At 44.6% G+C, this 103,185-nt stretch overlaps 4 protein-coding genes across 9 annotated transcripts; 2 read left to right on the top strand and 2 right to left on the bottom strand.

The window, feature by feature from the left end:
* Positions 1-17,296: 17,296 nt before the first annotated feature.
* Positions 17,297-29,869, top strand: si:ch211-149e23.4 (uncharacterized). Of its 5 annotated transcripts, none has more exons than XM_052467607.1 (15): positions 17,297-17,437; positions 19,476-19,805; positions 20,251-20,559; positions 21,536-21,829; positions 21,959-22,115; positions 23,641-23,810; positions 24,127-24,414; positions 24,599-24,768; positions 24,887-25,049; positions 25,368-25,652; positions 26,141-26,303; positions 27,061-27,221; positions 27,423-27,498; positions 28,775-28,808; positions 29,028-29,869. In XM_052467607.1, exons 1-15 carry the CDS (start codon positions 17,371-17,373, stop codon positions 29,148-29,150), a joined length of 2,790 nt encoding a protein of 929 aa, XP_052323567.1. In that variant the 5' UTR covers positions 17,297-17,370; the 3' UTR covers positions 29,151-29,869. The 5 variants fall into 5 exon arrangements, with proteins under 5 accessions (XP_052323567.1, XP_052323565.1, XP_052323564.1 ...); XM_052467605.1 differs by having other exon boundaries at positions 27,061-27,266; XM_052467604.1 differs by having other exon boundaries at positions 24,890-25,049; positions 27,061-27,266; positions 28,775-29,167.
* A 2,094-nt stretch (positions 29,870-31,963) lies between these two features.
* Positions 31,964-85,323, top strand: LOC118397425 (dynein heavy chain domain-containing protein 1). Its single transcript, XM_052468763.1, has 44 exons — positions 31,964-32,042; positions 32,431-32,964; positions 33,095-33,283; positions 33,400-33,603; positions 33,817-33,927; positions 34,218-34,374; positions 34,571-34,822; positions 35,031-35,174; positions 35,363-35,495; positions 35,709-35,944; positions 36,073-36,316; positions 36,558-36,715; positions 36,832-36,957; positions 37,128-37,404; positions 37,492-37,619; positions 42,134-42,332; positions 47,348-47,439; positions 47,559-47,787; positions 53,284-53,409; positions 53,629-53,726; positions 53,837-57,152; positions 57,303-57,432; positions 57,529-57,721; positions 58,812-59,094; positions 59,359-61,192; positions 63,907-64,145; positions 64,382-64,571; positions 64,861-64,963; positions 70,278-70,427; positions 70,656-70,847; positions 71,053-71,303; positions 76,029-76,287; positions 76,509-76,935; positions 79,452-79,562; positions 79,941-80,117; positions 80,318-80,496; positions 80,718-81,755; positions 81,870-82,041; positions 82,130-82,252; positions 82,825-83,050; positions 83,472-83,563; positions 83,857-84,006; positions 84,218-84,840; positions 84,943-85,323. The coding sequence occupies exons 2-44, from the start codon at positions 32,555-32,557 to the stop codon at positions 85,321-85,323; spliced, it is 14,352 nt and encodes a 4,783-aa protein (XP_052324723.1). The 5' UTR covers positions 31,964-32,042; positions 32,431-32,554.
* Positions 85,324-85,429: 106 nt separating this feature from the next.
* On the bottom strand, positions 85,430-90,652 carry LOC118397426 (ribosomal RNA-processing protein 8-like). The gene is made up of 8 exons (XM_035792152.2): positions 90,493-90,652; positions 90,110-90,232; positions 89,659-89,950; positions 88,644-89,568; positions 88,354-88,483; positions 88,135-88,241; positions 86,065-86,161; positions 85,430-85,971 (listed from the first exon to the last, which is right to left on the bottom strand). Exons 2-8 carry the CDS (start codon positions 90,212-90,214, stop codon positions 85,855-85,857), a joined length of 1,773 nt encoding a protein of 590 aa, XP_035648045.1. The 5' UTR covers positions 90,215-90,232; positions 90,493-90,652; the 3' UTR covers positions 85,430-85,854.
* A 95-nt stretch (positions 90,653-90,747) lies between these two features.
* On the bottom strand, positions 90,748-96,488 carry dhx40 (DEAH (Asp-Glu-Ala-His) box polypeptide 40). 2 transcript variants are annotated; one of them, XM_035792148.2, is made up of 18 exons: positions 96,365-96,488; positions 96,010-96,209; positions 95,717-95,862; positions 95,400-95,519; positions 95,007-95,243; positions 94,465-94,531; positions 94,245-94,376; positions 93,955-94,054; positions 93,773-93,859; positions 93,504-93,686; positions 93,302-93,382; positions 92,920-93,077; positions 92,690-92,804; positions 92,470-92,578; positions 92,259-92,353; positions 92,110-92,179; positions 91,762-91,990; positions 90,748-91,514 (listed from the first exon to the last, which is right to left on the bottom strand). In XM_035792148.2, the coding sequence occupies exons 1-18, from the start codon at positions 96,427-96,429 to the stop codon at positions 91,393-91,395; spliced, it is 2,316 nt and encodes a 771-aa protein (XP_035648041.1). In that variant the 5' UTR covers positions 96,430-96,488; the 3' UTR covers positions 90,748-91,392. The 2 variants fall into 2 exon arrangements, with proteins under 2 accessions (XP_035648041.1, XP_035648042.1); XM_035792149.2 differs by having other exon boundaries at positions 96,010-96,453.
* Positions 96,489-103,185: the final 6,697 nt, after the last annotated feature.

Here is a 103,185-nt window from a genome sequence, read left to right as displayed (position 1 = left end):
TAATGTGTTTATATCCCACTTTTATTTACCATATTAAATGACTGGTTAGACTTGAGTTGAAAAAAGAAAGGTATCCTATCAAACTGCATGATGTTCACAAAAGGGCCCCTTTGTTACTTAATCGCCCATAAGTTTCTATACTCCCCAGTTTGGCCTCTTCTTCCTCTAAGTGTTGGTATCTAATCCTCTGTGTTAACCTGCTTCTGGAGGTGGCATGAAGAGTATCATTGTCTGTTATTCAATGAAGCCAGAGTGACACTCACTTCCCTCCATCCCAGATAAAGAGAGAGAGAGAGGAGAGAAACCAGATCCCTAATCTTCTCTGGCATGTCAGGCTGAAATCTTCCCTCTTACAGTCTTGGTGTGTCCCCCAAATGGCACCCTATTCCCTATATAGTACACTGCTTTTTACCAGGGCCCACTACATACGGAATAAGGAGCCATTTGGTCCACAGCCGTTCTCTGCTTTCATCACTTGACTGTCAACAGTGGCCCAAACACACCCGGTACCGCTCTCTATTACCGTCACATTGCCTAACTGGGATAACCCTGGCCTAATTCATCACTGTTACTATCTGCGTGTTTGTGCAGGCTGCAGGAGTAAATAGCTCTGTTGGTGGGCTTCAGTTGCTCTTTGTCTCTCTCTCTTGCATCTCCGCAGCTGTCTTGGTTTGTGTTTTTTTACACTTAATGAATCTGTCGGCAAATGTGTTTTGCTTTTGTTACCTTGTAAAACAGCAGTCAACACTTTCAACATTCTTGGTAGACCCCACCCAATGTTTGAGTCTTGCCATGTGGTGGTATCTAATAGTCCATTGCAACTATGCTAGTAGAAAAAAAGGCAGTTTGTTTGCTTAGATGTGCTGTGTGTTATTTTGTCATGCTGCAGAATATCTTGAAATTTACCAGTAGCCAATAATGAAAGCAGATCAAAGGCCAGGTTTCCAGGTTTTTTTGACTGGATTTGGCACCCAATCATTTAGATAACAGTAGAGAGAAGGCCACTTCCAGTCTCTGAGTCTATCCCTCCCCTGCCTTCAAATGAACAACCCAACAATTATTAGCTAATGAACACGACCATAGCACAAAGGAGAGAACATCAAAGGCCAAAGCTGATAAATAACGAAATAAGGAATTGCTGCAGACGGTGGGAGAGTGCGGAGCAGTTACAACAAACATTTTGTCACGTGGCCATCGCCGGCCGGGCCAGCTCTCATTGGTGTGCTGTAATGTGAACTGCGGACTGCAGAACACCAACAGCAGAGATGCTATGTCATGGCAGACTAAGAAACAACTCTGCTGTCTGTCAGATGGGTGTCGTAATCTGATCATACTGCCCAGTTTGGAAAGAGGAGCCTCACAGTCCCAGATTAACACACTCCACCTCTGAGAGAAGTGGGGCGACAGACGGCGTTCTCCTTACATCAGCAGTGGAGTGCTGTCTCCACGGCGACTCGGTTCAGTGCATTCCATAAAGCAGGCCAGGCCATGATGATGGTTTAGGGTATACTTCTGAAGCTTTTGTTTTTCACCATTTTCCTCTCCTCTATAAAACTGACATCTCTCCTTCTTTACGTGTTTGGCAGACATTATGTAAACCTGGAAACATGCAGTCTACTGTATGACTCCTTGCCCATAAGTTTCTATCCTCCCTTAGTTCCTTTTTACCTTTTGAAGTCAGACGTTGCTAGATGTGGAGTACATTAAGTAATTTGCATGAGTGAAACTCATTGCGTTCATTTGACAATTATCGCGAAATGAACAGGGCAATTTAGGAAAGAAGGAAGTAGCCTTTTTTGTTTTAATGAATTGGTGGATATGAATTGTTTTTGGATAAAGGCTTGTATTTTGGAAAAGACTGAGTAAGGACAGCAAAACAAAAGCCCCTTTGTACTGAGCACCTCCTCTGAGACTGGGAGCAAGGACAATGAAGGTTTCATTGATGAACTACATTGTTCCTTGAGATCAGTTCAGACTGAGGGCCTTTTACAGATTATACGCTACCATAGCTGTGTAGTTCCCAGCCTGCTCTCGCTCTCTGCTGGATCAGAAGATAGCTGTGAGAAGATAGCTGTGTTTGTCTCTTTCCCACTGAGTCACAGTTGTAAAGAGACGGTGGAGAGTGATTGGAGCTTACAGTATCTCTCAGAGGACAGTACTACAATAATTTACCTCAGGCATATTGTGTCTACTCTATTCTCAGAGTCCAGAGGACGTGCAGTATAGTCAGAACTGTCTTTGGAAACCATAGGTCTGTAGATCAGGGTCTTGTGACAGCCATGGGCCAAATGCCCCTTTGATAAAATCCACAACTATGCATCTCTACATCCCATGCCTGCAATAGCTAGCCTGAGTACCAGTTTGTTTGTGCTATCATGCCAAATCATTGTCATGCCAATGACAACAATGGAGTTGGCAAGAGAACAAAATATCTGGGACCAGGCTATGAAAAAGCTACTTCAACACAAAAACATTGACATGCTACAATGAAGGCAGGCAGGGGCAGAGAGCTGCATGCTTTCACATAGGAGGGATTAAGCAACTTCTAATTGGGCTCATGGCATGCAAGGGGCTGTGATCAGAATGGGTGGGCAGCCATCGCACTGGGACGTGACAACAAGACCCCCACATCCCCCGGCATTGTTCTCCAATGCTGGAGCACATATAATCCTCAATGGATTTTAATGCAATGGTCCAAACAATGCAATGGTCCCTGGGAAATATTCATGGAGCAGCCTACAAAAAAACAACAGAATGAGGGAAAGCACGTGGAGGTGGAGGCTTAGGTACTACTATGGTAGTAGGACTGGCCTGGAGTAAGTTGATTATAGTTATACCATCTAATGTCCATACATGACTTGGTAATGTGTTGGACAAAAAAGGACATAATGCATTCGGATATAATAAGACATAATTGCCCTGACTGACGTAACAAACTAGCCAAAATAGTCAGAGATAGAGTCTGCATCCCAAACAACACTCTACTTTTGACCAGGACCCATCTCTGGTCAAAATTAGTGCACTACATAGGTAATAGGGTGCCAGAGAGCACCACCTGTCCAGGGATTTCCCCTGGCTGCCTGAAAGGTTGTCTGTCGGCCATGTTGTTGTTCTTTAAAGATCTGCTGCTGTTATCCTTAGCATTATAGCGGTGTTTATTCCACCTGTCCTCTGGCTGTCCGTCGTTCAAGGACAGGCCCTCCTCCTGACACAGACAGCTGAGGAGCAACAGTGACCACAGTAGTAGACACCACACCACCCACTTTATGTCTCATCCCTCCGACTCTCAAACGTTGTGCTCTGCTGTCTGTTTGCTCACAGACTGACAGTATTGTCTTCTTATAGAACACTTGTCATATTGTCTATGATTGTCTCCTTGCTCTTCTATAGTACCAGCTGTGCCTTTGTACATGTGACACCACACATCCTATGACTCCTGCTTTGATGATGAAGCTCACAGCCAAGAGAGTTGTAGGTTTTGTTTGAGCATCACTTGAGATTGCTGTCTCAGATATTAGTTCAAAGCCCTAATGCACTAACAGTGCTCTATGCCTGCTTTCACTACTCAAGGACTTGCTCTCCAGAACTACTTTTAGATTGTCTGATAGTTTGCCTTACAGATAAGTTAAATCCATTGTAATAGTTTTAAGGTCTGTCCGTTGTAAGAAAGACAGAGGCACTTTTTCAAATCAAATCAAATTTATTTATATAGCCCTTCGTACATCAGCTGATATCTCAAAGTGCTGTACAGAAACCCAGCCTAAAACCCCAAACAGCTAGCAATGCAGGTGTAGAAGCACTTTTTGAGTTATTTAAACACAACCAGTACCGTATACAGCATGGTAGATGATTGAAAAAATCACACAAAGGGAGCAAAGAAATACCATTGTTCCGCAACTAAACACAGACGTGTTTTACAGCGGAGGGGAAGATGAGGTGAAAACAACTGATGTCAAAGCTAATAAAATGCATGAAATATAAAGGAAGGGGATGTGAGAGGCCCCATCTAGAGGCCTTTAAAGGCGAGCAGCGTGAAGTCCTAATTACAGGGACTTAACACTGGCCTGTGCTGCACTCACGCTGCGCTGGTCTGGAGTTTAGACCTGCTGCTCCCGCTGCTAGGAGGAAGGAGAGGAGACTGACCCTTTTTCTGCAGGCAGTGGATGTTTCCCCAATGGAACCCTATTCCCTATATAGTGCACTACTGAGCCCTATGGGCACTGGTCAAAAGTAGTGCACTATAAAGGAAATTCGGTGTCATTTGGGATGCAGATAGACGGAGCCTCTCAGGTCGGAGACTTGGGGCATAACAAGACGTTTCCACTTTCTTCTGCCAATGGAGGGGAAAAATATAGTTCCATTGTCTGGAAGGTTAGGTATAATCAGGTTAGGCAACATTCAACCTTGACTGGACCAGTCTGAAGGAAAGAGGAGGGGAGGACTGGAGAGGAATATTCCATCATCAAATCAGGCACTTTCACAACATTACTCCTGTCAGGTTGAACCTTCATGCTCACTGAGTTTACCTGCAATAATGATCACAATTGACTTCCCGCTGTCCAATCACATGGGACCACCTGCTGATCACAATGAGTGAAGAAAATTTACTTGGAAAAGGACCAGAGATTGAGAGAAAGGAGCTGGTCAAGACTTACTGTGTCCCAAATAGCAGGCACCCCATTCCCTATATAGTGCACAACTTTTGACCAGGGCCCATAGGGAGCCATTTGGGGCATAGCCTTGCAATACATAACACAGTACCTTATAGATGGCATCATGAACGTGGGATGTTTTTTATTTTTGCCTTTTTCATGCTATCTAATTGGTCGTTACAGTCTTGTCTCATCGCTGCAACTCCGTACAGACTCGGGAGAGGCGAAGGTCAAGAGCCGTGCGTCCTCCGAAACACAACCCAACCAAGCCGCACTGCCCAGTTAACCCGTAAGCCAGCCGCACCAATGTGCCAGAGGAAACACCATACACCTGGCGACCGTGTCAGCGTGCACTGTGCCTGGCCTGCCACAGGAGTCGCTAGTGTACGATGGGACAAGACATCCCTGCCGGCCAAACCCTCTGCTAAATCGGACGACGCTGGGCCAATTGGACGACGCTGGGCCCATGGGTCTCCCGGTCGCAGCCGGCTGCAACAGAGCCTGGACTCGAACTCAGAATCTCTAGTGGCACAGCTACCACTGCGATGCAGTGTCTTAGACTACTGCACCACTCAGGATGCCCGAGGGTGGGATGTTTACCATGTGAATCAGATTGCACATTGTTAACCTTGGCCCCTGGCCACCCTTCCTGTGCTGTCAGGGTTGAAACCCTCTTTTAGACCAGTTAGTGTTTGTTTTTATCACACAGCTTCAAAAGGCAATTGTGGAGTATATTCACATGATCCAAGAAGATCAAAGGAGACAGATTCATATGGTGTAATAATGCCTATTGAGAGATTACTTAGGTGACTGTTACCGTTAGTTACTGTGCATAGAGTAAAAAAAACAAATCCTTTTTAGGTTATGCCTCAACTTAAACTGACTCGCAGACAGGGTGACAAACATCATAAAGTTATTGAGCTCTTTCAATTAGCTCAATCTCCAAGTGACTCTCGTGGTGACGTCAGAACAAATGCTATGTGGCAGCTCCATGCTGCCGTTTGGACCCATGGCTCTGTTATTCAATTCACCCATGGCTGTGTTACCTGGAGAGGAGGGGTCATGAATTTGTGTCACTCCGGCAATGAGGAAAAGAGGACTGGTAACTAGCTGGTAACCGTGACGATACACTTTTATTTTTCAGCCTGGCTTGTATATCCCAGAATGCAATAAAACCGTCTGGCTGCCATGTCTGGCTCCAAACCTTTTTTATTGACTGAAAATGTTGAGCCCCTAAGATTATTAGGTGGAAAATGTGGCTAAAATGTGACTTTTTAGTGCCATTTTTTTTCTCTTTTTACTTGAGATGTTGGACGTCATTAAGCAGACATTGGACAGGAGTGAGTCACTAATTATAGAGGAGAGAAAGTCCTATCGTGTGTCCCAAATGGCACCCTATTCCCTAAAAAGTGCACTACTTTTGAACAGAGCCTTATGGGCCCTGGTCAGTAGTGTACTACGTAAGGAAATAGGGAGCCATTTCGGATGTAGACTATGTGTTTTAATGAGGTTCTGCATGTCTACTGTACCAAACCAAGACTCCAGTAACTCTGTTGCTAGGGACACAGGTCATCCCAGTCTTTCTTTATATTTATGTTGGCCAATAGAGGAGGGTTTCCAAAACTTGGTCCTTTGCACAAGCACTACAGAGCTGATTCAAATAACCAGCTCATCATCAAGCTATGATTATTTGAATCAGCTGTGTAGTGCTAGGGAAGAAAAAAAAGTGCACCCAGGGGGGCCCCAGGACCAAGTTTGGGAAACACTGAAATAGAGAACAGGCTTTGTGCATATGGGTGTCTGAGTGCAGTCTTATTGTTATCTCTTAAAAGATTGTGGAGTCATTTGTTATGTGTTGTTAGGGGGAGAGAGAGGTGTGTGGAAGTGTGGACACAGCGGTCAAGTAAAGCCAGATTAGCCAGAGGAGGTTGGGGTGCCAGGCCAGGCAGGGCCACCCAACTGTGAGAAGGTCTGCTGTTTGTTCAGAGCTGGGGGAGGGGTGGGGATTCCTCCTCAACATGATTCTTTTGAGTGCCTTGTCATTTTACCTCCATATGAATAAAGATTTGATATCACAAGGACTTCAGTCTTTAGTTATAACCGAATTAAAGCTAGAATCCTTGATTTAAACAAAACAAAGAGTCTCTAAACCTCTGTTTTGGTAAAAAGCTGAGGGACGGGCCTGGAGAAACTTAACCACTCTCAAATTCATAGACAGAGCTGTAGAGGCATGGACTAACCATCCATGATCCATTTGAGTTTAAATAATGTTTAGAGGCCGTACAGTGTTGGTTTACATTTAATATGTTTACAAACATTGGAGTAAAACAATGTTTTGGGTTCTTTATGGGGTAAGCCAGTTGAACTAAGCTCAGGAGGTATTTATAAATGGATGTAGCAACTAAGGATTCTAGCTTTAAAGCCCGCCATCACTTTTTGTCCCTATTTTATAGCTATGAACGTAGCTGTTTTTTGTTTCTAGTGAATTATCCATTTACACCAGTCTTTTACAGTAATTCGTGGTTCGAAATTGTTATGGGAATAATTCAAAGCCTTTAGTTAATAGTCTGCACTAAGCACAACAACGTATTCTGTTGATGTTTTCTTTTATGACTTTGTCAAGTACAATAAAACAGCTCTTTTTTATTGGTATCCATTTGTTTGTAAAAAAAATGGATTAAGTACAATTTCCTGTTTCACATTTAAATGGTTTTCAAGTTGTTGGAGAGGATTTAGTTGCAATCCAATGCCACTGGACTGAATCTCATGAACTGTATCATAAAGATCATCTCTCAGTTTATAAAACTGCGGCAGACATTTCACTATCCAATCTACTGTATACTAAAGAAACCCAAACCGTAAAATTCACTGAAGGTTATTATTTCAGTTTAAACGTTTTTTCCAGGCACTGAGTCACTGAAACATTATTAACCTAATTTCCTACACTGACTTAGCGTGTCTCAAGGACAACATGAGCCCCAAACATTTCTCTCTCATGCAGGAACCTAAATCTAATTAACGGTGACAACAGATGTTCTTAGTAAGAAGAAACTACTGTGACCTTTCTAGGGCTGTTAAGGTTGTTTTGAATGCATTGTTTTGACTTATCTTTTATGGTGTGGTGGGCCTGGGGAATAACAGAGTTTATGTGTGGATTAAGAGGAGTGTGGCGTGGGTGTGCTCTGCCTACACAGACCTGCCTCTGATGTAGCGCCAAAGCTCACAGTCTGTGAAATTTTGCCTGACATTCTGGTGAGAGACCATCCACAGGGTCCAGGGAAGGGCTGACTGACTGACTGCTCTTTTCATTACATGTATATAAAGGGACTTCCCTTGTTGTCATGTCTCATGCTGAATATGAGAAATCATATCATACATTAGCACTGTATAATATCTAAACAAAACATACAGTATTACCATAGTTTGGCAACATCTTTCATATTTTACATACCATAGTTATTATTTATTATGTTAGATTTGATGTTAATATGCGTGTGTGTACATATTATATGAAGTATCAGAATATATTTCAATCGGATCAGAGCCTCGGGCATAGATAAGAGTTGACTATAGGTTACTCCCTACAATATACAATAAGTGCAGGACATGACTAATTGCTTTTAATTAACTTTGGCCCGTTAAGAGGATCAATGGCTCCATCAACAATGATCCAGGGTGGATGAGGCTTGTAGGCTCAGGCCTGGAGAGAGGAGGATGGGGAATGGAGAGGTCGGGCTGGGGTTTGAACTATTGCCTCTCAAACCTTTAGGGGGCTATCATCAGCAATCAGCACCATAGATCACACTCGTAGATAGACATCAGGACTGTGTGAACATCGGTGTGAACGCTGACTCAGCACAGGTGAAGTTCAATAAGGCAAAGAAAATAGGGAAAAAAATCATTCAACAAGAGATATCTCTGCATTTGGATGCCTATGTGAAAGGCATTGTGTGAATGGTTATATATTGATCAGGCCAGGCATGACAGCGGTGATCGGGTCTATTGCTGCTGTGAGTCTAAAGGTTAATTGGACAGAGAGAGTCTGTCTCTACAGATCCAGTTGTGATTATGGCGATTCCTGTATCAACACAGCTAGGCCTCCAACCTACAGTAGAGTGTGTAACAGGAATGCGTTGGTCCGACGGTCAGTGAATACATATAGAGGCGCCATGAGTGATTCTGGGGAGCTCTGCTCTCGTCATCCATGCATTTAAAAACATTTTTTTAACCTTTATTTAACTAGGCAAGTCAGTTAAGAACAAATTCTTATTTTCAATGACGGCCTAGGAACAGCAGGTTAACTGCCTGTTCAGAGGCAGAATGACAGATTTGTTCCTTGTCAGCTCAGGGATTTGAACTTGCAACCTTTCGGTTACTAGTCCACCGCTCTACCCACTAGCCTACCCTGCCACCCCATGTGTATTTTTTGCCCAGATCTTTGGATCCTGGCCACCCTACCAACACTCTGCATCCATGTATACATTTTATGTGTGGGTGGTCCCAGGAATCAAACCCACTACCCTGGTGTTACAAGCACCATGCTCTACCAACTGAGCTACAATTGGGCCCCTTAGGGCTCTGGTCAGAAGTAGTGAATTACGTATATAGGGAATAGGGTGTCATTGTCTTAAGCAAGAGCTTTGAAATATGTATCCTCCATTGCATGCCGGCCTGATTTGAAGGGGCAATAAGCAGTTGCTACATACAATTAATGATACAATAGATATACAAAAGTATGTGAACAACCCTTCAAATGAGTGGCTTCAGCTATTTCAGCCACATCCATTGCTGACAGGTGTATAAAATTAAGCACATAGATAGCTATGCAATCTCTGTAGACAAACATAGGCAGTAGAATGGCCTTATTAAAGAGCTCAGGGACTTTCAATGTGGCACTGTCATAGGATGCTACCTTTCCAACAAGTCAGTTTGTCAAATTTCTACCCTGCTAGAGCTGCCCAGGTCAACTGTAAGTGCTGTTATTGTGAAGTGGAAACGTCTAGGAACAACAATGGCTCAGCCGCCAAGTGGTAGGCCACACATAATCACAGAACAGGACTGCTGAGTGCTGAAACGCGTAGCGTGTAAAACTTGGTTGCAACACTCACTACCGAGTTCCAAACTCCCTCTGGAAGCAATGTCAGCACAACAATTATTTGTTGTGAGCTTCATGAAATGGGTTTCCATGGCCGAGCAGCCGCACACAAGCCTAAGATCAGAATGTGCAATGTCAGTGGTGCAATGTCAGTGGCTGGAGTGGTGTAAAGCTCACTGCCATTAGACTCTGGAACAGTGGAAACGCGTTCTCTGGAGTGATGAATCATGCTTCACCATCTGAGTTTGGTGGATGCCAGGAGAATGCTACCTGACCTAATGCATAGTGCCAACTGTAAAGTTTGGTGGAGGGGAATAATGGTCTGGGGCTGTTTTTCATTGTTATGGCCCCTTAGTTCCAGTGAATGGAAATGTTAATGCTACAGCATACAATGACATTTTAGACGATTCTGTACTTCCAACTGTCACGGGTGCTCACTCTCTGGCCTCTAGGTCACCAGGCTGCTTGTTATGGCGCACCCCTGTCACCATCGTTACGCACACCTGCTCGTCTTCAGACTCACCTGGACTCCATCACCTCCCTGATTACCTTCCCTATATATGTCACTCCCTTTGGTTCCTTCCCTAGGCGTTATTGTTTCTGTATCTGTGTCATGTCTGTGCGTTGTTTGTGTTTTCTTGTTTTGTATTACGTTGCGTTTATTTATTAAACCACTCACTCCCTGAACTTGCTTCCCGACTCTCAGCGCAAACGTTACACCAACGATTCTGTGCCTACAAGAGTTTGGGGAAGGCCCTTTCTTGTTTCAGCGTGACAATGTCCCCGTGCACAAAGCGAGGTCCATAAAGAAATGGTTTTTCGAGATCAGTGTGGAAGAACTTGACTGGCCTGCACAGAGCCCTGACCTCAACCCCACCGAACACCTTTAGGATGAATTGGAACGCTGACTGCGAGCCAGGCCTAATCACCCAACATCAATGCCCGACCTCACTAATGCTCGTGGCTGAATTGAAGCAAGTCCCCGCAGCAATTTTCCAACATCTAGTGGAAAGCCTTCCTAAAAGAGTGAAGGCTGTTATAGCAGCAAAGGGGGGACCAACTCCATTTAATGACCATGATTTTGGAATGAGATGTTTGACTAGCAGGTGTCCACATACTTTTGCTCATGCATTGTATGTACCCATTGATTCTTGAAGAATAACTTAGAAATGCCTAAAAAGCTTATTTCAACTGTGGTACCCCATCAGAACCCAAAATATAAGATTATTTCATTCCAATATTTGGAAACAAAGTAAATGTAATCAAACACTATAAAACATAAAAATTATAATTTTGATATCATGGATGGTCAGTCCTTGCATTCTAGCTCTGTCTATGAATTTGAGAGTGGTTAAATTTATCCAGCCCCATTAATTTTTTGTCATTTAGCAGACACTCTTATCCAGAGCAATTTACAGGAGAAATGTGGGTTAAGTAAATGAATAGCCTTGCTCAGGTTTTACTTAATGTCCTTTTAAAGATGAATATTGAGTGTGTGTGGGTGCATGGCAGGATTTTTTGAAACAGACAGTGTTGAGGAAGGCTAATGGAAAGGAAAACTAACCGTCCTAGGTTGTGTCCCATTGGGCCATAGGGCCCTAGTCTATAGTACAGCACTATAAAGGGAATAGAGTGCCATTTGCTCTGGTCAAAAGAAGTGCACTATATAGGGGATAGTGTGCCATCGGGGACAGAGCCTTAATGTTCTCCATTACCCCACCAGCCAGCCTGCATATGGGACCCTCCCCATGCCTCCTCTCAGTCCTCCCCTGGAGAGACTAGATCAAACATGACTGAAAATAGCCCTGCTAAGAGGGAACATTTATGTATGATTCAGGCCTATAAAGCCATATTGATTTGCTGCTTCCCTCACTCCACCCCACAGCCCCCATCCTGGCCAGTGTCGGGATAATTTGTCCCCCAGGTCTAAGGTTGCATGTGAATTTTCTGTTGTGTCAGCTGAGCTGGGTGCAGCCAGCAGCACATGCAGTAGTGCTGCTTGTTCGCTTCAGAGGAGGTGGAACTCTAATTACACTGCTTTTAATTAAGAGCTCATTGCCTAGGAAAGCAACATCTTTAACTCGTTTATTACCCATAGTTACCGGACATCTCCAAACTATAATGGGCACATTTATCAAGATCAGCAAAAGAAGTATGCGTGCCCCTCGGTTTTTCACGATAACACTCTTAAGATAATTGACTCAAGTAGAGATTAGAGATTTTGTGGCTGAGGGTACAGTAGGAGAATGGGGGCCACAGGATGTACAGCATGCAGCTCTCTTGTGATATTCAATGGTTTGTTCATGATGTTTTGTTGTTGACTGTCAACATAAATGACCTTTTCACCCTGAGAGTAACTGTTTAAGGTGTGGCCCTCCTGCTTTGCTGCTTAAAGCGTTGTGGTTCAAAAATGCATTTCCTCTGTACTGTGAGCATTCTAGCTACTGGTAGTGTACCTACAGAAACAACGATCACAGACATGTTTTGTCTATGAAAGACTATAAACCACAAACTGCCTAGGGTCTTGGTTGTGAATAAAGGTCATGTCCATGTATGCCTCCCAAATGGCACTATGCTCTCTTCATTGGGCTCTGCTTTTGACCAGGGCCCATGACATCAGCTCTTGGATGATGGGCTGATATTATGAGTCACCTCCCCCATGCTTGGGACCTGTAGGGTTGGTTGGCACTGGAAGGTGCTCTCTGCCTATACTCTAGAAAGATCCATGCAGCAGGGGATACCAGGAGTGGTGCCAGGCATGGTGGGCTCCACCTTGGATTTCACTGGCCTAGCCAGGACCAGCCAGAACCAACCAGGCGCATACAGTACAGCCGGTACCCAAACCAGAACCATCTGCTGTCCATTTTCACTACTGTGCTCTCTTGATACTCTCCCTGCCAACAGTCCTCATCCCCCACCCACACACCACAGCAGCCACCTGAATCTACTCTGAGTGTCCAGTCCCTATTCCATCAACTGGCAATGCAACACAGCCCGTTCCCTATGGTAAGATCTCTGCTTTTATATATGGGGGTTGTAAAGTTTTCTGTCAGATAGAATTATGTGATACAAATTGATACTGTGAGTCATTTTTGAAATGCAGACTGCACTTCACTGCACTGTGTTTCAAAATGACACCTGGGTACAGTGCTCCCAGTGAAATGCAGCCTAGCCACCACCAACTGTATAAAATGACTTGATACTGCAGGAGTAGCTCACATACAGTATGCAGGTGGCCACTTACCATAAACAGCCATCCCTATTAGCGCTACCACTACTTAGTCAACACAATTTGCTGCTGTGCACTCCAGTCTTGGAGACATTTCCCTCCACTCAACAGCCATCAAGCACTCAGCCTTTCAGCATGCTCTAAGCATAAGTAAAAAGTAATGTTCAGAGGAGGAGAATTCAATACAATGCATGAATGGTCTGTGCCTTGCTCAGTAAAGAGTGAAATGTTTCTTTCATAAAATATAAAGGAAATCATTTATAACACCACAATCACTTCCCTCCCCCAGCTTTTGTTTTGTAGGCATGGACTCTGAACATGTGGCTTGAAAATGTCACGCCCTGGCAATAGAGAGGCTTTTATTCTCTATTTTGGTTAGGCCAGGGTGTGACTAGGGTGGGCATTCTAGTTTCTTTATTTCTCTGTTTTGGCCAGGTAGGGTTCTCAATCAGGGACAGCTGTCTATCATTGTCTCTGATTGGGAATCATACTTAGGCAGCCTTTTTCCCACCTGTGTTTTGTGGGTAGTTGTTTTGTGTATAGTTTATGCACCTTACAGAAGAACTGTTTTGGTTTTCCCTCTTGTTTATTTTGTTTGAGTGTTTTGTGATCAAATAAAATCATGAACACTTACCACACTGCGCCTTGGTCCACTCCTTCCGAAGACAGGCGTGACAGAACTACCCAACACCAAAGGACCAAGCAGCGTGGCCAGGAGGAGCAGGGATCCTTAGCCCGGGAGAAGAGGGAGTGGAGGACCTCATGGACATGAGAGGAGGTTATGGCAGGGGACAAGACCCTGCCATGGAAACAGGTGGAAACAGCAAGAGAGGAATGACGGCGATACCAGGAGTCACGGCAACGAGGCAAGCACGAGAGGCAGCTCCCAATTTTTGGGGGGGTTGGGGCACACGGGGAGTGTGGCAGAGTCAGGGTTCAGACCTGAGCCAACTCCTCGTACTTACCATAGGGAGCGTGGTACTGATCAGGCACCGTGTTATGCGGTGGAGCGCATAGTGTCTAAAGTGCGTTTTCACAGCCCGGTGCTCTACATTCCAGCTCCCCGCATTGGACGGGCTAGAGTGGGCATCCAGCCAGGACGGATGGCCTCCAGTGATGATTCATGGCACGAAGCCTCCAGTGATGATCCATGGCATGAAGCCTCCAGTGATGATCCATGGCACGAAGCCTCCATTGATGATTCATGGCACGAAGCCTCCAGCATTGATCCGCGGTCCGGAGCCTCCAGCGACGGTCCCCGGTCCGGAGCCTGTGTCTCCGGTGCATCTGCACAGCCCATCCCAGTGTTGTCATTTTGTGAGGTGTCCATGCTGTGGAGAATGACATCTTAGGACATGCACTATGTGCCCAGGTCAAAAGTAGTGCACTATAAAGGGAATAAAGTGCCATGTGGGACGCAGACGTCTTTCCCCTCTCAGTTTTATGGGCTCCCGAGTGGTGGAGGCGGTCTAAGGCACTGCATCTCAGTGCTAGAGGCGTCACTACAGACCCTGGTTCGATTCCAGGCTGTATCTCAACCGGCTGTGATTGGGAGTCCCATAGGGCGGTGCACAATTGGCCCATCATCCTCCGTGTTAGGGTTTGGCCGTCATCGTGAAAATGAATTTGTTCTCAAGTGACTTGCCTAATTAAATAAAGGTAAAATAAAAGTTTGGCCTGCTGCACAGAAATCTAATATGCATTAACTCTTCCACATATCTCAGATTGCTTACTGGGTAATAGTATATTAATCAAGTCTGAAGTCAATGTAGAATCTATCATAGAACCATGTCTGGTAAGGGAACGTAGGTTGGGAGGGAGGGTTCATATTAAGAACAGGAGAGTGCGAGTGCAGAAGAATAGAGAGGAATCGTCAAATATTTTTTTCCACTTTTGGAAAGAATTATGATTTTCTTTTTTCCATCGGGTTAAGTGGCTCATCACAGCCCTAAAGAGACCCATCTCAATGATCTGTCCCATAAACATCATTACTGGCCTAATCATCAGCCACCTTTTCCACTCTCTTTTCCAAAGACACAGTGTGCGTTTGAGTGTGCTTGCGTACGTGTATGTCTGAGAGAGAAGGGTGTAACTACACTTATTGCGATAGATGGATGCCAACAGTACATCTGTGAAGTTCATAAATACCACAAATAATACATGTTTTATCGCTAGTGAATTACAGAAGGTTTCAGACAGTACGCAGACCGTAGGTTGTACATGGCAATGAGGAGACGTAAAAATTCCTGATTGTTCCCACTGCTAAACACCTCTCTCCAGATTTCAGGAATGCCATTGAAGGTATTCATTAGGTAGAAAAACAGCTTGCAGGCGTTATGCTCATGTGATTATTCACATTAAGTCAGGGAAGAGAGAGACGAGCTAACTCCATGTTAAGTGTTTGCTATTAAAATCTAATGCCCCGTGTAATTCAATTACGTTTTTGAAATTGGTATCTCATGATGTCGAATATGATTTACTATTGGGTCATAAAATCATCAGTGTTTTATCCTCTGCCTGTAAATCATGGCTGCAGCAGTGACAGTAAATGATAGAATCATCAGTTATGGATGTATGGATACAGAGCAGTTATATACAAGTCATAGTATTGATTAAACTGATTTACTGTAGTGTAGAAACATATCATATCAAAATATGCACAATATGGATTATAGTATATTTTCATCATGCCCTGCTGCTGTTGCTAGTCTCTGTCACCCTGATGAACAGGAAACACAGTAAGGTTATTGCTTGACATGAAGTCTTCCTGTTTACTGCAGAATCTGCCAGTGTGTGTGTGTGCGTGTGCGTGTGCGTGTGTGTGTGTGTGTGTGTGTGTGTGTGTGTGTGTGTGTGTGTGTGTGTGTGTATTTATTATTATTATTATTATATTATTTGAATGATTGAGTGAGAGAGAGCGAGAGAATACTTATCTGACATAATGCAAAGTGCAATGTATTTTCTGATGTCTTCCAGATTAAGTTATAGTCCATTGACACAACCAGAGGATGCTTCTGCTACAACCTTACAGTCAGTACCAGCTGTGTGGGGTGAAACTGTTTTCTATCTCTCTGAATGAGTCAAAATGTCGTTACAAACAAACCACACAAACTATCTGATGACTCAACAGATTTTTTACTCAAGTCATTTCATTTAGTGTCATTGCAAATAGATTACTATGATATACTCCAACACTAGCACAGAGGGTGAGTAAAAGTTGCTCAAGATGCTGATTGTGTAGTCCACAATGCAAAAAGGAAACATACTACTAAAGATGTGATGGAATGCTAGTGAAATAAACAAAGCTTACAATACTCATCGATCTGTAGCAGCATCAAAGATGTGTCTACTGTATTAGCTTACATTACATAGTGCCCAACAGTTGACCACGTGCACAATTTCAAAGTAGTCAAGTCTTTGTATATTTTGCTTTTCTGGGCTCATCAAATCTCAGAATGATCCTGGAAAATTGGTGTAACATTAAAGTTAGTAAAAGGAGACACTGAGGAAGGAAGAAGGCTGTTGAATCTGAGGAGGATTCCCAGTTGGCCTATTGTGTAAAGAGGGTCTTACTTCATTCACGTTCTGCTGCATGATTCACATACTCTGGAAGACACTTGTTCCTGAGGTACAGCAGCACAGCTTTTGTAAAACATTCTGTAGCCAGCTGGAGAACTGAAGTCGTTTTTATGTGCATAGTATTCCTCCATATTTGTTTCCAATTGTGATTTTCATTGCAGAACATTTCTAATGACAAACTATGTTTAGTAAATTCCCAAGTCTGACTAAAAGGAAAACACAACCATGAAGTGAATTAGTGGGAAATATTGTGTTGTAAAACAATGCCTATGTGAGGGATTTCCAGAGCAGCAGGTGAGAAACAGTGAGTTGACTTCAGTGTAGATATGCTGTGTCTGTCTCTGAGGACTCCTGCAGAGATGAGCTGGGCTGAATGATGCATGGCATCGTCGCGAGCAACGGGGAAACTTTGTTATATGAGGTGACCGAGGAGATGAACAGACACATCCTGCAGTATGACATTCAGCTTCTACTACTAAGAAGTCAAAATGCTGGTTTTCAACTAAGTGAGAAGTGAAATAACTACTACTCCATGGAAGAAGCAGTCCTGTTCAAACAGATGTGTGCGCATAATAACATATAGGGCACTAGGAGAGTAAAGTGGTTCTAAACAACATAGCCCTACACTGTGTATGTGTGGTGTGTGTTTGTTAAAAAAACAGCTCTGCTCAGAGGTTTGGAGAACACACCCTCTACAGCTGATTCTGACAGCTTCTCTTGCACTCACTCACACACACACAACCACACACATTTAAATACCCTCATAGGAAGACTTGCTGTAGTCAAATTGAGTTCTCACTCTCAATGATACCACCATGGGATGCTCAGGGCTGTTGATTTTGGGCTTTGTCCTAAGTGTGTCTCACTGCTTGGACATGTTGGGTAAGTCTGAGGAGTTATAATCCATCTGTGAGTGTGCCGTTCTGTTTATGGGTTGAGTTTACTAGCCCTTAAAGACTTGTTTATTAACCTGTGGAATTTTACACTGAACAGAGGTGCAATAGTTTTGCTGCTTGATTAGTCTAATTATAAAGGCTTACAAGCAATAAACCCAAGAGCAAAATCCATTTGAAATATTCTGAATTCATCTTGACTATAGCTTTATTTCTGACATATGTTTGTACTACAATATTGTCTGTTATTATTGTCCAATTGTGTCAGCTATTAAAACCCTTTTGGTTGCTTTAATGACCATTTAAATGCAATTTATGACCTTTAATGATACCATTAATAGTATTGCAATGGCTCCACTGAGTGTGTTTGGGGAAATCCCTGTGTTGTTAGTCGACAATATTTTCTGTTAGTCAGAAAGACATCACAGTTTGATCTGAACTTAGGAACTTCAGTGTGTATTTTCAATTGGTAGATGAATGAGCGTCTCGGAGGAATAAATAGGTCTGTAGGTTAGAACCACTGCACCGACAGTATGACTTTCCATCCCCAGATCTCTCCACTAGCACATCATCATACAATGCATTAGTTACATCACCACACTGATCTATTTGTTGAATCAAAAGCAGTTCTTTGTCAATATAAGTGACACATTTTCAGTTGTCTTGCTACCCTCTGAACATTGAATCATCTGCAAGCATCCATGTACGTGAACGCCTGCTGTTGGGTAGAAGCCCAGATGAAACCGCAGCAGTTTCATATGACTATGCTACGATATACTGGCCCTATATGGTACATGGGTAGCCTAAACTACATAAAGCACCCCAACCCGTAAACAGAGACAGTTGTGTCAGTGCCTTAGGGCCACAGAAAAAGTGCTAATGGACATTATTTTGTATTCTAGGCTGTTGCTATGTGATTATTTGCAGTGCATCCTTTAAGTGTGCCTCAGATATGCAATCTTTGTAATGCCTTTTCCATTTTTATGAACCATAAACCCACAAGACAAGATATATTTGTGTGGAGCTGTCCCTCTCTTTCTCTCTCTCCTTCCCTCTTCCACTCTCTCACAAACACATGCACACAATCCTTACATGATTAAATAAAGTTTATTTGACAAATGAATAAGTGCCATTTTGGGATATTGTCAACTTTGTGTTTGTTTCCATATGTTGTTATGTACAACACAGCACCACTTGCTGTTCTCTTAATTTATTTGGTTGAAAATGGGGGCCAGAGTATTTATAGTTGGAGACATAAGTGTTGTCCTCATCAATGTGTCCTAACAGGACAATATTTTACAGGATTGTTGATGTGAGGTATTAGACTGGGTATCCATTGAGTGTTCCCCATTACCCAATGTACTCATCTGTCATCATTCGGCACTTAGGCGGCTCAGGAGTCATACAAGTTCAATTTGTCTCCTGTTTCCACTGGCTAATAGATAAAAACGTTGTCCTTAAGTGTTCCATAATAGAGAGACCAGAGAGAGGAGTGAGTTGGTATGCATTGGACTCTGCATGCTGTTATCAACACTCAAACCTGTCAGGCTGCTTTATTAAATGTCCCCTTCACTGAAACATCCCCTAATCATGACTGATGTCTTAGAGACAGACTGTAGCTACGTCCTAAATGGCACCCTATTCCTTACAGTGCACTACTTTTGACCAGGGCCCAACGGTAAAATGGTGCCATTTGGTACACAAGTAGCTGCTTGGGATGGACACTCAGAGACAGGGAACCCTTTTTATAGAAGTCTCAACAGAAATCACATTTGCTGTTGTTTGTTTTTAGCAACATCTATGGAATTTCTCATCAATTAACCAAAGTTCATCCCACTGAGATATGAGTGGCTAAGGATGCATCCCAAATGGAACCCTATGCCCTATATGGTGCACTACTTTTGAACAGGGCCCATATGGCTTCGGTCAAAAGTAGTGCACTTTATAGAGAACAGGGTGCCCCTTTGGGACGCAAAATAACTGAATTACTAGTAATTTATGCCGATCATAATGTTTTTTTCTCACAGATATGGAGGAGGACATGGAGATTGACCGTAACGTCACTGGGATCCTTGGAGAGGATGTCTTCCTCCGCTGTCAGTACCTGGGACCGAATGACATCACAGAAGCCACATGGAAACGCCCAGACTCTAGAATGAAACGATCGATGAAGAAATTAACAGGCTACAAGAACAACAAGGCTTTCAGCAAAGACCCAGACTTCTCCGCCCCAGCCTCTCCCACCAATCTGACTGTGAAGATGAGGGTGTCTACTCTGGAGGCCCAGGGGGAGTACACATGTGTGTTCGCCACCGATGAAGAGGAGATCACTAACAGCATGTTTCTCACTGTTCTGGGTAAGCCTGACTGAAGAACATGGCCCAATTCGAATACTCTTAAAATGCATCCTTCCTTATTCCCTTCTTGAGATTACAAGATTGGTGTAAGCAAGCTTTCCATTGCATTGCTCTGACCAATTATGTCATGTCAGATCATTGATTAATTCAAGGAAGTGAGGAAGGAAGGATGCATTTTAAGAGTATTCGAAGGGGGGCTCTAATGGACGATGGAAAAGTACCTAACACCTAAATGGTAGAGAGGAGAAACAAAATAATACATGACCTCATGATGCCATTAGGGGGGGTTGGATAAAATATGTGACATTATAATTGCCTGTTGTATCCTTACCTTACTGTACCTGCAATGTCATCACAGAGACAGAATCATACAAATATCCATTGCATAAATGTTTCTCGTACCAGCATCATCCTCTTCATGTCTTTTAATGTTTTTGTTTTGAAGCGCGACCTGATATCTACACAGTGGTGACAGAGGACACAGACAACGCTACCCACTACCAGTCAGTCACATGCTCAGCTACCAATGGTAAACCTGTGGCTCTGATTCGCTGGGAGATCAACGGCAGCCCTCCTACTGACGACTCCTCTGTGGAGATGAGGAACACCAGTTATACCAATGGCACTGCCACTATGACCAGCTTACTCCGCTTCCCCACCCACCTACAGGACCAGGACAGGGTGACCTGCGTGGTCCATCACCCAACCCTGCCTGACCCCACCACACATGTCACAGTGAGGGTGGAGACCTTCGGTAAGCCTGCCAGCTCATGTACACTGCATCCTAAATGGTACCCTATTCCCTTTATAGTGTACCACTTTTGACCAGGAAGGGTGACAAGATTTGGGACACATCGTTGATGTGTATGTTTGTTTGTACAGTACTTGGCATTCTCACTTTTGTGGGCAAGGATTTGACATGTGATGCTAAGAATCAAGGTCTGAGAATGATCGGGAGATATTGCATCATGCTGGGACTGGCACCACCTTGAGCTCATAGCTTACTGGCACAGATGTTTCCTTTACATTCTCCCAGCCTGTTTTTCCACGTGTTCACCTCCCCACTCCACACCATGTACCAGGTGTTGTGTCTCTCGCCAAGGCTGTGTTTCCTGTACGAGTCAGCCCTCGCAATCAGCTGTGGCATCAGAGACAGATCATACATCATATCACACTGCACAGTAAATTAATTCTCATCACATTTAGATATCCCTCCCCACCACATTAGGAGACACATTTTTGATATACAGCCTGTATCCATATGTCAAAGATTATCATATGACAGAAATGTCCTCCCTTATCCATATGTGGTAGTATCAAAGTGTCTTTGACAATCGGCATTAGAGTGATGTTTTTCTATATGTGCAGTCAGTCTGTACTGAGATGCGTGATATAGGGTGCTGCTACGTCCCAAATGGCACCCTATTCGCCTATATAGTGCACTACTTTTAACCAGAGCCCTACAGGGTACCATTTGGGATGCAAACATACAGTAGTCCTCTCAGCTGTGGTCTGCTGAACAGATGGAACAGGTGAGAAGAGTTAGCACTCCTCCTAAAACATAATGGCAGCCTTGTGTTTATCCTTCATAAATCTATCCTTTCACTTCAGCCTTCTCAAAAATATAAACCACAGCCCTAGAGGCCCACACATTTGATTTAGGACTGTTGTTGTACTGATGGATCATTCCCACCTGCTCATGTACACGTATAATTTCTCTCTGCCTGCAGTGGCTCCCAATATGACCATTGAGACATACCTGGTTCTAGAGGAAGGGGAGAAGTTCTGGGTGGTCGACTGTGGTGCGGCCGGAGGGCGACCCCGAGCTGACATCACCCTGGTGCTGCCCAATCAGGAGGTCAGTTCCATGCTACAGAAGGAGGTTGTCATGGATGCAGCAGACACATGGGTCAGGTCATACCGCTTCCCAGCTGAGCTTCATGAAGGGGAAAACATCACCTGCCTGTTTGACCACCCCAAGTTCCCACACGGAGAGCTTCGGACCGTCACTTTGCCGGCATTCTGTGAGTACCTCACAAGTTATAATTGAGGACTTGGAGCCAAAAGTATGGTTTTAGGAGAATGCTTTTCATTTACTCTACTTAATAACCGATTCTGTGTTGGATCTTGTGTTTTAACTTCCTATTGTGTAGCTCTGTCTGCTGTTCGGCTGCAGAACCCAGGGTTGGCAGACAGCAGCAACAAGAGCCAGACTGTAGAGTCAGTGGTTCTGCAGGAAGGACAGAGCAAAACCACCATCGGGTTAGAGGTCGTTGGGGATGTACCACGTTACACTATAGTATGCACCAAGTAAGAATACCTGTATTACTATCATAATACAGACAAGATGTCTGTTGATCTCTCTTGATTGTAACTTCTGTTCATCTCATATAAAGGACAACATTACCATGAAGGAACTGCTGTGATAATCTTTTTGGTCAGGGTACTGTTACAAAAAACAAAGTTTGCTATGAGGTTTTGCTTTCTAGCAATTTCATTAATTTATGTTATTCTTACTATACTAGTGTTTGCATCACATTGTGTCTGGCCGCTGTGTTGAGAGGTTCGGTTGAAAACCACAGGTGATAGACAGGCACTAGACACACATCCTTGCACATTTGTTTAGAAGCATCCAGCTGCAGATTGTGCGGGTTGACACCGCGAGTTGTGAGAACCTCAAAGCGCATGCGTCTCAAATGTTATGCGCAAGTGCAACCTGGAACTCGACGTTTGTTGTAGGAAAACTAGCTCAGGGGCAGCGGTCCAAACACTTAAAAGACACGTTGTATGCGATGGAATCCCCATCGCCATCTTGGCGGGCGGTCCAAATGATTAGCCAAGCAAGGGAAGTTTGCAACGTAAGCCCCTCAGCCCTTGTTTTTAGTCGAGTTTGCGAGTGTACAATTATGTTCACTTCGGAACCTGAAACTCCCCATAATTCAATTCGCCAAGATTGTACATCCGCTGAGAAGTCTGCCAAAAATTAAAGCCTCCACGACAATATGGAGTCAATATACAAGTGTAAAAACACATGTAAAAGTTAAACAATTGTGCTACTTACTAATGCACATGACGGCACAAACAGGTCTCGTAAAAGTAATGTTTTTGTTTGGTTAGCTTTTGGAAATTGTAGCTAGTTAAGCAGGCTAACGTTATTTGGCTAATTTATTTAGTTGCTATCATACAGTAGGTGTATATTAATAATGATATATTTAATGTAAGTAGACATGAAATAATAATTGACTGTAGCGCATATAAAGCACCCACAAGTTAGCCACCGGTGGCTGAAAACGCAATCGAGGGATGAACGAGTGTTACATTTCCGGGCAAGGGCGGTCCATTTAAAAGTCCTTCCTCGCCCTGCAAGTGTGTATTCGTCAGACGTCATGGTATGTCATCAGAAGTGTCCACTTCATTTGAGGGGATAGGGTGTCTTTTAAGTGTTTGGACTATTGTCCTGGTCTTTATGTTGACCACTGTTGCTTATGTAGCAAGCTAGCTAGTACACGTTAGTTAGGTAGTACCTATCTTCTAATTCTAAATGTAATTTCACCACCCGTGATGTTGGTGTAGGTAACGCACCATCCTCTCTGACACCATTCGACATCCTGTCTGAGTTTGTATCACACAGCGTTTGTGGCATGAGAAGATACTTTATCTGCTGAAGCCAGACGCTTTGGATTAAAAAAACAACAACTTTGAATAGCAACAATCACCAAGTTGGTGACATTATCCCGGATCTAACTATCTGAGAACCAAAGCTCTTCGAGCTGCTGCTCTCCTGCCTTTGGAGAGTGGCTAACAGTGTATTGTATTGTCTTGTGTTGTCTCCTAGAGAAGAGCAGTCTCTCCCTGAGGGTGTGGCAGTATTTGGCAGTGCTCTAACCCTGCAGGGTCCTGTCGAGCTCTACCATGCAGGGCTGTATGAGTGTGAGGCCTCCTACTACAGCCACAGGGCATCTGTACTGCTGGACATTACCGTTAACCCACATGTCAAGCAGCCTGGTACGAGCAGAGCCTTGTCTACATATCATAGGTTACGTCCCAAATGGCACCCTGTTCCTGATATAGTGCCTATGGGCCCTGGTAAAATGTTTGGAATGACTACATGTCATTTGGGATGCAACCCTAAATATCATCTTCATAATTTGACAACTGGTAGCCATATCTGTCAGTCTGCAATTCGTAGCGAGCCAGCATATGTTAATACAAGTGACTTCTATCATAAATATTGTTAGTATAAAATCAGTTTTTCTTTTCCTGCAAACTGTAAAGTTATTGATTAGCATGTTTACAGCCCTTTCTCCTCTCTGTGTGCTAGTGACTGTTCCTCCCAGCATAAGGATTGTTGTCCAGGACAGACTGGGTGACAGATTCATTGAGTGCCTGGCTGCAGACTCCGTCCCTGTTGCCAATGTGTCCTGGGTTCTACCTGAGGGTGTGTCTGGGCCCTCCTGGTCCAGTCTCACATCCCATAATGGAACCTATTCTGTCAGCAGTGTGTTAGTACTGCCTGCCTGCTCAGCCCAGGAGCTCAATATGGAGTGTGTGATAGATCATACTGTGTTTGTGTTGCCAGAGAGAAGACAGATAACACTCCCTGTGTGTGGTATGTTCAACAAATCATCAAACGCCATCAATTAAAGCGCTAGTGTTAAAATAAAATATTTACATTGAGAACATGTATCCTATATCTGTTATTTTATTTACATTGAGAACATGTATCCTATATTGATGATATTTTATTTACATTGAGAACATGTATCCTATATCGCTGTTCTATCTACATGCAGCTCCTCCTAACATCACCATCCAGTCCAGCTCTGAGTGGGTGGAAGATGTAGCATACACACTGGTGCAGTGCACTGTGGACAATGTTGGACCTGCTGCCACCATCTCCTGGAGTCTTGGAGACTGGGACAGTGACAATAGTTCCAGTCAGCTCATGGAGGTGCAGGGGCAGGTAAAGGGAGAAAACAAATGAAAGGGTGCTTGGAACCGTGAAATAGATACAGCAAAAAATGTAAAACTCCGGCACTCATTTGGATATTATTTGCACGCTCTGTCATATGTTTCGCTAGCAGGTTCACAGGCAGCCTGAGCTCCATGCCAATGGCTCTGTGACGGTCCGTAGTGTGTTGAGGTTCCCCACTTTCATGTTCTCTGGTCAGAATGTCACCTGTGTGGTGGATCACCTGGGTCTTGAGAAGCCAGAGAGAACAGGGATACTGCTGCGTGGACTGGGTAATTTACTTTATGACTTGTAGCTACCATGTATCTCCACCAGTAGAGGCTGCTGAGGGGATGATGGCTCATAATAATGTCTGGAATGGTATCAAACACATCAAGCATGTGGTTGATAACATTCCAGACATTATTATGAGCCGTCATCGCCTCCACTGATCTACACAATACGTTATGCGTCCCCAATGACACCCTATCCCCCCTCTAGGCCCTGGTCAAAGTAATGCACTATAAAGGTATAGGGTGCCATTTAGGGACGCATCCATTGTATCCAACCTCCACACACTGTCACTCTCTCTCTCTCCGTCCCTCCCTCAGAGTCCCCTGTGATGCGTGTTTTTGTTGGGAGGCAGAGGGGATCTCCTCTGTGGCTGGCTGTATGCGAGTACAGAGGGGACAGGCTCGGAGCACACCTCTCTTGGGTTCTACCTGACAACGCCACAGGCCACATCTCCTTCCGCTCTGGGTATGAAGGAGTGAGAGTGCTAACCAACCTCACCTATGAGTTTTCACTGGCCCTCCACGAGGGACAGGACCTGATCTGTCTCATTCAAAATCACCATGGACTAAAGGAGAGGAGGACAGTCCATGTCCCCAAATACTGTAAGTGTAATAGGGAATAGATAGACAGAGATGAGATATATAAAGCACCCAACACCACAAATGATATACTTGTCATACTACACATATATTCTGTATACTCTTAGAGAAAAGAGTTCCAAAAGGGTTCTTCAGCTGTCCCCATAGGAGAAGCCTTTATTTTATTTTATTCCAGGTAGAACTCTTTTTGGTTTCTCTGGAAAGGTTTGTTCATGGAACCCAAAGTTTATTTTTACCTGGAACCAAAAGGGTTCTTCAAAGGATTCTCCTATGGGGACAGTAAATAAATATTTTAGGTTCTAGATGGCACCTTTTTTCTACGAGTATACAATTATGTCATGACATTCGTTGAGGTACAGTACTTACCAGGCATGCCAAGCTCCAACCTCCTGTTCAACATTTAACTGCAACTACCTGTCTATTGACTGTATGTATCTAGTGAGTGATTTGGTTTTTGCCCCCCGTTGACCACTTCTCCTTCCCCTTCTTAGACATCTCATCTGTCAGAGTACTCAATCAAACCACTCCCCTGTACAAACCTTATGGAGATGAGTCCGTTATACATCGAATGTCCCTAAAGGAGAATTTCCACAACCAGAGGATCCTGCTCAAAGTCTATGGCAGTGTGCCAACTTATAGCCTTACCTGTCAGAGGTAGTAGACTCTTTGCTAGACTCTCTTTTACTACTATGTTCCATTCCTAAAACTTCTAAACTGTGGAGGTTGAGTGAGAGAGCTACAGAAGGATGGAAGACAGAGTAGGGCAGGGCCCTGTCTGTGATAATATTACCACTACACAGGGGAGGTCATTTGTACGAACATTGTTCTCGTCCAGATGGAAGTTCTCATTTGTATTGTTTTATGAGAGCTTTTAACTAGATAGTCAAATACGTGCAGTGTCGTAAAGCTGCTATTATGTCTTATTAAGATACTATCAGGACTTCTGTGCCGTGGGGCCTGGGGAAGGTTGTCCTGACTGGCAGGCCATGCGGTAGGTTCCACTAAAGAACCCTTTTATCAGGGACAATGAGTGACTTATGAAGCAGTATATCTTCAGAGGTCCTGACACTCTCCTGCCCCCCCCCATGCTCAGACTCGTATAAATTGTGTTAGGAGTTATTCTGTCAAGCTATTCTGGGTAAAGCTGTGTTCATTTCTGCTAAGGTGGATGATAGTTACTTAGGTATACACCTAAGTATAAATACGAAATACAATGTCTCGTTAGATTTTTATCACTCGATGTAGCAGTTTTTTTTTTAATGACCAAAAAGTGTTGTGGTAGCAATTTTCCACCTTCCACGCTTATCTTATTCTCTCTTCATGACTGTCGTCTTTGCCACTTAGATGATAAACAGATCAGACAAACGTGTGTACTATGTAATAACTTTCTGTGTCCTGCTGCGTGTTGAAGAAATGACGGCACATTGGTCCAGATGGATGGTCGGGCTCTGTTGTTCCATTCAGAGGTCACGGAGCGGGAGGCGGGCCTCTACACCTGCCAAGCCTCTTTCTACCACCATCAGGCCTCGGTCCTCATTCAAGTGGAGGTCACCAGTGAAGATAAACAGCTCAGTGAGTGTACACTCACCTTATCATGCATCAGTGAAACAACAATATGTAAGATATTTCAATGCTTACTGGTGAACATCCAAAAATGATTGGCATACTATAATTTTGCCATTATTTGAATTTACTTCCATTTACAACAGGTGTTCCATTCCATTTACTTCCATTTTTTGTTACCGGATGTCTTTCTCCTGTGTGTTTGTGCAGTGATTGTCTTCATCATCTGTTTCTCCTCGGCTGCAGCCATCACGATCCTCCTCATCGTCACTCTGTGTGTTTTCTGGTGAGTCGATCAGTACGAAGGCCTCCTGCATGTGACAGACAGACAAACAGCAACTCAGCAGGTGACATGTTTACAGGTAGCACTCCGGCAACCATCATGTTGGCAGATGACAAACAGGAAACCAGGTCTGTGCGTCTGATGGTTACTACAGCTTAGCATGACCAAAGTAGCACAGAGCTATTCACAAACAGGATGCTCTGTGGCTGGAGCAGACGGGTACATCTGCCACCACAGCTCTGCCACACAACTCACACAGTCTGATTCTTTCTGTCTCTGTGGTTAAGACAACAGATTTATTTTTGGTTTAATGTTATCATAGGGCTTAACTCTGAGTGACTACTCTGGAAGTAAGAAAAGCTATTCAAAAACTTCACAGCTGGAGAATTTATATTGTAATTCAATCCCAGTCACAATGCTTGGAATGAGAACTGCATAAAGCAGTCATCTCTTGTTTCTGTCATTGGATCTGATCAGATAATTAGACAGGTGTGTCAATACCACAGTGTTTGGATACACTTTGGGATCCCAAATGTCTCTAAAATCATCTGAAAACTCTCCCACAGGGCTCTGGTCAAAAGTAGTGCATTGTGTAGGGATTAGGGTACAATTTGGGATGTAGACTAAGTTCCTTTTTGTCTGGACTCGTGTGAAAAGGGATGGTAAATATATAGACACAGACACACAGACTCCACTTCCGTGTTAGTTCAGTGGCTGATTCATTGTGTCTTTGGTCAGTACATTTGGTCAAGGTGCCATTGGTGCGATGAGCATCACTGTCCCATTATCCATGGTTCCCGTGGGAAGGTCCTGTCAGGCTAATTTGGGAAGGTCAGTCAGTCGACAGACGTACACAGAGAACCTGACTCCCCAGGAGAATAGCTATTCCGGGATTTGCATCTTCCAGGTCGCAAACACTAGGAACACTTTTTGAAAGGAGCAGGTTTTCATTGGCCTGGTTGGTGTCATAGGGATCATGATGGATGAGGAGAGCTACTGCTTCTAACATCAGAGAGATCAATGATGATGTCACCATCATTATGATTATATATTCCTGTCACATAATGCATTCACAGTTCACACACTCAGTGGCTCAGTGGAAGTCTGTTCACTCATACAAGGGGTGCAGTTTGGCCATACAGGTAAGTTTGGCTGTACAACTTTCTTAGTGAGGATGATACCCAACTGTATAAAAACATCAAAATCATTTGACAATTTTAAATGCTGTCTGTCTGCCACTGCAACACAACTGAAAATGAGTTGTTAATTTGTTTTGAAGCAAAATAAATGGAGGAGACCGCCTAACATCTAAGGTTAGTATCAATCTTTCTTACAATTTTTCTCGAGCTGTTGAGCTCGAGAAAAAACATTATGCATTCTTTGAATTATTGAGAATGGTCCTCTTGCCTTCATTCATCTATTCTTGTAGCTTCTATCCATAGGTCTTTATTCAACATTTGAATGTGCTTTGTACCCCTGTCTACTATCTTTTCTGGCACCCTTTTCTGGCACCCCTGACCTCTCTGACCCAGGAACTGTGCTCTCCAGAGCTGAGGAAGGGAAAGACGGCAGTGACAGTACCAGGAGGACGAGGCCAGGAGTACAACCAGCTGCTCAGCTACTCTATTGTCATTGATGCCAGATCCACTGTGTAAATGACAGGGTGTGTCCCTACTGGCACACTATTACCTATATAGAGCACTACTTGTGCACGGTATATGGAATAGGGTGCCATTTGAGACTGAATTATTTTATTTGCCAGTTAAAAAAACACATACTCACAGTACATGCATTTAAAAAACTTGACCAGGATATCAGAGACTTTTGGTCCCTAAATTCCATGGTGCAAAAACATTACAACATTACATAGATGGACTCATGACATGGATAAACTTTTTTTATTTTTTCAATTTCTCGATCATTAGCCAGATTTTGACTTTAGACACCACGGGCTTCTACTATATGTTGGAGTCCACGCTACAGTATCCTGCATCGCTCTTACGTGGTGCATGATGCAGCTTCTTCTAATGTCAAGTCATTAAAATGCATTATTTTGTGAATTTTTCATCATTTTTAGTTTTGTTTATTGGTGTATTTCATGCATTAGTGTTTTAAGTAATGTGTTGTAAAGAAATGTATTGTACATACGTAGAATGTATGCACACATGACTGTAAGTCGCTTTGGATAAAAGCGTCTGATAAATGGCATATATATTATTATTATTATATATTGTAAAACTCATAGAAATTATGTTGAGCGTAGCTTCTATTTGTTTGACTGTTTTGTATTATGCTGAACTTTAAAAGGTTATTCATTTTGGTTATCTAATGTTGTAAAATCTGGAACATTATCAATAAAAGTAGTGTAAATGTGTATCTTGTTGTTAAACCTGCTTTGTTTTACAGGTTTAAGACTAAATTAATTGACACAAGTGTGTGCACGTACATACACACACATTCTTGTATAACTAAACTTGTGTGGTCACACAATTCAGTCCCACTCAAAGTCCTATTTTCCAGAACCCCTAAACTTGAACCTTTACCCCAAAACATAGTCTAGCTCCTGAACCTAACTAACCGTAACCCTAAAACCCCTAGAAATAGCATTTGACCATATGGGGACTAACAAAATGTCCCCTAGTTGGTACATTTTTGGTTGTTTAGTATTCTTGTGGGGACTTCTGGTCCGCACAAGTATATGTAACGGATGTGAAACGGCTAGCTTAATTAGCGGTGCGCGTTAAATAGCGTTTCAATCGGTGACGTCACTTACTCTGAGACCTTGAAGTAGTAGTTCCCCTTGCTCTGCCAGGCCCGCGACTTTTGTGGAGCGATGGGTACCGATGCTTCGAGGGTGACTGTTGTTGATGTGTGCAGAGGGTCCCTGGTTCGCGCCCGGGTATGGGCGAGGGGACGGACTAACGTTATACTGTTACATATAGTTAAACACATCCAGACACTCACACACACAGAATTAATTTCTTCGCACTAACCCTGATTGTGTCATGGAAATAAGACACTACTAATAGAGCTCACCTCATCACTTGCAGAAGAGCAGTAAAATCTATTCTCACCCGAGAGAAAAAAAGTAAATCTGGTTGGATCAGGTTTTGCAACATTTTAATAAAGACTGCACCTTGCTGTAATGAATTTAATATAAATGTGTGATGTGGCAATTTTCTTCATTCCGATGCTAGTAAGGAATTAGTGTATTTTTCTTAACCAAAACTGTGGCAATTAACACAATTGCCCTAGGGTTATACTACTCTGTTAGTGAATAATGCATTTTAAATTCTGGTACAGGGTTAGTCCATGTTAAATTGTGTAAATTGAAGTTAATTCAAATGTGTACGTCCTTATTATAGTGATTGCCAGGTTATGTATGATATAAAAACCAGTGGGCCCTTTTTGTCCTGTGAGTTCAACATTAGTTATCAAAGTCTGCACAAACTTGGATTATGAAAGCATCACAAATATTTCTGACTCTCACTCTCTCTTTCTCCAATTCAATTTGCTTTATTGGCATGATGTAACAATGTACACTACCGTTCAAATGTTTTGGGTCACTTAGAGCTTGTAATCGAACCCACAAATGCTGATGCTCCAGATACTCAACATGTCTGTTGGCCAGTTTTATAGCTTCTTTAATCAGAAATAGAGTTTTCAGCTATGCAAAATGGTTTTCTAATGATCAATTAGCGTTTTAAAATGATAAACTTGGATTAGCTAACACAACATGCCGTTGAAACACAGGAGTGATGGTTGCTGATAATGGGCCTATGTATGACTATGTAGATATTCCATAGAAATATTCCATCAGCCTTTTCCAGCTACAATAGTCATTTACAACACTAACACTGTCTACGCTGTATTTCTGATCAATTGTACGTTATTTTTATGGACAAAAAATGTGCTTTTCTTTCTAAAACAAGGACCCCAAACTTTTGAAAGGTGGTGTACATATTGCCAAAGCTTACTTTGGAGATTTACAATATTAACATAATTAAAATAATAATCAATATTGTCAATGGGACAACCATATATTGACCAATAACAATAAGTATAGAGGACATGTGCAGGTTGGTTGGTCTGTCAGACACTGTCCCTCATTTTTTTGCAGGCAGCAATGTAGTGCGCTGCCAACCCACAGCTCTCTGCATCCTCCCCCAACAGGAAGGGTAGCATATTCTCATCAGAGAAGTCTTTGAAAATTTGGGGAAACAACACTCTCTAATTGCTTTTTGTGTGTTTTTTCTCATGAAATGCAACTGTCTCAGGTTCTGCTGTGGTGCAGTGGTTACACAGCCTTTCATCTACAGGGAGCCAGGTTTTCCTGTGTCTATTATGAGCATTTATTAATGTATGGACAAAAACAAAATGTCACACTCCTGGCAGTTTCTCCAATAACTAATGTTGCATCTTCTAGCGCTCCCTTGTGGAACATACGAGATCCCACAATATGGGCCATAAACGTTGACGTTGCGTCCCATGTAACTATGGGAACGAGACCTGCTGATATTTTGCAGTGGATCAATTTCACGGTACAGGTGAGAACGTTTGAAAAGTTAGATAGGAAAAGGGCTAACTAGCTTTATTAACTATCTAAATGTACACGTATATATATATATACATGCAAGGTATCTTAGATTGCCAGCTACCTTCCAACTTTTCCCCCCATAAAATCAACTTTTACACGCATTGATTTTTTTTTGCATTCGACGGTAACGCTTGCTAACTAACAGGTAGCAATGCTGTCAAGAGGTATTTCCTGTTTTTGTATCTTCTCTAATATCTTATCGTGCACCCCAAAAAGTTCAGCTGTCAAAGATAATGTAGGCCACGACTAAGTTTCTAGCCTTAACTATATTTTATCGGCACAATCTGTCATCCCTTTAAATGAGAGGTTGTGCTCTTTTTTTTCCTCATTTATGGCAGGAATTCTTGGGAGTTTTTTTTCCAGAGTTGGGCTCAACAGAGGAATATGAAGATGATCTCAGCAAATAGTCGCTAAAGCTTGGAGTTTTGTGGCAGAACTAATGATACAAAACAACCTACAATTATGCCTGCTCCAAAAAGAGATAGTCAACATAGGACCCGTGCAAGAGGCATAGCAAGGCCAAGCGATGGTTCCCTGGATCACAGAGGGAGGAAAAATGACTCTATCCCAGCAGCAAATGTGGCCTCTGTTCTCTTACTACCACCACTGGAGTCTCAGGAGCACCATGCCTCCTCACCAGCCTTCATGTATGAGCCCCATCCAGGTCGAGCCCTTAGCACTGGAAACCTCACCCCTGCTCCCACTCCTCTGTCCATGGTGGAGCTCCCTCACCTCGTGGCAGAGGTGGGTCCTGAGCTGGCCATGGGGGAGTCACTGTGGATGGAGGGACCTTGTCTGATCGCTTCAGCGCTGGGGACTGATATCCCTGTCAAAGCTACTCAGGTGTCATTTGAGGAATCTGCTCTGGACAGGTAGGTTAAGCAGTGAGCATGTGTGTTTGCTGCTTCATTTCACTCGTGTTCAAATGTGACATTGGTCTTTCAAAAAAATAAAAAGCACATTCAGATAGCACATTTAGTAGTGTGTCCATTGTTGATTCAGCTTTACAGATCATGGAGACGTGTCCCAGGTAAAGATGGCTGATCAAGACAAGGAGACAGAAAACAGAAAAGATGCCAAGCACAGAGAGCCTCTGACTGGCACAGAGGTGGTGGAAATCTTTGCAAAGAAAAGACATCTGGGAAAGCTTCAGTTTTTCCACTTGCAAGCTGTGAACAATGGCCCATTCAGGTAGTGAACACCATAGCCAATGCCATAGTGTAATAACACTGGCTTTGCCAGTCTTCTGTAGCATTCACACTATTTTGCAGATACAATTTGTTCATTGGATGTGTTTTCTTTTCTAGACCGTATGACCTTCGTGTGGTCCCCCCCAATAGAGCAGGCACTGAGCACTTCATCTTCTCCCCCTCCTCTGTGCTGCATGTGCAGGATGGATGCAGTGCTGGGCTCCTTTCTCTGGCAGAGTGGCATCGGGAGGCCATACTGTGGAGAGCCTTGCAGGATATCCCATTTTTCAGGGACTATTTACTTCGTAAGGCATTCATCAGGTAGGCTACGATTGCATTCCATATGCATTCCATAACCCTATTCCCTCCCTTCAGTGCACTACTTTTGACCAGGGCTCATAGGGGACAGACTTTGGAACACATCTTAACTGTCCACATGTATTGTATCATGTCACTTTTTTGGCGAGTTGCAATTCTCTCTCTTCATTAAAACTATTTTCTTTGTCAACTTTATGTTGCTGTTGCGTGTCACAGGTGGCATAGAAGCGTGTGTAAGATCACTCTGCAGAGGAAGGGTGAAGTACTGCAGGGCCTGCTACTCATGGCTGTACCCCAGTTCAGAGACGCTCTCTTTCAATTCTCCAGGTATTCTGAATCAACATTATTGTTGCATCCCAAATGTCATCCTATTCCCTATTTTGTGCACTACTTTTGACCAGTGCCATGGCAGAGCCCATGGCTCTGGTCAAAATAAATGTACTATATAGGAATAGGGTGCCATTTGGGATGCAGACAATAGTGTTGTACATCAACATTACAGTCACATGCACATGGGACCTTATTGTTCATTTTGGTCCATGATTAACATTGAAATTGTTTTTTTATTTATGTTGAAATGCACACAGTGTTAAATACTTTTTTGTTGCTGTTTTCAGACTGATTGAAGAACTGAAAGGGGTTAATTGGTTGCCACAGGATGAATGCAAGACCTACACCCTTCTGGACTTCCAGAATGCCCTCATGAAAAAGAACCAGGAGTGCCGCAGGCTCCTTGAGATATTCTTGCAGTATCGTGCTCTCATCCTCAACATGGTTTGTAACTACTATTCTTATCCTTAGACAGAGGAACGCAAATTGACTGCTAGGCCTGACACAGCCAAGAGCTTGGCCTGTTGGCCTCCATCCATCCCTCTCTCTAAAGTGTGTTTGTGTGTGGATATCAGAGTGGTTGGGTACAGCAGAAGACACATTTCCATTTCATATAGATTAATAAAAGACCTTCTTCCAGGTCCAGGAGGACAGCTATGGGGCTCACCAGGAGCTGCAGTTACGTGTTGAACGCTCCCAGCTTAGCCAGCGCAGCCAGCCCCTGTACCTCCAGCTGGCTCATCTGAGGGACCTGAGGAAGGAGCTGGGCCAGGCAGAGTACGTCCTGCAGCAGCTGGGAAATATGGCCGCCCTGGCCGATCATATGATCGTGCAGGGTATCGTCACAATCGCCCACCGAGAGGTCACTTCTTTCCTCAACAACGTCATGAAGGTGAAGAGAAAGAAGAGCATGAAATAACAATGGTTGCATCCCAAATGGCACCGTTTTCCATATATAGTGCACTACCTTTGACTAGGGCCCATGGTACAAGTAGTGGATCATGTAGGGAATATGGTGACATTTGGAACTTGCATCATCATGTTAATGAAAGGTTTGCTGGTAATGGTATTGATATTTTTGATTCCATGTTTCTCGATAGAGAGTGCAGCCACAGCAGGGGAGTCTATTCCAAGCAGAGCTGATATTCGGAGCAGACGGTCAGCCAACTCTGTTCCCACCCATGCACTTGTTCCAGGAGGTGCTGCGAGGGGCACTGCTGTCAGTCGCAAACTCTGCCCTTCAGGTGAGATCATTCAATTAACCACACACTGAAGGATGGGCTCTGGTCAAAAGTGGTGCACTATATAGGGAATAGGGTGCCATTTGGGATGCAGACATTCAATTAGGTCAAGGTTGTGATTAACTCGTCACAGAATTCCCAGTTATGTGTCCCAGCGGGTCTTACATACTAATGTGGTTTTGCTCTTGTAGGTATTTGACACTTGTAGTTACTGTCTTGATGCCAAGGAGAGTGTGTCTGCCAGCACCTCCCTCACCAGTGCTGCTCAGGAGCTAAGCCCTGACCTGAGCCTGGCCTGTACCAGTGGAACTAATTGTATCACAGGTAATGCTGAACAGGACAGGAGATTATTTTATCTTCCCAGTTGTACCACAGTCCATCATTTGATAAAATATGTTGTTCATCCCATAACAGGGCTTACCCAGGAAAAATGTCTAATTCATGGTAAACACAAGTTGAAGCACAAAAACAAAAAACAGGCAGAGATATATATTTTCTTACGCTTATCGCCTGTGTTTGTATGTGCATGGTTCTCAGCTTTTGGGGAGAAGGACAGTGAGCCAACTGGTGTCAGCAGCTTCTCCTCCAAGCGGGAGCCTCATTGTGTTCTATCAGCTCCCAGGCTGGTGCTGCCCAAGCTGACCCCTCTGATGGTCCAGGGCCAGAGGCTGAGAGGGCAGTACTACCCCCTGTCCAGTAAACAGCTGGAATGGCAGCTCAGCCTCAATGCTGGGGCTAAGGAGGTCCAGAGAGAGCAAGCCAGGATCTCACAGGTCATTCACACTTTTTGCCATCCTTCTGAATGGATCCCTGAAAAACTCTACAACGATGCACTCACTATCCTTTCATCATGTTTGGTTTCTGAATAATGGTTGTTTGTTGATTCTCCCTTGACCCACAGGAGGCTGGGCTTGAGATCCAGCAGCTGTGCGAGGGACTCTCCTGGTTGGTTGACATTCATCTGTTTACCAGCCAATGGAGTCCAGCTTCTCTGGAGACCATGAGGGGCATGCCTGCCTTACGCTACGAGGAGCACATTCAGAAGGTGCGCTTCTGGACTGACAGGGTGCGCACAGTGCCCCCCTCTCTCACTACCTCCAACAAGCTGCTCATCGTCACCTGCTCCCACATCCAGGAGAAGATAGGTGTGTGGGTGCGGTTGTTTGTGGGTGTGCTGGTGTTTTTTGGTTGCATGTGCTGCGTGACTTTAGGCCAACTTAGTTACTGCATGTGTGTGATGTGCGTATGAGTGTGTGACAGTGTTTTACTGGTATGACCTTTCGTTATGATTGTGCGGCCCTGCACATCGGCCCTAGTCAAAGTAGTGCCCTGAATAGGGTGCCATTTGGGAAGTGTGTGAATGTGTGGTTTTGTTTCTCTACGCAGGGCCTCTGTTGAACTCCATAGAGGAGGATGTGTTGACTCTGTTGAATGAGGAGCTGAAGCTGCGCTCAGAGAACTTGATATTAGAACTGAAGAGAGCTGTGGAAGGTCTTAGGGTCGAACCCACAGATTTCAACGACTTCACCCACTATGCCAGCATGGTATTGCCTACACATGCACCTTTCTGTAGTTATTGCTGTGCATAGTCATCTAATAATTATTTTCTTCCTTAAATCAAGTGTATATTTTATCGACCTCATTGGATTTCTTCCCTCAGGTGAAACGCTGTGCGAAAATGTCTGATGACATGCAACATCAACTAGAATACCTACACTCTCTCCAGGAAACTGTTCGAACCAACTACAGACAGATGACACCAGATGAGCTGTTATTGGAGGAACAGGTTTTAAACACATAGCTTTTGATATGTCTGAATCATTTCCTTGTACCTATTTTGAGTCATCACAAGAAGAGCTACCTACAGATATTGTTGTTTTTATTGCTTTATTCACATAGATATCGCAGTGCATTTCCAAATGTTGTGTGTTTATCCACCCCTCTCCCTGTATTTAGATGCTGGACCTGTGGGACATTTTTGTTCCTCTCCTGAAGCAGGGAGCAGATACAGTGTGCCAGCGTCTTCCCTCCATGGCTGACACCCTGGACAACACCTTCTCCTCCCTGGCCCACGACCTGGAGGAGATGGTGACCAAAGCCACCTCTGGACCATATTTGGACCCCACTCAGAATGCTGCTCAGATGCTCAACAAGCTCAAGATCATGTGCAGACAGGTGTATGCTGTCTCTGCTCGCCTGACAGAGCTCAGCAGGACAAGTAAAAGTCTCAGAGGTGAGATGAGAGAGGGACTTAAGGATGGTGTCTGCCTTGTGTTTACGTCGCTCCTTCCTCACTCTCTTATCTGTGTTCTCTCTGTAGGAAACCCTCTGGATTTGACTTTTGTAACCACAGCCAAGCAGAAGCTGGAAGCCCGCAAAGGACTGTGGGAGCTGATGACTGTATCCACCTCCCAGATCCAAGAGTGGAGGCTGCTGCTCTTCAGCAAGGTGTCTGTCTGGTTGCTCTATTCTAATAGCCTCTAGGTTGATTAACAACATACTAATACTAATAATAAGTGATAGCAGGAACCTAGTATGCTTATTGAAATAGAAAATGGCGCCGATATAGGGCAGCTGTGCTTCTAGACCCTAGGCAACTTTGCAGCATTGTTTTTTTGTTATTACATACAGCCGGGAATAGCTTTTGCATATCAGAGTGGCGGTAACTCACCAGTATTACGACCAGGAATACGACTCTCCTGAATCGGATCCTTTGTTCATACCCCCGAGGGCAATTGAACTGATTCCAGAGGCTGATCCAAACACAGCTGGCGGAAAAGAGGTATTCGGAGAGGAGTAATAGACCGGCTCAGGAGGCGCGCACACCACCCACTGCTTCTGAGTATATTACTCGCTAATGTTCAGTCCCTGGATAATAAAGTTGACGAGCTCAGGGCGAAGATTTCCTTCCAGAGAGACATCAGGGATTGTAACATACTGTTTCACGGAAACATGGCTCTCTCAGGATATACTGTCTATGAGTCCATCCAACCAGTTGGGTTTTCAGTTCATCGCGCAGACAGGAATAAATATCTCTCCGGGAAGAAGAAGGGCGGAGGTGTATGTTTCATGATTAATTACTCATGGTGTGATTGTGAGGTATTCTAGGTTGGGTTAACAAAAATATTTGAGTTCATGTATGTTATCACAATCAAATGCCAACCATATTACCTCCCAAGAAAATTATCTTCGGTTATAGTCACAGTCGTGTATATTCCTCCTCAAGCCATTACCACAACGGCCCTCAAATAATTTCACTGGACTTTATGCAAACTGGAAACCACATATCCTCGGGCCTCATTTAATTGTAGCATGGGATTTTAACATAGAACTTTGGTAGTGTTTTCCTCAAATTTGCTATCAACACTGACTGTAGTACTCTCGTTACTAAAACACTCGACTACTGCTACTCCAACTTCCGGGATGCTTACAAGGCCCTCCCCCGCCCTCCCTTCGGCAAATCTGATCACGACTCCATTTTGCTCCTCCCATCCTATAGACAGAAACTCAAACAGGAAGTACTCATGCTAAGGACTATTCAGAACCAGAAACCGTGGATTGATGATAGCATTTGCGCAAAACTGAAAGTGCGAACCACAGCATTTATCCATTGCAAGGTGACTGGGAATATTGCAGAATACAGTGTAGTTATTTCCTTTTGTAAGGCAAAACATCAGTATAGAGACAAAGGAGTTGCAATTCAATAGCTTAAACACGAGATGTATGTTGCAGGGTATACAGACAATCATGGACTACAGAGGGAAAACCAGCCACGTCGCAGACACCGATGTCTTTCTTTCGGACAAGCTAAACACCTTCTTCACTCGCTTTGAGGATAACACAGTGCCACCGACATGGCCCGCTACCAAGGACTGTGGGCTCTCCTTCTCCATGACCGACATGAGTAAGACATTTAAGAGTGTTAACCATGCAAGGCATGCACAGATCAGCTGGCTGGAGTGTTTACGGACATATTCAATCTCTCCCTTTCTCAGTCTGCTGTCCCCACATGCTTCAAGATGGACACACCTTTTGTTTTCTTGGGTACATAAAAAATTAACTAATCTAAATGACTATTGTCCCATAGCACTCACTTCTGTCATCATGAAGTGCTTTGAGAGACTAGTTAAGGATCAAATCACCTCTTATCTTACCTAACACCTTAGACCCACTTCCATTTTCTTACCACCCCAATAGAGCGACAGACGATGCAATTGCCATCGCACTGCACACTGCCCTATCCCATCTGGACAAGAAGAATACCTATGTAAGAATGATGTTCATTGACTATTCAGCATTCAACACCATAGTACCCTCCAAGATCATCATTAAGCTTGAGACTGGGTCCTGGACTTCGACGGGCTGCCCCCCCCAGGTGGTGAAGGTAGGAAACAACACTTCCCCTTCACTGATCCTCAACACTGGGGCCCCACAAGGGTGCCTGCTCAGCCCCCTCCTGCACTCCCTGTTCACCCATGACTGCGTGGCCAAGCACACCTCCAACTCAATCATCAAGTTTGCAGATGACCAAACAGTAGTAGGCTTGATTACCAACAATGACGAGACAGCCTACAGGGAGGAGGTGAGGGCCCTGGGAGTGTGGTGCCAGGAAAATAACCTTCCACTCAAAGTCAACAAAACTAAGGAGATGATCGTGGACTTCAGGAAACAGCAGAGGGAGCACCTCCCTATCCACATCGACAGGACCGCAGTGGAGAAAGTGTGAAGCTTCAAGTTCCTCGGCGTACACATCACTGACAAACTGAAATGATCCCCCACACTGTGTGGCGAAGAAGGCGCAACAGCGCCTCTTCAACCTCAGGAGGCTGAAGAAATTTAGCTTGGCAACTGAACCCTCAAACTTTTACAGATGCACAATTAAGAGCATCCTGTCCGACTGTATCACCGCCTGGTAATGGCAACTGTACTGCTCGCAACCGCAAGGCTCTCCAGAGGGTGGTACGGTCTGTCCAACGTATCACCGGGGGCAAACTACATGCCCTACAGGACACCTACAGCACCCGATGTCACAGGAAGGCCAAAAAGATCATCAAGGACAACAACCACCCAAGGACTTGAGTTCATGTATGTTATCACAATCCTGGATCTCTGTAACAGACAGTTGGTCAGGTTCTTGAAAGTCTGTCACACAATGTCACATTTTCTAGACTTTCCTGGGTGTTGGCAAAAGCAACATGGCCGTCTCCATCTGGACATTCTACTTCCTCCTCAACACACAGTCACCCAGAGATTTTTTTATGTCAGAGTCAGTCAATATCATGTCAAGTCCCTCAAGGCGTGATGGTAACTAGGCTTTTTATATCATCTTCTGGACATTCAACTTCCTCTATATCCATACCACACCGATGTCTTGGTAGGGTTAGTGTCACTCAATAGTATCTCCATGGCAACATGGCTGGTCATGTAATCTGGGTATTGTACTTCCTGCCACGCCTCCTTCTGAAGGGAGATCTCCTGCTCCCTCTTGGCTAGTTGCTCCTGTAAGGCATTGGCCTTCTGTCAGAGGGCCGAGCTGCAGATCTTTTGCTGCTTGGAGGGCCTCCATCTTCAGAGTGGCCTTCTCTCTGCTCTTCTCCTCCTGCTCCCTCAGAGCAGCCTCCAGGCTCTGCCGTAGCGCTGCAGCTCTCTGCAGATTGAAGGTCACCCCCCCCTCTCATCGCATCTACCACCTCCTCCTGGCGGGCTGCAGCCTGGGCCTCCTGCAAGACCTTCTGTAGGGAGCTGTCCTCCTGCTGCTGGACAAGCTGCTCCTTCAGCTCTTTAAAAGGGTCTCCTGCTTCTCGGCTAGATCCTCCCTCATAGCAACCTTCTGCTCTACAGATCTCTGCTGATGTAGGGACACCTCCCCTCTCAGTGCCTCCTAGGCCTCAATTTCCTGGAGGACTGTGGCCTGCACCTCCTGTAGGTATTTGTCAGCTTCAGAAGAAACCTACTGGGTTTGGGACGAGAGACTGTTGCACCTGCCGCTATACTGGCTTGGGCAGCTGTCAGCTGGCTGAGTTCAGCTCGCATGAGAGCGTTCTGCTGACGCCGTTCTTCTAGCAGCTCCCACTGCATAGCCTGCTGTGCTATGTTTTCCTCCACCATTTTGTCTCACCAATGCTTCCATTGTGCTCTGTGTTTGTTTAGTTATTGAACTTGGTTTGGGGTGCCTGCATTCTCCACCATATGTAGCAAGATCAAGGGTGTGGATTTTCCATGTCACCAAGTTCAACAACAAAACAGGCACCAGTAGCACAAATCGAATGCAAAGGGGAAGTTTATTAGGGTTTTCTTACACTGGGGAAGAGGGGGGAAATGCACCAACCACCTTACAGTCCACAAGGGTACTGCAACAGTCCAGGTCACAACAACAGTCCAGGTCACAACGTGTAATCCTACCTACCTAGCTTCCTCATTCATTTAACTTCCTCTATATCCATACCACACAGATGCCTTGGCAGGGCTTCTGTAGGGCCAGTGTCACTCAATAGCATCTCCCTGGCAACATGGCTGGTCATGTAATTTGGGTATTTAAAAAAATAAATGTATGTTTCATTTGCCTGCCTGCCTGCCTGCCTGCCTGCCTGCCTGCCTGCCTGCCTGCCTGCCTGCCTGCGTTAATTCCATTCCTTCACTTTAGTTTTGCTTGTATTGTTGTGAAATTGTTAGATATTACTGCACTGTTGGAGCTAGAAACACAAGCATTTCTCTACACCCACAATAACATCTGCTAAACACATGTGTGACCAATAACATTTCATTTGAATCTGATATGGGAAAGACTAATATTTTCACCTACTGTTAATTTGATGTTAATATTAATGTGAGTCTCCTTGCAAGAATTGTGATATGTGTTAGTTTTTTCCTACTAAACTTAGCTGAAAGCACTGACTAATTAGATCTGAATAAGAGCATCTGCTAAATGACAAAAATGTACAAATATAAATGTTTGGTGTCAGTTTGTTGTGTCGAGAGCCCAGGAGAAGGTGGATGAGTGGCTGCAGCAGGCGGTATCCCTGGCCAGGACCATCCCTTCCCGAGATGCTGTGCTGCAGGAGACCCTGGGGATCCTTGAGCGTTTCAACCAGCAGCTCCCTGTGCTGGCCAAACTCAGCAGCCCCACACTCAAACACAAACACTGGAGGAACATCTTCAAAGGTTAGACCAGTGCTCCTGCAGTAAATCAAATCTAATCTAATTTTATTTGTCACATACACATGGTTAGCAGATGTTAATGCGAGTGTAGCGAAATGCTTGTGCTTCTAGTTCCGACAATGCAGTAATAACCAACAAGTAATCTAACTAACAATTCCTAAACTACTGTTTTATACACAGTAAGGGGATAAAGAATATGTACATAAGGATATATGAATGAGTGATGGTACAGAGCAGCATAGGCAAGATACAGTAGATGGTATCGAGTACAGTATATACATATAAGATGAGTATGTAAACAAAGTGGCATAGTTAAAGTGGCTAGTGATACATGTATTACATAAGGATGCAGTCGATGATATAGAGTACAGTATATACGTATGCATATGAGATTAATAATGTAGGGTAAGTAACATTATATAAGGTAGCATTGTTTAACCTGTTACTCCTACCCCCTACTTTTTCTAACATTCTGTTAAAAATCGCGCAACATTTCAGCGCCCTGCTGCTCATGCCAGGAATATAGTATATGCATATGATTAGTATGTGTGGATAGAAAAGACTCAGACTTTTATTAAACTGGTAAAATCACGGCTGTGACTATAACAGAACGTGCGTTTCATCGAAAAGCGCAGGAAAATCTGATCACTGAAAATTGGAAAATATATCAATGCGCCACTTGCATGAATTGTCTATGGGAAAGCAAATTACCTGGAGCCGAGATTGCAATTCCTACAGCTTCCACACGATGTCAACAGTCTTGTCATTTGCCTAGGCTTTGTTTCTTGGTCAAACGAAGAAGAGACAGCCGATTTCTTCAGGTCTCAGACCGGATATTTTGGTTGAGATTTACCCGGACATTATTTCCAGACGTACCCCTATAGAATATACATCGCCTCGTGATCAATTTGATCGCTTATTCATGTTTACTAATACCTAAAGTTGCATTACAAAAGTATTTCAAAGTGTTTTGTGAAAGTTTATCGTCAACTTTTTTTATTAAAAAAAATGACGTTACGTTATAAGACACTATTTTTTTTCGTTTATCACACAGTCTTCATAGATCGATATCTAGGCTATATATGGACCGATTTAATCGAAAAAAAGACCCAATAGTGATTATGGGACATCTAGGAGTGCCAACAAAGAAGATGGTCAAAGGTAATGAATGTTTTATATTTTATTTGTGCGGTTTGTGTAGCGCCGACTATGCTAATTATTTTGTTTACGTCCCCTGCGGGTCTTTTGGGGTGTTACATGCTATCAGATAATAGCTTCTCATGCTTTTGCCGAAAAGCATTTTAAAAATCTGACTTGTTGCCTGGATTCACAACGAGTGTAGCTTTAATTCAATACCCTGCATGTGTATTTTAATGAACGTTTGAGTTTTAACTAGTACTATTAGCATTTAGCGTAGCGCATTTGCATTTCCAGATGTCTAGATGGGACGCCTGCGTGTCAGGTAGGAGCAAGAGGTTAAAGTGGCTAGTGATATATTTACATTCCCATCAATTCCCATTATTAAAGTGGCTGGAGTTGAGTCAGTGTCAGTGTGTTGGCAGCGGCCACTCAATGTTAGTGGTGGCTGTTTAACAGTCTGATGGCCTTGAGATAGAGACTGAAAAACAGCTTCTCGGTCCCAGCTTTGATGCACCTGTACTGACCTCGCCTTCTGGATGATAGCGGGGTGAACAGGCAGTGGCTCGGGTGGTTGATGTCCTTGATGATCTTTATGGCCTTCCTGTAACATCGGGTGGTGTAGGTGTCCTGGAGGGCAGGTAGTTTGCCCCCGGTGATGCGTTGTGCAGACCTCACTACCCTCTGGAGAGCCTTACGGTTGAGGGCGGAGCAGTTGCCGTACCAGGCGGTGATACAGCCCGCCAGGATGCTCTCGATTGTGCATCTGTAGAAGTTTGTAAGTTTGTGAGTGCTTTTGGTGACAAGCCGAATTTCTTCAGCCTCCTGAGGTTGAAGAGGCCCTGCTGCGCCTTCTTCACGATGCTGTCTGTGTGAGTGGACCAATTCAGTTTGTCTGTGATGTGTATGCCGAGGAACTTAACTTGCTACCCTCTCCACTACTGTTCCATCGATGTGGATAGGGGGGTGTTCCCTCTGCTGTTTCCTGAAGTCCACAATCATCTCCTTAGTTTTGTTGACGTTGAGTGTGAGGTTATTTTCCTGACACCACACTCCGAGGGCCTTCACCTCCTCCCTGTAGGCCGTCTCGTCGTTGTTGGTAATCAAGCCTACCACTGTTGTGTCGTCCGCAAACTTGATGATTGAGTTGGAGGCGTGCGTGGCCACGCAGTCGTGGGTGAACAGGGAGTACAGGAGAGGGCTCAGAACGCACCCTTGTGGGGCCCCAGTGTTGAGGATCAGAGGGGAGGAGATGTTGTTACCTACCCTCACCACCTGGGGGCGGCCCGTCAGGAAGTCCAGTACCCAGTTGCACAGGGCGGGGTCGAGACCCAGGGTCTCGAGCTTGATGACGAGCTTGGAGGGTACTATGGTGTTGAATGCCGAGCTGTAGTCGATGAACAGCATTCTCACATAGGTATTCCTCTTGTCCAGATGGGTTAGGGCAGTGTGCAGTGTGGTTGAGATTGCATCGTCTGTGGACCTATTTGGACGGTAAGCAAATTGGAGTGGGTCTAGGGTGTCAGGTAGGGTGGAGGTGATATGGTCCTTGACTAGTCTCTCAAAGCACTTCATGATGACGGAAGTGAGTGCTACGGGGCGGTAGTCGTTTAGCTCAGTTACCTTAGCTTTCTTGGGAACAGGAACAATGGTGGCCCTCTTGAAGCATGTGGGAACAGCAGACTGGTATAGGGATTGATTGAATATGTCCGTAAACACACCGGCCAGCTGGTCTCCGCATGCTCTGAGGGCTCGGTTGGGGATGCCGTCTGGGCCTGCAGCCTTGCGAGGGTTAACACGTTCAAATGTCTTACTCACCTCGGCTGCAGTGAAGGAGAGACCGCATGTTTTTGTTGCAGGCCGTGTCAGTGGCACTGTATTGTCCTCAAAGCGGGCAAAAAAGTTATTTAGTCTGCCTGGGAGCAAGACATCCTGGTCCGTGACTGGGCTGGATTTCTTCCTGTAGTCCGTGATTGACTGTAGACCGTGCCACATGCCTCTTGTGTCTGAGCCGTTGAATTGAGATTCTACTTTGTCTCTGTACTGACGCTTAGCTTGTTTGATAGCCTTGCGGAGGGAATAGCTGCACTGTATTCGGTCATGTTACCAGACACCTTGCCCTGATTAAAAGCAGTGGTTCGCGCTTTCAGTTTCACGCGAATGCTACCATCAATCCACGGTTTCTGGTTAGGGAATGTTTTAATCGTTGCTATCGGAACGACATCTTCAACGCACGTTCTAATGAACTCGCACACCGAATCAGCGTATTCGTCAATGTTGTTATCTGACGCAATACGAAACATATCCCAGTCCACGTGATGGAAGCAGTCTTGGAGTGTGGAGTCAGCTTGGTCGGACCAGCGTTGGACAGACCTCAGCGTGGGAGCCTCTAGTTTTAGTTTCTGTCTGTAGGCAGGGATCAGCAAAATGGAGTCGTGGTCAGCTTTTCCGAAAGGGGGGCGGGGCAGGGCCTTATATGCGTCGCGGAAGTTAGAGTAACAATGATCCAAGGTTTTTCCACCCCTGGTTGCGCAATCGATATACTGATAACATTTAGGGAGTCTTGTTTTCAGATTACCCTTGTTAAAATCCCTAGCTACAATGAATGCAGCCTCCGGATAAATGGTTTCCAGTTTGCAAAGAGTTAAATAAAGTTCGTTCAGAGCCATCGATGTGTCTGCTTGGGGGGGGGGATATATACGGCTGTGATTATAATCGAAGAGAATTCTCTTGGTAGATAATGCGGTCTACATTTGATTGTGAGGAATTCTAAATCAGGTGAACAGAAGGATTTTAGTTCCTGTATGTTTCTTTCATCACACCATGTCTCGTTAGCCATAAGGCATACGCCCCGGCCCCTCTTCTTACCAGAAAGGTGTTTGTTTCTGTCGGCGCGATGCATGGAGAAACCCGTTGGCTGCGCCGCTTCGGATAGCGTCTCTCCAGTGAGCCATGTTTCCGTGAAGCAAAGAACGTTACAGTCTCTGATGTCCCTCTGGAATGCTACCCTTGCTCGGATTTCATCAACCTTGTTGTCTAGAGACTGGACATTGGCAAGAAGAATGCTAGGGAGTGGTGCACGGTGTGCCTGTCTCCGGAGTCTAACCAGAAGACCGCCTCGTTTCCCTCTTTTTCGGAGTCGTTTTTTTGGGTCGCTGCATGCGATCCATTCCATTGTCCTGTTTGTAAGGCAGAACACAGGATCCGCGTCGCGAAAAACATATTCTTGGTCGTACTGGTGGTGAGATGACGCTGATCTTATATTCAGTAGTTCTTCTCAACTGTATGTAATGAAACCTAAGATGACCTGGGGTACTAATGTAAGAAATAACACGTAAAAAACTAAAAACTGCATAGTTTCCTAGGAACGCGAAGCGAGGCGGCCATCTCTGTCGGCGCCGGAGAGTAGTAACAAATCCCCACCTCGGGACCCATGGGACCTCCGCAGGTTTTAAAGCTAATTTCCTGCAGTTGTGATTTTGAGTGACTCAAACATTACAACAAAATCAATGGACAAAACAATCTAGCTAAACATTACCAGACATGGCCTAGTTGATCAACTGGACATTGCTGGCAAGTTATAAATAGCTCTAAGGTCTGAAATGACTGACATGACAAGAGGAAAACTACTGATAAACTACCCAATGTCGAAATTGTACTTTCAAGAGTAACTTTCAAGAGTAAGTTGGAAGCTCAGCAGAGTTCCTGAATTTGAAAAGCCTCACTGAGTCAACATGGGTCAGCATCCCTGTGGAACACCTTCTAGTGTACATTCAGTGTAGCGCATTACTTTTGACCAGAGCCTAAAGCCCTAAATCATGATGAAAAGCAATCATCTTTACAAAATGATTTACATACCATACTTCTGTCTCCTCTTCTAGGTATGGGGTTACTTTATGCACCAGAGTGGAACCTCACTGTAGCTGACCTGTTGTCCAAGAAGCTGAGAGAGCACCAGAATAAAATCAGCAAGGTGAAAACAGAAAATCCATTTAGCACATTCAAAAGAAGGGCATTATATAGAGAATATGGTGCCATTTGGGATGCAGTCTTACTCAGGGTAACTTAACTCTCTCTGTGGGACTTTGTCAGATTTGCCAGGAGGCTAAGGCAGAGGCGGACATGGAGCAGGCCTTCAGGAAGCTTCAGAGACGCTGGGAGGGGGCACTGTTCCGACTGGCCAAGTTCATTGTTACTGTTTGGCAGGAAGATAAACCACAGCTTGGTGCCACACGGAGAAAGAAGCCCACGAATGGCCTGGTCTCAAACTACCAAACACCCAAACAGCACTCTCGTGACAGTGGCACCTTCACCATCATTGGTGAGATTGAAAGGGGAGAAAGGAGTGTTTTTTTTGTGTTAATAATAAGTAACATTTCTCAGACCACCTTTTTATGTTACATTTTCTAATTTAAATCACCTTTGGTTCAGATATTGTCATTGTTGCTGTTAAAAGTAGTAAGTAAAGTTGTATTCAAATCAAATGTATTTATATAGCCCTTCTTACATCAGCTGATATCTCAAAGTGCTGTACAGAAACCCAGCCTAAAACCCCAAACAGCAAGCAATGCAGGTGTAGAAGCACGGTGGCTAGGAAAAAATCCCTTGAAAGGCCAAAACCTAGGAAGAATCCTAGGGAGGAACCAGGCTATGAGGGGTGGCCAGTCCTCTTCTGGCTGTGCAGGGTGGGAACAGAACATGGCCAAGATGTTCAAATGTTCATTAATGACCAGCATGGTCAAATAATAATAATCACAGTAGTTGTCGAGCGTACAGCAAGTCAACACCTCAGGAGTAAATGTCAGTTGGCTTTTCATAGCCAATCATTAAGAGTATCTCTACCGCTCCTGCTGTCTCTAGAGAGTTGAAAACAGCAGGTCTGGGACAGGTAGCACATCCGGTGAACAGGTCAGGGTTCTATAGCCGCAGGCAGAACAGTTGAAACTGGAGCAGCACGGCCAGGTGGGCTGGGGACAGCAAGGAGTCATCATGCCAGGTAGTCCTGAGGCATGGTCCTAGAGCTCAGGTCCTCCAAGAGAGAGAAAGATAGAGAGAGCATACTTAAATTCACACAGGACACCAGATAAGACAGGAGAAGTACTCCAGATATAACAAACTGACCCTAGCCCCTGACACACACTACTGCAACATAAATACTGGAGGCTGAGACAGGAGGGGTCAGGAGACACTGTGGCCCCATCCGATGATACCCCCGGACAGGGCCAAACAGGAAGGATATAACCCCACCCACTTTGCCAAAGCACAGCCCCCACACCACTAGAGAGATATCTTCAACCACCAACTTACCATCCTGAGACAAGGCCGAGTATAGCCCACAAAGATCTCCGCCACAGCCGAACCCAAGGGGGGGCGCCAACCCAGTCAGGAAGATCACATTAGTGACTCAACCCACTCAAGTGATGCACCCCTCCTAGGGACGGCATGAAAGAGCACCAGTAAGCCAGTGACTCAGCCCCTGTAATAGGGTTAGAGGCAGAGAATCCAAGTAGAGAGAGGAGAGCCTTTCTGTTCACCTTCACACTGCTGGGCCAGACTACACTCAATCATAGGACCTACTAAAGAGATGAGTCTTCAGTAAAGACTTAAAGGTTGAGACCAAGTCAGCGTCTCTCACATGGGTAGGCAGAGCATTTCATAAAAATGGAGCTCTATCGGAGAAAGCCTTGCCTCCAGCTGTTTGCTTAGAAATTCTAGGGACAATTAGGAGGCTTGCATCTTGTGACCATAGCGTACGTTACGTGTAGGTATGTACGGCAGGACTAAATCAGAAAGATAGGTAGGAGCAAGCCCATGTAATGCTTTGTAGGTTAGCAGTAAAACCTTAATCAGCCCTTTGCCTTAACAGGAAGTCAGTGTAGGGAGGTTAGCACTGGAGTAATATGATCACATTTTTTGGTTCTAGTCAGGATTCTAGCATCCGTATTTAGCACTAACTGAAGTTTATTTAGTGCTTTATCCGGGTAGCCGGAAAGTAAAGCATTGCAGTAGTCTAACCTCGAAGTAACAAAAGCATGGATACATTTTTATGCAGCATTTTTGGACAAAGTTTCTGATTTTGCAATGTTACGTAGATGGAAAAAAGCTGTCCTTAAAACAGTCTTGATATATTCATCAAAAGAGACATCAGGATCCACAGTAACGCCAAGGTCCTTCACAGTTTTATTTGAGATGACTGTACAACCATTAAGATTAATTGTCAGATTCAACAGAAGAACAATAAGCCTCTTTGTTTCTTGGGACCTAAAACAAGCATCTCTGTTTTGTCCGAGTTTAAAAGTAGAAAGTTTGCAGCCATCCACTTCCTTATGTCTGAAACACAGGCTTCTAGCGAGGGCAATTTTGGGCTTCACCATGTTTCATTGAAATAAACAGCTGTGTGTCATCCGCATAGCAGTGAAAGTTAACATTATGTTTTCGAATGACATCCCCAAGAGGTAAAATATATAGTGAAAACAATAGTGGTCCTAAAATGCAACCTTGAGGAACACTGAAATTTACAGTTGATTTGTCAGAGGACAAACCGATATCTTTCCGACAGATAAGATCTAAACTAGGCCAGAACTTGTCCGTGTAGACCAATTTGGGTTTCCAATCTCTCCAAAAGAATGTGGTGATCGATGGTATCAAAATCAGCACTAAGGTCTAGGAGCACGAGGACAGATGCAGAGCCTTGGTCTGACGCCATAAAAGGTCATTTACCACCTTCACAAGTGCAGTCTCAGTGCTATGATGGGGTCTAAAACCAGACTGAAGCATTTCGTATACATTGTTTGTCTTCAGGAAGGCAGTGAGTTGCTGCGCAACAGCTTTTTCAAAACATTTTGAGAGAAATGGAAGATTCGATATTGGCCAATAGCTTTTTATATTTTCTGGGTCAAGGTTTGGCTTTTTCAAGAGAGGTTTTATTACTGCCACTTTTAGTGAGTTTGGTACACATCCGGTGGAGCCGTTTATTATGTTCAACATAGGAGGGCCAAGCACAGGAAGCAGCTCTTTCAGTAGTTTAGTTGGTATAGGGTCCAGTATGAAGCTTGAAGGTTTAGAGGCCATGATTATTTTCATCATTGTGTCAAGAGATGTAGTACTAACACTTGAGTGTCTCCCTTGATCCTAGGTCCTGGCAGAGTTGTGCAGACTCAGGACAACTGAGCTTTGAAGGAATACGCAGATTTAAAGAGGAGTCTGTAATTTGCTTTTTAATGATCATGATCTGTTCCTAAAAGAAGTTCATGAATCTATTACTGCTGAAGTGAAAACCATCCTCACTTGGGAATGCTGCTTTTTAGTTAGCTTTGCGACAGTATCAAAAATACATTTAGGATTGTTCTTATTTTCCTCAATTAAGTTGGAAAAATAGGATGATCGAGCAGCAGTGAGGGCTCTTCGATACTGCACTGTACGGTCTTTCCAAGCTAGTCGGAAGATGTCCAGTTTGGTGTGGCGCCATTTCTGTTCCAATTGTCTGGAAGCTTGCTTCAGAGCTCGGGTATTTTCTGTATACCATGGAGCTAGTTTCTCATGACAAATAATTTTTGTTTTTAGGGGTGCAACTGCATCTAGGGTATTGCGCAAGGTTAAATTGACTTCCTCAGTTAGGTGATTAACAGATTTTTGTCCTCTGACGTCCTTGTTATGCAGAGGGAGTCTGGAAGGGCATCAAGGAATCTTTGTGTTGTCTGAGAATTTATAGCACGCCTTTTGATGCTCCTCCTGAGCAGATTATTTGTTGCGATTGCAAATGTAATAAAATCGTGGCCCGATAGTCCAGGATTATGAGGAAAAACATTAAGATCCACAACATTTATTCCATGGGACAAAACTAGGTCCAGAGTATGACTGTGACAATGAGTAGGTCCAGAGACATGTTGGACAAAACCCACTGAGTCGATGATGGCTCCAAAAGCCTTTTGGAGTGGGTCTGTGGACTTTTCCATGTGAATAGTAAAATCACCCAAAATTAGAATGCTATCTGCTATGACTACAAGGTCCGATAGGAATGCAGCGAACTCAGTGAGGAACGCTGTATATGTCCCATGAGGCCTGTAAACAGTAGCTATAAAAAGTGATTGAGTAGGCTGCGTAGATTTCATGACTAGAAGCTCAAAAGACGAAAATGTCTTCTTTTTTTGTAAATTGAAATTTGCTATCGTAAATGTTAGCCTCACAGGTTAGCAACGCCTTTGCGGGATGCACGGGGGATATGGTCACTAGTGTAACCAGGAGGTGAGGCCTCATTTAACACAGTAAATTCATCAGGCTTAAGCCATGTTTCAGTCAGGCCAATCACATCAAGATTATGATCAGTGATTAGTTCATTGACTATAACTGCCTTTGAAGTAACATTAAGTAGCCCTATTTTGAGATGTGAGGTATCACGATCTCTTTCAATAATGGCAGGAATGAAATAGGTCTTTGTCCTAGTGAGATTGCTAAGGCGAACACCGCCACGTTTAGTTTTGCCCAAACTAGGTCGAGGCACAGACACGGTCTCAATGGTGATAGCTGAGCTGACTACACTGACTGTGCTAGTGGCAGACTCCACTAAGCTGGCAGGCTGGCTAACAGCCTGCTGCCTGGCCTGCACCCTATTTCATTGTGGAGCTAGAGGAGTTAGAGCCCTGTCTATGTTGGTAGATAAGATGAGAGCACCCCTCCAGCTATGATGGAGTCATTCACTCCTCAGCAGGCCAGGCTTCGTCCTGTTTGTGGGTGAGTCCCAGAAAGAGGGCCAATTACAAATTCTATCTTTTGGGAGGGGTAGAAAACAGTTTTCAACTAGGGATTGAGTTGTGAGACTCTGCTGTAGAGCTCATCACTCCCCCTAACTGGGAGGGGGGCCAGAGACAATTATTCAATGCCGATACATCTTTCTAGCTGATTAACACGCTGAAGCTATGTTGCGCTTAGTGACCTCTGACTGTTTCATCCTAACATCGTTGGTGCCGACGTGGATAACAATATCTCTATACTCTCTACACTCGCCAGTTTTAGCTTTAGCCAGCACCATCTTCAGATTAGCCTTAACGTCGGTAGCCCTGCCCCCTGGTAAACAGTGTATGATCGCTGGATGATTCTTTTTAAGTCTAATACTGCGGGTAATGGAGTCGCCAATGACTAGAGTTTTCAATTTGTCAGAGCTAATGGTGGGAAGCTTAGGCGTCTCAGACCCCGTAACAGGAGGAGTAGAGACGAGAAGACCCCGTAAAGGGAGGAGTAGAGACAAGAGAAGACCCCGTAACGGGAGGAGTAGAGACAAGAGAAGGCTCGGCCTCAGACTCCGACTCGCTGCTTAATGGGGAAAACCGGTTGAAAGTTTCTGTCGGCTGAATGAGCGACACCGGTTGAGCATTCCTACAGCATTTCCCTCCAGAAGCCATGAGAAAGTTGTCCGGCTGCGGGGACCGTGCGAGGGGATTTATACTAACGTTACTATCTGTACTTACTGGTGGCACAGACGCTGTTTCATCCTTTCCTACACTGAAGTTACTCTTGCCTAACGATTGCGTCTGAAGCTGGGCCTGCAGCACAGCTATCCTCACCGTAAGGCGATCGTTCTCCTGTATATTATGAGTACAGCGACTGCAATTAGAAGGCATCATGTTAATGTTACTACTTAGCTTCGGCTGTTGGAGGTCCTGACGAACCATGTCCAGATAAAGCGTCCGGAGTGAAAAAGTTGAATGAGGGAAAAAACGGTAATTAAAAAGGAAAAAAACGTAAAGTTGTCAGTTAGCAAAGTAAGGTTTGCAACAAAACGCACAGCAACATGTAAACACGTATTGATTTCTTACTGTAGGTCTGGAGACACTCCTGGCTCAGACACAGGACAGTGTAATGACTCTGTCCAACATGCTGCTCTCTCCCCACGTTGCTGAGTTCAGGCTGGAGGTGGAACACTGGGTGCAGCTGTTGCAAGAACTGGGTAATGTAAACTAGGCTACACCCCCAAAATGTCAAAGTGCACTACTTTTGACCAGACCCCTAGTAATCAAAAAGCTTGGGACGATAGATCTTTCTTTACATAAATATGACGGTTTTCAAGACCATACTGTTTAACAATGTCCTCCTATTGTGACGTCTTTATACTACTTTTTATCAACTGTGATTTACTTCCATATTTTCCTCTACTTGCAATATGTAGAGGAACTGCTTGATTTCTTTGAAAGGTACCAGCAGAAGTGGGTCTTCCTTAGCAAAATGTTCTACGAGACAACGGTCAGTGTTCAGAAGGCAGAACTGGTGAGTTCAGGGTCTCTTGTGCCTCTGCCACAACTGCCACAATTATAGATTGTTTTGGAGGGTGATGCAGGATAACTAAATGATAATGTTGTCTTGGTCTTTGACCACAGTTGAACAGGTTCCTTCCTGTGGATAAGACTTTCAAGGAGATTATCCAAACTACACTAAGGGACCCCCACGTGCTGAACATAGTGCGGCTCAGGAAGACAACAGAGTTGACTTGCTGCTTCCATGGACACAGCCTCCGTGTTCTCCTCATAGAGGGTCTGTCCACCATGGAGGGTATCTCTAACCAGCTGCTGTACCTCCTGGGCTCTCCACGCAGGGAGTTCCCTCGCCTCTGCTTCCTGAGCGATGGGGAGGTGATCAAACTCCTCTCTCTGCACCCCACGCCCTCCGCTCTGCTCCCTCTGGTGCGTAAGTGTTTCCGAGGGGTGCGCTGGCTGGAGGTGGACAGCAAAACTGACATGCCCTCTGATGTGACAGATCTGAGCAGTGGCTTAGATCTCTCTGACACCCAGATGTGTGTACGAGGGGTGTATGGTAGTGTCAGGGAGCACGTGCCCTTCCTCTGCCCCCTGGAGCCAAACCTCAACCCCCTGGTGTGGCTATGTCTCCTGGAGCTGCAGCTTCAACAGGCCATGAAGCAGCTCATGAAGCAGTGTGCTGTGGCACGACAACAGTTCGAGCTGTTGGAACCGGACCCGGAATGGGAGAAGAAAGTTGGGGACTCCCTGTCACATGACCCGTTTCGCTACACCAGCCCATCAACCTCCCTCAGAAAGGAAGAGGGTAAAGAAGCAAAAGGAGTGAACGATTTGCCTTCTATGTGGAGTATACTCTCTGACTACCCACTGCAATGCCTGTTAGTGGCTGAAGAGGCTTTATGGTGCAGTGAAGTTCGGACTGCTTACAAGGCCTCAGCTCCGGTCAAGTGGTCCCGCATCAAGGCACAAAATGCTTCCAAACTCCAGAGCTTGTGCCAAGCCATACAAGACGGCATCACGGGTGATATTGACAAATCAATGACCACCCAGCGCATGGTGACAGTGCTGCATGCTCTGGTGTTACTCACCATGAACCACTCGCAACAGTTATCTAGGCTCATGGAGGTAAAGTGTGACCTCGAGTCGTCTTTTGAGTGGCAGAGTTTGATGAAGTACCATCTGATTACAGACACTCCGAATGAGTCAACAACACAAGAGGGACACCATGATTTGTGCTATGTTGAAATCTTGGGCACCCACCTGCCCTATGGTTACGAATACCTTGGCCCAGAGCACTGGATATTAGTAAACACCCCCTCCACAGATCGAGCAATACTGGGTATCCTCTTGGCTCTGACCAGCTACAGGTGTGGCTTTGTAAGTGGACCTTGCATGTCTGGAAAGAGGAAGACTGTGGTACAGTTAGGAAGAGCACTGGGACGTCAGGTCATCTCCTTACAGTGTTGTGTCAATACGAGTCCCTCTGTCGTCCAGCAGATGCTGTTTGGTGCCCTTCAGACCGGGGCCTGGCTGGTCCTGGACTGTGTAGACCTGATGACCCAGGGAGTGCTTTCCCAACTAGGGCAGCATCTTTCAGACATTCACCAATCCCTGTCCATCCTGCAGAGAAATACTCAGCAGAAAGGATTTGAGACCCATACCAAGCCTTTATCCACTTTCTCCAACCCAAACGGAGATGGTACAGTTTCACCAAGAGACAGCCATGGCGACATTTGGAAAGAGTGCAGGAAGTCTAATGAGCTTGAGTGCCAGATGTCTTTTTCTGGGGAAAACATATTTGCCAAACTGAGCTATGGCTGTGTAATCATTTCATCACGAGGATACACAACAGAGGTCCCAGAGAATCTGCGAGTGGCGACCAGGCCAATTTCGTTGGCCCACCCTGACTACAGGATCATCACAGAGGTCATGCTAGTCTCCCTGGGCTTCTCAGATGCTGTGTCTATAAGTCGACGGCTGATCTCCCTTTTTAGCCTGGCCAAAGACTCCCTCTGTCTCCCTGATTCTGTCAGTGGTGAGCAGACATCCTGGATGGTTCTTCTCAGAAACGTCATTGCTGCCTCTGGGACACATCTCCGCAGCAACAGCCGGCTGGATGTGCATATAGAGAAAGTGTTGAGGGAGGAACCTGACGCTCCTAGGCTTCCTCTGGATGGGATCCTCAACCCCCCTGAGACAGATGGAGGAGACAAATGTCCCCAGTCTACCCACTACAAGAGTGCCAACCAGTCTGCTGCCCTCATGCAAGCTGTGTTGGAGGAGCAGGCTGTTGTCAACAGTGTTTTGTCAATCCTACTATCGGCTATGTTTGAGCAGAAGAAAGCCTCACAGTTCCGCACCATATTTGAAGAGATCTTTCCAGTGGCGCGTTCCCACCCTATTCTCCAACAGTACATTGAGGAGGAAGGGGAACAGAACATCCTGAAGACAGCAGTTACAGAGGAGCTGCAACAAACGGGGTTCCATGCTGATACCAAAGTGCTGCGCAATGCACTCACCCTCTATCAGGCTATGAAGCTCTCCAGAGCAGTTCTTCTGGTTGGCCCTGCTGGGAGTGGAAAGACAACCTGCTACCGTGCCCTGGCCGGAGCACTGCGTAGACTGGCAGCTAGGGCAGAGGAGGCCGAATTTGATGAGGATCTCACCTGTGAAGGAGATGGTATGGAAACTGATTACCAGTCCTCTACTTCAAACTGGAGCTCTGTTGACACCGTGGTCTTATTCCCCAATGCTTTGTCCCACGAGGAGCTCTTTGGGGGCTGCTATGAACAGCAGGGATCCTGGTGGGATGGTGCTTTCACAAAAGTACTGAGAGGCTCAGAGCAGCATGACTTGTCAGCCACCACCACCTCTAAAAAGAAGAAGACGGGGGGTCAGACGAGGAAGGGGAAGTGGCTGGTGATGGATGGAGAGCCATTGGGGCAGCCTGGTTGGTTGGACTCCTTCAGCACCCTCTGCAATCCTGAGGATCCCTTCCTGTGCCTCTCCTCAGGAGAGAAGGTTCGGCCATCCCACAAGGAGCTGAAACTATTGGCAGAGGTCACAGACCTGGGAGATGCAGCCCCTTCTGCAGTGACCCGCTGCAACCTGGTGTATCTGTCTGGGAAGGACCTGTGGAAGGCTGTGTGGAAGGTCGAAATGGATGCTCTCTACAGAGAGCACAGTCTGGATCAGGGGACCCTGAAGATGTGGAACCGTTTGGCTGAGGACCTTTTCTCCAGCACACTCACTTTCATTAGGCACAAGGCCCTCACACCTGTCATGCACAGCGAGGGAGATGGATCCAGTAAATTTAGTAAAGGCATCACTTATGGACTGCAAGAAGTGAATTCATTCATTAGGATTCTGCATGCCCTCCTGGAGCAGTTTGGGAAAGGACGGGGGTTAAAAGCTACACCAAGGATGACAGACAAAAGAGGTGTTGTAAATAGCAGCATACTATGTTCATGAATATAAATTATCAGAGTACCAATAACTATAAACTGTACATTGCATGTTCATATTATGATTTCTTAGTTTAATTTTGTCACATATTAACAGCTAGTTGCCTCTCTCCTAATGCTGTAAGAAATGAACCCAGTTGGAGCTCACCCGACATGCACAGATGCCCTGATCCCTTCAACTCAGCAAGAGATTCAAGCCAGGAACCTCTTTCTAGTGGCTTATATTTGGGGCTTTGGCGGACACCTGCATCCCAGGTCAGACACTGTTATTCTGTTTTATTTTCAGTCAAGTCTTATAATCTCACAACTGTACAGGATTTGATAATACAAAATATGATTTCTATATTTCAGACACTGGCCCCAGTTTGACCTGCTAGCTCGTGAGGCGCTATTTGAGAGCCGGTACAGAGTGGAGGTTCCCTCTGAGGGGACGGTCTTTGAACAATTTTTTAACCTGAGTGAGGGGATGATGGGAGACACTAGCAACCCCATCAACTGTTCCAGGAGCAAGAGCCCACAGATAGTCTACACAACTGTCCCCCAGGTTAGCCCCCCAATCTTCCAACTGTCAAAATGTGTGGTTTTACTGATTTGATTGTATCTAGAGGTTGGAACCAAAATTATTTTGTAATTGTTTCGTTCTGAACAGAAGCATTTTTTTCTCATTATGTTCCACTTTCTTTCTGTTCCTTTTTAAACCTTAAACCACAGATTTTTTTTTTTTTTTACATTTAACTCAACATTAAATAACTTCACCAATCACATCGGATAGAACAGCTTGCAATGGCGTGGGCAAAAGCTGTCGCTATTTGCATGCATTCATTAGACAAGTATAGGGCGCAAGATGCAATTTAAATTTTGCCGGTGAGGAGAAAGCGAGAGAGGGTGGAGGAAGCTGCTTGCTTTGAATGCTCTGGGCATCTCGTTGCTATGACATGCATAATCTGAATTAGGCCCACAGAATTATGCCTACGGAGGAGGACCAGCTTCTATGAAGGAACTTTTAATGTCTTTGAACGTCAGAGAGTTGGTTTAACGTTGGACCAAAACTAGCTAGCTTGCTAACAAGCTTGTGTGTGCAGAGCACCACCAGAATATAAATAATAACACATCTTACCTTTTTGTAGTTAATAAATCCAATGTGAAACCTGATAACTATAGTGTCCTTTAATAGCATTGAAAAGGTTAATCCATTCTTCTCTAATTAAAAATCTCTCATCCTAATTTCTGTATCAAGCTTGTAATGTCAGTAGTAGGCTAGTAGACTACATTTCGGAAGGGGAGGGGCAGATAGCCTACACGCACACACAGTGGCTAAAATTTTAATCTGGCAGGCAGGCAGACACTGGAATAAGAGTGAAGGCTTTGCACTTTGTTGTGTTTTTTTGTGTGAATGGAAAAAAAATCCCTGGAACATAAAATAACGTAAATAACCGGTTCCCATGCTTTTAAAATAACGATTCTGTTCCAGAACAGTATAGATCACTTTCGTTTCCGGTTTTGATTCTGTTCCTCGAAAAATGTCATTATTTTCCAGTTGTTGGTTCTATTCCCTTAACCGGTTCCATTCCCTGATTGTATTCATATCACACTGTCTATTTTCACATACATCCATGCTGTCCTTATTCACTCAGTATGAGAAATATGCCTACCTGCTGGACCTGATGTTGGAGGCCAAACAGCCAGCGATGCTGGTGGGAGAGGCAGGCTCAGGGAAGACCATGCTGTGTCATTCTCTATTAAGTCAGGACAGGGCACACATCCGCCTGCCTGCCAGCCCACGCCTGAGATCCACTGACCTGCGCAATGTGCTGGAGAGCATGGGCTGCCAGAAGACCCGGTTAGGAACCATGGGTACTATGATCAAACAGCCTGGACTGCTCCTGTTTGTGGATGACCTCCATGAAGCTCCTTGTGGTGAGTTAGTAGGAACCCTGCGTTTGTGAATGAGGTTTTTTTATTTTATTTTGTGAATATTTTTCTAAACGAATTGAATTTAAAAATAAATCTAGTTTGCATCCCAAATGGAATCCTACGCCCTATACCGTGCTCTACCTTTGCTACTTTTTACCCGGGGCCCATTTTTTGGGGGGATTTTTGAAGATTTGTTTCTGTGGATATTTTTCATTATCAAAGATAAATCTAATGGTAACCCAAACTCTGCTCTTCTCTTTACTGTAGATGCTTTTGGAAAGACGTCCATGGCTCTGGAGACACTGCGGCAGTGCATTTCTCGGGGCGGCGTTCTAACTTCAGATGGTTATCATTTCAAGCTGTTTAGTTCCGGAGCTATCAGCTACTTGTGTACCTGCCGCACATCAGGAGTGGGCAACCAGTCAGATTGCAATCGGATCTCCTCCCGCCTCTCCCGTCACTTCTCCATCTTGGTGCTGCCCAGCTTGTCTGTAGATGTTTTATTCTCCATCCACTCTCCACAGCTACAGAACTGGCTCAAAGAGTTCCCATGCATGCCCAGGTACATGGATATGGCACGATGTATCATCACTGCAACCTTAGACCTGTATTATGCCGTGTGTGAGCAGTTCCAACCCAACGTCCACAGGCCACACTTCCTCTTCTCCATGCATGACCTGCAGAAGGTGTTTCATGGCATATGCTTATGGGCCCCGCGCAACTCTAACAGACAATCACTCCAGAAGAAGATTAGCCTCAGGGTTCTTCACTCTTCCTCTGCCCTTCCTTGCTTTGCTCCAGCCACACTGGGCCCTGCAGCCAACATGCTCAACATAGCTCGTCTGTGGATGCATGAGTGTCTGCGCACATTTGGAGACCGGCTGTGCTCAGAGGATGAGGGCCAAGCGCTGGTGTCACTGATGGCCAAGGTGTCAGAGAGACACTACAGCAGCAGGATGACAGTTAAACCCCAGACTGCAAGAGCAGAGGACACCCCATGTGCTGCATCAACTAAGCCTAGCACACATATACCCCCTCCTACACCAACAGACTACCAGAAGTCAAGCCATCAGCGACCATCCACTCCAAATCAGCCTGCCAAGTCCCCATTGCCTATTAAGGCTGAAACACACACAGAACAGGAGGAGCAAGCAGAGTTTTCTGACAGGGTGAGCAGCTCAGACTCCAGCTCATGGGGCAGTAGTGAGGATGATTTATTTGGTGAGATCTACCCCCAAAAACAAGAAAATGACAAGAAAAAGCATGTGAAGAAACCCCTCAAGAAAGATGTCTCTCTTTTTCAACCGACACAGCTCATATCAAGCTCACATCAAGCACTGGATCCCTCTCCTCCAAAAGGACCTAAACCAGTCAATCAGTCAGACTGGAAGAGGAGCCATAAGCTGTGTGAACAGACCCCACAGACTGAGCCCAGCCCAGCCAGGGCCCTTGTGCCTTTACAACTCCTGCAGGACATGGAGACTACTATTCAACATGTTGTCTTTAGTGTAGAGCTATTGGAGCCGCTCCCTTCCATGTCTCAGCAGCACAATTTCAAACGCAACTCTGCCTACCTGGAAAGAGACCTGGGGTTACTAGTTCAGCAGCTGGCTTTCACAGTCAAAAGCAAAGAGGAGGAGGAAGAAGAGGAGTTTGACGATAACTACAGGAGCACCTCTAGTTACATTGTGCACAGGCAGAGGGTATGTCAGCTGGTGCACGTCCTCAGGGCTCTGCTCATACCTGGCGGGCATGGGGCTCTGTTTGGGGCTGTGAGAGGCACAGGCCGAAAGACCACAGTGCGTTTAGCTGCCTATCTCACTGGCTATCAGTTGATAGAGGTGCATCCTGGGAATGAGAGTCAGTTGCGTGAGATGCTGCGGGAGGCAGGTGGCCAGGCAGGCGTGCACGGTGGCAATGTGGTGATACTTGTCCACGAGGAGACCAGTCAAGCTGCCAGAGATGAACTGATAGTGGTGATGGCTGACGGGACCTTCCCAGGGCTCTACTCTGACGAGGAGCTGAAGAATCTGGTGCTGAGAATCAACGCTCTCATCAAGAACTCACGCAATCGCCTACGAGATGACCAGGCCCTTGAGAAGTAAGAAAATAGGTGTTTCTACAAATTACCTTCTGTATACACTACTAATAGTGAAGCCATCACAACTATGAAATAGCACATATGGAATCATGTAGTAACCAAAACAGTGTTAAACAAATCTAAATGTATTTTATATTTGAGATTCTTCAATTAGCCACCCTTTGCCTTGATGACAGCTTTGCACACTCTTGGCATTCTCTCAACCAGCTTCACCTGGAATGCTTTTCCAACAGTCTTGAAGGAGTTCCCACATATGCTAAGCACTTGTTGGCTGCTTTTCATTCACTCTGCGGTCCGACTCATCCCAAAACATATCAATTGGGTTGAGGTCGGGGGATTGTGGAGGCCAGGTCATCTGATGCAGCACTCCATCACTCTCCTTCTTGGTCAAAAGCCCTTACACAGCCTGGAGGTGTGTTGGGCCATTGTCCTGTTGGAAAACAAATGATAGTTAGACTCACTTGCTGACCAGACCGGACACGTTGCATGCGCGAGCGTCTCAAAATAAAATTAGACATCCATGTTGCGATGCCAAGGGCTAAAATAGAACTCCTTTCTATTTCTGACGTAGATTGCGCTGAAAGTCCTGCCTCTCCCATCTTCTCATTGGTTTATAGAAGCAGGTACCCACATGCCATCTCCTCATTGGTTATACCCACGTGGGTGATTGAAAGACTGTTTTGCCGGTCGTCGTGGTAATACTATGAAAGTTTAGATGCGATCACCATATAAGTTCAAAGATAAAAAAGCCTGGAAGGAGGAGAGATGACTAGAAATGATTTGGTTGGCTGTTTTATGTGTGGATTAATTGTCAGAGTAGAGGACCTTGTGCATTTCAGGTAAAATAACAACTCAATGTTTATATCCCAGGACAAATTAGCTAGCAACAGCAAGCTAGCTAAATAGGACAAATTAGTTAGCAAGCTAACTAGCTAAATTGCCATACATGTTTAATACTTTTCGACCTGTCCCCAAATTAATGTCATTACTTCAGAGTTTGTTTTGATATTTTAACCTGCGTGTCGTGATCGTGTTTGTTGTAGGGGGACAAAATACATTTATGCACGATGGCACACGCTTGGTGGTTTGGGTTCCGTGTAAGCCCAAACGAGATGGGATGGCGTTTTGTAGCAGAATGTTGTGGTAGCCATGCTGGTTAAGTGTGTCTTGAATTCTAAATAAATCGGTGTCACCAGCAAAGCACCGCCACACCATAACACCTCCTCCTCTATGCTTTACGGTGAGAAATACACATGCATAAATCCATTCACCAACATCACGTCTCAAAAATACACAGCGTTTGGAACCAAAAACTCCAGACCAAAGGACACATTTCTACCGGTCTAATGTCCATTGTTCATGTTTCTTGGCACAAGCAAGTCTCTTCTTATTGGTGTCCTTTAGTAGTGGGTTCTTTGCAGAAATTCTGAAGGCCTGATTCACACAGTCTCCTCTGAACAGTTGATGTTGAGATGTCTGTCACTTGAACTCTGTGAAGCATTTATTTTGGCTGCAATTTCTGAGGCTGGTAACTCTAATGAACTTATTCTCTGCAGCAATGGTAACTCTGGGTCTTCCATTCCTGTGGTGGTCCCCATGAGAGCCAGTTTCATCATAGTGCTTGATGGTTTTTGCGACTGCACTTGAAGAAATTTTCCCGAATTGACTGACCTTCATGTCTTAAAGTAGTGATGGACTGTCATTTGTCTTTGCTTATTTGAGCTGTTCTTGCCATGATATGGACTTGGTCTGTATACCCCCACAACACAGCTCTAACGTATTAAGAAGGAAAGAAATTTCACAAAGGAACTTTCAACGAGGCACACCTGTTAATTGAAATGCATTCCAGGTGACTACCTCATGAAGCTGGTTGAGAGAATACCAAGCGTGTGCAAAGCTATCTTTGAATATAAAATATTTTGTTTCACACTTTTTTTGCCTACCACATGATTCCATATGTGGTATTTCATAGTTTTGATGTCTTCACTATTATTCTATAATGTAGACAATAGTACAAACAAAGAAAAGCCCTTTAATGAGTAGCCCAAACCGATCCAGATGAAGCATGCATCAGTAAGAAAAAAAGATTAAAACATTGTGAGTCGCCAGTTCACTAATGTTTTTTTGTTTTTTTAATATAACTTTTTTACTAATACTATACTAATCTTGTGGGGACACAATTGATTCCCATTCAAAATTCAATTTTCCCTAAACTGAACCTTTTTATAAAAATAAAAAATTGGGGGTGTATTTGTGGTCCCCACAAGTATAGTTAAACAAACACACACACACACACAGGGCGCTTTAGCGCAGAGGAGTCAGCTCAGACAGATCCAGCTCAACTCCTGGGGCCGGATTCACAAAACCTTAAGTTTTTTCGTATGTAATGTTTTGTGAATCCTGCCCCTGAGCTCCATCAGTATCAAATATTAATTTAGAATGGAAAATGAATGTTCATGCAACACTTGTTAGTAATATTAAATAATATCGAACAGAATCGCACCGATTTGTACCACTAATCAAATCGAATCACACTGAATCGTTTCAAACTAAAAGTATTGTATCGGAGCCCATGTATCTAGATGCGTATCGAATCGTGCTTGTAAGGAAAGATGCGCATGTCTACTAAAATGTGACATTTTTTCATGTGTGTAATATGAGATTCCCTTTCTTAAATGTCATTATTTGAAAGACCATTGTGATTTTTGATGCAGGTATTTCAGACAGACCCAGAGGAATGTGCATGTGTTCCTGCTGCTGCCCTTCTCCCCAGACACCAGTGAGATGCCTCCTGAGAACGCCTCAGTAACCCTGGCAGTGGCGCACATGACCAAGGCTCTCAGCCTCTGCTGCTGTGTGGAGGTATACCAGCCTTGGTCCACCCAGTCCCTTGTTGAGGCAGCCTTTTGTCACCTCAGAGAGAGCCTGCAGATACCCGACACAGAAAGCAAAGGTTGGTTTATCTTGAGTTTGTCCAAAATGTCATCCTATTCCCTATATAGTGCACTACTTTTGATCAAGGTTCATAGTGCACTATTTTTGACCAGAGCCCAAAGGTGGGAATAGGATGCCATTTGAGAATGATCCATGATGTATTTCCAACATAACATTTACATCATGTCTCTGTTAACACAAATTAATAAAGAATTTATACATTTATCTAATGTTGCTGTTATGTACCTTCCGTAGTGGACAGAGATGTCTTAGTGGGCAGTATTTCTGAGGCCATGGCAGGGATCCACCAGTCTGCCTGTAAATATGCCTCCATCCTCCACCCGGACCTCCAGCCTTTCAGCCCCCAGACATTTTTGGAGCTGATCGCTCACTTCTTCCACCTCTGCAGCCACCTCTGTGAACAGGGCCGGGGCCAGGCTAACAGGTGAGGAGGACGTATGGCTTGTGTGCCAAATGGCACCCCTATTCCCTACATACTACACAACTTTTGACCAGAGCTCACATATTAGTGCACTATATATGGAATAGGGTGCCATTCAGTACACAACCAGGGACATCCTTTGTATCTGTTAACAATCAGACACAAATACCTGGAAAATTGGTTTGTCTAAGAATGTAAAGCCCGTAACAGTAATGTTTAGTTCTATTTTGTGTTGTAGAAAATGAGCTGTTAAAATGTGTCAAACTTACATGTATCCATCTTGCTACCTCAGAGTGTCAACAATCTTGGCCCGTGTGAAAGACATGACAGACACAGCTGAGCAGAACAGCCAGGAAGTTGTCAGACTGAAGAGGAAGATTGCAGAAACACAAAAGGTAACCAACTGGAAAAACTAACGTACATGTCTGGCTCTAAGGAGAGCACTGAGTTACAGTACCAGTCAAATGTTTGGACAAACCTATTCATTAAAGTTTTTCTTTATTTTTACTATTTTCTACATTTTACAATAATAGTGAAGACATCAAAACTATGAAATAACACATATGGAATCATGTAGTAACCAAAGAAAAGTGTTAAGTAAATCAAATATATTTTATTTGTGATTCTTCAAAGTAGCTACCTTGATGACAGCTTTGCACACTCTTGGCATTCTTTCAACCAGCTTCATGAGGTAGTCACCTGAAATGCATTTCAATTAACAGGTGTGTCTTGTTAAAAAGTAAATTTTTTGAATTTCTTTCCTGAATGCGTTTGAGCCAATCGGTTGTGTTGTGACATGGTAAGGGGGGTATATAGAAGATAGCCCTATTTGGTAAAAGACCAAGTCCATATTATGGCAAGAACAGCTCAAATAAGCAAAGAGAAACGACAGTCCATCATTACTTCAAGACATGAAGGTCAAGTTTCTTCAAGTGCAGTCGCAAAAACCATCAAGCACTATGATGAAACTGGCTCTCATGAGGACCGACACAGGAAAGAAAGACCTAGAGTTACCTCTGCTGCAGAGGATAAGTTCTTTAGAGTTACTAGCCTCAGATTGCAGCCAAAATAAATGTTTCACAGAATTCAAGTAACAGACACATCAACATCAACTGTTCAGAGGAGACTGCATGAATCAGGCCTTCATGGGCGAATTGCTGCATGAAACCACTACAAAAGGACACCGATAAGAAGAAGAGACTTGCTTTGGCCAAGAAACACGTGCAATGGACATTAGACCGGTGGAAATCTTTCCTTTGGTCTGATGAGTCCAAATTTTAATGGATTGTCTCTGCATGTGTGGTTCCCACTGTGAACCATTGAAGGTGGAGGTGTGGGGGTGCTTTTCTGTTGACACTCAGATTTATTTAGAATTCAAGGCACACTTAACCAGCATGACTACCACAACATTCTGCAGCGATATGCCATCCTATCATTTGTTTTTCACCATCACCCAACACACCTCCAGGCTGTGTAAGGGCTATTTGACTAAGAAGGAGAGTGATGGAGACCCACTGACTTTGAACTTTTTCCAAAATTTGTTACGTAACAGCCTTATTCTAAAATTGATTTAAAAATTAAATCCTCAGCAATCTACACACAATACCCCATAATGACAAAGCATTTTTTTTTTTTATGTTTGCAAATTTATAAAAAATGATAAACAGATACCTTATTTACATAAGTATTCAGGCTCTTTGCTATTCGACTCAAAATTGACCTCAGGTGCATCTTACATTTACATTTAAGTCATTTAGCAGACACTCTTATCCAGAGCGACTTACAAATTGGTGCATTCACCTTATGACATCCAGTGGAACAGTCACTTTACAATAGTGCATCTAAATCTTAAAAAGGGGGGGGGGGGGTGAGAAGGATTACTTATCCTATCCTAGGTATTCCTTAAAGAGGTGGGGTTTCAGGTGTCTCCGGAAGGTGGTGATTGACTCCGCTGTCCTGGCGTCGTGAGGGAGTTTGTTCCACCATTGGGGGGCCAGAGCAGCGAACAGTTTTGACTGGGCTGAGCGGGAACTGTACTTCCTCAGTGTTAGGGAGGCGAGCAGGCCAGAGGTGGATGAACGCAGTGCCCTTGTTTGGGTGTAGGGCCTGATCAGAGCCTGGAGGTACTGAGGTGCCGTTCCCCTCACAGCTCCGTAGGCAAGCACCATGGTCTTGTAGCGGATGCGAGCTTCAACTGGAAGCCAGTGGAGAGAGCGGAGGAGCGGGGTGACGTGAGAGAACTTGGGAAGGTTGAACACCAGACGGGCTGCGGCGTTCTGGATGAGTTGTATGGGTTTAATGGCACAGGCAGGGAGCCCAGCCAACAGCGAGTTGCAGTAATCCAGACGGGAGATGACAAGTGCCTGGATTAGGACCTGCGCCGCTTCCTGTGTGAGGCAGGGTCGTACTCTGCGGATGTTGTAGAGCATGAACCTACAGGAACGGGCCACCGCCTTGATGTTAGTTGAGAACGACAGGGTGTTGTCCAGGATCACGCCAAGGTTCTTAGCGCTCTGGGAGGAGGACACAATGGAGTTGTCAACCGTGATGGCGAGATCATGGAACGGGCAGTCCTTCCCGGGAGGAAGAGCAGCTCCGTCTTGCCGAGGTTCAGCTTGAGGTGGTGATCCGTCATCCACACTGATATGTCTGCCAGACATGCAGAGATGCGATTCGCCACCTGGTCATCAGAAGGGGGAAAGGAGAAGATTAATTGTGTGTCGTCTGCATAGCAATGATAGGAGAGACCACGTGAGGTTATGACAGAGCCAAATGACTTGGTGTATAGCGAGAATAAGAGAGGGCCTAGAACAGAGCCCTGGGGGACACCAGTGGTGAGAGCGCGTGGTGAGGAGACAGATTCTCGCCACGCCACCTGGTAGGAGCGACCTGTCAGGTAGGACGCAATCCAAGCGTGGGCCGCGCCGGAGATGCCCAACTCGGAGAGGGTGGAGAGGAGGATCTGATGGTTCACAGTATCGAAGGCAGCCGATAGGTCTAGAAGGATGAGAGCAGAGGAGAGAGAGTTAGCTTTAGCGGTGCGGAGCGCCTCTGTGATACAGAGAAGAGCAGTCTCAGTTGAATGACTAGTCTTGAAACCTGACTGATTTGGATCAAGAAGGTCATTCTGAGAGAGATAGCGGGAGAGCTGGCCAAGGACGGCACGTTCAAGAGTTTTGGAGAGAAAAGAAAGAAGGGATACTGGTCTGTAGTTGTTGACATCGGAGGGATCGAGTGTAGGTTTTTTCAGAAGGGGTGCAACTCTCGCTCTCTTGAAGACGGAAGGGACGTAGCCAGCGGTCAGGGATGAGCGATGGTGAGGTGAAGGGAGAAGGTCTCCGGAAATGGTCTGGAGAAGAGAGGAGGGGATAGGGTCAAGCGGGCAGGTTGTTGGGCGGCCGGCCGTCACAAGACGCGAGATTTCATCTGGAGAGATGTTTCTACAACTTTATTGGAGTTTACCTGTGGTGAATTCATTTGATTGGACATGATTTGGAAAAAACAAAGCTGTCAATATAGGGTCCCACAGTTGAGCAGGGGACTGTCATTTGTTTTTCAACAGGACAATGACCCAACACACCTCCAGGCTGTGTAAGGGCTATTTGACCAAGGAGAGTGATGGAGTGCTGCATCAGATGACCTGGCCTCCACAATCACCCGACCTCAACCCAATTGAGATGGTTTGGGATTAGTTGGACCGCAAAGTGAAAGAAACAGCCAAAAGGGCTTAGAATTTATGGGAACTCCTTCAAGACGGTTGGAAATGCATTCCAGGTGAAGCTGGTTGAGCGAATGCCAAGAGTGTGCAAAGCTGTCATCAAGGCAAAGGGTAGCTACTTTGAAAAATCTAAAATATATTTTGATTTCTTTAACACTTTAGTTACTACATGATTCCATGTGTTATTTCATAGTTGTGATGTCTAAACTATTATTCTACAATGTAGAAAATAGTCAAAATAAAGAAAACCCCTTGAATGAGTAGGTGTCCAAACCTTTGACTATTACTGTACAGTCGTGGCCAAAAGTTAAGAATGACAAATATTAATTTTCACAAAGTTTGCTGCTTCAGTATCTTTAGATATTTTTGGCAGATGTTACTATGGAATACTGAAGTATAATCATTTCATAAGTGTCAAAGGCTCTTATTGACAATTACATGAAGTTGATGCAATATTTGCTGTGTTGACCTCTGCAATCTGCCCTGGCATGCTGTCAATTAACTTCTGGGCCACATCCTGACTGATGGCAGCCCATTCTTGCATAATCAATGCTTGAAGTTTGTCAGAATTTGTGGGGTTTTGTTTGTCCACCCGCCTCTTGAGGATTGACCACAAGTTCTCAATGGGATTAAGGTCTGGGGAGTTTCCTGGCCATGGACCCAAAATATTGATGTTTTGTTCCCCGAGCCACTTAGTTATCACTTTTGCCTTATGGCAAGGTGCTCCATCATGCTGGAAAAGGCATTGTTCGTCACCAAACTGTTCCTGGATGTTTGGGAGAAGTTGCTGTCGGAGGATGTGTTGGTACCATTCTTTATTCATGGCTGTGTTCTTAGTCAAAATTGTGAGTGAGCCTACTCCCTTCGCTGAGAAGCAACCCCACACATGAATGGTCTCAGGATTTTTTTCCTGTTGGCATGACACAGGACTGATGGTAGCACTCACCTTGTCTTCTCCGGACAAGCTTTTTTCCGGATACCCCAAACAATTGGAAAGGGGATTCATCAGAGAAAATGACTTTACCCCAGTCCTCAGCAGTCCAATCCCTGTACCTTTTGCAGAATATCAGTCTGTCCCTGATGTTTTTCCTGGAGAGAAGTGGCTTCTTTGCTGCCTTTGACACCAAGCCATCCTCAAAAAGTGTTCGTCTCACTGTGCGTTCAGATGCACTCACACCTGCCTGCTGCCATTCCTGAGCAAGCTCTGTACTGGTGGAGCCCCGATCCCACAGCTGAATCAACTAGGAGACGGTCCTGGCGCTTGCTGGACTTTCTTGGGCGCCCTGAAGCCTTCTTCACAACAATTGAACCGCTCTCCTTGAAGTTCTTGATGATCCGATAAATGGTTGATTTAGGTGCAATCTTACTGGCAGCAATATCCTTGCCTGTGAAGCACTTCTTGTGTAAAGCAATGATGACGGCACGTGTTTCCTTGCAGGTAACCATGGATGACAGAGGAATAACAATGATTCTAAGCACCACCCTCCTTTTGAAGCTTCCAGTCTGTTATTCGAACTTAATCAGCATGACAGAGTGATCTCCTGCCTTGTCCTCGTCAACACTCACACCTGTGTTAATGAGAGAATTGCTGACATGATGTCAGCTGGTCCTTTTGTGGCAGGGCTGAAATAGTTTTTTGGGGGATTCAGTACATTTGCATGGCAAAGAGGGACTTTGCAATTAATTGCAATTCATCTGATCACTCTTCGTAACATTCTGGAGTATATGCAAATTGCCATCATACAAACTGAGGCAGCAGACTTAGTGAAAATTAATATTTGTGTCATTCTCAAAACTTTTGGCCACGACTGTATGTGTTACTTCTCTTCAGTGTTCAACATGATCTGTACTGTATATTTGAAAATCAAATATCTGTGTCCCAAATGGCATCCTTATTCCTTTATGGTGCACTACTTTTGACCAGAGCCCTATGGACCGGGTCAAAAGTAGTGCACCCTATCAATGGGTTTGCCTGTTTGTTTGTGTTCCAGTGCTTGTTCCCGCTGCAGCGTGTGACAGACACAGAGCGAATGCTGTGTGAGCGTGCCCGGCAGCACTGTCTACTGGAGGAGAACAGACTATCTCACCTGGAGGAACAGACTCATCAGGCCCAACAGCAGGCAGAGGACGCCTTCAAGGAGGTCCTACTCATAGATAATATCAGCCTCTATCTATATGGTCCCAGTCACCTCTCTGCAATCATCATACTTATCACATTAGCACACTACGCCTGCCTATTCCCTGTATAGTGCACTACTTTTGACCAGGGACCTGATCAAAATAGTGGACTATATAGGGAAAAGGGGGACATTTTGATGTTTGTCTTATGTTCCTAATACTTTATGTTGTGTTTCCTTGGACCTACCTAGGTGAGTCCTCTGTACCAGACTGCACTTGATGCTCTTCAGTCTCTGAGCACGTCAGACCTGGTTGAGGTGCGACGCTACAGATTTCCCCCAGACGGAGTGATAATCGTTATGGATGCCATATGCCTGTTATTCAACCGCCCACGCAACTGGGAGAGCAGCAAACAGCTGCTGGGACAGTCCAACTTCTTCCAGGTCAGGGGTCAAACGGGATGAGGCATCATTTTCTATTGGTAGAATATATAAGAGGAATTAAGAAAGTTACGAACTAACCTATCCTTTTTTTTTTTTTAAGGGATACTCTTTGTAATATGCATAGCGAGTTTGCAGTGACCTACATCAAAGTTCAAGGATTATCTCCTATCATAAGATAATAGATGTCTTGTCTGTTTTGTCTTAGGAGTTGGAGTTCTTTGACCGCTCCATGTTGAGCGACGACCTGTTCCGTCAGTTGGGCCAGATAGTGCCGCAACGAGCATTCTTACCGGAGTCTGTGCGAGGTGTGAGCCGGGCGTGTGAGTCCCTGTGCCGCTGGGTGAGGGCAGTGTACCAGTATGCTTGTGTCCAGCGCCACATGGCCCCCCAGGAGGCCCGGAAGAAACAGCTGGAAGTGCGCATGGCGGAGAGCCGTGCCCGGCTGCGTGTGGCCAGGTGTGAAGTCCTGTTGTAATTTGGTTGAAGGACAGTAGTGTATGTGTGATATACAGTACCAGTCAAAAGTTTGGATAACTTTTTTTTTATGTCACCTTTATTTAACCAGGTAAGGCCAGTTGAGAACAAGTTCTCATTTACAACTGTGACCTGGCCAAGATAAAGCAAAGCAGTGCGACACAAACAGAGTTACACATGGGATAAACAAACATAGTCAATAACACACTAGAAAATCTTTATACAGTGTGTGCAAATGTAGTAAGATTAGGGAGGTAAGGCAGTAAATAGGCCATAGTGGCAAAATAATTACAATTTAGCATTATCACTGGAGTGATAGATGTGGAGAAGATGAATGTGCAAGTAGAGATACTGTGGTGCAAAGGAGCGAAAAATAAATAGCAATATGTGGATGAGGGAGTTGGGTGGGCTATTTACAGATGGGCTGTGTACGGGTGCAATGATCGGTAAGCTGCTCTGACAGCTGATGCTTAAAGTTAGTGAGGGAGATAAGACTCCAGCTTCAGTGATTTTTGAAATTCGTTCCAGTCATTGGCAGCAGAGAACTGGAAGGAAAGGCAGCCAAAGGAGGAGTTGGCTTCCGGGAGGACCAGTGAAATATACCTGCTGGAGTGCGTGCTACGGGTGGGTGCTGCTATGGTGACCAATGAGCTGAGATAAGGTGGGGCTTTCCCTAGCAAAGACTTTTTGATAACCTGAAGTGCGTTTGGCGATGAATATGTAGCGAGGGCCAGCCAACAAGAGTGGTGGGTAGTATATGGGGCTCTGTTGACAAAACGGATGGCACTGTGATAGACTACATCCAGTTTGCTGAGTAGAGTTGGAGGCTATTTTGTAAATGACATCACTGAAGTCACAGATCGGTAGGATAGTCAGTTTTACTAGGGTATGTTTGGCAGCATGAGTAAAGGAGGCTTTGTTGTGAAATAGGAAGCCGATTCTAGATTTGGAGATGCTTAATGTGTGTCTGGAAGGAGTTTACAGTCTAACCAGACACCTAGGTATTTGTAGTTGTCCACATATTTTAAGTCAGAACCGTCCAGAGTAGAGATGCTAGATGGGCGGGCAGGTGCGGGCAGCGATCGGTTGAAGAGCATGCCTTTTAGTTTTACTTGCATTTGAGAGCAGTTGGGAGACCATGGAAGGAGTGTTGTATGGCATTGAAGCTCGCCTGGAGGTTAGTTAACACAGTGTCCAAAGAAGGGCCAGAAGTATACAGAAAGGTGTCGTCTGCGTAGAGGTGGATCAGAGAATCACAAGAATTAACAAGCAAGAGCGACATCATTGATGTATACAGAGAAGAGATTCGGCCCGAGAATTGAACCCTCTGGCACCCCCATAGACTGCCAGAAGTCCGGACAACAGGCCCTCCAAATTTGACACACTGAATTCTATCTGAGAAGTAGTTGGTGAACCAGGCGAGGCAGTCATTTGAGAAACCAAGGCTGTTGAGTCTGCCGATAAGAATGCGGTGATACAGAGTCGAAAGCCTTGGCCAGGTCGATGAAGACGACTGCCCGGTATTGTCTTTTATGATGGCGGTTATGATATCGTTTAGGACCTTGAGCGTGGCTGAGGTGCACACATGACCAGCTCGGAAACGAGATTGCATAGCGGAGACGGTACGGTAGGATTTGAAATGGTCGGTGATCTGTTTGTTAACTTTGCTTACCTACTCATTCAAGGGTTTTTCTTTATTTTTACTATTTTCTACATTGTAGAATAATAGTGTAGACATCACAACTCTGAAATAACACATATGGAATCATGTACTAACCAAAAACAGTGTTAAACCAATCAAAATGTATTTGAGATTCTTCAAAGTAGGCACCCTTTCCCTTGATGACAGCATTGCACATTCTTGGCATTCTCTCAACCATCTTCATGAGGAAGTCACCTGGAATGCATTTCAATTGATTAAGGTGTGCCTTGTTAATTTGTGGAATTTCTTTCCTTCTTAATGCATTTGAGCCAATCAGTTGTGTTGTATACAAAATATAGCCCTATTTGGTAAAAGACCAAGTCCATATTATGACAAGAACAGCTCAAATAAGCACAAAGAGGATCGACAGCCCATCATTACATCAAGACATGAAGGTCAGTTAATCCTGTGCAATCGCAAAAACCATCAAGCGCTATGATGAAACTGGCTCTCATGAGGACCACCACAAGAAAGGAAGACCCAGAGTTACCTCTGCTGCAGACGATAAGTTCATTAGAGTTACCAGCCTCAGAAATTGCAGCCCAAATAAATGCTTCAGAGTTCAAGTAACAGATACATCTCAACATCAACTGCTCTGAGCAGACTGTGTGAATCATGGTCTTCATGGTCAAATTGCTGCAAATAGACCAAAGCACACCAATAAGAAGAAGATACTTGCTTTGGCCAAGAAACATGAGCAATGAACATTAGACTTGTGGAAATCTGTCCTTTGGTCTGATGAGTACAATTTTTTTATTTTGGTTCTAACCGCCGTGTCTTTGTGAGACGCGGCGTAGGTGAATGGATGATCTCTGGATGTGGTGTGGGGGTGCTTTGCTGTTGACACTGTCAGGGATTTATTTGGAATTCAAGGCACACTTAACAAGCATGGGTACCACAACATTCTGCAGCGAAACGCCATCCCATCTGGTTTATGCTTATTGGGACTATCATTTGTTTTTCAACAGGACAGTGACCCAAGGCTGTGTAAGGGCTATTTGACCAAGAAGGAGAGTGATGGAGACCCACTGACTTTTTAAAAATTTTCCACATTTTGTTACGTTACAGCCTTATTCTAAAATGGATAAAAAATTATTAAATCCTACACACAATACCCCATAATGACAAAGCAAAAACAGGTTTTTAGAAATGTTGGCAATTTTATAAAAAATAGAAAACAGAATTACCTTATTTACATAAGTATTCAGACTCTGCTATGAGACTCAATTGAGCTCAGGTGCATCCTGTTTCCATTGATCATCCTTGAGATGTTTCTACAACTTTATTGGAGTCGACCTGTGATAAATTCAATTGATTGGAAAGGCACACAGCTGTCTATATTAAGGTCCCACAGTTGACAGTGCAAGTCAGAGCAAAAACCAAGCCATGAGGTCAAAGGAATTGTTCGTAGAGCTCCGAGACAGGACTGTGTCGGGGAACAGATCTGGGTAACGGTACCAAAAAATGTCTGCAGCATTGAAGGTCCCCAAGAAGACAGAGGCCTCTATCATTCTTAAATGTAAGAGAGTTTGGAACAACCAAGACTCTTCCTAGAGCTGTCCGCTCGGCCAAACTGAGCAATCGGAGAAGGGCCTGACCAAGAACCCGATGGTCACTCTGACCGAGCTCCAGAATTCTTCTGTGGAGATCGGAGAATCTTCCAGAAGGACAACCATTTCTGCAGCACTCCACCAATCAGGCTTTTATGGTAGAGTGGCCAGACAGAAGCTACCCCTCAGTAATAGGCACATGACAGCCCACTTGGAGTTTGCCAAAAGGCACCTAAAGAATCTCAGACCATGAGAAACAAGATTCTCTGGTCTGATGAAACCAAGATTGAACTCTTTGGCCTGAATGCCAAGCGTCATGTATGGAGGAAACCTGGCACCATCCCTATAGTGAAGCATGTTGGTGGCAGTATCATGCTGTGGGGATGTTTTTCCAGGGAAAGATTAATGGAGCAAAGTACAGAGAGATCCTTGATGAAAACCTGCTCCAGAGTTGTCAAGACCTCAGACTAGGATGAAGGATCACCTTCCAACAGGACAACAACCCTAAACACACAGCCAGACAGAGCAGGAGTGGCTTCAGGACAAGTCTCAATGTCCTTGAGTGGCCTAACAATAGCCTGGACTCTAACCCGATAGAACATCTCTGAAGAGACCTGAAAATAGCTATGCAGCGACCCTCCCCATCCGACCTGACAGAGCTTGAGAGGATCTGCAGAGAAGAATGGGAGAAACTCCCCAAATAAGGGTGTGCCAAGTTTGTAGCCTCATACCCAAGAAGACTCGATGCTTGAATCACTGCCAAAGGTGCCTCAACAAAGTACTGAGTGAAAGGTCTGATTTACTTATGTAAATGTGATTTCAGTGTGTTATTTTTTTTATACATTTGCAAAAATAACTAAACTTGTTTTTGCTTTGTCATTATGGGGTATTGTTAGTAGATTGGGAAAAATAATTTTATCAATTTTAGAATAAGGCTGTAATGTTTCAAAATGTGGAAAAGGTCAAGGGGTCTGAATACTTTCCAAATGCACTGTATAAAGGACTAGGTCAAAAAATATGCCAGTTAAGACAAGAGGATTCAAATATACCATAACTCTTAGTGCCACTATTCAACAAGGGACTAAACTTCCTCATTCGGAATGACTGGGAATCAGTGATAGCAGCACAAAGTTCGCCATTAAAGTGAAAAATAAACACAATCGTAGTGAATTTCAGCAAGGTACTCAACAGACAAATGCCATAACTGCTTTACTGTCATTAGTCATTTAGATGTTTTTAGAAGTATCTGCAGCATCTTAATTACTGGATATCCCTTCCACTGATCATGTTTTCAATGCTAATGGTCCCATGAATTTGTGTATTTTGTAACACTTCCTGATAGAATTATTGCGTTGTCTTTACCTTCCCATCGTCAAACTAGATGGGAAGAAGTAGGAAAGTTTGAAGATTGTAAGCATGGGAGCAGGTGGCCTTTAATAAATAACAAACATCTAGGTATTACACCAGGCTGCAGGAGGAGGAGGCCCGGGAGCAGCTGGAGGACATGGAGAGACAGCAGCAGTTCCTCAGACTGGACCTGGAAGAGCTGACCACCCAGCTGCGTAAGGCTGAGACCCTGGAAAGAAAGGCTGCTGCTGCAGTACAGCAGGTCCAGTGTCACATCACTGACTGGACTGCTGCAGCAAAGGGAAGTATAACACTCATACTAATACATACCAATGGATATGTCCCAAATGGAACCATATTCCCTATATAGTGCACTACTTGGGCCCTGGTCAAAAGTAGTGCACTATATTGGGAATAGTTACATTACAACTCTTACTGCTATATTTTACCTACAGTAATTTATTTACATTTTAATCATATATATATATATATATATATATATATTTAAATTTTTTAAACAGTAATGCAATTTTGTTTTTATTCTAGAGAATAAAGAACCATAACATGCTCCACTCCTCTCTTCTGTAGGAGACAGAAATGAATAACCAGACTATATCAGGGGACGCTCTGCTCCTGGCTGCCACAATCACCTACCTGGGTCCATTTTTGCCAGATGTACGGATGGTACTATTGGGGAAGTGGAGAGAGCTGTGTCTGTCTGGACACATTAACATCAACCCTGAGGACCCTAGGACCTCTCTACTCCCTAACCCTGCCTCTGTAGCCCCTGGGGCCCTTGAGGCCCCTCTCCATGTCCCCATCCCTATGGGAGCAGAGCTGCAGATGGCCCTGGCTAGGGCTGTAGGGGTGGACCATCGCCAGGTGCTCGGGGTGCCTCCCAGGCTGGTGGTCAAGCTGCTGCTGTGGGGATACAGAGGCCCCTGGGCTCAACACTGGCCCCTGCTGGCAGACGCTCAGCAACATGAGATGAGTGCCCAGGCCATGCTGCTGACAGGTGAGCAACTAGGAGCTGATCTTAAGTAGGTTTTGTGTTTTTCCTCACTAATGGTTAATGTTTGGATTGAGGGAGAGGAAGCTGATCCTAGATCTTTACCTAGGGCAGGTATTCCCAAACTGGAAGGGGAAAAAAACCTACATTCCATTTGGGATACGCAAAATATAAAATTGTGATTCACATTTAAAAAAAGACATATATTTATTTTTGTATTCACATTTTCAAACAGTCCATTTATATTTTCCAACGGGGCTATCTATACATTTGGGTGAGGTTTTTTCCTCGCCTGAGTAGCTTCGTTTCACTGCCAAAAAATAAAATTAAACCATTGTGTTCAGCGATATAACACAACAATGTCAAATACAGGTAGCCTAATCAAATAATTAACATCCAATAACATTAACCGTTACTCTCTCGCGGCCAGTGTTGCCAACTTCGCCGCTATATTTAGCGAGTATTCAGAACCCTCTAGCGACACATTTTCCAAAAAGCGACTAGCGACAAATCTAGCGACTTTTTCTGGTGTTATTGGAGACTGATGTGAATGCACGTAATCGTTCTTACTCTTCTCAACGAGCAGCGGGTGCTGCCGTGGGCCCCACTCCCGTCCCAAAGCACTCAGATGGCCCATCCTCGCGCAGCAGTCCCTCCCAGCTGCAGGAGATGTTCACCCCTCCGGGTCCAGACTGCAAATTAATCGCGCATGCGGGGAGCCGCTGCTGGCTGATCCCGCCCTGGCATACATAGGGCGGGATGTGAACGTTTTTTAAAAAACTAAATAACTCCGCCAGAGTGTCTCTTTTGGGTCACTTTTGCCGGTCTCAAGCCCGGATAAAGGGTTGGAATTGTAACATTAAAAAAAAGAATCGACAGAAGAAAGTTCATTTGTAGTTCTAAACATATATTTAAGGGTGTTTTTTACTCACTTTTTGTCTCTCCGAAGAAGTTATTCCTCTCTCCTACAGCGCCCGTCACAATTACGTGCACATGGCCAATTATGAAAATTTAGCGACTTTTAGGACAGCCAATATCTACTTTACTTACTGAGGAGTTGGCAACACTGTTTCGCGGGAATTCCATTACTGGCCCGTATGTAGCCGGAAGTAGCTGCTGCTCATTACGTTTGCTCGAAAATGGATGAATGGTTAAAAAAAGTAAGGCCCGCGTCCATAGAGACAGATACCAGCTCTACTACCAGCAGTACTACACCTGCATCTGTTGACGACACAAGTTGTTCTGCTTCCACGAGCACATCCAATGCTAGCATCAGTATTTATACATGTGTTGTTAACTTAGCTAGCATGGACACTGACAGTTGTGAATCTGATGCAGCCAAAGAGCTACTGCCCCCTTACCCGGAAAGCACCGAACAGTTGTACCATCGAAGAGGCGCAAATATGATGAGAACTACATTGATTTGGGGTTCACTTATACTGAGAGTAGTGCCTTTCTTTAGCCACAGTGTGTTATATGTGCAAAAGTACTATCTCACAAGTCGATGAAACATTCACTCTTGCACAGACATTTAGAAACAAAACATGCCCATTTAAAAATAAGTGGGCCTGGCACAGCTCCTGGTATATGTCCATTATGTTTATGGGGGGTCAATTAAGGAAGACCTCATGCAAACCAGTACAACAGGAGAGGATATTTTTAAAGTACTGGACAGCTTTGTGACATCAAATGCACTTTGGTGGTCAAGATGTGTTGGTATCTGTACTGATGGCGCAAAAACCATGACAGGGAGACATAGTGGAGTGGTAACGCGTGTGCAAGCAGTTGCTCCCAACATCACTTGGGCACACTACAGCATCCACCGAGAAGCTCTTGCTGCCAAGGGAATGCCTGACAGTTTGAAAGACTTTGGACACTACAGTGAAAATGGTTAACTTTGTTAAAGCAAGGCCCCTGAACTCTCGTATTTCCTACACTATGCAATATGGGCAGCGACCATATAACGCTTTTACAACATACAGAAGTGTGCTGGGAAAAGTGTTGACACATATTTTTTAATTGAGAGACAAGCTTAAAGTTTTCTTTTACTGACCATAATTTTCACTTGTCTGACCACTTGCATGATGACGAGATTCTCACACAACTGGCCTATCTGGGATATGTTTTTTTCTCGCCTTAATGATCTGAATCTAGGATTACAGGGACTCTCCACAACTATATTCAATGTGCGCGACAAAATTGTGGCTGGTCCTATAAGATCTCTTTGTCACTTTCCACGAGCTGGGTTGTGACAACTCACACTCATTCTTATGTTTAATAAATGTATTGTATAGTGTGTGTGCAGGCTTACAATGATGGCATAAAACAACATTTGTGAATGCGCTGACCCTGGTGCTAGAGGGGGTACGCAGCTGGAGGTTGAATGTTAGAAGGGGTACGGGACTATAAAACGTTTGGAAACCACTGACCTAGGGAAAACGTCACAGTTAAGGTCAAACAAAAACTGATTAGTCCATTTTGTGTTTGAGAAATGCTGATTGTGTATGTTGCTTCCCCATCAGGGCATCTTCCAGGTGACGACACCACAGCTCAGAGGGAGGGAGAGTATGAGCTTGTGGTCAATGCTGATGACCCAGACCTACTGGACAAAGTCAGGCAGGGTTCAGAGAAAGGTGAGCTAATGGAGTTAGTACATATTGTGCTGGAGGAACATTTTGATGTTTGTGAGACTGATACTGGTTCCTTTCCTTGAGGGGCTTTACTCTTTGTCCCTCACTCACATCATGTTGTGAGCCTGGTGGTCCCAGATGTGGTCCAGTATGGTTCAGTTGGTAGAGCATGGTGCTTGCACCGCCAAGGTTGTGGGTTTGATTCTTGGGGCCAACCATACGTAAAATATATGCAAGCATAACTGTAATTCGCTTTGGATAAAATGGCATATATTAGCTGTGTGTGCTCTTGCAAACAACATTTGTCACTATCAACATGACATGAGTGAAATTATGGCATTATGGCACAAACAGACTAAGGCTATCATTTTGTTAACGCAGGATTGAGGGTGTTGGTTACCCACGTGGAGCGAGCAGTCCCCAGCCCAGAGTTCCTGGAGGTGTTGATGCGGCCGGCAGGGAGCCATTCTCCTGGTCTGAGACGACCTGTTCAGACAGCCCATCCAGAGTTTTGCCTGTTCCTCAGCACTCCACTACCAGTCAGACTCATACTCAATGGTAGGAAATATATATACCAGTACATACTTTTTTTTCTGCTCGTGAAAGTAGTAGTCTGAGCCAGAACGGCCGATAGGGCAGGAGCCTATATCCTGTTTCTATAGCGTGAGGCAGCTTGATGTACAAGTACACCACCTCCCTGGACAGGACCCAATGAAAGTACTAGGTTACTACATTAATTCTCCATTGTGTCCCCACAGAGATCCACCCGTCTATCCTGTCTCAGGTGTATGTCATTGACCTCTCTCTGAGCTCCACTGAGGTGCAGGAGCTCATGTTGACAGAGCTGGTGCAGTCAGAGTGTCTGGAGCTGTGGGTTCAGCACTGTCTCGTCAACACCGACAAGAAGGCACTGCAAGACAAACTGTGCCAAGAAGAGGTGACCCAATAAGAATGAGACCTATATTTCTCTGGCTTTAGAATATAGTATATTACTCTGTGCTATACTATATTGTGCATCCCAAATGACACCCTATTCCCTATATAGTGCACTACTTATAACCAGAGTCCTGTACACTATATAAGGGATAGGGTGCCATTTGGGAATCACAATATGGGTTTATAGCAAAGGATTTATTCCCCTTTATTCCCTCTCCCCAGGTCTCTCTAATGGAGTACATCCTCCAGTCCTTCACCCCTCTGCTGCAGGACCCTGAGTTCCTCCCCCGGGTGTCAGCCTGTCAGACAGCCTCCCAGAAGCTGCAGGCTGAGATTATGGAGCTGAGCCTGGAGCTGGAGCGCCACAAGCCCCTCCTGGCTGACTTCCACAGAGTGGCAGGGCTGGCCACAGCCCTCTACCAGGCCCTGCAGGAGGTGGCACGCCTCTCCCCCTTCTACTTGTTCCCCCTGAGGAACTTCCTGTTCGCTGTGAGGGGGACGTTAGTCCTGAAGGGCCGACCTGATGTTACCTTTAGTGGAGAGGTAGTGACAGGGGCAGTCATGGCAGAGATCACACACAGGATGGTATCTCACCTGTTGGCCCAGTACCGGCCCTGCCTGTTCCAGAGCCATGCAACGCTGCTGAGGCTCCTGGTGTCTGTGGCTCTGTTCCTGCACAACGAGGACTGCTCGGAGGTGGAGCGGTTGGCATTCCTCAGGGGCCTAGGAGATATGGACCTCCCAGTAGATGCTTCCACACCAGCCTCACCTCCACCATCTACCTCTCCATCTCAGCATCATGTGCTCCCCAGCTGGGTGCCTCCTCACACCCACACAGAGGTCCTCCGGCTACACAACATCCCAGCCTTCACAGGGCTGCTCTCATCCCTGGCCACCTCTCCCAGCCAGTGGCAGGAGTACCTGCGCTTCCCCTCCTCCACAGTGGTGGGGCCTGTCCCCTGTCGCTCTCACTCCCACCTGTCCACTCTGCAGAGGGCTCTCCTCTGGAAGACCATGCTGCCCCACTGCCTGGCTGCTGTGGCTGAGGACCTGGCTGCCTGTCATCTGGGCCAGCCCGTGCGGTCAGCGGTAGCTGGGGCCCCTCACACCGGCTCCCCGGAGGCCCTCTCCCGCTTCCTGAACAAACACAATGGGCCAGTCATAGTCACACTCCCAGGCCCAAGCAGAGATGGTTGGGCTAGCATCCAACCACTTCACTGGCTGAAACAAGTGTCCCAGTACCAAACAGACAAAAGAGGGGTAATGCTTATGTCTTACTTACACACAAACATACCTTTTGTGTTCAATTTAAATCAGATTGCCATTATATCCAGCATTCCAGTTTTGTGTAATAATCTTCTAAATGACTGTCAGGTGAAAGTCATATCATTTGGAGCTAAATGCCAGAAGGAGGTCATCCTCTCAGCACTGAAGGTAGCTGTTCATGATGGCAATTGGCTGGTCTTTAACAACTGTCATTTGTTAGACCAATGGGATGAGGAAGTGGTGTGTCAACTCAATCAGTTGATATCCTGTGCAGCCAAAGGTGAGAATCACAATAATAATCACCAATCTTATCCACCCTGTGTAATCTCAATATGTAATCTCATATCTAATCCTATTATAATTTACAGGGCACCAAACAGATGTGGAGACAGAGGGCCTCATTCCAGTTGGGCTGTGTGCAGGTAGTCGGGTCCACCCACGCTTCAGACTTTGGTTTATCACACGAGGATACAACCCACTCTCCATCCCAGGTACTCAATAGAACATACTATCACAGACACCTATTTTTCTATGACTGTTAAGTCTTAGGATACTTCCCAAATGCCACCCTATTCAAAATATATTGTGAACTCCTTTTGACCAGAGCTCTATGGGCGCCTGGTCAAAGATTAATGGCTCTATTCAATCGGTGTCGCAGAATTTCTGCACATAAGCCCAATTGAAATTTAAAGGGAATGTTCCCACATTGGCGGAGATTGCATTCACGGTAAACGCTGCATGTCGGGTCAATCGGAAATTACCTTTCTATTTCTATCACACTGGGCACCTGTGGGGCAGTTGTTGGGGGGGGGGCTCAAGGTCACAACGGCAGGCAATGGCATCTAGGCTTTGATACCAGCAACACTCCGGATGCCAGCTCACTTCACGTCAGATTTTTTTCCATCAGACCCAGGATTCAAACTGGCTAAATCTCTGGTTGCTGGCTCGACTCTAACCATTACCCCTGGGGGGTGGGGGTGCTATTTGGGATGCATGGCCAAGGCATAAATATATAGACTGTATAGGGTGCCATTTGAAACTAATTGTCCTCTCCCCTTGGCAGCGTCAATGAGAGTGTGTGCGCTGCGTCTGGTCTGTGACTCTCCTTGGGATGTGAAGGAGGAGCTGTGCTCTTCTCTGCGTCAGGTTGTGTCTGTCACTTCGTCTGCCCCAACCTCTGGTGTCACAGCCTGCACCATGGAACCCATGCTGCGCGCTGCCATCCTGCACTCTGTCCTGCTGCAACGACAGGCATACAAACACCTAGGCCAGGGAAACATCTATCACTGGTGAGATGACGATATATTGGTTATCATGATGACAGATGATACAAAGCCCTGCGACAGGCTAGTGTCCTGTCAAGGGGGTGTACCTGTACATCACAGGAGGCCGCTGAGGCTCATAATAATGGCCGGAACAGATCAAATGGAATGTCATCAAACACCTGGAAACCATGTGTTTTGATACCATTCCACTCCCATCATTACCACGAGCCCGTTCTCCAAAATGAAGGTCCCACCAACCTTCTGTACTGTACATCAAGCTGCCTCATGCTACAGAAACTGGAGAAACAGCTCATGCCCTATGGGCCATTCTGGCTCTGACAAAGCTTACTTACTCTCATGATAGATGATGAATAGGACATATTATTATTACCACAACATTGGTTATATGCATGTTACGGATGTTTTTTTTTTCTTTTTTCTTAAGGACTCAGGAGGACCTGCTGGCGCTGGTGGATGCTCAAGTCCGTATCGCCAAAGTCTGTGGCAACCCAACTGGGGCGCTGGAGTACATAGCAGGTAATGTTGCTTTCTCTACTTAGACCTTATGTAACAGTTGAGGACTCCCTGGTAACTAATTAAATGAAGAACCATTCCATAAATTGAAATGGATTTGTCAATGGTAAATATACTGTTCATATTCTTTGAAAATACGAGTACATAATTTCCTGGGAATGCATCCCAAATAGCACCGTATTCCCTACATAGTGTACTACTTTTGACCAGAGCCCTCATCAAAAGTAGTGCACTAAATAGGGAGCCATTTAGGTCAAAGATTTGATTTGGACCTTTGTGCTCTGGTTTGTTGATAGCCAACCTGGTGTATGGAGGCCATGTGGCAGACCTGGCAGACCTGGAGGCAGTGGAGAGTGTGTCTAGGGCCTGTCTCAGAGCAGCACCTCCTCTCTGGGGCAATGGGCCTCACACTCTCTCCGATATCATCCACATACCTAGCCGCTGTGGTACTGAAACACTTCACTATTAACCAGCTACAATGCCATAACAGACCCTACTTACATCACTAACAAAATATATGTACTATATTAAAAGACTAACTCATATCCTATGAATTTGAAGTACATTACCCTACTTACATGTTCAATCTTCAGCAGTCAGTCATAGAAATCTGTTCTTCTGAGTAAATTAGGAACATTTATTTTGCCATCTCTGCAGACTTATCAGGCCTGCTGCAAAGTCTGGAGCAACGTGTTCAGGCTTTGGCCAACACCAGCGACCCCTTGGTGTTGGGCTTTAGTGCTGGTTTGGCAGAAGAGCTGGTGAAGGTTCACAGCCACACCCTGAACACCCTACTTCAAGACTCCCAGAAGCCCTTTGGCAGGGTCAGGAGCACCAACAAGCTGACCCACCCTGCTCTGCTGCCAGACTTCACCCAGGCCAGGGACCGACTACTGGCCCTAAAGGAAAGTCTGGGACGCAAGGATGACATCAGGGTTGTGAGTGTTGGAGCTCCATCCCTGGGACCCCTACGCTACTTCCTCCAAGCAGAGTGGGACGGACTGGTTGATGTGGTTTCCTCCCTGCATTCTGAGCTTAACCAGCCCATGCGAAACAGCAAGCCTACTGTCTCCTCTCTCCTGACCGTCTCAAGCCTGTTCCGCTTAGAAAGGAGAGCAGAGCTGCTCAAGGCATACCTATGTGATAAGGCCACCAGTGGTCCTTCCAATGCGTACCGCCTGTCTGCCTTCTCCAACGCCAGGGGCTTTCTGGGCGCGTTAATCAGGGAGGCTGCCCATGCTAAGCAGAGGGACATCAGCAACATCTCTCTTCATTTCCAAGTACAATAATCTCTCAACTGCCTCCCAAGTACCACTCATTTTTAATGGATTAGACCTACTAAAAATGATATTCCATTTATTGCTTTTACTTTGTCTTGCTAGGTGCTCAGTGCTGCAACATCCCCAGCCTCTCTTCCCCTGAGCGGTGTATATCTGTGTGGACTAGAACTGAGAGGGGCACTGTGGGATACGCGGCTTGGAGCCCTGCAGGACACGCTCTCCCCCCAGCCCTGCCTGTTCCCCCTCCTCTGGGTCAGAGCACGGGTGAGGAACACAGACACGGTCCGAGCCCCAGACAGCCCCCCCTGCAACACCTCCTCCCTGCCCCTCTACCACTGTCCCCTCTATCTGGACGGAGAGCATGGGGACAGTAGATACTGGGAACTGGCTGAGAATAACATTATCACTCGTGTCCCTCTATTGGCAAAGCTAGATCCTGTGCTATGTACACTAAGAAGAGTGAGGCTTGTGAGTACCCTGTGAGACTAGACTGCAGAATTCAATGCTGCGATTATACTGACGCACTTATTTCTAGACACAGACAAGGTTTTTACAACAGACTTAAAAATAATTCCTCTTGCTTTTTAAATCCTAAATTGTGCATAAGACTTAATGCAATACATTTATTTTGATTTAATAAAAAATATACCAATGTCAACAACTTTTGAACATGTTTTGTCATTGAAACAGACATTTGAAAGCCCATAAAAGGTTTGAGAATATCAACAACCCTTGAAACATTGTTTGGGGGTCAAAACTACCAGCTCATCTATGAAAGTTATTTTCATATTTACAGTAACAACCAGCAGAAGAGCCCTTTTATGTTACTGTCCATCCTGCTTGCCTCGTCTCTGACTTCTCTCCCGGGGGTATGTCCCAAACGGCACCCTATTCCCTATATAGTGCACTACTTTTGACCAGAGAACTATGGGCACTGGTCAAAAGCAGTGCAGTATAAAGGGAATAGAGTGCCATTTGGCATGTACGTTTGGAACTGTTTCTCCCATGTTGCCCTCATCGTTTCTTGTACACACAAGGCCTCAGCTCCAGTCCTCCTGCCTTCTTTATCCTCTCTGGAGCTTCTGCGATCTTCTCAAACTCAAAGGAGTAAAAGTGGCTACTCTCTGTGTCCTAAGGAGGGAGCAAAATGAATAGGGTAGGGTATTGTAACAATATATCACATAAAACATGCGCCATCGCTGTTTACTATGATTACTGCCTTACCTTTGTGACCAACTTGAATCCCAGGCTGGACAAAGCACCCATGAAGTTCCGCACATTCTCAAATCTGCTTGCCACCTCTGCAATTTTCAGGATACCCCTGCAAAAAAAAAGACCCAAAGTGTTGATGACGAAAACATACAGTACCAGTCAAAGGTTTGGACACCTACTCATTCCAGGGTTTCTCTTTATTTTTACTATTTTCTACATTGTAGAATAATAGTAAAGACATCAAACTATGAAATAACACATGGAATCATGGCCTCCCGGGTGGCGCAGTGGTTAAGGGCGCTGTACTGCAGCGCCAGCTGTGCCATCAGAGTCCCTGGGTTCGCGCTCAGGCTCTGTCGTAACCGGCGCACAATTGGCCTAGCGTCGTCCGGGTTAGGGAGGGCTTGGTCGGTAGGGACGTCCTTGTCTCATCGCGCACCAGCGACTCCTGTGGCGGGCCAGGCGCAGTGCGCGCTAGCCAAGGTTGCCAGGTGCACGGTGTACCCTCCGACACATTGGTGCGGCTGGCTTCCAGGTTGGATGAGCGGTGTGTTAAGAAGCAGTACGGCTGGTTGGGTTGTGTATCGGAGGACGCATTTCAACCTTCGTCTCTCCAGAGCCCGTACGGGAGTTGTAGCGATGAGACAAGATAGTAGCTACTACAACAATTGGATACCACGAAATTGGGGAGAAAAAACATGTAGTAACCAAGTGTTAAACAAATCTAAATATATTTTATATTTGAGCATTCTCCTGAGCTTCTCTCTCCTGCGGTCCTGCTCTCCTCCTGTTTCCTTCTTTTACTGCCATGCAGCTCTGGGTTTTATATTTGAGATTCTTCAAAGTAGCCACCTTGATGACAGCTTTGCACGTTGGCATTCTCTCAACCAGCTTCATGAGGTAGTCACCTGGAATGCATTTAATTTAAAAGGTGTGCCTTCTTAAAATATATTTTGTGGAATTGTATAGAAAATGTATAGAAATTATTATCCATATTATGGCAAGAAAAGCATTTACTTCAAGACATGGTCAGTCGATCCGGAAAAGCTCCCAGGAAAGGAAGACCCAGAGTTACCTCTGCTGCAGAGGATACATTCATTAGAGTTAACTGCACCTCAGATTGCAGCCCAAATAAATGCTTCACAGAGTTCAAGTAACAAGACACATCTCAAAATCAACTGTTCAGAGGAGACTACGTGAATCAGGCCTTCGTGGTCGAATTCCTGCAAAGAAACCACTACACCAATAAGAAGAAGAGACTTGCTTGGGCAAAGAAACACAAGCAATTGAAGACAGACCGGTGGAAATCTATCCTTTGGTCTGATGAGTCCAAATTTGAGATTTTGGGTTCCAACCGCCGTGTCTTTCTTTGGGAGACACAGACTAGGTGAACGGATTATCTCTGCATGTGTGGTTCCCACCGAGAAACATGGAGGTGATGGATGTGATGGTGCTTTGCTGGTGACACGGTCAGTGATTTGTTTAGAATTCAAGGCACACTTAACCAGCATGGCTGCAGCGATACACCATCCCATCTGGTTTGCGCTTAATGGGACTATCTTTTGTTTTTCAACAGGACAATGACCCGAAACACCCCTCCAGGCTGTCTAAGGGCTATTTGACCAAAAAGGAGAGCAATGGAGTGCTGCATCAGATGACCTGGCCTCCACAATCACCTGACCTCAACCCAATTGAGATGGTTTGGGATGAGTTGGACTGCAGAGTGAAGGAAAAGCAGCCATCAAAGTGTTCAGCATGTGTGGAAACTCTTTCTTTTGGAAAAGCATTCCTCATGAAGATGGTTGAGAGAATGGCAACAGTGTGCAAAGATGTCAAGGCAAAGGGTGGCTACTTTGAAGAATCTAAAATACATTTTGAATGAACACTTTTCTCTTACTACATGATTCCATGTGTTATTTCACAGTTTGTCTTCTATTATTCTACAATGTAGAAAATAATAAAAATAAAGAAAAACCATTGAATGAGTAGGTGTGTCAAGTGTTGACTGGTACTGTATAAATACGTAAAATAAGTAGGAACACCTATCCCGACATAGCTGTTTTTCTGCATAATATCGCTTACCCCATCACCAGCACACGGTTAGCCTCAACTAGGAAATCCCCAAGGTTTGTCCCCATAAGAGAGAGACAGAATACAGCTATGTCCACAGTGCCATCCTTGAGAGGTACCTGCAGACAGGTGGGAAAACAATAGACATTATTACAGAAAGAACACAACCTGAATAGGAAAACAGGCATGGATGAAAGAACACATTCAGCATCAAGGTAAAGTTGGACTCACATTAGCCATGTCACAGACAGTTACACGGTCACTGATAAGTGCCAAGTCAAAACTGTGCACTTCGTTCTTCACGCTCAGCGCAATTTTGCAGTCGCCGCAGCCAAAATCTGCCACCACCAGAGAGGCAGGCCTAGAATCAACACAAATGGTCTTACAAAGAAAGCCACACACTATTTCAATGTGGATCCCCCACACTAGAACCAAGACAAGAAAAATACAAAAAGTATGCAAACAGACTTATTGCAAATACTGCAAGTATGTTTGGGTCAGAGAGGCGTAACACAACTCACTTTTGGCGTATGTAGGAGATTATGGCGTCAACAGGATTAGCTGGCCAGCGCTGGACCTGTGCCGTGAAGCCCCTGTGGTAGATGCCGAAGGCCTCGGGATCCTGTCTGAACATGCGTTTAGCCTCCCCACTAGACGTGGTGTACAGAACCTCGTTAATATAACGGAACCGCGCTGACTCCAAACGCTGCTCCATGCGGGACCTCAGAGCAGCCGAGCGGTCTGCAGAAGCCTCTTTCACCTCTAGGGTGAGTGTCTCCTCCTGCTCTGCAGGTAGCTTTTTCTTTTCCGGGCTCTGGCCATGGAGCATTCTCCTGAGCTTCTCTCTCCTGCGGTCCTGCTCTTTGCTCTCCTCCTGTTTCCTTCTCTTACTGCCATGCAGCTCTGGGTTCTGCTCCTCCCTAACCATCTGAAGTTTCTCCTCTTCACCTGGGGATTTAGAGTTACCTAGTGGCACTGCTTTTAGTTGACTGCCCCCCCTGCTCTTTTTCTCTGAAAAGTTCTTGTTGTTTTGGTCTGTTACTGTGCCTGGAGTGGAAGCAGTCTCAGCGAAGGTCATCTCTTTTCCTTCAGGAACCTTTTTACTTTTCTGTGTTTTACGCTCACCCTCTTTCTGCGGTTTGTTTTTCTTTGTCTGGCGTTGCGGTGTCTGGACAACCGCTGTTTCCCTGTTCACATCAGATGCTGCTTTTGGTCCATCTTCTGTGTCCTTTTGCACAGAGGTCTCTGGGGGAGTGGTATTCTCTCCATTTTGAATTTTGAACTTGTTTTTACATTTCTTCTTGTTCTTCATCTTGTTTTTCCATTGCTTTCGGCTTAATCTTTCAATCTCAGCATCTGCTGCAGCTTTTTCTTCATCCTTGATAGATTTTGAATCTTGTTTACTACCGCCCTGAATGGACTCTGTATTCTTTACCATTTTGAACTCTAGGAAATAGAGAAAGACAACCTCAAACATCTTTTCAAATTATGACATTCCTGTTTACTCAATTGACAGTTGTTTGTGAAACAACTCACCTGCTCTTAGTGGTTTCTTTGCTTTTATTAGCTTCTTAACAACAGGCACTGCAGCCTTCTCCTTGGCACCCAGATCTCCAATGACCTCTGCCTCTTCTCCTGAAACGGCTACTTTATTGCGTCCTCTTTTGCTTCTTTTCTTCTTCCTCTTGGTGTTTGGTGTCAGTATGTCCTCTATTTCGCTGTCACTGCCTGCTTCATGAGGGGCACTATTGCTCTTGTTCCAGTTTGGTACTGACCCCAGTGTTTGGAGGGTCCGTAACAAACTCTTTTTCTTCCCAATACTTTTTGGCTGTTCGGAAAGGCATAATGACAAGTGTCAAACCAAATACCAGTGTAAACCTAAATGTAACCCTCTATTTGAATATGTGGTCACTGGCAGAGTGAGTTATGCCTGGCTTGGCTTACATAGGTACATTTAATTATAAAGAAGATTGAGATGGCATCTAACCGTGATATTGGTCCTTTCAGACAGTTTGAAACTGCTGATGACCGTCTTGGTCAAAACTTTGGCTTCTGGGTCATCGTTCCACTCATCCTCCTCTGCAAACAACATGCTTCACCAGCACTGTAACTAAAACGGTAATGCACAGAGTGAGCAAGTAAACAACAACGCACGTGTATTAGAATAAATGGTCTCTAGACTTGTGTGATTTGTTTTTCAGTACTGGCAGTAGATTCTAGAAAAGCTGACAACGCTAACCTGCTTATATTGAACACGCTAGCTAGCTAGCTAGCCTTCGCTAGCGTTATATCAGACTACCTTATTTTGCAGCCATACGTCAAAACTGCTAGCAACGTTCATTGCGATGCAGAGAAGACAACTTCACTCACCTGTCAGATTACTTATCAAAACGAGATGTTACTGGACTTAATTGAATCGATCCAATGTGTATGTTTAGAAGGTAATCGGTGGATATTGCCAATTTAGTTTAGCCACGTTAGGCTCGCGCGTGGCCGGTCCAAAACAGGCGCATGTGAATGACGCAAGTCTCTCCGCAATGGTTGATGGTATGAGTCTTACCTGTTTTTTTTATTACTATAAATGTCGCACACAAAAATACGTTAATAATAATGAAGCCATGGAAATACGAATTGAACCTTTATTACATGAGACAGAGTTGTACAAAATAAATGGCCCGTGGTTATCCTGTTCTCTAATGTGCTGATTTGACAACACTGTTGGGTGACATATTGAAAACTGTATGTGATTCTGTAACTGTCCTAAAACCAGTAGAGAACGGTTGCAGAGGCCCTCCACTGGCAATATTTACTCAAGACAAAAACGTTGATAAGTATGAAACTAAAAGATAAATACACCACTAAAAGAAAACATAGCATAAAACATTTGATATGACTACAATAATTCATTATCTGCACCTAGTCCATTATTGATGTATGTTTAAATATAATAAAAATAATAAATGCCATTTAGCAGACACTTCTATCCAAAGTGACTTAGTCATGCATGCATACATTTTGCATATGGGCGGTCCCAGGAATCAAACCCACTACCCTGGTGTTACAAGCACCATGCTCTACCAGCTGAGCTACCATGTTTGACCCTGAACTCTCAAATTTCTGTGTTGTAAAACATTGTTCAGAACAACACCTGTGCAGTTTATTATAACAGACAGGCTTTTAACCCCTGAGTGGAGATTATTCTATCCTGGTCAGTCCAATAACTGAGTCTTTCTTCCCCTGAGGATAAGTGTCCAATGTCCTCCTCCTCTCTCACGATGCGTTGCCTTGTTGCCGCTCCTGTTTTCTCTGTAGGTAGCGAGCACGGGCATCATTCACAGAGCTTTCATCATTCCGTTTCTCCAATTTCTTGAACACGTCTTCAGCAGACCCCTCTGGAAATAAACCAAACACACAGAATAACCTCTATTAGAGCAGACACAACAAGCATACGGATCACTTGGGGGGCCTGGAAGGAACAGAAGAGGCACTACAGTAACTTAGCTTGTCCAATAGGAATGCTCATTACATTTTCCATTTAAAAAATCTTTAGATTATTTTGAATGATAAAGGAGCAGCTACAGAAACATCAAATGTCATTAAAAAAATTCTATACCAGTGAATCCAGAGTCCATCACCCACCAGTTTGTCTTTTAGCTGCTTCCTTGGTCACCCACTTGGCCACCTCCTCGTCCGTCACCTCCTCTCTGGCCACGCTGCTCAGCTCGTACACATCCACCTCATGGAGCTTAGGAAGCAGGTCCTTCACCCAGTCATAGCGGATGGGGCACACCGTCCGGATGTAAATCCGCGAGGTGACCAGCAAATCATGGAAGATCACCCAGTCGAGCTGGGCCTCCTGGTCAAAGAGCTATGGGGAGGGGGAATCAGGTTATCACACAGAGTGATGGGGACTGATGTGTAATATGCATTTTGGGGATTTTATGGAGTGTTCTGAATTGATCAGAATATAGTTCTGGAAGTATTTACCGTTGATGATGGATGAATGTGAACCATGGATCCATGCCCATCCATTGTGCAAAACACCTTCCCAACTGACCTGAGAGAACTCAAAAATGTTGTGGTTATCTTTCTTGACTTTTTAACATAACTGGGATTTTTTTTAAAACAAGCCGTACCTTCTTGCCACATTGGTGAAGTAACCAGTGCATAGACATCTCCTGAACAGCTCACTCTTATTTCCATCAAACTTCTCCATAGGGAAATCTCTCTTCTGGAAACAACGCACATACCCTGATTATAAATCTGTACATATAATGGTCAGAGCTTCACATCATAGTTTTAGCCACACCAAAACTAATAAGATATGTAAACAAGCAACAAACGGACCTTTTGTAGTCTTAGGAGGATCTCTCTGAGCTGGGTCTCCACGCTGAAGGCTGACTTTAACGCCCTCCAGTGTATATAGTTGTCTTTACACCATGCTGAAGGGGCATCACTACAGTAGGCAGCAAAACAAGCTCATGTTAGATGGAGACCCATGAACATGAATGCAGTGAACATATAATTGAGCCTATTAAATACATTAAGAGGAGTTAATATTGTATACCTGGCCTTGCACTTCTCAAACACACTGAGCAGCATGGTGAAGTCATTACAGCTGCCCGCCTGCACACCCAACTGCCTGTGCTTCTGATCTGCCTCCTTCTGCTTCTCTGGATGGCCTGCAGAGAGAGCAATGTCAAACACTTAGATTAGAACCATGATGCATACATGTGTATTTCTGACATAACCACATCTTCATTGATTAAACCAACGCCTCAGGCTGCTATTGTCCACCTGGCCTGATGAAAATGTTCTCCACAGACAGCATGGCAGCTACAGGCAGCAGGAGGTCCTCACAGCCCAGGGAGGCAGCCTGGAGCAAGGCCCGGGTCAGCCCTGGGGGCAGGGGGAACTCTACCATCAGCTCACCAAGCCGGGTCACTTTACCTCTCCTACAGACAGGGGAGTGGGATATTGATAGAAGATAACAAGTGCTATTAAAGATTGAGTTATGATAGTCATGAAGAACTGCCAGTACTGTATGTGGTAGGTTCCCCTGTTATTGATGGAGAAAACAGCAGAGTTGTATCCCTATGTGGCTGTAGATGTATCTGGTGAAGATTAGTATAAACAATGACAGATGTACACGGATATACAGTATGTCTATATCTCTCACCTGTCGATGGCGTCACATTGGTAAAGCTGTTTCAATGCTTCTAGGATGAACCTCTCCTCTGGACGGTCCAGGTAAGGGAACCTTAGAGAGACACCAAGCAACAATGGCCTCAAATTACTTGTTGGATTGTATTGCATTATCAACAGTCTCAAAAAAAAACACTGGTTTCTCTGAGCACTTGAGAAAGTGGAGCTGTACCTACCCGATGACATCATGAACTCCCAGGCACTTGAGTGTGAGGATGACAGCGGTGAGACTGGTCCTCTGGATCTCTGGAACTGTGTACTCCGGCATGCACTTCTCCCAGAACGCCGGACTGTAGATCCGGAAGCACTTCCCGGCGGAGGTTCTCCCTGCCCGGCCCGCTCTCTGCAGGGCCTCGCTCCTACAACACCACACAACATTACAGTCTTGTTCATTAGGCATGAAACAAAAGGAAGCAGACTGAAACAGGGACTTCCTGGGACTTACTTTGAAATCGGAACCACTTCGAGGATGTCCATACCAACCCGTGAGTTGTGGTTGAGTTGCTTCACAAACCCACTGTCAACAATATACCTGCAGTGAACAAATGAGTCATTAAATTTGAGGCCTTGCCATTCTGTGGATAAATATTGCTCTATGCTGCTCTGATACGCCTTATGGTGACTCACTTTATTCCATTGATGGTGAGGGACGTTGCTGCAATGTTGGTGGCCACCACACATTTCCTTATACCTGGAGGGGGAGGCTGGAAGATCTGCTTCTGCTGATCTGTGAGAAGGACACAAATCATTCATATTATTTAAAAAGGAGTTTAAATGAGTCATGACTTTATACTTTTGATTAAGCAAGCCAATGGCATGCTAAACTGTGTTCACTTGGGTGTGAAAGGGAACTCAATTTGTCTTTCTATGTGTGAATGTCACAGTGAGGAGTACTCGGACAGTGCACCAAACCCTACCAGTGGGCATAGATCCGTACAGGGGCAGGATCAGCAGCCCCTCCACTTTATGGTCCTGCACATCGTAACGGTAGTCTATGGATTCAGCCTTCTCATACAGCATGTCACAGGCCTTCTCAATCTCAGACTGTCCTGTTATAAACAGTTGTATTGAAATTTTTTAAACCGTAATCAGTACATTCACATTCTGGAGATAATGTGTAGATTATCATTAGGTTACCTGTTAAAAACACAAGGATATCCCCAGCCATCTCACTGGTGTGCACATCCAATGCAACCTTGACAACCTGTCACAGACAAGAGGTTTGTTCATACTCAAAGTTTTCCCCCATATTTGTTTACAGACATTTTAGTAGAGACAATCTACATTGAGCAAAAGAAATATAATCAAATAAACAACTTTGCCTTTTGTGAACTAACACTCACAGCTTTACTTTTTTATTTTTTCTACAAGCAATGACTTCTCTGATAGTTACTTAATTGAAGAAAAATGTACTTACAACGACTAAGATATGTGGTTGTCCAACCTAGCTATCTTAAGACGAATGCACTAACTATATGCTGCTCTGGATAAGAGCGTCTGCTAAATGACTAAAATGTAAATGTAAAGCAAGGAGTATGCAGTATTAAATGGTGTTGATGGCAGAGTTTAAATTAGCTAAATCCTGGGGTGATACAATCACTGAATTGCATTATCATACACTATACTTAACACTATACTAACAGTAGGCCTACGTCAGTATAAGCAAGCTCACTCCCTACCTCTTTAACGTAAACAGAGCTCTCTGCATCTTTTGGTCCTATGGCACAGCTAAACTTGGAGGTGACGGGAAAGGTTCTTCCAGGGATGGTGAAGACAGGACAGCCTCCCAGGAACACAGAGAGCTTGTCTGTCTCCAGTGTGGCTGACATTACCACCACCTTCAGGGGGACAGAGCGACCCTTAGAGGCCTTATCTGGACTGGAGAGGGTCTGCTTCAACAGACCCAGCAAAATGTCCTGCAGTAAAGCACATAGTACACAACTGTTTAATCATTTGGGATTTGTTTTTCAGAAAAAACAGCAGCCCCACCACTTGTTTTGGTATACGACTGAGGGATGGAGCTGGGGATATAATCAGATGACTGTTTTCAAGTAGTTGGCTCTATTACTGACAGTGTTAAGGCTCCTCTCATGGGCTTCATCCAAAATGACCACACTGTACTGAGACAGAACAGGGTCTGCCAGGATCTCTCTCAGCAGACAGCCATCCGTCATGTACTTCACCACCGTGTCCTGACAAAACACAAATCTCCTTTCAGGGACACACATTTTCTTATATACACTACAATCTAATTATCTTTACATTCAAGTGACAATATGTAGACCCCATAGAACACTTTCAAGGTGCCTAAAATATAAGCGTATCTAATAATTTATGTGAATTATCAATTTAAGCAGACAACTAGGTAGGTGTCATGGAGCTCTCTCACCTGTGTCGTGCAGTCATCGAAGCGCACTTGGTATCCGACCTCCCTACCCAGACTGCAGTGCATCTCCTGTGATACCCTCTGGGCTACAGTGATGGCTGCTACTCTCCGAGGCTGGGTGATGCCAATCTTGCCATTACCCCAAAATCCTACACAAGAAATACAACTTAACGCCTATCCAAACCTTTCAGACCTCTCTATAAGGACAGCTCATACACAAAGGCTATAATAAAGGGTATAGGGCTTTCGAGTCAATTTTCTATTCTGTAGACACAGGTCCCATGGTACAAACGTACCTGCTTGATGCAAGTACTGGGGAAGTTGAGTCGTTTTCCCACTGCCAGTCTCGCCAGTGACAACCAAGAATGAATTGTCTTTGACAGCCTGCTGAAGTGTGGCCTTGTGTTGATAGATCGGCAGGTTCTTTGATTCGTTTAAATCTCCCTTGGTATCCCACTTCGTCCTTTTCGACATTATGGACTCTATTGTTGTTGAACTACACGAAGGAGAATGATGACAAAAGCTGGTTCAAATAGCGTATATTACACGCATACACTAACAAAGAGTAAACACATAACTGCTCACTTATATAGAGTTGACTCTCCGACACAATATTCTAACTTTTAGGTCGTAAAATTCTAAATTACACACGTTTTTCCGTCAGCAAAACGACGAAACACAGCAACTTCCGGACGCAATGCATTCTGAGTTTTCATTGGTCCCTGTCGTTGGCAAATTACCCTGACGTTATATTTTAAGCCGCTTCCCCAAATCTGAAAAAGTATTCTTCTTCTTCTGTGGGTTTTATGGGTGACTACAACCCCAAAAGGTGTATTAAAAAAATGAACCCAAATAAAAATCGTAAATTGACAAAAACAAAACGTACACTTCTTCCTTCTTTCAAATCTCCATATGTGCCTTATCAGGCTTTAGGGCCTGAGAGGGTGGTACAGCTTGTGAGAATTTTCCAAATAACTCTATATTTTCCTGGACCTTTTCTCCACTTTGTCAGTGCCATTAATCAACAAAGACACAAAGTCCACCCTCTTAACCTTTAAAATATCAGGGTCCTGCTGGTGAAAGGCAACCCCTGCAGCCTGCAGTGAAGGCTTATCCACCACCATGGACTCTTCAGGAGCACCATTCAAACCCAAACCTTTTAACAGCTGCTGCATATGAAATGCTCTGGACAGCCCTGACTTTGGCCACCACATTTTCTTTCACCCTTGTGGGGCATTCAAAAGACGTGGCTTCACGGTTCCCACCACAATTGCAACATGTCACATTTTCATCACTTTATAACACATTATATTATATTTTCCACAACTTGGACATCTCGGTTTCTCCCTTCTGCAAACACTTGGAACATGACCAAAAACTTTACTTTACAGTGATCACACTGCATTGGTCTTGGGATAACCAATTTTTCAGTTTTTGATTTGTTAAAATTTTTTGAAATATCCAATAAATGTCGTTCCACTTCATGATTGTGTCCCACTTGTTGTTGATTCTTCACAAAAAAATACAGTTTTATATCTTTATGTTTGAAGCCTGAAATGTGGCAAAAGGTCGCAAAGTTCAAGGGGGCCGAATACTTTCGCAAGGCACTGTATATATATGGGGCTTTGGAGACAAAACGAATGGCACTGTGATAGACTGCATCCAGTTTGCTGAGTAGAGTAATGGAGACTATTTTGTAAATGACATCACTGAAGTCGAGGATCAGTAGGAGAGTCAGTTTTACTAGGGTATGTTTGGCAGCGTGAATGAAAGATGCTTTGTTGCGAAATAGAAAGCCGATTCTAGATTTAATTTTGGATTGGAAATGTTTCATATGAGTCTGGAAGGAGAGTTTACAGTCTAGCCAGGCACCTAGGTATTTGTAGATGTCCACATATTCCAAGTCAGAACCGTCCAGTAGTGATGCTAGTCAGGCGGGCAGGTGTGGGCAGTGAACGGTTGAAAAGCATGCATTTAGTTGTACTAGCGTTTAAGAGCAGGTGGAGGCCACGGAAGGAGTGTTGTATGGCATTGAAGCTTGTTTGGAGGTTTGTTAACACATTGTCCAAGGAAGCGCCAGATGTATACAGAATGGTGTCGTCTGCATAGAGGTGGATCTGGGAATCACCCACAGCAAGAGCGACATCATTGATATATACAGAGAAAAAAAAATTGCCCGGGAATTGAACCCTGAGGCACTACCAGAGGTCCGGACAACAGGCCCTCCGATTTGACACACTGAACTCTATCTGAGAAGTAGTTGGTGAACCAGGCGAGGCAGTCATTTGAGAAACCAAGGCTATTGAGTCTGCCGATAAGAATGTGGTGATTGACAGAGTCGAAAACTTTTAGAAAGGCAGGGCAGGATGGATATGGGTCTATAACAGTTTGGTTCTAGAGTGTCTCCCCCTTTAAAGAGGGGAATGACTGCGGCAGATTTCTAATCTTTGGGGATCTCAGACGATACGAAAGAGAGGTTGAATAGGCTAGTAGTAGGGGTTGCAACAATTTCTGCAGATAATTTTAGAAAGAGAGGGTCCAGATTGTCTAGCCCAGCTGCTTCGTAGGGATCCAGATTTTGCAGCTCTTTCAGAACATCAGCTGTCTGGATTTGGATGAAGGAGAAGCGGGTGGGACTTGGGCAAGTTTCTGCAGGGGGTCCAGAGCTGCTGGCCGGGGTAGGGGTAGCCAGGTGGAAAGCATGGCCAGCCGTAGAAAACGCTTATTGAAATGATCAAGTATCATAGATTTATCGGTGGTGACAGTGTTTCCTAGCCTCAGTGCAGTGGGCAGCTGGGAGGAGGTGCTCTTATTCTCCATGGACTTTACAGTGTCCCAAACATTTTTGGAATTAGTGCTACATGATGCAAATTTCTGTTTGAAAAAGCTAGCCTCAATGCTAATGTGGTCCTTCTGTAGCTCAGTTGGTAGAGCATGGCGCTTGTAACGCCAGGGTAGTGGGTTTGATTCCCGGGACCACCCATACGTAGAATGTATGCACACAGACTAAGTCGCTTTGGATAAAAGCGTCTGCTAAATGGCATATATATATAATGCAGTACGTCACAGGATGTTTTCGTGCAAATAAATTAACATGAGCTGTCATGTTAACAAACAACATATCCTAAAAACAGGACAGGTCAAAGTAAAATGGACAATATGGAAGGGACAATCACAACTGTTGTCCAGGAGTTTCACCCCATTGTCATGATCAGTGGTTTCAAGTTTGCATCCGTCAATGTTTGACAAGCTGATCACAGTGAATAATAAAATACTTCCGCATTTTTACCGCTGTGTAAACACATTACAAATAGCCTTGCGATTACTCCTGATAAAGTTGGGGAGCTGATATTCAGAGCTTAAATATCCAAATTGTTTAATCAAAGGAATCAGGACTAATAAAGCCAATGCAATGGCCTGTTTTACAAATGGTGGGCCTACCACATGGATGGGAATTCATCAAATTCTATTGCCGCGACATGGTAGGTTACACCCCAGTAGTCAAGAGACGACAACTTTTGGACATAGTTTCTTGGTGTTTTACAAATAGTAGGCTTACCACATAGATGGGCATTCATACAATTTGATTTAAGGCAACATTGCAGGCTACACCTCAGTAAAGTATGGACTGACACTGACGCCTTTTGGATGTATTCTTTTGGTTCCGATATTTTGCGGTCCAGACCAGCCTTGATTTCAAAGTCCACAGACATAGATTTTTGGTCTGGTCCGGACCAAGTCTGAACCAATCATAGGCTCCTTTGTTTAGTTCAGATTATGTCAGGTCTGGACCAGCCTTGACTTGGCCCAAAGAAAGATTTTTATTATATTTTTAAATTTTCAACTTTCATTCAGAACCAAAATTAGCCTGATTTCAACATCCGGAAAATAAGCAATTTCAACTTTCTTTCTGAACTGAACCTTATTTCACCTTCTGGAAAATACCTATTTTTTAATGTTTGAAAAATATGCGTTTTCAACTTCCTGTAAAATGTGTAGTTTAAACATACATAACATACTTTTCACCTTCCATTCAGAACCTAAATTGAACCTAACTTCAACATCTGGAAAATATGTATTTTACACATCTTTTCAACATGATTTTGTTTACTGGGACTATTCTAGTTTTGCAGGGACAGCAATTTTTGGTCTTGCCTATGGCAAACATAAATCAATCAATAAAACAAGAGCAAGTGTGTCCCAAATTATTTACACCTGAAGGATGACAGGTCCACCAGGGACAATGGTGTGCTGCAGATCACTCTTCCTTTGTTGTTCTCTCAGCACTCCTATTTGCCTCCTCCCTATTATTTTTTATTGAACCTTTTTTAAATTAGGCAAGTCAGTTAAGAACAAATTCTTATTTACAATGATGGCCTACACCGGCCAACCCTGGGCCAATTTTGCGCCGCCCTATGGGACTCCCAATCACGGCCGGTTGTGATACAGCCTGGATTCAAACCAGTGTGTCTGTAGTGATGCCTCTAGCACTGAGATGCAGTGCCTCAGAACGCTGCGCCACTCTAGGGAGAATAGACTTGGGACTTATTGATAACACATGTATTCAGAGAATGGGACCTATTCCAAAGCAAAGTAAACACTTTACTTCGCTTTGATAATAAGTCAATAAATACATAAAATTCCTTTATAAAGCCCTTCTTACATCAGCTGATGTCACAAAGTGCTGTACAGAAACCCAGCCTAAAACCCCAAACAGCAACCAATGCAGGTGTAGAAGCAGAGTGGCTAGGATAAACTCCCTAGAAAGGCCAGAACCTAGGAAGAACCAGGCTATGACGGCTGGCCAGTCCTCTGGCTGTGCTGGATGGCGATTATAACAGAACATGGCCAAGATGTTCAAATGTTCTTAGATGACCAGCAGGGTCAAATAATAATAATCACAGTGGTTGTCGAGGGTGCAACAGGTTGGCACCTCAGGAGTAAATGTCAGTTGGTTTTTCATATCCGATCATTCAGAGTATCTCTACCGCTCCTGCTGTCTCTAGAGAGTTGAAAACAGCAGGTCTGGGACAGGTAGCGCGTCCGGTGAACATGTCAGGGTTCCATAGCCGCAGGCAGAACAGGTTAAACTGAAGCAGCAGCAGGGCCAGGTGGACTGGGGACAGCAAGGAGTCATCAGGCCAGGTAGTCCTGAGGCATGGTCCTAGGGCTCAGGTCCTCTGAGAGAGAGAAAGAACGAGAGAGAAAGAAAGATAGAGAGAAAAAGAGAGAGAATTAGAGAGAGCATACTTAAACTCACACAGGACACCGGATAAGACAGGATAAATACTCCATATAAAACAGACTGTCCCTATCCCCTGACACATAAACTACTGCAGAATAAATACTGGAGGCTGAGACAGGAGGGGTCGGGAGACACTGTGGCCCCATCTGACGATACCCCCGGACAGGGCCAAACAGGCAGGATATAACCCCACCCACTTTGCCAAAGCACAGCCCCCACACCACTAGAGGGATATCTTCAACCACCAACTTACCATCCTGAGACAAGGCCGAGTACAGCCCACAAAGATTTCCGCCACGGCTGAACCCTAGGGGGGGCGCCAACCCAGTCAGGAAGATCACGTAAGTGACTCAACCCACTCAAATGATGCATCCCTCCTAGGGACGGCATGGAAGAGCACCAGTAAGCCAGTGACTCAGCCCCAGTAACAGGGTTTGAGGCAGAGAATCCCAGTGGAGAGAGAGGAACCAGCCAGGCAGAGACAGCAAGGGTGGTTCGTTGCTCCAGTGCCTTTCCGTTCACCTTCACACTCCTGGGCCAGACTACACTCAATAATAGGACCTACTTAAACTTACTTCTGTTACAGAGCGTTGAGCCGCTGGATCTTCTACAGACATCTGTATCACAATGGAAGTCTAACTGGGGGGGATAAAGTGTTATCAGTGGTGTAAAGTACTTAAGTGAAGATACTTTAAAGTACTACTTAAGTCATTTTTGGGGGGGTATCTGTACTTTATTATTTATATTCTTAACAACTTTTACTTTTACTTCACTACATTGCTAAAGATAATAATGTACTTTTTAGTCCATACATTTTCCCTGACACCTAAAAGTACCCGTGACATTTTGAATGCTTAGCAGGACAGGAAAATCTGGTCTAATTCACATACTTACCAAGAGAACATCCCTGGTCATCCCTACTGCAGCATCCCGGAGTCACCTCTTCACTGTTGACGTTGAGATGGGTGTTTTGCGGGTACCATTTAATGAAGCTGCCAGTTGAGGACTTGTGAGGCGTCTGTTTTTCAAACTAGACACTCTAATGTACTTGTCCTCTTGCTCAGTTGTGCACCAGGGCCTCCCACTCCTCTTTCTATTCTGGTTAGAGACAGTTGTTCTGTGAAGGGAGTAGTACACAGCGTTGTACGAGATCTTCAGTTTCTTGGCAATTTCTCACATGGAATAGCCTTAATTTCTCAGAACAAGTATAGACTGACGAGATTCAGAAGAAAGTTCTTTGTTTCTGGCCATTTTGAGTCTGTAATCGAACCCACAAATATTGATGCTCCAGATACTGAACTAGTCTAAAGAAGGCCAGTTTTATTGCTTCTTTAATCAGAACAACCATTTTCAGCTGTGCTAACATAATTGCAAAAGTGTTTTCTAATCATCAATTAGCCTTTTAAAATGATCAACTTGGATTAGCTAACACAACATACCACTGGAACACAGATTGATGGTTGCTGATAATGGGCCTCTGTATGCCTATGTAGATATTCCATTAAAATCAGCCATTTCCAGCTACAATAGTCATTTACAACATAAAAAATGGCTACACTATTTCTGATCAATTTGATGTTATTTTAATGGACAAAACAAAAAGTGCTTTTCTTTCAAAAACAAGGACGTTTCTAAGTGAACCCAGGCTTTTTAACGGTAGTGTACATGTAACAGGAGTCTGGGGAGAGAACACAACCAAGAGTCAAATTGCTCACAATATATAGCAATTGGCTGAACCTATTAAATAGTTTTAATGTGTGTGCACTGGAAATACACAATTCATGTTTTTGTATTAAAACATGACAAATAAAAACCTTGAACACACAATACAACTAAATGTTGAACTGATGTCCTTGCATCAACAAATTCACATTACCTTTGGCAAACCTCAGCTCAGCCTGTAGAATTCCCTCACTCTTTAGTGCTGGTAGTGGGTAATCCTCCTTTGCTTCCTCTTTTTGGGTCTCCATGCTGAGTTCTCACACACTGTTCAGAGGTGTGGACTCAAGTCACATGACTTGGACTTGAGTCAGACTCGAGTCACAAATATGATGACTTGGACTTGACTTTCACTTTAACACCAATGACTTGACTTGAGCCTTATGACCCGACCAGACCTGACTTGATACCCTCCCCAAGCCCAAATATACAAAATGATGCTATTAAAAAAAGTGTGCAGCGCATCAACTCTTCATTTAATGGATTACAGTTTGAATCGGACAGCAGC

This window comes from Oncorhynchus keta, chromosome 18, assembly GCF_023373465.1.
Source record: "Oncorhynchus keta strain PuntledgeMale-10-30-2019 chromosome 18, Oket_V2, whole genome shotgun sequence".
Lineage (NCBI taxonomy): Eukaryota > Metazoa > Chordata > Actinopteri > Salmoniformes > Salmonidae > Oncorhynchus > Oncorhynchus keta.
The sequence above is the reverse complement of the archived record's forward strand: the minus strand, read 5'-3'. Positions and strand labels throughout refer to the sequence as shown.

What these genes read in the sequence shown, in the direction of transcription:
- dhx40 (XM_035792148.2), bottom strand. Translation starts at nt 96,429, where the DNA reads ATGAAAACTCAGAATGCATTGCGTCCGGAAGTTGCTGTGTTTCGTCGT. An exon ending in TCGATGACTGCACGACACAG is followed by an intron (nt 95,520 to 95,716) that starts GTGAGAGAGCTC and finishes GTGTTTTGTCAG; the next exon opens with GACACGGTGGTGAAGTACAT. An exon ending in TTTGAGAAGTGCAAGGCCAG is followed by an intron (nt 92,579 to 92,689) that starts GTATACAATATT and finishes TGCCTACTGTAG; the next exon opens with TGATGCCCCTTCAGCATGGT.
- LOC118397425 (XM_052468763.1), top strand. Translation starts at nt 32,555, where the DNA reads ATGCCTGCTCCAAAAAGAGATAGTCAACATAGGACCCGTGCAAGAGGC. An exon ending in TGGAACTAATTGTATCACAG is followed by an intron (nt 35,496 to 35,708) that starts GTAATGCTGAAC and finishes CATGGTTCTCAG; the next exon opens with CTTTTGGGGAGAAGGACAGT. An exon ending in CAACCCACTCTCCATCCCAG is followed by an intron (nt 82,253 to 82,824) that starts GTACTCAATAGA and finishes TCCCCTTGGCAG; the next exon opens with CGTCAATGAGAGTGTGTGCG.
- LOC118397426 (XM_035792152.2), bottom strand. Translation starts at nt 90,214, where the DNA reads ATGTTGTTTGCAGAGGAGGATGAGTGGAACGATGACCCAGAAGCCAAA. An exon ending in AAAGAAACCACTAAGAGCAG is followed by an intron (nt 89,569 to 89,658) that starts GTGAGTTGTTTC and finishes TCTATTTCCTAG; the next exon opens with AGTTCAAAATGGTAAAGAAT. An exon ending in CTGTCTGTGACATGGCTAAT is followed by an intron (nt 88,242 to 88,353) that starts GTGAGTCCAACT and finishes ACCTGTCTGCAG; the next exon opens with GTACCTCTCAAGGATGGCAC.
- si:ch211-149e23.4 (XM_052467603.1), top strand. Translation starts at nt 17,371, where the DNA reads ATGGGATGCTCAGGGCTGTTGATTTTGGGCTTTGTCCTAAGTGTGTCT. An exon ending in AGTCCATGTCCCCAAATACT is followed by an intron (nt 25,653 to 26,140) that starts GTAAGTGTAATA and finishes TCCCCTTCTTAG; the next exon opens with ACATCTCATCTGTCAGAGTA. An exon ending in TATAGCCTTACCTGTCAGAG is followed by an intron (nt 26,304 to 27,060) that starts GTAGTAGACTCT and finishes TGCGTGTTGAAG; the next exon opens with AAATGACGGCACATTGGTCC.